The following is a 121,896-nucleotide window of genomic DNA, read 5'->3' on the forward strand; positions in this document are numbered from 1 at the left end:
TAGTAAAAGATGGCCCCGTGCGAGTTTCTTACACCGGTTCTTCTCGCACGGTTAGTTCCCGAACCGGTGGTAGGCACCGTAGCAACGACATTCGGAAATATTTTTGTAAAAAAATTACTCTGAATAAAAAATATTTTGATTTTGATTTTTGTCGGTCCTTAATATGCGTTTTTTTAAGTAGAATAAGCTGTAAATCAAGCACATGAAGCGTGGTTTCATAAAGTAATTTTCATAACACACTTGCAAGAATAACAAATCAAAGACAAACTTTTGAATCCATACAGTTGGAATTGAATCTACAAATATTTAACGGATTTCCTTCCGGCGCCAAAGTAAACGGAATTTGTCAAGAAATGGTCGGAATAAAATAATTCAAACTATCCCTTGTTTGCGCGGGATTTCTCAAAGTGAGGATTGAGCAAACCTGGAGATTTGAGGAGCAGTTGCAGCGGGAAGCTGACGCCCATTAGCGCTAATTACGGATCAACCGGTCGATCTGTTGTTTGACTTCACTAACAATACGTTAACTGAAACTATGTAACTGTAAAGATACCATGTAAGCAAAGTTTTAATGTTCTGTTTTTGTGTGTTTTTGCAGAGTATCGAGAATTGCATTTTTATTCAAATATATTTTTATTATAAGTATAATATTTATTTAGTTTTATTACAGCCTGTATAATATCCAAATTCGTATTATTTATTTGCATGTTTCTGCATGTTACATGTACATACATACATACATACATACATACATACACAAATGTACAAAAACAAGTGATAATACTTTAGGGTGTGTACGTGTTCCTTGTAGAGAGTTCACTGTGAAAGTAGCAGCGCTGAAAGACCAAATTTTTTTTTCACTTTTGTATGGGGAAACTCGTGACGCTCGGGCCCTTGCCCATACAAAAGTGAAATAAAATGTTCGTCTTTCAGAGCTGCTACTTTCACAGTAAACTCTCTACAAGGAACATGTACACACCCTAAAGTATTATCACTAGTTTTTCTTACACACTGTATACATACATACATACATACACTTTTGAAATTTGGCACATTTGTTAAGAAGATGCTATAGATTAACATAATTATACAAAAACAGTTCTGGAAATATTAGATACATACGCGTCGAATTGATAACCTCCTTTTTTTGAAGTCAGTTAATTATTATCAACACTTATAACTTATTAAAAGCACAAGCTCAATTATCTCAAAAATCAACATCTCTACTATTGATTAAATATCCGAATATTATTACTGAACAATAATAATTATATCTACAGATTTTCCCCAGACGAGGGAATTAAGCAAACTGTGACGTTGCGTCGCTAATGCCGCTTCGTCTTAATGTTTGCGGCGCTTATTACCCTGATATCTTGCAGTCGCATCGTTCATTACAACGTCGACAATTCATTATTACGTCGGAGTGAATTCCCTAATAAACGAGGAATTCTAAATTCACGCTCAAATGCTTTGTGTTTAGTCCAATATATATGTTTGGGGGAATCTACTTCTTTAACTCTTTTCACGACATTTTCTACAACTAACATAGACGTTTGTTGACAAAAAAAATATTTATTGTAGTTTAGGTTAGTTAAAGTAATGACTGTTTCACAATACGTAAGAGAAAATAAACAACTTTTCTTTATTTACTAGCAACGTTGTTAGTAGTGACAAAATAAACATATTTATTATTTCTAGCATCAATATAAAAAGTAGATAAAACCTACTCCGCTTTCCTAGAAATAATTTTCTCAGAAAACGGACAACTGTGTGTAGCATCACCCACTCCGCGTAAACTAAGTATTTAATAAAAAGTCTCTAATAAAATAATAATTGCTATCGAGGCTAAAAAAACCGTTGACCATATTTTGCTCCTAGATGCTAATAGTTGCTTTAAACCACATAATATACTTAGGTAAAAAACACCAGATATAAAATAAACATCAAATTGTTGGCAATTTATAATAATACAGAAGTCCTATTAGATATTGGCACTCATAGTATTTTCAAATAAAAATCTGAGGTACCATTAATAATAATTAATAGGATGACTACCAAGTGTGGGTACTTGGCTGTTTATGAATATTTCATATTTCACATTTTGTAAACTTTGGGTGACTCCAATAAATTATTTATTTATTCCTATTAAAGAGAAATAAAGAACTAGCAATATCTTACTATTTTGGGCTATTTATCAACGTTGGGAAAGTTGTGGAAAGAGTTTGTAAAGTGGGCCCGGTCCCTCTAGATTGATAGCTTCCGTGGCTTTGTTCGATTGTTCCTCGCCACCTATCTCACCCTCATCTTCACTCTCACAATTAACTTGTCCACAAATTCATAAGTCACCCTATTGTTTGGATTTTATAAGGCTCGTAATGTGACTTTTAAAGTTAAATATTTTTACAATGTTTTTCCTAACTTTTTCGTAAAATTTTTTGTTAGTCACCGCTATACATTTTAAAGCAATAGCAATTCAATAACAGCAGTATATTAGTTTGAAAAATCACTAACTTACAACATATTATTTACATTTACTATTCTAAGTCTTTAACCGAGACTCTAGATTTAAATGAAGCTTCTCCATATCCATCCCAATTATTGGGTATATAACTTAAGGACGCTATCATAAAAATTATTACAAAAATTAGCAGGTCAGTACGAATATCGACGCTAAGGACATTAAAATAACATTCAATATCAGCGCGCCTTGTACAGTGGCGGTTACGACGCTCGCCGCGTTCTTGATAGGGCGAAAATGTATGAAGAAATTTGAGAGCGTTTCTTATTTTTCTTATAAATGGAAATATTATTTATTTTTATATAAAATATTTAGCTATTCGTACAGGGGACTAAATAAGCAACAATTTTTTTGTATATTTATTCTCCTTAATTCAGTGTATTTAGCTATAATGGTACATAATCAAACCCCTTTTTTTTTCTTTTGCGATTATTGTGATGGTTAAAAGGTATTTATGTGAAAATTTTGTATGCGGCTATAATTTTTTTATGGTGTAGACGTAGAGATGAATATAATATCATCTTTCATTTGAAACCAAAATATCCTCGCAGTGTCACTCCTAATTCTTTAAAATGGTACCTGAAAATCGCTGATATTTGTGAAAAATGTGATAGCGTCCTTAAGTGTGAAAGGCAACAGACGCTCATATCCTCATGATATGTATGAGTTTAGATAGTATAATTTGTCTTACACTAAACGACGAAACAAAAATGACGACGAAATGCTACTATTTCAAATCATAGTAGAGTTCGTAGAGGGTCTACGAAAGTGCTACGCTTTATTTATTGCGTTTGTAAAGTTGCTTATCATATTTTCTAACATCGACAGTATTTATACATTTAAATGAGGTAATAAAAAATTTAGTTAGTAAAATATTCCAATTTCATTTAGTCGTGACGATATTGCTTCGTTTTAAATCGGTCTTCAGTTTAAACTTCGACATCTTGCCATCCATTTCAAAAGTTAAGTGCACCCGCCGTTCTCGATATATTTGATGATCATTTCTATCATTTTCCCGGTACTTGATTCCGCAGATACAGAGCGTATGAATAATTCAAACAAAGTGTAGTGTGAGCCTCAAAGGAGCGAGCACTATTTTCTGAGTTTAGACTTGGCACGGGGATGCTACGGCGAGTGTCGTGACGTGTACTCATTTTAAATTATATTTCTATGTTAACCGACTCAAAAAGGATGTAATTATATTAGTATGCTCATAATGATTGGACATTATATCTAAGAAGATTTAAGTACCTTAGAGAACGAGCCTTGCTTGGAGTTCAAGGGTAAAATAGGGTTGCTCACAATGTGGTTAACAAGGCAATAAGACCCAGCTAGATCCATTTGACCCGATACACACCAATTCATGGAAATTCTTACAACCGTTACCGAGAAAAAATCCATACTATTATATCTGAAAATTTAGTATATAGGGGGTTTCAGGGGCGATAAATCGATCTAGCTAGGAATCAATTTTAAAAAATGACATTTTATTCGTGTTTTATCGAATACCGAGCGAAGCTCGGTCAAATAGCTAGTATAATATATATATACATATAATATATTATATGAAATATCGGGGGCGATAAATCGTATTTATGTTTTATCGAATACCGAGCAAAGCTTGGTCAAATAGCTAGTATTAATAATTATGTAAGTATGTTCTGTTTAAAGTTTGAAACAAAATAAAGTTTACACGAATTTCATCTGTCACGCGAACATTGAACTATTTCGAAACACGCATGTTATACATATCCCTGTGCTTAGAATGATGTATTTGAGTCAGTTTTGTACGAGCCATGGCTTACATTTGTCACTCACAGCGATCCCGAACATATTCGCAACACGTACATTCAAATACCTCGTCGGAACAGATCCCGAATAAACATATTATGTTAATGATAACCTGCCATTGAACTGAACAATATCCGCCAATCACGGCCCACCTGAAATACAATATTTGTTACTTATAATTGAATTAAAGCGATGAAATTATAACTTTACCTACTTGTGTGCTTGGTGAATATGAATATCAAATTACTAAATTTCGTAGAGGGTCTACGAAAGTGCTACGGCCTACGCTTTTTAGTTATTTTCGGATATTTTATCTTAAGTGAATTTATTTACAGCTACATTTATGTATAGAAGGAATATATAACATTCAAATAACTGCTAAATAATTAAAAGAAAAAATAACGACATTTATTTATTATCGTGACATTTAATTATTAACGACATAACGTGAAAGGAAATGTTAAAGCGTTAAGTGTCTCACGCCAGTTTCGTATGAAATTTCAGTAGCTGGAATAACGATTACAAGAAAAATAAAAGCTATAAAGATATTTTATTTAACATTTGACGTGTAACACGGAGTATCCTTGACGCCGGAGTAACGATTTACGGTTCGCTAAGTGACGAATGCGAGGGGGTTGATAGATGTCACCCCAGTCTGGAACAGACGAACACTAAATTATTTGATATATATACACTCGTCGATATCCCGAAGAATTCGACGAAATATTTTTTTTCTATATCCATACTTCCATATCCATACAATCATTATGCCAAAACCGCTGAGCCGATTTTGCTAAATTTTGGTATGGAGATACTTTAAGTGCCGGGAAAGGACATAGGATACTTTTTATCCCGTAAAAATGTACGGTTCCCACGCGATAAACGATTTTTTTTTATAAATGTGTAACTTGCTCCTTTTTTCTGTAAATAAAATTTCAAACAGAATGCCGCGAGGATCAGAAAGCCAGGTTTAACTTACTTTCACAACTAGCATCAATGTTGCCATGATTCTCACAATAATGTCATGCTAATTATTATTTAGCACATACATTATGATTTTCATACACATAAATTTTAATTTTATAAAATTACCAAAAAAAACTCCCGTTCTCTGCTTGTCTTATGTAATTTCCAAAACTAAACTGTGTTCGTTATCCCTGAAATATCTATGAAAAAGTTTCGCTTAATCATGGAGTGGTATAATAGGGGATTTCTCCGAGAAACTTTTTCATAGAACTTTATTGCTGTCTCAGGGGGTCGCAACTATAGTTTTTGTTTTATACTAATAAAAAATTATTTGCCAAATAATATTAATCCATACTAATATTATAAATGCGAAAGTGTGTCTGTCTGTCTGTCCGTCTGTCTGTCTGTCTGTCTGTTACCTCTTCACGCCCAAACCGCTAAACCGATTTTGCTGAAATTTGTCGTGGAGATACTTTGAGTCCCGGGAAAGGACATAGGATACTTTTTGTCCCGAAAAAATGTACAGTTCCCGCGCGATAAACGAGTTTTGGCGCAACGGAGTTGCGGACGTCATCTAGTGTTATATAAATATATAAACAAAATTGGAAACCCCAAACAGTATGCGTAAACATGGCCTTTATTAGTATTTTTATGATACTTAGCAATTTCAGTATGAATGAAATAATTATTGCTCACTATATGTTATTCTAATTATAAATTTAATGAGGACCAGCGCGTTAGCCAGTAATAGGTTCCACATAATATCAGACATGCATACACAATAAACCCTTAAATTAGATTTCGGACGTTATGTGCCCGTCCAGTATTCGAGCTATTCTGCGAATCCCGCTCTAAATATAATATCTGGATTTTGAATATCGAATTAAAATATTGGTTCACTAAAATCACATGCACTAGAATACGGGTATGAAAGAATTTAATCATAGTGCAATATAATAGGGATGACGACAAGGTCAAAGATTAGCTGATTTTTAAATAAAATAAAAAAATAGAGATAAAATATACCTAAGTATTCCCAAAATTTCAGCTTCATAACTTATGTATTTTTTTTTTGTTATGAGCCTTCAAAGTTGGATAGTCAAGTCGATTTTTTTTTAAATGCCTTAATTTTTGTATACCATTCGATAAGTTATGCAATTTATAAAAAAAATTCTTATGAAACCGCTTTCATAAACGCAATATATTTTAACATAGCTATCGAACAAACTACCCAAGCGTGATGTCACAGGTAGGTAACATTTTTTATGGACATCTTGGAGAGTTTTTAAGCTATCAAAGTATTTTTTTCACCGATATTCCTATTTTTGAATAGTCCTTCATTTACCAACAAGAAAAAAAATTTTCGTCATGCCTATTGACAGTATTTATAACAATTCTCTGATTTTTTTTACATCACAATCTCTGTCGTCAAAAACCCATAATAACATTGTTTTACCTAATTACTTTAATATAATATCAAGTAAGTAGATGATAATAACATTATATAATTAAATATTGACGTCAGAGATCCGAGCTATTATAACACTTAATAGCTACAAACCAATCTACAGCTCACCGGATAATTTCCGACTTGTTGCACATAATCGGCGCGCCCATTATATACTCGTTATGTACTACCACATCATTAGAATTTCGATTAATTTGTTAATTAGATCACAATCGGCCAGGCCATTATGTAATGGTAACAGACGTTAGTTTATTTTTAAGTTGCTGTTTAAGTAATGTGATAAAAAAAGAGAATGTGAATAGCTTTGTCCACACTGTGCCTTTTTTTGTTCATCAAGGGCAAGCGTTATTAGCGCAGTCAACATCGCACGTGAGGCATGCCCGCGACGCTATGACACTTTTCTTTCCAACGCGGGTGGATTTTGACGCATACAATTATTGAATATGATGAATACAATTATTGAATGAATTATTGAATATAAAAAGATGATGACGAAAATTGAAGATGGAATTGCATAGTGTGGACATAGCTAAAGGGTGGCATTCAAACCCAGGATAGTAATGACAAAAAAAAAAACTAAAAGTTCGCCATAATACAGACTCGAAGTATTTTGTTCATTGTTTCGCGTCATGTTGCGGCAACAATGTTCCTCAATAATGTTGATGAATTTGTTTCCTGTATTGGTTGGTAAATTTAGGATCCTGAATTTAAGATCATCAATAATTAAAGACCTGAATTTAGAATAATATGTCTAAAAGAAGATAAAATTTATAATTGGTGATCTGCAGGACAGGCTCAAGTCTCAACCTAGTGCAGGCGCCAAAGATATACATTATACAGTATGTGTAAAGTCTGTTAAATATTATTTTCGTATACAACTGCATTGTACTTATATTATTACAACATAATGTAACAGATGCTAAAAACTTTTAAATAAAGATCATTATTATCTATATATATATAAAACTCAAAGGTGACTGACTGATTGACAGAGTGATCTATCAACGCACAGCCCATACCACTGGACGAATCGGGCTGAAATTTGGCATGCAGGTAGATGTTATAACGTAGGCACCCGCTAAGAAAGGATTTTGATAAATTCCAACCCCAAGGGGTTCAAATAGGGGATGAAAGTTTGTATATAATAATACTTCTTAACGCGAGCGAAGCCGCGGGCAAAGGCTCGTTATTAATATTATTAAAGAATCCTGAATTAAGGAATTTTAATGTTTAGGTTCCTGAATCCAGGATCTTGAATATAGGATCTAAATTCAGTAACCTCAATTTAGGACATTTGGTTGCTGATTATAGAATCTTGAACTTAGGATACACTTCCCACACATTTTTGCTCGTCCTCCTTTTGCATCCTGATTTTAGGATCCTGAATCGATGTTCCTGAAAATTCAGTAATTAAAGATCCTGAATTTGGAATCCTCAATTAAGGACTGAATTTATTATCCTGAATTTAAGTTCCCGAATTGAGGTTCCTAAATTTAGGTGGCTGAATTTAGGATCCTCCGAGGTAATGGTATAGCGACAATGTTACACGATAATGTTGCATGACAATGTTACGCGGCAATGTTGCGGCGACATTTTTGTACTTCAACTAGTTGCATTCCAGTAACCGTTTACATATTCTTCCACTAGCAATCCAGCGCTAGCGATCTAGATTGGATCGCTGGATTGGAATAATGTGAACCGACCATAACTTTCAAACTCTCCGACTAAAATGAAATTGACTTTGCTAAAGGTACTCTATCATAAAATATTTCAACTCTTTCTTACCGAGGAAGAATCCAATCTTCCATATTATAAAATCTTACATAAATCGACGAAATATTATCAAAATATTATCCCGGCGCAGGCAAATCGTATCCGTTTTAATATCGGAAATGTTTACGTCCGGGAAGTCTGGAATAAGCTTTGCACGACATCGGGGCCCCGATTCTGATATTTTAGTACAACATTATATAATGCCGATTTGATTCACTCCGGATCCTGCCAAATACAAAAATATTTATCTACGTCAAAATAATATCAAACCATTAATGGTATTTTAACCGACTAAAACGTGTTTAAAGTTGATAAAATAATATTGTATGAAAATACATACATTGACAATCATACTAAAACGAATGAGTTTTAGTGTGTGAAGATTGGTCGAAACTGCATTGTTGTTAGATTATTTAGCAGAATCCCTGTACAGTTCCGATAGGTCGATTTTATTTAATGTAGCGAACTGTTTGTGGACCGGAAAATATTTTATTTTGTACCGTGGTTCAACGTGCAATAAAAACAAATTAACCAAATTAAAGGGGAGCTCGGAATAACACCGAACATGTTGTTTAACTTTTGTTTGTGCAAACGAACACGTAAATAAACTATTGTGAATGTTTATATTATGTCAAAATATGCTACTCTTTTACTCGCTACGCTAGTCGCTATTTGTCTTAAATATCTCTTCCGGAAATATTTAGGGAAGGGAATTACATACGTGCGAAGACAGGGCGGGTTGCTAGGTATTGAAATCTTATATCTTTAAATGAGCAATTCTTGTATATAAATATATAATTGGAATCTCGGAATCGGCTCCAACGATTTTTATGAAATTTAGTATATAGGGAGTTTCGGGGGCGATAAATCGATCTAGCTAGGAATCATTTTTAGAAAATGTCATTTTATTCGTGTTTTATCGAACACCAAGCAAAGCTCGGTCAAATAGCTAGTTAATATAATGAAACTAATAAAATTAAATTGAATTAAGAAAATAAAATCTTAGATATAATAAAATATATAAAACTCAAAGGTGACTGACTGACATGGTGATCTATCAACGCACAGTCCAAACCACTGGACGGATCGGGCTGAAATTTTGCATGCAGGTAGATGTTATGACGTAGGCATCCGCTAAGAAAGGATTTTGTTAGTCTTATTGATTTAGACTGTGAGGTCGTGGATAGATTAAATAAAAGAAAATCACTTTTATATTGCGCTTTATTTAGGTTAAGCGCATTCGGTAAGGTACGTCTTTACTCCAAAGAGGAAAGGAGAGAAGTGTAAAATATTTAACAGTAAAATAAACTGTGCCCTGCAGGGTCAACAAAAAAAACGTTCCCATGCCAAATGTCAACCTGACCATTTAAACAAAAAGGCGTCCATAATAAATTATAGTTTTATGGCTTCGGTAACATTGAATACCCTTGTTTTAAGAATTATTAGTCGTTTATTATACTTCACTCAATTTTTTGACAGCAAGGTTAACATGTGGCCTGTGGGACTCAAATGGTACTTAACTTTCTCAGAACCTAAATCTTTCAATACGATATCAAAAGACAGGAATTTTTGTATTCGAATTTGATTCGACAAATTTTGATAAATTCCAACCCCAAAGGGTTAAAATAGGGGATGAAAGTTTGTATATAATAATACTTCTTAACGCGAGCGAAGCCGCGGGCAAAAACTCGTGAGCAATATTTCGAAGATGAGAAAAAACACAACTCACAAAGCGAGCTTTATTAAGCTTAACATTTTGAAGTTTTCTTACAAAGAATATTAAACGAAGTTGCCAAAAGTTTGAGTATTTATAATCTATACTAATATTATAAATGCGAAAGTATCTCTGTCTGTCTGTCTGTCTGTCTGTCTGTCTGTCTGTCTGTCTGTCTCGCTTTCACGCCAAAACTACTGAACCGATTGCAATGAAATTTTGTACACAGTTATTCTAAAGTCTGAGAAAGGACATAGGCTACATTTTGATGTGGGAAAATATCTTATTTCCATGAAAATATCGATGAAAATTAATTCGCATTGCGCGTGGCCAGCGCTCATCCCTGGGGTCCTGGGTTCGAGTCCCGCAGGCGGAACAAAAAGTTTTCAATGTTCATGGGTCTTGGATGTGTATTAAAATAATATTTAAAAAATCTTAAATATATTTTATGTATAATATTATAAAAAATCCAGAAATATATCGATGCACTGAACATTTTAGTTCTAATACGATTCAACAGATGGCGTTTTAATTTTTACTTCAATGTAACATAGAACTAATCATACTTATTAGTTATTATGTTTTTGTTTATAGTTTTTAATACGTTAGAATATTATGTTTAATAATATTATCACTTGGTATAATAATAATCAATCTATCTTATCTTATAGAACTCCTACTGCATTTCTAAGGAGTTCGAGTGTACCGTGTTGGCCTATATTCCATCCAGAAAATATACCAATGCAATTAACATTTTAATTCTAATATATGAAAACAGATGGCGTTTTATTTTTTACTTCATTATTGTAACAGAACTAATCATACCTACTTTATTATATATTATAAATTATCCATACTTCCATACTAATATTATAAATTCGAAAGTATCTCTGTCTGTCTGTCTGTCTGTCTGTCTCGCTTTCACGCCAAAACTACTGAACCGATAGTAATGAAATTTTGTACACAGATAGTCTAAAGCCTGAGAAAGGACATAGGCTACTTTTTAACTGGAAAAAGGGGTTGTAAGGGGGTGAAAATGCGTAAATTTGGTCATAATTAACTTAGTTCCAAAAACTTAAAACAGATGGCGCCAAGAGTCCCCTAGATCGCGCTATTGCTTGCTCATGCGTATTTCTATAAGAGGTGGTACCATATTGAGCTAGATTTTTTGATTCTTTCGATTGTTATACACGTTATTAACATAACTAATAACTCACCTACCAACTTAGACATCAAATTCAAAAACAACAGCGCCAAAACTACTGAACCGATTGTAATGAAATTTTGTACACAGATAGTCTAAAGCTTGAGAAAGGACATAGGCTACTTTTTAACTGGAAAAAGGGGTTGTAAGGGGGTGAAAATGCGTAAATTTGGTTAAATTAACTTAGTTCCAAAAAACTCAAAACAGATGGCGCCAAGAGTCCCCTAGATCGCGCTATTGCTTGCTCATGCGTATTTCTATAAGAGGTGGTACCATGTTGACGTAGGTTTTACGATTCTTTCGATTGTTATACACGTTAATATTAACTAATAACTCACCTACCAACTTAGATATCAAATTCAAAAACAACAGCGCCAAAACTACTGAACCGATTGTAATGAAATTTTGTACACAGATAGTCTAAAGCCTGAGAAAGGACATAGTCTACTGCTTACTGGAAAAAGGGGTTGTAAGGGGGTGTTTATGCGTAAATTTGTTCAAATTAAGTTAGTTCCAAAAACTGGAACAGATGGCGCCAAGAGTCGCCTAGATTGCGCTATCGCTTGCTCATATGTATTTCTATAAGAGGTGGTACCATGTTGAATTAATATTTCGATTGTTATACATGTTATTAATTAACTCACGTACCAACATAGATATGAGAAACAACAGTCTACTAATAATAAATACTAAATAGTTTATGGGTATTGACTATTGGGCAAAGCTAAAGTTGTGTAATGCATTATGCAGCTAAGTTGTGTAGCGTTAAATAAGCTTTAGGTATAAAAAAGTTTAATTAAAAAAAAAAACATTATGTGCACACTACACGGCTGTTTTGGGTATTTTGATTTAAGGGGTACCAGGGTTTTAAAAAGCTTTTGACACCAATTTTATTGACACCGCGCGCTATAAACTGTAGTCCACGCGGACGAAGTCGCGGGCAACAGCTAGTTTTAAATAATATCGGTGATATTGGAAAACTCGAGGGCAATATTCAAAGTTCATTTTGCGACGTCGGCGTTACGTGGAGACTCAAGAGTTATATTTGCCGTGTCTTAAGCTCTTCAGGGTTGTCACAACATACGACGTATTCAGCTATTTGTATTAATATTTTTAAAACTGTACCACTCTATATTGGGAAGTAAGAAAGCAATAATATATAATATTATAGTAACTAACACAATATAGAGCAAATACCCAATCGCTGCCAGTCGTAATATTATTAAAATAGTATAATAGAGGTTAATAGGAATGCCAATACTTTCTGTAGAATGAAATCTTAGAGTGCTATTAATAGGGTGCTTAACTTGGGAGTTAAAGCCTAAAATTAAGCTAATCTAGTTCTAGTAAGAAACAACCAATATTAATTCAGTTTCCGAAAATAACACTAAAGCTTCGGCCTCGAAATCAGCGGGCAGCGGCGCGGGAGCGGCGCATTCCAATGTATTTTATAATATGAAACTGGCCTCGATGGCAGCGGCGTGATGAGCGGCGCACAGCTTAATAGACGGTTTTCTGCGCCGCCGCACTATGGAAAATGGTAGAACTAGAGCATATCATAAATGGTTTTTAAAAATATAATTTGAATGAAATATTTATTGCATTCGATACTATAATAACCAAATAATCCTAATCAGGCATTTTTTTCTACCAAAACTGCATACGTTTTTTTTCATAGGTTGAAGTAAGTTGAAGTAGCGGATGGCTCATTCAAATTTTTGCATACACATAATTCAAATTAATATTGTGAAAAAAGTATTTAGCACATGCATGCGGTTTTATACATTTTTAAAAAGGATATTTTATGTTCTTAATAATGAGCTATTAACTTTTTTTAATATGCTTTTTATTTTTGAGTAAATACTTAAAACTTGACATACCCTATTTTTCACTTTTTTTTTCGTCGAAAGTTTTCACATTTACCCACGATTCCCCAAGCGCAACTTTATATGTTATTTGATAGCCTAACTATTCACAAATGAAAAATTAAAGAAATCAGTTGCGGAAGTTTGCGGTCCTTATTGTGGTATTATAAGTGATTATTTCCATTAAAATGTCAACTTTCAACTGTACTAAGGGCGATTTCATCATTCCCTATATCGAGCGTGGCAGAACCTTGGAATCGTTGTCCATAGTTCTATAACAGCAAACATTAAATGTCTCTGAAAACAACTTGTGTTTTGTAATTGGTGACATTCAGAGACATATTATGCCTTCTTTCAATAAGCGCTAGGCTCAAGCATCACGAAAAAAGGACAAATTTATTCAGAATAATACAAGCTGGCTGGAGTCAGGATATTTAGTACAGTTTCCGGAGTCTGAAGCACATTCACTTCTGCCATCAACTTCTGGTGAACGAAGAAGATAGTAAGTGGAAACTCAAGTGATGGAAATACAGCACGAAGGTTCTTTTATAATAACACTTGCTCGGCGAACATAACAGGTGTTGATGAAACATTGATTAAACGCTTGTATATTATTTTACAAGCTCTATCTTCTGGAATGATGATCGATCCCGAAAAATTTGGAGTTTATGCCTTAGATACTGCGCGAATTTATGTTAGTAACTATGATTGGTAGGTACTACATGCCATCCTCCGTGCACAAATTACCTATACACGGAGAAAACGTGATAAAACATTTTTCTGTTCTTCCTAATGGGCAACTGTCGGAAGATGCACAAGAGTCGCGCAATAAAGACTACAGAAATATGCGCCTGCACTATGCCAGAAAATGTTCCCGTATAGCTACAAATGAAGACGTATTTAAAACACTTCTATATACTTCAGATCTATACCTTTCAAGTTTAATAAACCTAATGTGAGAAATGTGAAGGATCTTGATGTAGAGGCACTAAGTCTTTTGAAGGTGATCCTACATTTACACCAGAAGTAATTTTAGTTAGGAATAGTGAGGATAACAACATCATAAGTAACTAAAACCTAGTTTTATAAAACCAATATTATTATAAGATTTGTCTAATCTGAGATCAATTAGTTTGGTGTGAGGTATAGATAGGTACTATACGATTTTATGATTCATTTTATGATTCGTATAGATTCGATACGGACCCAAATTTTCCACCTTGCGCCGCCACCGCTCTCGCCCCGCTGCCCGCAAAATTCGAGGCTGAGGCCTTATGGCATATCTAAAAGCGGCAAGACGCGACGCGGAAGACCTTTGATGTTCGAGAGCTAATATCGTCGTATAGGACTCGAACAAATATAAATACCTTGAAATACTTCATAAGACAGCGGGGGTTGTAAATTAATTAATTTATTCCGAATTCCTCGAACAAAGTTTGTTTTGTACTAAATAGGTGACTAACGTAGGTCCAAGTTGCTTCGTATCCAATTTATCAACAGCCAAAATACAACAGGCAAAATAGTTTTATTAAAAGAGCTAGTAAAATTTTGAATAAAATTGCATATGATGAGGACCTAAATCTATTCAATACCAGTGTTTCTAAAATGAAGAACTCTCATGTTATTTTTTTTTACATCTTAATTATAATTTGTACCCTACATCACTTGTATTGCAATGTACCGTTTTTACCACAGTCCACCAATATATTTATTGTGTTACCACTGACTCCAAATTTGTATCTAAGTTTTTTTTCTTCTGTTCATCTGTGAAAACTTATAATTGGCTTTCGCGTTTGTGTCATTTGTATTTGCTCTTGTGTTTAGCCGTAAAATCGAATTTCATAAAATAAAAAGCTACAGTAGGTACCTACTTATTTGTCTGGTACAAATTAAAGTATTTTAAGGAGTTGTTTGTTTAATTATTTTCTTATTTTAAATTAGGAGGAGCGCTCGAATTTAATAAAATGTCCCTTTTAATCTCGACACCTGTATTCAAGAATGCTTTGTCCCGAAATCCTGTGTAGTGTTGAATTCTGAGAATAAGGTGCGTCACGGGAAATGTTCATTGTTCAGCAGTGCCGGGCTTGAACAATGTGCAATTTGACCAGTTAAGACTGGCCAAGCTAGCTAACTCGACTATATCAGTCAATTTTGTCCTGGCATTCCTGCCATGGTCATGAGTACGTTCATACGTTACTAAATTGTTAGCCCCGCTTTGGTACAAATAGACATAAGTCTATGCCAGTTTTCTATAGGGCTATGGTGTTGATACTTGATAATAACACCCATAGAAACTGGCGAGAACTCTATGGGATGAGGTTGAGGATTTAAGGGCTTACCAACTCGTCTAGAGAAGTAACTCGTAAAACATCTCAAAACTTCAACTGACTGACTCTACTGCTGCGGCGGTTGTAGCATACCATCTGATGCATCATGAGATATGACTAACCTGTCTAGTGTCTGCTCGCTTCCTAATTATTAATTTCTTAAATCTTTATGTATAAAATTACTTTAGATGGAATCCTAAATTACTGAACCGATTTAAAATTTGATTTAAACACCATGTGCAAATTGAATCAAATTGATTCAACCTGAAAGATAAAATAGCTTACATCTCAATTTATAGTCACAATTTAATAGTATTTTATTGCTTATTATTTCTCTATCATTTGATAGTGACAATTATCTGTTCGCTCCTAACGATTCTAAGACAGCGAAATATTCTGTTGACTGGATTGAGCAAATATTCGATACAAGAACCTCAGCAAGAACCTTAGCAACGCATGGCTGGGTCTGCTAGTAGAAAAGGTATATCGCTATGGAAAAAACTTTGAAACTTACTTAAAGTGCTAGGGGTACCCAACCAAAATCATTTCGGTTTAGACAATGTCTAATTTGGCTATGAGTTCTAGGCGAGTTGCTTAACGAATCATCCTCTCATAATTGTCTAGAATTCAAATTAGTCCGAGCTCCCTTGTTCTATGAATAACATTAACTCAGATTGAAGTCTACATTATGGTGTAGTTTGTATTCATTGTTTTAATAGATATTCATAGTACTTAACAAGAATAATATAAGATTCATCTAAAAATATAAATAAATTTTATGTATAATACGTGGGAGACCCATGATTCGGCACGAATGGGCCGGCTCGACCGGATAAATACCACGTTCTCACAGAAAACCGGCGTGAAACGCTTGCGCTGTGTTTCGCCGAGTGAGTGAGTTTACCGGAGGCCCAATCCCCTAACCCCTACCCTATTCCCTTCCCTACCCTCCCCTATTACTCTATTCCCTCTTAAAAGGCCGGCAACGCACTTGCAGCTCTTATGATGCTGCGAGTGTCCACGGGCGACGGAAGTTGCTTTCCATCAGGTGACCCATTTGCTCGTTTGCCCCCTTATTTCATTAAAAAAATAAGTAAACACAGAACTACGAATAATAAAAACTAAGGAAGAGTAACTGTGTCAAAAATTTGGTCGGCGAGTCTACAAAATGAGACCCGAATACATACTTTCTGCATTTTTTTTTAAACGGGTTTTGGCCCACCACATATTACCACCACTGTATATGTGTCGCCAGGATCGACAGCGGTATTAATTTATGCTTGTATTCGGTACACATTTTTGTGTATATATTATAGAAGTGTCCATTTTTTATTATTCATCACAGAAAGAAGAATTACACAACAGCTTATGTTCTCTAAAGAAATTATCATATTTTTCTTGTCTGTAGCCTAAGGAGAAAAATATAATCAGTAACATCAGATAGTGCATGCAAAAGTAAAATATACAGAATGTAACAAAAATAAGTGATAATACTTTAGGGTGTGTACGTGTTCCTTGTAGAGAATTCACTGTGAAAGTAGCAGCACAGAAAGACCAAAATTTTTTTTCACTTTTGTAAGGGGAAACTCGTGACGCTCCGGCCCTTGCCCATACAAAAGTGATTTTTTTAGTCTTTCAGCGCTGCTACTTTCAAAGTGAACTCTCTACAAAGAACACGTACACACCCTAAAGTATTATCACTTATTTTAGTTACACACTGTATAGATTTGTACTACCTACAGCTCAACTTCTACTATCTCTAGGGCCTAGGGCAATTGAAATGTCGCAATAATAAACAAAGCCGCCAGAGGGGCATGAGTCACGACCTGGAAAATACTTGTCAGTCTCTTAAAATGTGATTTATTTTCATACTTACCGTTTTCCTCGTAATTTCTTCGCGAAGTATAAATTACAGTGAAGTATCTCGTAATGTAACCGAAGAGATTTTTCTTTTTTTGAATTAGGTGGTGAGATTACATATTGTCATTTTTCATATGAAGCTTTTTTTCGCAACCGTCCCACGGTATCATGGCATATTTACATAAAATATTGCAGCAAGGTGGAGAGAAAGAAATAAGGTAGATTTTTCTAATTTATAAAAAAATTAACACTTGCTTATTTTAGCACGTGTTTTAATAATTTTCAAAATGCGAAACAATGAAAGGGATTAAAAATCAAACAAGTGCGACTCGGACTCGCAAATGACTGGCCATTCCGTGCCATCATTGAAATTTTATGACTAGAATAATACAGTTACTATGGAGATCTTAAAAAAATTTGTAAAAGTGAAAACAAAATGTTGTAATCAAAAAATTTTATAGCTGATCTCTCCGGCGAGGAATCGAACCCCGGTCTCCCGCGTGACAGGCAGACAGGGGATACTGACCACTATACTACCGAAGAATTGCCGGCAATTTTGAAATTAAGAATCATAAAAAAATTAAATATCAATTCTAATGATGCATAATATTATGCATCATTAGAATTGATATTTCATTTTTTATGATTCTTAATTTCAAAACTGTATTGTTATTGTATGCGAACAAAAGTTGTGAAAATAATATTTAAGAGTAGATTATGTTCAATACTCATATCCAGCAAATCTGTCAAATATGTGTATCTTTTTGTGTATAAAATCAAGTTTAGTTTAAATGGCACACATTGCAATATGAACTGATCCTTACCCGTAACAATGCCCACCTACTTTACAATTTCACTTGGAAGTCCGAAGCTTATCTCAATAAAGACGAATTAATTAAAAATATGAAATATTCATGCTCATTATAACGAAAGAGAGTTCCTCGTACATTAATATATTATTCATACAATTATGTAGCGAGTGGGCTATTGATTGAAAATGTTTAGTTCACTGTATTAATTTCAGGTGAATGGTAAACGGGTGGCCCTGATACGAAATACTGAAATAACTTGTATAGCGGCCCCTGCGGCCCCCGCTGCCCCTCGCGGCCCCTCGCGGCCCCCGGTGCTCACGGACCAGTAAACGAGCATTAAACATAAAGGCACTCATTATGAAGATTTTCCGATTTTCGGTGAATGTTTACTACAAAAATATTTATGTGAATTAAAGGTTTTGTTTTTTTTTCAATTATAAAAATGTAGGTACCTATAATGATTGGTAAAAAGAGTGCTGACTAGCTACCTAGGTCTAGCAATAATTATTGTCTATGTCGGACGTATTGGAAATTCTCATAACAGACATAGACTCAAGCCAGCGGACTTTGAATAGTTCACCTTAATATTCGTAGACCGTAACTATTTAGTAATTTGCTGTAAAGTTGTAGAACATTCAACGAAATCGCTCACAAACCTACACAGTCACTCGGACACTAAGGAATATTTTACCTATGTATATAACAAATCGTCATTTCCGTCTGTACCATGACCATCAAGTAGTCGCAGGTGTACAACAGGTGCGTCATCGATACGGGGTCGTTACGGCGGATATTTCTCTGGAGGCTTCGCAGCTGATGGGAAACAATACCGTTGATAGCGATATCTTTATATGTGTGATAAAAATAAATGAACACCAGCAACTCGTATGTACGATAATATTATAAATGCGAAAGTTTGTGTACCTTTACTTTTTGACCTTTTTATTTGTATGATTTTGATGCAAGTTTGGATTTCATCACAAAATCTAAATGCAACATAATTGCAGTGCCATTGGAAGTTTACAGCCAGAACTTTTGTAATAAGCAAAATTTTGGTCTACATGATTTAAATATATTATGACAGTGCAGTATACTATGTATTACTGTAAACACCGTTATCATTGAAATCATCAAGTGAGCCCGTCAAAATGAACAACTTTTTCTATGAGAACAATGCTGCGAACTCAAAAAAAATGCCGTCTTCATACTCATACAGATGCCCGGATCGGCAATTTGTATGGGTATGAAGACAGATTTTTTTTTGAGTTTCAAGAATAACGGTGTTTACACTAACATCTTGTATAAAATATGTATATTTTACGTGGAATCATAATGCTCTACAACTAGTGACCCGCATATTAATAAGATTAGCGCAGCTCTATGTATCAAGATATACAGCACAAAAGTTTCCATGACAAAATATAATATGGACATGGACTTTGTTGGGAAAGTTACATACACTTCCAGAACATCTAAAAGTGGGTCAAACAAACCACTCACTAGATTTGGAAATTGAGCAGCCGTATTTCTATCAGTTTTAATTGCGCACTCGAAAAGAAGATCCACATGCTAGCGAACAGAAATATTGAGAGCAAAATGAATCAATTGTGAGACGAGCTTGTTACAGGTTAACTACCTAAGAATATTCTGCAACGTTTCTGCTTCTAAATATTTTACAATAGTCGTAACTCAAAACGTGGTATTGCCTTAATTATCCATAAATTTAGAAGTAAGTTATGAAGTGAATACTTGCATTTTATAATAAAAGGGCAATTACCCTTTTCCCTTATAATTTGAACAAACTTTGTATCTTGCCCATATTATGGCCTGACTAATATAGGCACTAATACAGGTACTAAGTGCCTGTCCAGATGAGGCTATAGGCTGGATGAGACTGGCTATAGATAGACGGACCGCAAGTTGCAGTCGGGACTAACTGCTCTAGAGCGATCACGTTGAGTACCGACCGCACAAGAACTGATCGAGCCGGCCGTGATTGCGGATATGAATTTAGTATGAAAACTATAGATCGCCGCGCCGTGTGGCGCATTTTGCAGTCGAAACCGACTGTAAAATGCGGTCCGTCTATGGCCGACCTTACGGTTCTCTCTTCAGTTTTTGTCAAGTGGTGATGGTTAGTAGGTACATATATTTTAGGTCCGACTAAGCGTGTTTATAACTAAAGATAAAAACAAGACACATATTATATCACAAATATATGACTTTTGTAATTATAGGTTCAATTGATAATCCGAAGGCGTTAGTTGCGTTTATTATAATTCTTCTATTTGCAGCTCATCTTTTGATAAATAAATTTCAAAATCGTTCAGATATTTAAATGAAAAACGATAAAAATAACCTTCATTACTTAAAGGAATACTTCTAAAGAAGTTTTAATGATGTATAAAGGTTTTGAAGGGACGAAAGTCGACTGCATGCAAATTATACCCGGCGAGACTAACTAAAAGTACTAACAGAAGATTATTTGTAATAAAGAAGTTTTTCAAATACGCTTCAAGAGAAAGCCTCAAATTTGTTCTAAGGGTAAATTAAAGTCGCCAACGTTCGCTTTAAGAATAAATTATGTTTATTGCCTTTTTCATGTGCTTAAAATTTTTATGGTATGAATGTAAAGGACTTTTTAAAAGGAAATAAATTTAACTTGGAGAATTAGCTTTAAAGAGTAAAGTTATGGAACCCTTTTTTGTTAATAAAAAGTTATTGTACCTATCCTATGTATAATAAAATGGATGGAAAAAATATATAATAAATAACATTATTATTATCCAATTAGGTTAGAACTTAGAGCCGTTAGAGACTAGAGTATTGAAAAATGTAAGGCTACTTTTGCATTACGATTTACGTACAAGCATTACTACGAGCTACAGAACAAGAAAAATAAAGGTCTGATGAAACTGATTCTGCGACCAATCCGAGAATCACACAAAATTTAATCAAAATCAGTCCAACCGTTTCGGAGAAGTTTGGAAACAAACACCGGGACACGAGAGCCTTCGAGAGCATCAATTTTCTACTGAATATAAGAAGCTAGTAAGTACTAGGCAACAAGAACTACAAATATACGTAGTTCACGAAGCCAAACGAAATCAAGTACGTGTTTCAGTGGCCGTAATACACACGTACGTTGTCGAAGGTTCAATTCCACGTCGAACGCAGACGTTGTAACTTGTATCAAACGGCGGCGGCGAAAACTAATATTTCCCCTCCAGCTTTGTTTGTAGTAAAACAAAACATAATATTAATATGATAAATGCGAAAGTGTGACTGTCTGTCTGTTGCTTCCCTTCACGCTTAAACCGCTGAACCGATTTTGATGAAATTTGGTATGAAGATATTTTAAGGCCCGGAAAAGGTCATAGGATAGTTTTTGTTGGAAAAAACGTACGGTTGCGTCACGATAAACAAATTTTAGCGCAACGGAGTTGCGGGCGTCATCTAGTAATATAAATAACACACTAAAAGTGCACGGCAATTTTAACATGATATCATCTGCCGTTTACACAGAAAAAAGTATAAGGGTGGAGCCAAACGAGCGTAATTTGTGAGTTGTGAGTCGCAGAATTTCGGCTGGCAGAAATTCTGCTGCATTCAGTTTCATACAAAAGTCCTGTTTGATTCACACGAGCGTCATTTTGTGAATCATGTTTTGTATGAAAAAATATTTACGCGATCGAAATTCTGCGACTCACGACTCACAAAATTACGCTCGTTTAGCCTCACCCTAAGTGTGTCTGTCCGACTTCACTACCGATTACTCGATAGAGACATACTTCTTTGGGAAATGAAATAATTTACCACGACAAAATTTACGGTTCCGGTTCTATTTACCAAGAGGCATGAGTAATATTGCATGTAAAGTTTAGCTATGGTTGAACGTTAAAATTTTGTAACAAAGCATTTATAAGAAGTACGAAACCAATCTCCGGCATAAGTTTGAGAAGCATCCGGCTTGCGTTATAAAATGTTACTATTTTCCGCTAAACTACATCACATACTCGCTGTACCAAATATAACATGCTATACCATTTATGTTTTTCTCCCTTGTCTGTCAAGTAATTATTTTCTTAAACAAGTATCATACAAGAACAAAACATTGCGTTGATCTTTTTTTGGTACAGGGATGACATAATCACTAGGTGCTGTCTGCCAAACAGAATCTAAATATTTTATAATGAAAACTTAGTTAGCGGTGTTATGCATTTTTGGGATGGATTAAAAATGTTAACTCGTGTCAGGACACGTAACATTACTGAATATTATTTAGACTTAGGGTGTAGAGTTCTCTATCTACTGCAAAATTTTATGCTTGCTGCCACTCTTTTATTTTCACTTCACAGTAGAATATTGTACCACAGTGGAATATTGTAATACTTTGCCAGAGTAATATAAACCGTGGTTTGTTTTAATTACTCAGTATTACCAATTACACAGTATAGCGGTGTGATAACCATTATCCAGTCCAAAAATCCATTCAAAAGGGCATTAATGCGATTAAAAGGACAAACTTGATCCGATCGTGAAGCATTGAATGAAGCGATCCGCGTCAGTTGATAGACCTTTGTTCTACAGCGGTGGGTTTTTAGAATTGTCATCAGGCCATTGTGTTGTAATGAACGGCATTTCAGGGGAAGTGCTGGGGACTGATAAATAGAGGGGTGAACCGTCACTCCTGGACGAGTGAATTCGTTAGCGGATTGTGGCTGAATTCGATCAAGTTTAATTATTATTGATAACTATTAGATGACATCGTAAACTTATCCCTTTCCTCCTGATATTCAGGGTGTAACAAAAATAAGTGATAATACTTTGGGATGTGTACGTGTTCCTTGTAGAGAGTTTACTGTGAAAGTAGCAGCGCTAAAAGACCAAAAAATGTTTTTACTTTTGTATGGGGAAACTCGTGACACTCGGGCCCTTGCCCATACAAAAGTGAAAAAAAATCGTCTTTCAGAGCTGCTACTTTCACAGTGAACTCTCTAAAGTATTATCACTTATTTTTGTTACACACTGTATACACTTTCCCTGGACTTCCACGAATATTTTAAGACTAGAACATACAAAAAAAAAAGAAATATCGGTTAAAAATCAACAAAATTGATTCAGCTGTTCTTTTTTTTATAAAATAAGGGGACAAACGAGCAAACGAGTCACCTGATGGAAAGAAACTGCCGTCGCCCATGGATACTCGCAACACCAAAAGATCTGCAGGAGCGTTGCCGGCCTTAAGTTTTTTTTTCGAGTTTTAGCAAAATAATTACAAATTCATACAGCATTCTCACAACATAGCCAGGTATTTAAGAGGAGTAAACTGGTCAATACATCTGAGATCAACCATGTGCTGAATGTGTTTGCTTTTACCGAACGAGCGTAAAAAACCATAACAGTATAGTTTACAGTACTTCAGAGAAATTAATTGATGTGCTAATGACCGATTTACTTTATTAGGTCGGGTTATTTCAAGTAAATAATAATCGTGATCTGTCGACTGAACTTGACCAAGTTATATTGGTCCGCCATTTGCCAATCTCTTTAATAATATTAATAAGTCATTAGGACACCTGAGAACGCTAGACCTTCTCAAGTGCGATACAGAGGTCTAACCACTAGGGCCTAGGCTACGGACCCTTTCAACTTGATAACTATTAACAACGTAAATAGCATGCATCATAAAGATTGTTAATTAAAACTTATAATATACAGATTTTAGTTTCAAGATGTTAGCTAAAGTTTACCGTGTTCTGTGTACGACATAACGAGCTGGAGTTTGTAAGTTTGGATGTGAGAGGTTACCTCTGGAACAAACATATTATATTTACATTATATGTGTGTGTGCTTGTGATCATTAGGTACACTAAGCAAGTTGTATGTAGTATGCTTTATCAATAGTATTTGATAAGTTTTGTATATTGATAGTTAACATAGCTCATAAATTGCATGGTCATCATTCCATATTAGACTAAACTAAATACCTATTCAATTAAATTTCATGAATAGGTATGAAGAACACAACCATACATAAAATTTTATTATTATATTTCTAACTAGTTAATTCCCGCAGAAACTCATTAATCGCGCGAGAATCATTCATATTTCCGGTATAAAGAGTGTCCTATGTCCTTTTCCCAGGTAACAGACAGATATACACACGTTCGCCTCATTAATATTAGTATGGATAATAATTATTATTATATTTGTTAATATTTTTAAAAGTATCTTATCAATAAAACACGTTCATATTCTGTTTGTACTGAGACCCGTCGAACTTTCCTCTTGGTTTTGCTCAATATGTAAATTGATATTTATTCTGAGAGATCAAATAAAAACTCTCTCGAAACGAATAAACATTTATTATTTACAGCTTCATTTCATTTACATTTCTCAATTAATATTTACGATCTCCTCTTCATAAAAAAACATACTTTATTTACCTGTGTACCTCGTTGCTACAAAATATCTTGACGTTCTTCTTATTTCTTACCGTAGTTTTACATTTTGTTTGTAGTCTTTTCAAACGTATAGAAGCTATAAGTAATTATAATATAACTGTCAAGCTCTTTTTTTATACACGTGTAAAATAAATAAATGATAATAAAATTAAGTACTTTGATATTCATCTGTGAACTGTTAATTTTTAATGACTTCTGTCGAATTCTTTAAAAATTAAAACCATAAGAGATGGTGACACGGACGATCACTTGAAATTCTTAAATGCCTTCTTAACTTTAATAATATGAGCCCATAAATAGAGTTGCTACAACTATATTGATGTTGGGAAAGCTCTATTTATGCAAAAAAAAACTTCAATTTTCAAATTGTTACTTCATCCACTTACGTCGTCATTAAATTAATAAGCAGAACACTTTCAATAAGTTAAAATCAAATTGGATACTAAACTAACCAGCTTGTAAAATGAGTTTCGTTAAATATTTTCCATAGATTTTCCTCCGATGGTGTTAGATTATCATAAGAAAAAGTCATTAAGGCGAGTTATTCATGATTTCAGTTCGTACCTCATAACGAAGCATTATGACTTATTCATAGTCTGGAAGTTACATAGGAACGATAAGAATGTTCCAGAGGTTCTTGTTATAATAAACGAGACAATAGCGATTCAATTGTACTTTTATTTTTATACCAAAGATTTATTAACACGGAAAATTAGTTCAAACATATTTGTTGTACTCAAGGCTTTTACTTATTTTATTCAGTGCCTATAAATAACACTGAAATAGAGCGTATCATGGACACATTTTATAGGTTTATTAAATAAAACAAAATCAAAACCGCTTTGTGCGTTTTTTTTATTTACCTCAAATACTAGTCAGTTATGACTTATAAGATAAAGTAGATACTTAATGGGTTTCAAGTAAGGTTTTATATAATATCTAGATTCACTTTCAACGTTTTCAAGATGAAGTCGATAATATTTCACTGAACCACTAGTGAAATTATATTCATAAGTTTTGTGAACGGGGTCGGGGCAGTCTGCCAAAAAGAGAAGCAGGTAACTGGAGCAGAGGGGGGTGGGGAGGGGTTGGCAAGAGAGTGAGTGCTTGAGCACGTTCCCTACTTAATGCCACCTAGTTGGCCATTATCTAGATTCTTGATTATCAATACAAGGTCAACACTCAATTTTTTATGAAGAGCCATCTCCTTTATAATATAAGTAAAGTATAATATAAGTAAAGTAAACTACAATTATTCTGATTTGTAAATTAAGCTTACACTATGGAATTCATGGCAGTCTATTAAGATGGCTCAAATCTTATTTATCTAATCGCAGTCAACTGGTTTCAATAAATGGTTTCTCATCCTCTCCAAAATGCATTACATCAGGGGTGCCACAGGGCTCCCACCTTGGGCCCCTTATTTTCATTGCATTCATTAATGACCTCATTGAAAAACTAAATAATCCATGCTTACTATATGCCGACGACCTTAAGATTTTTTAAATTATTCGAAACATCCTAGATTCTATATCATTACAATCTGATATTGAAATCCTTAAAAAAGTGGTCTCAAATCAACGGCATGATGTTAAATGTCGAGAAATGCTTTGTTATCACTTTCACCACAAACTTCGTCAATAAGATACAATTTGATTATAGGTTGGAAGGCCATTGTCTAATCAGGAAGACTACTATCAAAGATCTAGGAATCTTGTTCGACGAGTAAGCTCACTTTTAGAGACCACTACGACTATATTATCAACAAATGCAACAAAGTTCTTGGGTTTGCGCGCTTGGGCGCGAATAACTAAAGATTTTTAAAATCCATCCAGCTTTCTCCTTTTGTATTTCTCCATGATTAGTAGTATCCTTGAATACAATTCTATCATATGGTCACCTTTCTATGATATTCATATTAACCGCACTGAACGAGTACAAAACAATTGCTTGCGAATGCTTGCCTGTAGATTAGGATTAAAACGCTTTCTTCAATCTTACTCGGAACGATTATCTAAATTTAAAATACAAACTCTGCGATCTCGTCGGGTATACACGGGAATAATTACCCTTTTTAAAATTCTTCACTCCCATATTGATGCTCCTACGCTCCTGTCACAAATCAACTTTAACATTAGACCTAGAGCACGAAATATGCACGATAAAACCTTTTCAATAGAAGCAGTTAGGACAAATGTGTCCTTGAATAATTTGTTGTTGCCAGTATAACGAAATATGTAAGAATAATTACAAGGATATAGATATATTTAACAATAATATTAAAAAATTTCAAGCCGATTTAAAAAAGATTATTTTTAAGCCGGAAGTTACATAAACTTGTCACTACTTATACTTTATTGATGATTATGTTTTCTCATTGTGTGTGTTTTGTAAACTTAAAGGTACCTATTTTAAGTGTTAGTGCTGCTTAATATCATGTTGTGTGCACATATTTAGGAATATAGTCTAGTCGATAAGTTTTGAGTTTGTTAATGGCACTAATATTGGCTGTATTCTGTTTTGTGTACCTACCAAATCTATACATATAATAAAACTGTAGAAATGACAATTCTGTACATTAAAGATATTAAAAAAATAATAAGCGGGGGCTGTTACTACATCGCTATAGAAGCCAAAACTGTGGTTAGTTTTTTGTCTGTCTGTATGTCTGTCTGTCTGTCTGTCTGTCTGTCTGTCTGTCTGTCTGTATGTATGTTTGTTCCAGCATCACACGAAAACTACTGATCCGATTTGAATGCGGTTTTCGCAGATATATTTGTCTTCTTCCAACTTAGCATCTGCGCCGCCCCGATCCAATTTTGCTAATTGTTGCGTCGTTTGTGTCGAGTTTTAATTCTCTTTCTTTAGGATCTTCTAAGTTATTTATTAAAAGTGAAATTATTCTAACCTAACCTAAAGATACAGTTTTCAAGTGTAATTGGATTAATATGCGGAGGACTTTGCCCCGGACCCTTCTTGGGGTGGCTGCGCCCCCCCAAACCCCCCTCCCCCCTCCTGGTAATGTTGCTAAGTAAAATGGTGTTGCGTCGTTAGTGTTGAGTTTTACTTCTCCTTCTTTAGAATCAAAGTAAGTTATTTATTAAAAGTGAAATTAATCTAACCAAAACCAAACATGCAGATTTAGCGTGTCCTTTGATTAACTTGCGGGAGGCTTTGCTCCTGCCCTTACTTGGGGGGGCTGCGCCCCCCCAAACTCCCTCCCCTCCTGATGATGTTGCTAAGCAAAATTGTGTTGCGTCGTTAGTGTTGAGTTTTACTTCTTCTTCTTTACAATCAAAGTAAGTTATTTATTAAAAGTGAAATAAATCTAACCAAAACTAAACATGCAGATTTTGCGTGTCGTTTGATTAATATGTGGAAGGCTTTGCCCCTGCCCCTACTTGGGGGGCTGCGACCCCCCCCCCCTTCCTGGTAATGTTGCTAAGCAAAATGGCGTCGCGTCATTAGTACTGAGTTTTAATTCTCCTTTTTTAGCAACAAAGTAAGTTATTAATTAAAAGTTAATTTATTCTAACCCAAACTAAAGATACAGTTTTCGAGTGATTAATATGCGGCGATCTTTGCCCCAGGCATTACTTGGCTGCGCCCCCCCAAACTCCCACCAACCTGGTAATGTTCCCAAGCAAAAACGTGTTGCGTCATTAGTGTTGAGTTTTAATTCTCCTTTAGGATCAAACAAAGTTATTTATTAAAATTAATCGAACCAAAACTAAACATACAGATTTTGAGTGTAGTTTGATTAGGATGCGGGAGGCTTTGGAGGAAGTTAATAAATTCCTGTGTTTATAAATTCCTCTACTGTCTACCAAGTGTTAGTTAAGTAACTGTGATACATGACGAACTCTACTTGTGTGTGCTGAATATATTGAGTATTATCAACTTGCATGTTTTATTTGGGGCGACTTTGGTCGACCTACGCCATTCCTCGACCTGCACCAAAATTTAAAACATCTGCCCCCGTAGACAAGTGGCAAAACGCTAACGCTAACGCTAAAGCGCTACAAAATGTATGGATTTGACATTAGTATTCGCTAGCGAAGCGATGACTTATGTCAAATCGCATACATTTTGTAGCGCTAGCGTTAGCGTTAGCATTAGCGCTTTGCCACTTGTCTACAGGCCCTGAGCAGGCGGCCAAAGATCTTCAATTTTAAACGCGGTGGTGAAAAAAAAACACTGAACCATAATAAAAGCAGATAAAAGACATAACGAACTGTGTGACTATTAAAAATACGCTATAAAACTTTTACATTTTATGAATGAAACACGATTGCCGATTAGTTCACTTTATTTTTGGTGTGCGAGTAACAAATGTAAAACGTAAACAGTTTATAAAACATTTTTATTCTTTTTTCTCGCCGTCAGCTATTGGTGTATAAATTTGCCAGATATTGTGCGCCGTTTCCCTCCCGTAAACATCCAAACACGTTTTCATGACGGGACAACATACCTGAAATTTTAATTATATAAAGTAACTTTATATTTGGAATTGGAATTTTTAAATTATGTAGTATCAGAGAAGTTAATTTCCTAAGTAGTTTAGTCGCGTTACGTCAAACCCTATCTATTATTAAGAATCGTCTATCTAATAAGTATTTAGAAAAAGTAAAGTTATTTACATAATTTAAAATGCTCCAAAACAGCTGGATCGATTTTAATGAAAATTGGCACAGATTATAGGAAAGAACATAGGCTACTTTTTATTTCTAAAAAATTATATTATCCAAAGGATTTCATTTCGTGCACACAGACTCGAGGGCGTCTATGTCTAGTAAATAGGAACCCCACAAGGAAAGGATGAGTTTTATCTCTATAGATATTACATTCGAAATATTATGAAAATAAAATTAAATATATATTGTTCGTTCAAAGTTTTGCTTTAAAAGTTAAAAATAAATCTTATTGCAGACCACAATCTTTAGCTAAAGTATTAACATATTCGCTAAATCTTTCGCACAAATGCGCTTGGAGAACCAACTTATCACCTTTCGAATCTAGCCGTCAATGCCTGAATAATAGTGCCAACATCAGATACCGATGTGATCGATTGCGCGGTGACAAACCACTTATCTCTGTCCACTGCCACGTTTTATACTACCGCTTAAGGAGACTGGGAGTTTAAAAGTGTAATTTAACATTGAAATTGAATGGGAATTAAAGACTACTAGAGATCGCCCAATGGTCGAAATTCGACCTTAATTTCAACGACATTAGGACTACTACCTATATTTTGTAAAAAACATTGACTTTATAATATTTTTTTCGACTCTTGTCTCTGGGACTTTTCTGATCTCAGACTGGCCGTGTAAGCATTGTCTAATAGTATCTAAGATTCAATAAAAAAATTATAATCCATTTTCAATTTGTCAACTTGTTGTCAACAGACTTCAACCATAAATAAAAAGAGTATAATTCGTATGTATAGGTTTGTCACTCAAAAATCTGTCATTTCTCATGTGTGTGTGTTGTAGTGTGTGTAATGTTTTATTTGTTAAAAAAATCTATACTAATATTATAATTCTGCAGAGTTTGTTAGTTTGTTTGTTTGTTTGTTTGAACGCGCTAATCTCAGGAACTACTGGTCCGATTTGAAAATTTTTTTCAATGTTAGATAGCCCATTTATCGAGGAAGGCTATAAGCTATATTTTATCACGCTAAGACTAATAGAAGCGAAGAAATAGAGGAAAATGTGAAAAAAAACGGGAGGAAATTATTTGAAAGGGCTTATTTGAACGCGCTAATCTCAGGAACTACTGATCCGATTTGAAAAAATCTTTCAATGTTAGATAGCCCATTGATTGAGGAAGGCTATAGGCTATATTTTATCACGCTAAAACTAATAGGAGCGAAGAAATACAGGAAAATGTGGAAAAAACAGGGGAAAATGTATACTTACTAATATTTTAATAGTAAAATTAGTCATCTCTTCATAATAATATTATTTGTCACCTATTTTTTTTATCTCGCGGCACCCATATAGGTATTTTCAGTCGAAACTAAACTATTTTACGACCTTTTTCGGACTCGACAAAAATTGTATCAAGCGATCAAGTAGCCTTAGCCCGGGTGCGCACTTAACTAACGGGTCGCGACGACCATCGAGATAATCACCTTAGTATGAAACCGCCATAAACCACCATACTTTCGATGGCCGCCGCGGCCTGCCCGCTAGTGCGCGCCTGGCCTTAGCGTAAAGAGGGTACAAATAGATACTTTCTCATTTGTATTATTAGTGAAGATGTTATATTATCGAAACAAAACGTACCTTTCCGTAAAATCCCATCGTCCAGCAGCCAATATTAATTCCCAAATTCACATTTGTGGCGCAATGATTAATGATAACGTCCTTATTTACCTGAAAGATTTCAACACTCATTAAAATATACGAACCCATTGTACGCCATTGAAATACTATAATCTGCAAAATGAAAACCAATGGCTTAAAAGCTGAAAATAAGCCGCGCAAAGAAATTAAGTGGCTTGCATTTCCAGTATTAAATAATAACTATCAGTAAACTGTAAATATACACAAAAATCCCACAATAAAGATTACATTCGTTCTATTATTATGAGCACAAGATTTGTGTGTTTGTGTATAATAGTAGTCACTTTTCACGTAAACTAATAAACGGATTTTGAAAAAACATAATTAGTAGTAGTGAAGTGTTTCGATTAAAAAAGTCTTTTTTCGTCCAGAAAATCTGTTCCGTCACTAGACATCGTATTTACTAAACTACTGATAAATATTAAATGAGGGACCAATATACTCGTTTGTAATATAGTCCGCGTAATATTATAGGATTTTTTTATGTATTATCGAGGTATTATCCTTTAACTTTTATTCATCATTATTATTTCATCTCAGAATTCCTCCAACTTTATTGAGTAATGGGGCTTAGGGAGTGGGCTGGCGTCGGATAAAAGAAGTTAAGTGAGAAACCTCATTTATTTAGGTGTTGTAGGACGTGAATCCTAAATGATCTAGTACATTAGGATGCGGAGTACGAAGCGGTGAACTTCAAAGGGACTCGTTGAAATATGCATGTTTTGTTTTCATGTTGGCACATTGAGTTAGCCACACAATTATTACGTCGTTAATAATGACCACCACTTTTATTGTAATAATTACCTAATGGGCAGATGCAAATATTGTAGTATTATCAAATTGTTGCCACGAGTTTCGAAAATCTACGGTTTAGGTATAGGTATGGTATATGTATTTATACGTGGGAGAGCCATGCTTCGGCACGAATGGGCCGGCTCGACCGGAGAAATACCACGTTTTCACAGAAAACCGGCGTGAAACAGCGCTTGCGCTGTGTTTCGCCGAGTGAGTGAGTTTACCGGAGACCCTATTCCCTTCCCTACCCTCCGCTATTCCCTACCCTTCCCTTCCCATCCCTACCCTATTCTCTCTTAAAAGGCCGGCAACGCACCTGCAGCTCTTCTGATGCTGCGAGTGTCCATGGGCGACGGAAGTTACTTTCCATCAGGTGACCCTTTTGCTCGTTTGTCCCCTTATTTTATAAGAAAAAAAAAAGAATAGATGAAAACTACCTCTAGATACGTCAACACAAAAATAATTTAACTGAAGTAAATACAATATAATATTCTGTAAGTAGACTGTAGTTAATTTTGAATGACTTCTGTTCATACACACGTACTAAAAACTTATATAGTTTTGTACGTGTAGCGTTATTATGTAGGAATACGTTTTTACATCTGAATAAAATTTTATACACACCGAAGATAGTTAATACAATATGATAGGTTCTACCTCAGAACAGGAAAACTTCTACTGATAAATAATTTCGTAGTACGGTCACAATCATAGAAAGGGTTGACTTTCTATGATTGTGACCATACTGCGCTTGCCTAGTATGTGCCATAGTAACAGGTATTTAGGTCTCACGGGCACAGGCTGTCCTTCCATCTCGAATCTCGTGATCTCCGGCGTCTGTACTGGCAGCGCGCGCCATCTCGTGCTGGTCACAGGGTGCCGACTGATGTACAGCGGGTACTTGCCGCATAACCCGGGTATCGCGTTCGGGTCGTAACGGAGGTATAGGGGCTGGAAATATAATTTCATCATCGTCATCCCCATTTTCTTCGATTTCTGGAAACGAAAATCGGCTTCATATGACAATTATTAAATTCAATTAAACTAGAGATCGCCCAATGGTCAAAATTCGACCTTAGTTTCAACGACATTGGGACTACTCCCTATATTTTGTAAAAAATATTGACTTTATCCTTTTTTTTTTCAACTCTTGTCTCTGGGACTTAGCTGGTCTCAGACTGGCCGTGTAAGTATTGTCTAATAGTATCTTAGATTCAATAAAAAACTATAATCCGTTTTCAATTTGTCAACTTGTTGTCAACAGACTTCAACCATAAATAAAAGATAATTCGTATGTATAGGCTTGCCACTCAAAAATCTGTCATTTCTCATATGTGTGTGTTGTAAAAAAATGTATGATAAAAGCATAATTTCAAAATAATATTAGTTCGATGCACTCCTTCACCATATAAACTATAACTGTGCAAAATTTCATGCACCTACGTTTCCCCATTTTTCGTAAAAAGGGTTACAAAGTTTTTCGTTCGCGTATTAATATTATGATAATCTAAGGCTTTAGTAACAGGTTAATACACCTGTGAATACGACATATACGTGACGGTTACTATAATAAAATGCAACTGAATTTTCGTGAATTTCAATTCAATTTTCAGTAACACAAAATATTATAGTATATCTATTTCATAACTACTTTTCTCCTAAGGAAAGACAAAAAATAGTTCTTATGTATTTTATAAAAATACCACTTTCGCCACCTACATTCCATGTTCCTATATTTATTCTTGTTATCCTCACAACTTGGCGACATAAATTGCTCGATTCGAGCGAGCAATTCAGTTCGGCCAGTGATAATTAATTAACAAACATCAAAGTAAAATATGACCTTATTCCTCGCTATCGAAGAAGACAAAGCCATAAGAAACTCCTGATTATACTTCAGCGGGTCCCCGTCCCTTTTGCAGTAATCGGAGCTCGTTATAATGAAAGTGTTCATTTCGGTCGGCACCTCCTCCGCCGCGCAGACTACAGAGCAGCCGTCCTCCAAGTCTTGGATGTAATTAATTTCGTCCGAAGATATTCGTCCGCCCAGCAACAAGCCTTTGCTGTCTTCGATCGGGGAATCCGACGCTGTTGAATAAATAGGGGTTGGTTAACATAACCTTAAAAGACTTTGAATAAAGAAACAAATAGAGCGCATACACTGGCAATTTACCATTCGGCTAGAATGTATAGTAATTTAGTCAAAAATAATGGCTATGAACCATACAGAGAAAATTGACCCTCGTAAATCCGATGCGATGCGATCAAGTTGCTTGAATTTTTAAGCGTTTAAGTTTTATTAAAATGTAGAGTCTTTTAAAAGATTAAGGATAAGAGTGTTTATATTTGCAAAAATATGGTACTTAGTTACAAATAATTACAATAATATTATCTGATTCAATATCAAAGGGCAAGGCTGCAAGCTGACTATAATAACTCAGTATTAATAAATAAATAATTAATAGCATAAAGTAATAACGTATACACATGGAAAAAGAAACTGTTTCGTTTTTTGCTGCAAGAAATAAACAATTTGCGTTATAGCTACGTTAATTTAGTTTTTACTTGTCGAACAGAGGTCGGGAAGTCTGAGAAGTTTCGTCGGCAGTCGGCAGTGGGCCCCGAGCACGCCCCCGTCACGTGTGCAACTTTACCCACACCATCACAAATTGTATTTTAACATTTTTAAAATACTTACTTGAAACAATAACGACGTAGGATGTCGGTTGCGGCTTTTTTTGCAGCTCTATTTTTTGTGGTGAAAACTTTCTTTACAGTCTATGCGCTTAAATGGTAATCGGAATTTAAGCATTGAGGAAATGCTTTATGAAGGGTAGGATTAAGTTCGAACTAAGGCAATTTAGGTACTACCCAATCGACACACATTATATGACATCTCGACAGTGCTGCCGTGTTATCGATAATGAATTGAGTCTACAGGTATTGTAAGTATAAGTACCTAGTATTGTACGTGTATGTAGTGTATATTTCTGGTGCTATTACTAATGCAGATATTAATATACTGTAAACTTCGTAGCTAACTTTAAATTTTAAACATTATCGAAATATTCGATACGGGTCGCCCTTTACGTTGTAATAGGGCACCTTTTCAACTTTGAAGGTTGAATATTAAGCAGATTGTAGGAACATACTATTTGACCCTTGTAAAAGCTGACCTGGCACATGAGGCGCCAGAAGGGCTATCCTGGCCCCGAACCTTACTGAGTTTGATGATTGCGTCAATACTGTTGGCCGTCTCAAATTTTCTGTCATCTTCCTGTACTTTGCCAACATTATTTCACCCTTTTCCATTTGTTTGAGGAATTTCTTCAGTTTGTACTGAAAGGGATATGATTTTTTTTATAATAGTTATTGGGTAAAACAGTCTACATTCTAGAATAACATTTGGTTTAAACTAAATTCTTTATGATATACCTAGTACTTTTTACGCACAGTTAATACAGAAGATATCTGGATGCAATCTGGAGGCGTATGGTAGTGCCCCCGTAAAGACGATAGTTTATTCACCTGCATTTTTTAAATATCATATTTATTTTCATGTAATATGTGCAGAAAACATCGCGTCAGCAGGCCTACTACGAAACCGTTTTGAGATTGAGACTCAAACAATCGGCTGATAATGCCGCGTCCCGCTCTAACAACGTCATTTCTCGTTTGTTAGAGTAGAACTTTTTTTTTATGAAATAAGGGTGCAAACGAGCAAACGGGTCACCTGATGGAAAGCAACTTCCGTCGCCCATGGACACTCGCAGCATCAGAAGAGCTGCAAGTGCGTTGCCGGCCTTTTAAGAGTGAATAGGGTAATAGGGGAGGGTAGGGAAGGGAAGGGAATAGGGGAGGGTAGGGAAAGGAATAGGGTAGGGGATTGGGCCTCCGGTAAACTCACTCACTCGGCGAAACACAACGCAAGCGCTGTTTCACGCCGGCTTTCTGTGAGAACGTGGTATTTCTCCGGTCGAGCCGTCCCATTCGTGCCGAAGCATGGCTCTCCCACGTATCTAGGACGCGGCATTCTCGTACGATTGTTTGAGTTTCAAAACGATTTCGTGGTACGGCCCCTGCTTTTATATCGTTTGTTTGATACGATGACTAGTTAACTTCTGTGTGCTAACTATAATACAATGAGTATCATGTAAACTTGGTAAGACTATAATATGAATGAACTAAGTTATTTTCTTGTCTATTGTGTTTTTTTAAACTTACTTCTTCCAAAGTTGTCGCTTCATACCAGTTACCGAGAAGAACCCGGTTGTTGTAAAAAATACCCTTATCTTCAGCCATGCTAAATAACTTCAAAACTTCTAAAGTAACAATTATTTATTCAATAATAAAGATCGCCAAACACTCGAATTTAATTTCTTGTTTACAAAAGATACGATGGCATACAAAATTGATAGTTTGTGTAGAATTGTCATATTATTACCACAGGCTGAAGCAACAGTCTCACAAACTGCAAAGTCAGTACTGCGCAAACGAATTTCTGATGGGTGGAGACAAAGACTTCTATTAAAAGTGGACTTGGACCGCCAAATATTAATACGGTCTTACTACTATGTATACCTTTATGAATGAAAATAATAAATTATAATTAATTTGAATTCGCTAAATTTGTTACTTAAATTAAAATAAAGTAAAATACTGGAAATAGTGGAAATAATGGAAAAAGTGTGTTTTATTATTTAATGTTGAGCTCTTAGGATAATAATAATAATTAATAATAATAATAATATCTATGGACGCTTCACACCACGTCAGTCTGGCCCCGTGCTAAGTACCTAAAGGACTTGTGTTACAGGTACCAGACAACGGAAATATATTTAATACTTTTATACTATACATATATTTAAGATTTTTATTATATCATACACATATTTAATACACATCCAGACCCGGGAACTTTGAAAACTCTTTGTTCCGTCGGCGGGATTCGAACCCGCGACCTCCGGCTTGAGCTACCGACGCGCTCACCACTGAGCCACAGAGGTCGTCAATAATTATTATCATTTGTTTTTCTGTGGGCCTCGCTAAAATCCGGGCGCTACCTAGAATACGCCATTTTCTATATACTTTACAAGTTGGTACAAAGAGCTTAAGTTTGTGATTTATATTTCCGTATCTTACACAACATGAGAAAGAGTAGGTATATCTCTATTATTTTTGATGAAGCTTTTTACTTACGTTACACAAATTAACATAATTAATTATTTTTATTATATAGTATTTCTCACCTTCGATAAGACAAAGGCTTATGTGCATAACATTATGTTTAGCTCTTGTGCCTTTACCGAAGGTACGCTTTTAGCTTGGAACTTGGTATAAACAGATAATCCTGTTTCTAACAATACGTTATATAAATCAAACGGATGCCTTAATTGGACTCCCCAGACAAGAAAGCAAAGGCATTGTTGTCCATCGACAATCGGAGTTCGTAGCACTTAGTATAGGCATACTGTCTAGTGTCTGCGTCTCCCAGCACATACAAAAGCGACGGATAAAAGCATTATTGACGTCACTACTGTCTTGATTCGATAACGAACGTCAATGGTTCATTTTTATACTAATTAGTCCTAAACTACGAATAATAAAAACTAAGGAAAAGTAACTCCGTCAAAAAACATGCTCCACAATACTTGTCAAAAAAGTGTACCTTAGGTACACATTTCAATACATTTGCAATATTTAAGTGACCTTGAGCGGTACTAGGCTGACGTTACATGACAGATCAAAAGGAACCAAATTTAAAACGGTAATAGCATGGGAGTTACGATTCCTTAGTTTTTATTATTCGTAGGTCCTAAAGTAAGAATGATTTATTTGGTAAAAATAGTCAAACTAATAATAATAAATCCCACACCGATTTCAGTGACGGTGGCCTTTCATTGAAACCGGGCCAGTTACGCAGGAGTAATTTTATAGTGCCCAAGTGTGTGCACAGTACACAAGAGCACTCTCTATTCCTTTACTCTCATAACCCAGTGGGACGAAAGACCGACACGACTGGCGAGAGATCAGGCGCAGAACCGACTTTTAACATGCTCATCTGACGCATGGATCATCTTACTTGTCAGACAATCAGGTGATCAGCCTGCATTGTCCTAACCAAACTCGGAAATAACATGTTTCTAACGTAGGAATCGAACCCACGACCTCCGAGTCAAGAGCCACGCTCTAAGCCACTGGACCACGGAGGCGTTACCTAATTAATAGTAGGTAAATAAAAATTTGTTTATTCTTAACTACCAAGCAATAATTCGTTTATCAGACAAGAACAATATAAAAACACGATTAGCCTTGGATTACCCGGACTAATAATAATTGTTATCGTTAGTGTCTAAACACACTATGCCGAAGTTACGCGGCGTAAATTCCGCTTGATTCCGCCTGCAATGTATTTCAAATTACCGATGACAAACTATTCCGTCGCGTTCCGTCCGTATTTTATATGCGTTTCATGCTGAATTTACGCCGCGTTACTTCGGCCTAGTGTGTTTAGACACTTACCCCCTTACTAATAAACGTTGTATAAGCTTTGAATAGTTATACAGTGTTTTGTTCCCGTCACACAAGTGACATTTTTAATTGGATTGAAGAAGACAAAACACTGTGTAACTATTCAAAGCTTATACAGCGTTTATAAGTCCCTTACTTATTTTTTAGGCTTTCGGATATTAATATTTTATAGACCACGTCGCGCGTCGTCGGTCTGACTGACCTTAGGCCCGGTACACATTGGGCGTTTTGAAGCGCCCGTCTAACGCGCGCTTTCATATTATTGTGTACGCTTCAATAGAATCCGGGGTTAGCAAAGCGCGCCCCTAACGCGCGCTTCAAAACGCCCAATGTGTACCCGCCCTAATCGTTTTACGTCAAAAAAAGACACGCCGGTTTTAAAACGAATTAAAAAGAAATATCATTACCGGCGAATCTTCGTAATTATTTTGCGATGGCAAGAGCATTCTGACAAAAAGAAACTCATTTTCTCGTGAACACTCCATCACCGACACATAACAAATGTTGATTAGATTTTTAATTAAATAACTTCAATTAAAAATGTTTCAACCCAAAATATAATTTAATGCTGTCTAAATGTAGATATAATATATTAATATGGCAGCAGTTTTGTGTCCCACTGATTGTAGGTTACCACTTATCAGCTACCACAATGCAGTAGAGTCTACTGCATTGTGGTAGCTACTGCTATTTAGGTATAGTCTACTGAGTAGACTATACCTAAATAGCAGTAGCGGCGTTAGAGGGGGCGACGCTGGGTGACCGCTCAGGGCACCAGATAATAAAAATCGGTTAAGTGCGAGTCGGACTCGCGCACGAAGGGTTCCGTACCTACATAGAGCAAAAATAGACCAAAAATTGTGTTTTTTGCATTGGATCCCCCCTGAAATTTTTATTTTATTTTATTATTTTTTAAAGTAGACATATAATTAAGGCATTTGCTTTGTGAAAATATCAACTGCCTATAGGTCTACCAGGATCTGATGTCAAAAAATGAGAAAATAAATTGACTGTAGCAATACCGGGGTAATTGGATTAAAACATTTAATTATCTTTTTTTCCTTATAACGGCTGATTCTGTATGTGAAACATGCAAATATAAAAATTGATCCAATGATCAAGGACATTTTTTGAGAATCTGCCATCCAAATTTGCCATCAGATTCTGGTAGACATATATCTGTTGCCATTATTGATATCGAGAAAAAAGGCCAAAAAAATCGCGTTTTTTGTATGGGAGCCTGCCTGAAATATAAATTTTATCTCGTTTTTAGTATTTGTTGTTAGAGAGGCAAATGATATACACAATCTGTGAAAATTTCAGAAGTATCTATGGTACAAAATGTATACCTGCACCTGCTATTTCATTTTCACGTCTGCCGTTGTTGTTTAATTAATACGACTATATTGTCAATTGTCGGTTCTCAATTCATAAACCCACATTTTAAAAAGGAATTACTTAGAATGGTTTATGTGAATAATTTATATTATCGTGTATCAGGTACAAGTCAAGGAATATAAAGACATCTTAAAGTTTTGTTTTGGGTAGAAGTTACTCTCCAGTGAACCGGCAAAGTTAGGAGACACTATAAAGTTATTTTACAACCTGCTCGAGTGAAGAGAACAGCACTTCGGATTTCATTAACAATTCACAATTTAAACTACAGCCGACTTAATCTGCTAACTTAACACGATTTCAAGTTTTTACCGTCGCGTTGTTGAACTCAAAATACGACAGGGCAAATTAAATGAATCCTATTTAAGGCGCTACAGGGCGATTCCGCTAGAGACGACCCTCGACACGAATTTTTAAATTACAGCATTTGTTACATTTTTTTATTGAATTATAAATAAAAAGATGTATATTTACTAGCAAAAGAACTTTTATCAGCAAAAATTTAAATTTGAATAATTTATAACATTCTGAAGTGATATCATCTAACGGCGCGAGAAAAACTGCTTATGCCACACATGATTATTTTTGACTACAAATCACTAGCTCGAAGTTGAATTTCACTACATAATATTGACTATATAACATAAGTTTATATTTCTGCGCAAAAAAAACAACAATTTTGAATTAGTTTTCAAACATTATTAAACAAAAGTTGCAATTGTTGCACCCGCGATAAAAAAGGTACAAAAGTTTAGTTTTCTCGCTAAAATAAATTGTTAATAATTTGAAACTTTGTAAAAGTAAGGAGGTTTGAGAGGGAAATAGGAATTAATAGTTGGAATAAACTATTTTATGGTTTTTAATGAAAAAACAGTGCCTTAAAAGTGGTTGCACACGCGATCGAAGCAGTACAATTGCAAAAGCAACAATTAATTTTTTGACTATTATAGTAATTTTCGTCATATTTAATATTATTAAGGTAAACAATAACGTTAAATTATATTTGTTATCAATACTTTTCATGTAATTACAAGATTTATAAAAATTTCAATAGAGTCACATCGTGTTTTATATTTTTATATATATTTCATGTATTACTTAACAGATGTTTCAAATGATGATTAATCTTCTTTTATTTTTAAACATTTTAGAAGACATGCTACAAATGACATAAAAAATCATATATATTTAATATTTTTCTTTGAAAAAAATATTTTTACTTATAATTTTCCCATATTCTTTTAAAATATAGATATTAATTTTGAATTCAATATTTGCTGTAGTTCGGTTTTATAGCAATACATCGAAAAACGTTTGCCTAAGTTACATTATTAAATTGTTTTTAGTGATTTAGACGATTTATTTTCTCAGATCGATAAATGACTGATAATTAAAAAATAACAAAATTTCAAGTAGTATTATTACAACTTACTAATAATATTATGTATTGCATATCAAAAATGTAAAAATTAGTCGCAGACTTATGAGTAAATTCAATTTCTTTAGACTGGTTGCACCCGCGATAATCTGATGTTGCACCCGCGATCGTGGAAATTGTTAATAATTCCTAGTACTAATAAATTATATTAATTGTATCTAGTTAAATCATTTCTTTGTCTTATACACTTTTGAGATATGGGTTAATAAATTACTAAAAGTTTCACAATTAACAGTATTCTCAAATGAACTCGTCCGAGTTCTTAATGGAGGGCCGATTTGGTTGCACCCGCGATAGTACTTCAAACCTATTTTGTGGCTTTTCTTAGATTTAATTATAGTTTTCATTTACAAATCATTATTAAACTAGTTAAAATGTATCCCTTCAAAAGATAATTTATTAATAAATATGTTTTATTTTGTCAGTAGGACGCTTTAAGTGCGTCAAAATGTTGCACCCGCGATAATGGAATCGCCCTACACATTTCAGTGTATTTCATATAATACTAGCTGTCGCGGCAAACGTTTCTTTGCCATATAAAGTACTAGCTGTTGCCCGCGACTTCGTCCGCGTGGACTTCAGTATAAAGCGCGCGATGTCAACAAAATTGGTGTCAAATTAGTGTCAAAATCTTTTATAAAAAAAACCCTGGTACCCCTTAAATCAAAACAGCTGTGCAATGTGCACATAATATTAAAATTTTTAAAATTAAACTTTATATTTTATGCCAAATTTTTAAGCTTATTTAGCCCCCCAATTACACAACTTTACCCATAAACTATTTATCAATGATAGGTTTAAGGTTACGTCCATGCATAGATAAAGTACTGATTTATTAAATAACGTTATATAAGAATCGAAAAATAATGAAAATTGAATATAAGATAATACCACCTCTTATAGAAAGACTTTTGGGCAAGTGTTAGCGCGATGTAGAAGACGCACGGCGCCATCTATTATAGACTTTTGGAACTAACTTAATTTGAACAAATTTACGCATTTTCACAGACGGACAGACGGACAGACGGACAGACGGACAGACGGACAGACGGACAGACGGACAGACGGACAGACGGACAGACGGACAGACGGACAGACGGACAGACAGACAGCCAGACAAAATTCTGTGGTCAAAGTTAAGATTAAAGTTAAGTTAGATTTAACTATAACCATAACTTTGACCATAACTGTAACTATAACCAAGCCTCTGGTGCAACCAACCCTTAGAAAATAAAAGAATCTTCTTATAATTACTATAGCTACTAATAGCAAACTTTTTTATAGTACCTAAATCCTAATATTCAAATTTTAGTAACCCAACCATAATGTTAATAGGTATATAATATTAACTTTATGAACCCAACCTATATTTTAATATAATATAATAGGTTTATATTCGATTAAAGTGCATGAGCTGGTCAGGAATTTTTTACGATTTAAACATAGTAACTTGTGTTTATTTCTGGGTAGTATGTGGTTTGTTTGTAACAAATTGGTTTATTTGCTATGTTTGTGTATTTTTTAATCTTTTTTTGTACAAAGTCTTAAATTATTACCTTATTGAAATATTTCTTCGACCTTTTTTCAATTGTTCCTATTTATCAGATCAATAATGATTCTGTCACAGCGGTTAAATCAGTATGTAGATATACCTATGCGACGAAAAAATCTTGCGCGTGCGTCACCGCGCGCTTGTGAGTCTCTACTCTCTAGTGATATTATGCCCCCCTAGAGGGGTACTTATAGTTCGATACTTACACGCGCGAGTGGGACAAGCCCGGCCTCATATACAATATATAATATTATGTATCCCTATACATTTACTAACCAGTTTGATATGCCAGACTTTTTGGACCTTTGATCTTGAATAAAAAATTTAGCACACATGGGAACTATGGGGAACTTTCAAATTTTATTCGTAATCACTTTCTTAACAATATTACTGATTTTCAGCTTGGTGCGAATTTATGCAAAGTTGCAGCCCGGGTATTTTTATCTAAGGGTGTCAAATCTTTGGTTAAAGTCAAAAATGGACGCCATATTTAACCATAACCTTGAGCTCGACAAGGCTTTAAATGAACGTGGCGAAAAAAGGAACTAAGGCTGTTATCATACAAAAACGCCATTTTTGACAGTTCTCCTTTACCAGCAGCGCCCCCTCCCACCTTCATTTCAAGCCTTATCGGACCAGTAGTCATCTGTCTAATTCTGTGGTCAAAGTTAAGGTTAAAGTTAAAGATAGGCTTAACTATAAGTTACAACCATAACTTTGACCATAACTTTAACTTAACCACGCCTCTGGTGCAACCCACCCTTAGTGGTCTGGGCTACAATGGGCTGCAATTGAATTCCCGCACGAGGGGCAGTTGCAGGCAATATCTAGATAATTACACTGAAGAGTGAAGGTACATTACTACCCTGTTACGACAAAACGCTGTAACATGGTAACACCTGTGTCCTGTAAGTTGTAACACGTCAAGTTTCAAAAAATGAGTTTAAATTTCTCTAACTTAAATCCCGTTACCAAATTGTATCCAGTATCAATAGGTACATGGTTTCTTTATGAGCTGATTACTTGTAATATTTCCAAATTTTCATTAGAACATTATTTTATCGTATTTTTTTAATTACTTACTTATCTTAAGATACTATAAAAACATGTGCCAGTATAAAATATTAAGGGGCATACTCAGTTTGCAGCGTTTTGCAAAAATAACAATAAGCTCAAACTTGGGCGATTGTTATTCTACTACGGGTACAAAACGCTGCAATATTTAATATTTTTGCAAAACGTTGTAAGCCGGGTGGCATAAGCGTTTTGCAGAAATATTTCATCCATATTTTGGGTTAGAAAAAAATGATACATGGAATGTTTCGGTTAAAAACTTGTCCTCAATTTTTTGGGTTCAATCAATACAAAGCTTACATTACAACTATCAACTATGTAGAAAGTCGGCGTGGGTCGCTGAAGTCCGGATGAACGCAAGTCACCAAGTGGTCAACACAGTATGTCGCCCATAATATTATTATTTATTACAAAACGATGTAACCTGGGTTGCATCGTTTTGTCGTAACAGTGTAGATTAGTTTTTTATGGCAATCGTCGTAGGCGCAGCTATAAAAAATAGAGTATCTGTCAATCACTCAATAGTCAATAATATTGGCGTTTTGCCGGGAATGTGAAAGAGTGATGTTGTGTACTTGTATTATTTTCCTAAAATTGTGTTGAGTTTTTAATGTGTAACATTGGTAGGATATTAACTATTAGATAGGTATTCGATACGTAGTATCCCTAAGTAGTCTGTGGGTATTCATTTAGGAAAGTGATGCAATAATATCCAGAAACGTGCTATTTTGTCTTCCCTCCAAAACTCTATCGAAAGTTTTAGTAAAGCGTCTACCACTTTAATTTTATTGACTTTTATCTAGACTGTGACTAGACTTTAAGCTTGACAATATAGAAAAACGAAGCTGAAAATATTATTTTCCCGCCTTATTTATAGGTACTCAACACTGGCCATGGTTAAATAGCCGAAGTGCCATTAGCCATATTATGAAAAAAAACACTCAATTGTCAAATGTCAAGCGTCTCTTCTTAGTCTGTGCTTCTTAGTCTGTGGAAGATGACGAAGAAGTGAAGTCATTTTTTTCGGTATTCCCATTTCCCACTTACATGTTTTTAACTTTAAACAAATAACACTACTATTGATAAAGAAACTATATTTTGATAAACAGTTAAATTGGGTCGCAAGTTCAGCACAATCTGATTAAACAGTACGTGAGGTTATTAGTTGTCAACGCTGCTCAGTTTTAGTGTGTTTACAGAGGTTAACAATAGAAATAGAACGTTAAAAATCGTGAATCATTGTTGCACAATGTTACCGGTGTTTTATATTATACTTATTGTTTTTGTTAATACATTAGAATGTGCTAGATATTCCTCGCTAGATAATACATACTTGAAAGGTAAGGAGGCGTATGCAAAAGAACGTTGGTCAGAATGCATAGTGCAATTCGAGGAGGCCCTGCATTTACATAAATTATATCAATCAATAACAAACAATTGTCGCCTACAATGCAAACGAAAAAATCAGAAATCACTGCTTAAAGAAGACATCGAGGACCTAAAAGTATTGGAGTATATACTAAATGCAAAGGACTGCATATCAAAATGTCATAAAAACGAATTTTATAATGTAGGCTTGCTTAGTAATGCATCGGACTCAGTTCTTATATCTATGCAACAAATGAAGCCATATGAATTTTTACATATTTGCTATTTTCAAATGAATGCCCTGCCTAAAGCAGCATCTGCTGCATACACCTTCTGGGTTGCTAATCCAGATGATAATGCCATGAAAAACAATGTTGATTTTTACTTACAGCAACCAGAAGTCGACATAAAGAGTGTAAAGAATCTTCAAAGTCAGGACTATCATTATTACCACAAACTAGGTCTGACCACTTATTCCCAAAACAACTGGGATGATACAGTAATAAACATGGAGAATGCTTTGAGTCACTACCTCTCATGGGAAAATACTTGTCGAGCGGCATGTGAAAGTCAACCAGAACAAGAATGGTCTTCAGAATTTTATGTGTCTGTTTCCTACAATGTGGCATCCCTACTTATATGCAGACAAAGCTGTCAAACACAATTGAAACCTTTTTATGATTCCGGAATCGAGTTTTTGGCAGATACACTTAATTACTTGCAGATTTGCTATTACCATTCTCACAAACTCAGTGATGCCGCAAAAGCTGTTGCGAGCTATTTACTGCTTCTACCTGATGATGAAGATATGTTGGAAAACAAAAATATTTACAAACACCTCATTGATGAAAACAGGTTTGAGGAAAGGTCAGATATTGCATACTACTTGACACGAGACAAATATGAAAAAAGACTACTGGAGTTATTTCATGACGACAACTTTGTTAACCCTGAAGCCAATGGTTTTTAACTATAAATACATATAAGTTAATAATTGAATACAGTACAGAGTACTTATTGAAAAAAAATGTGCAACAATGTAGTCTAAAACCATAGCTGGGCATTAACTCGTTAATCCGTTAATCGTTAATTAACGAAGTTAACATTTTAGTTACCGGATTAACTTTTAAGTTAACTTAACAAAGTTAAAAATATTAATGGACTCGTTACTTCCGTTAATATGCAGAAGTCCGTTAATCGTTAAGCCAATGCCTACTATTTACCAAACGGCACCGCGGCGCGGCGCGAAAACAGGTTCAGCCAGTTAGTATGAAACGACAAGTGCCGGGCGATCACTCTCTCTATAAAGAGAGAGTGATTTGTTTATTGTTATTATAAATCATAATATTTGCATGTTGATAAAGAAGAGTGCAGTATAATTTAGTTAGGTAGAATACAATAATTATAGAAGTAATTTGTTTTGTCCCCAACATTTTAACTTCCAAAACCTTAAACCAACAGGTTTTGTATTTACACTAACGCAATGATATAAGTTACAACAAGGCCACATTACATATTAACGATTAACGTTAACTTGCGTTAATTTGGCCGAGATGTAACGCTTTAACGTTTAACGAAGCTAACATTTTTTTTAACGGATTAACGATTAACGAAGTTAACTATTTGATTAACGGTGCCCAGCTATGTCTAAAACTTAATATAATATAATTTTTGCCAAGAGACATAATATGAGTACATGTTCATAAGTAACCTTACAGTAATTTAAGAAGAGGTTTCTAATATCTTAGTTTATGTAACTTTTAAGAAAAGTCTGTTTTAGTGTGTCTATGCAAAGAGATGCTCCTATGTATACTTTTTAGAGTTTTTAGGATTAAGATGAAAAGTGCCTTATCTTATATATATTACTAGCTGTTGCCCGCGACTTCGTCCGCGTTAGCATAGTAGATCACATCCCAAGTATTATTTATTGTACAAAAATATTCAATACTTATACAGAATTGACTTTCCTACGATTTTATTATATTTAGATGCGCGGAACGCGCGGCTTCGCTTGCGTAATTTAGGAATTTCACGCAACCGTACATTTTACGGCAAAAAATAGCCTATGTCCCTTAACGTGGTCTATTCTTCGTGTTTGCAAATAACATAAAAATTGCTCCAGTAGTTCATAAGATAATAAGCAATTCCATATTATTTCCCCCGTTTTTTCCACATTTTCATCTATTCATTCGCTCTTATTAGCCTTAACGTGATAAAGTCTTAGCGTGATAAAATATAGCTTATAACCTTCCTCGATCAATGGGCTATCTAACACTGAAAGAATTTTTCAAATCGGACCAGTAGTTCCTGAGATAGCGCGTTCAAATAAGCCCTTTCAAATAATTTCCCCCGTTTTTTCCACATTTTCCTCTATTTCTTCGCTCCTATTATACTTACCGTAATAAAATATAGCCTTCCTCGATAAATGGGCTATCCAACAGTAAAATAATTTTTCAAATCGCATCAGTAGTTCCTGAGATTAGCGCGTTCAAACAAACAAACAAACAAACTCTTCCCAATTATAATATTAGTATAGATAGATGTTCTTCGCGGCTTCGTTTGCGTAATTTAGGAATTTCACGCAACCGTACATATTGCAGCAAAAAATAGCCTATGTCCCTTCACGTGGTCTATTCTTCATGTTTGCCAAATAACATAAAAATTGCTCCAGTAGTTTATAAGATAATAAGCAATTTCATATAATTTCCCCCGTTTCATCTATTTCTTCGCTCTTATTAGTCTTAGCGTGATAAAATATAGCCTATAGCCTTTCTCGACAAATGGACTATCTAACACTGAAAGAGTTTTTTAAATCAGACCAGTAGTTCCGGAGATTAGCGCGTTCAAATAAGCCCTTTCATATAATTTCCCACGTTTTTTCCATATTTTCCGCTATTTCTTAGTTCTTATTAGTCTTAGCGTGATAAAATATAGCCTATAGCCTACCTCGATAAATGGGTTATCTAACATTGAAAGAATTTTTCAAATCGGATAAGTAGTTCCTGAGATTAGCGCGTTCAAATAAGCCCTTTCATATAATTTCCCCCGTTTTTTCCACATTTTCCTCTATTTCTTCGCTCCTATTAGTCCTGGCGTGATAAAATATAGCCTATAGCCTACCTCGATGAATGGGCTATCTAATATTGACAGAATTTTTCAAATCGCATAAGTAGTTCCTGAAATTAGCGCGTTCAAATAAGCCCTTTTAAATAATTTCTCCCCCTTTTTTCCACATTTTCCTCTATTTCTTTGCTCCTATTATACTTGGCGTGATAAAATATAGCCTATAGCCTTCCTCGATAAATAGGCTATCCAACAGTAAAATAATTTTTCAAATCGGACCAGTAGTTCCTGAGATTAGCGCGTTCAAACAAACAAACAAACTCTTTCCAATTATAATATTAGTATAGATTACAAAAGAAAAATAATTATGAAAAGTGCCATATCTGATATCTTTATATATATATATATATATATATATATATATATATATAATAGATAGTTGTCTACCCATACGCCATCTAGTTACTAAAATGGAAACTGTTTGACAATTAAATTAAAAATATAGGAATATCCCTCATTAATATGCAATTTTTTTGATTGTATTCAAAGCGCCTTTCAATCTTATTGTACAATAAAATTAATTGTGTTGTTGTTGGTTTAGGGACCGCCTTTACCTAGACTTAAGAATAATAATGATTAAGTGTCAAATATTTTATAATTTTGTAATAAAATACCATAATCCCAGAAGATCTTTTATTTTGGATCCTAAGTTCAAATTATCATGCTTGTTAAAATATGTTAACTACATTTTGGCATTGGCAACATTAATAAAAAAAAAGTGAAAATGTTGGTAACTTTATATATATTGTTACGGTACATGGTATACGGACACGTGGTGCCATCTAGTGACAAACCAGCGAAACTTACCGAGGGAGCACAGGCAACATAAATCCCCTACTCAATACTTTATTTGAACGTGGGGAGAAAAGGAACAGAAACGCTTATCATAGAAAAACGTCGAACCTTGTCGTTGTCGAACTGTACAGTTCGACAAGGCTTTATTTGAACGTGGGTGACATTGACGGAACCGCTGCTGGTAAATGGGAACTGTCAAAATGACGTTTTTCTATGTGCGGCCGGGCTCAACGTTAAGCCCGGCCGCACATTGTCCGAAATTTCTGATCAGAAACAGTTGAACGTCCGCGCTGTCTCTTACATTTTGTACTGAGCCGAGTGAGCTCGAACTCGCCGGAAGGATATTTCGGATAGTGTGCGGGGTGGCGGTCCGGCAAAATTCAACTGTTTCTGCTGGCCGATTCTGTATCGTACATTTGTGAGTTAATCACTGAGTTAGTAACGAAACGGAGGAGTGAGTAACGGAAAGTGCCACTTTTTGTATTCACTTGCATACAAAAGTGAGACTTTCCGTTGCTCACTCCTCCGTTTCGTTACTAACTCAGTGATTAACTCACAAATGTACGATACAGAATCGGCCAGCCGATCAGAATTCGAACAATGTGCGGCCGGGCTAAAAACGATCAAAACGCTCAAAATGGCCAGGCATTTTGATCGTTTTTAACGCTAAATGGAACGCGGGGATGGCATTTGTGGCGTCACTGAACGCTGATTGGTGTTTTGAAGTCCGTTCCATTTCAAGTTACTTTTAATTCATAATTTTTGTAAAAAAAAAACAATATTTTATAAAATAATTAAAATATTAACCTTGTAGTGATTCTCTTTTATATTTTTTAACGTTTTAATAGCAAAATTTTCATAAATATTATATTGAATATTTATGAAAATTTTGCTATTACCATTTACTGTACTGCATTATAACAATGAAGTTCATGTTCTTCAAAGTTATCTAATTAATATAGGGGCAACCGGCAGTCATAATATTCATTTGGGTTGAGGAGTTGGCGATACCGTGCCGCGGTGCCGCTGCCGCTGCGACGCCGTGTGTAAACACCCTAACAGTATGTGGCGGTACCCACAATTCACCTAACATTCCTTCATCGCGCTATCGAAGTTTTTCAAGCGCGTCGGTTATATAGGAAAGCTGAAATGTATCACGTGGGCTTCGGTCTGACCCATAAAGTTAATATACCTAGCGGAATAGAGAAACAAAGGCCTAAGCAAGAGAGATGTCACTATCAGTAACACTGCATGGTAAAAAGAGACGTGTGATACGTGACAACAGCACTCTTTTTTTGACGTTAATTCGGCACGTGCCGCACGTTGACAATTTAATCTCATAGAATTCATGTTCAATCATGCTTGTGTAAGTGTATACGTAGACATATTTTTCACACAGATGAAAACCAATTTCGGTTTCGTTTGACAGCTCGAGATTGTTGCTCTATTCCGCTAGGTATATTAACTTTATGGTCTGACCGGTCTACAATTTATTATACTTACTATATAGTAATCTGTGCTGAGTGCTGACCGGTCACCGGGCATACCATCTCGCTCGGTTTTGCGGCCTCCACGCTTATTCTCACAAGTATAAAGGTCCACAGCACACATAATATCAACTCGAAAAGAGATCGGCACCGTATCGCCGTCGAGCCGTTCAATATTGTTTGTATGAAACTCCCTACTGCAACGCACACTAAAGCGGAACCGTAACTTAATCGCCTCGCTTTGGAAGGAGACAGCGGTCAGCGAGCCGTAAGCGAGGCGCCGCCTAGCCTTAGCCGAGTTGACGTACAGGCTAGGCGCTATAACTGATACGCTTTTAGGTTGACGCCTGGTTGACGGCGAGGTGAAAGGCGATACGGTAACGATGCCTTTCCCAGTCGATATGTGTGCTGTAGCCTGTGACCTTAAGTAAACTCCGAGGTAATAAAAGACCTATGATTTTTAAATAACTCTTTTACCGACAAACATAGTTGACGTCGAAGAGAAATTTTTATAATAATCTAAACGCGAAAAAAAAGCCAAAAATCAAGTCACAAGTTCACAACTAACAACTCCCGTCCTTGCTTTTTATAGTGTTGACAGCTGTCGCAGGCGGATTGTATAATCCACCGTTTTACATTAATTACGGCTACCTGTTTTAAAAAACAGGGCCGTATTGTAATGCAGTGGTTTAACGATTTGCCGGATTGTCATTGCGATACGTTCTTCAATAGGCCGGCCCACGTTTAGCCGCATCGTACATGCATTCTTCGTACCGGTACTTTCTTTTCTTGGGTTTTATATCGAGTATTAAATATATAAATTGTTCTGATATTGACTGTTTTCTTTGTTTAATTCACTCAAAACTTTGCAATTCGGCAACACACTTTCGTAATCCAACGCCATTGTTATTCTTATGTCACAGGCAGTGCCAAGAGTATTAAGATTCGGAACTAAAAACTGTCAAAGAGGTGACTTATCTTTCGCTTTATTACAATTATTTGTTATTTGGCTAGCCGTTTTGAATAACATAATTATGGCGCCGAATACATTCCGGCGATTTCTCATTCAACCGCATTTAATCCGGTTTAAACCGCATTTAATTTTTTTATACGTGGGAGAGCCATGCTTCGGCACGAATGGGCCGGCTCGACCGGATAAATACCACGTTCTCACAGAAAACCGGCGTGAAACAGCGCTTGCGCTGTGTTTCGCCGAATGAGTGAGTTTACCGGAGGCCCAATCCCCTAACCCCTACTCTATTCCCTTCCCTACCCTCAACTATTCCCTTCCCTTCCGAACCCTCTCCTATTACCCTATTCCCTCTTTAAAGGCCGGCAACGCACTTGCAGCTCTTCTGATGCTGCGAGTGTCCATGGGCGACGGAAGTTGCTTTCCATCAGGTGACCCGTTTGCTCGTTTGCCCCCTTATTTCATTAAAAAAAAAACGATAAATCGCCGCATTACAAAATGGCCCTGTTTTTTAAAACAGCTAGTCATAATGTAAAACGGCGGATTGTAGAATCCGCCCGCGACATTCTGCAATAAAAAGATAACGCGCGCCAATGCACACATTTTATTTTCTTAATTTGGCAGCACTCATTTAAATATTTTTAAATTTACACGCGTATATGTTTTAAATATTCCAAACTACAATAATTTAAATTGTTTTCAAAGAATTTCATGAAACTCACATGAAATTGGCAACATCATGATCTTTTTTTACTCTGGTGACACTTGAAAATGTCATCGGACATTTTAGAGCTTCGATTGTTCCGTGGAAGCAAAATCGTATAAATAGTGAACTAACTTAATTCTATCTAAACAGAAAACAGTTTTATAAAGTTAATATTATTCGGTATCGATTACAAATTATGAACAAAATATAAGTTATTGCGTGCCATAGCTGCTGCGACTATTAATTTCAAGCACTGTAAGGTAAGGATACACGAGTCACGACTCACGACTCACGAACGTAGTTAAAAGTATGATTTCTAACCTATTTTCTATTCTTCATTTTGTAACAATCTATTCAGAATATTATTATTATAAAATTAAAGTGATTTTCACAAACAAGACAATACAAAAAATATTGTATCGGGTTTGACTTAAGGTGTGTTCTCTTACTCCAACTTGTACTTATTTTGTGTATGTACTTATTTTATTTGTTTGTGCCCAGCACAAACAAATAAAATAAGTACATACGAAAATTAAATTATGTTGAGTCGCTGTTTAATAAACTATAGAATTTAAATTTAATACTTTTAAATGAGAAATTCTCGTATATTTATTTATATCAACAATCTCGGAATAAAATTTTCTCTTGTAAGTAATCCAAGAACTTTAATGAGTCATTATGTATAGTCTGTCAAAAAAGTGAAGAAATTAAAAAGTGGCAATATAGTAGTGTCATCCCTTTCAAAACAATCTAAGTAAAAAGGGTTACACTACAATGTTGCCACTTTTTAATTTCTTCACTTTTTTTGTCTTTATTTTATTTTTGTTACAAAATTATAATTTTAAGTAAATGTTTACGGTTAATAGTTTTTTTTTGTCTAAGATTTTATTTTAATTTTATTATGTTTAAATTTAAATGTTTCATATTTTCTTACTAATATGTGTCCCATAATAGGTAAGTACAAAAATGCTGTTTTACATCTGTTATTAGCAAATAGGATAGAATCAAATAGTTTTTGTTAATTATTTTTAAGAGTAAATGTAAATTCCTACAAGCTGTTGATGTGCCAAAATAAATAAATAAAATAATATTAAAAGATGTATAATATTATGTTATGCTACAAAAAAAAAACTAAAATCGCTCTTACATCTTTAGGATAAGTTGGGTTTTCCAATAACCACACTATGGCATGACAGCCATTGCTTACAATCAGCTGTAAAAGCTTCATTTTACTGACGGATAGGGTTAGTTATTGTATTTTTAGGTCAGCAATAAATTATTTTTTATATAAAAAATATTATGAGAGCTAGTGACTAGTGTACGCTCCGGCACAGTAACGACAAGTCGACATAAAATTGCGACGTGCACTATAGGAGTAAGAGAACACGCCCTTATTAAACAATGCATACGGTACTTTTTATTTAAGTGGAGAGATGGGGGAAAAATATAAGAATTTTATCTCATGTATGATGTACAGATCATGTAAGTACATAATGTAAATTGTAATCTCTATTATCTTGTCTGATGTTGATTACAAAATTAATGATGAATAATTATAAAAAATTAAAAAAGTTATTTAAGTGCATCTTTTTACCTACGCATAATATTATTATCGTCATAAAAATATATACTTAGGTATGTTTTATTTTCTTCATGTATTTTTTTTTGTATCAAAGTGTGAAATTATCTATGTAGGTATGGCTAATAATTATGTTTCCCTGGCTTCTTAATTCTTATGTTCTCATAGTCTAGTCAACCTGGGCCCCAGACAGCAGACTAGAACAAAGTTGTAAACCTCTTTCCATCCTCCTCTTTCCTAAGCATTGATGAATTGAAATGATTAAAAATTAAAATGAAAAATGGTACACTACTGTGCTACTATTGAAATGCATTTTATATTTCAGGTGCACCATAGTCGTCATGGCGAATGACAAGCTGAGCATAAAACACCTTCTATTTACTAAGGCTTTACCAAATTATATACCAAATGTTACTGGACATAAGACATATTTATGTACAGATTGTGGGGATAAGTAAGTTTTATTTTGCATAAGTCATTTAATTAAAATATTTTGTAAATTGTAATCATGCACAAAAATGTAGTAGAATTTATTTTTCTTATTTTCCAGATTTATATTCGAATCAAGCCTCAACACGCATGTTAATCGAAAGTCAATGAAAATAACATATATGTGCAGACATTGTAGCCAGTTAAAAATTTTTTTCAATAGATGCAAGCTACTATCTCACATAAGATCACATTCTTTTAAGACTGCAACTATCAATGTCAGTGATCTCAATGTGGAGCCTTTGCCGTTGGAGCATTACACTATACCCCCAGCAATCACTGGGCAAGAAAATGAAAAAAGTAAAGTTCCTGAGAATACGTCTACTACTTCAACAAATTTCTGCCCAGATTGTAAGAAACAAATAAACGTAACCGGTATATTTTATCAAGACAGAGCAAATCATTACATGAAACTATCAGATGATATGACATGTTACTCTTGTCCTGTGTGTCTTTATTCCCTACCGACTACATGTGCCCTTCAAGCTCATTTGCGTATTCATTTGGGCAAACCACCATATATTTGCCCAGAATGTGGGGTGACCTTACCACAAAAAGGTACTATATATCCATTCAATCATGACTGTGAGGGATTTAAGACAATGAGAGTAACTACTCGACTGAAATGTTTGAAAAAGAATTGTAAAATTTTTCACCCTAATGAATATAGAGATCATATGAAGAAACATATTAAAAAGATGTTTAGATGTAAATCATGTCCCAGCATCTGGTGCAATGAACAAGAAAAAGAAAAACATTTGAATTGCAAAGGCCAAGAATATATTGAATGTTACAAGTGTCCCATCTGCCCTAATAAATTTGTATCTGGAGCAAAATTAGACAGACATTTATCTGGTCATTTCAACAGTAATATGAATATTATACTAGAATCTCAAGTTTATCCCTGCAGGCTGTGCTCCAACGTCTTTGATCAAGTTAAAGGTTTGTTAACACATCATATAAACGAACATGGGGCATCAAAAACCTTAATTGGAAACTTGCTATTAACAAGCACAATACAAAACAAAGAAATGTGTGTTGTTGTTAAAAGATGCGAAAAATGTCATAGAAACTTTAAATATAGATGCCCATTTGACCAAATCAAAACACTTCCAAATGAATGCCCATTTAGATGTTCTTCGGTTAAAGTAAAATGCTTTGTATGTAAAATTGCCATCAATGAGCAGTGGGAAAATATAAAAAGACACGTCAAAGCTCTTCATAAAGAACACAAGTGTGTAGATGTTACAGTAAATTTAAAACGGCTAAAACCCGATACAATCAAGCGATACAGAAATCCAGCAAAGAAGTTTAAAAGTGCTTTTTTAAATAATTCAGCGCCGAAAGTAGTTGACAACCCTACTGAAGAGATTTTCAAATGTAACATGTGTGAACAGAATTTTGTAAGCAAAAATGAATTGGAATTGCATATAGTGAGTCACAGGGACCTTGGTATGGCTTACCAGTGCCTGGAATGTGGACAGAGCTTTGCAGTTAAGCCATCTTTTTCTACACATTTGAAGATGATACACAAAATTTCTGATGTCGATATTTATATTTCTAAAAAACAATGCTTTAATGAAATGGCTTTCAGCAAAAGTCAAAAGAATGATAACCCTGTAAACAATGAACCAGTACAAGAAAATCAATGTAAAATATGTCGGGAACAATTTGGTGATAATATTGCATTAGAAAAACATTTTAGAGTTCATGGGATGGCTTTCTTAAAAGAAAATATTAATAAAAGCCCAAATTAACTCACACTGGAACTGAACTGAAAGAATTTACTTAAAGGTTTTTTTGTAATAGTAATTTATAAGGAAGCCGGCTTGTACGCAGCAAGGCCTTGGGCCTTAAATGCACATGGTGACTTTTCGTAGCGATGCAGTAACGATACTATCGCGCGTTTGCATTGATATAATCGTGAAGCGGTATCAAGCTGTGTGCACTTGCAAACGGGGCGTTCATTCAGTTGTGATGCAAACGCGATTCAGTAACGGCTAACAGAGATGAAAACACATGAGAACCCCCCCTCCTACTATCGCTACTACATCTACAAAAATTCTGGGCTAGGTTCCTATTAGCTTACAATAATTAAGTAAGTACTCAATTTTATGTTATTAGTAGTATAGTCAAGAATAACAATATTATTGGAAGTTGAGTATACGGGAATCCTTTTTTTTCTTATCGCGACTGATTATGTGTGTGAAACATGCAAATATAAATGATCCAATGATCACAGTGGCGGATTTACCAATAGGCTAAGTAGGCTGGAGCCTAGGGCGGCAGATTTAGAGGGGCGGCGAATTTAGCCCCATTTTTTTATATCTTACAAAAATAAAAAAATCCCACCAAAAACATTTCTTGTAAAATATTGCCGAGACGACCACATAAGGTTTACCCTGTGAAAAAGATATGAGATTTCATGTAGAGCCAATTAGCTTCTGAATCTACACGGCCTAACTCTACTGACCCTAACTTAAATTCTATATACCAGTAAATATGTAAGGTTTTGCCGTTTCGCTACCGCACAGGGTGAAAGCTTGTGTGGTCGTATCAGCAAAAATTTTCAAAAAATGTTTTTGATGGGATATGATTGTGAACTAAACTAACGTATTGAATTTCAAAGGTCAGTTATAGGGGCGGCAAAAATTCAATAGCCTGCAGGCGGCAAATTTGTAAATCCGCCACTGAATGATCAACTATATTTTTTGAAAATCTGCCATCCGCCATCAGGTACTGGTTGACCATGGGTTGACCTATAGTTACATTTGATAAACAATTAAAAATTTGTTCAAGACCAACACTAGAAATCTCTATGAAAGAATTATGTTAGAAGCAACGGTGATCGCGACAACAATAGAATACAATAGCATTTCCAAGAATCCGTGATCGATGGATTAATATTACGTAACCTCAAAAATATTTACATAGCACTAGTAACTATTCAAGGTGTGTTGATTTTATATGTCATATAACATTTCTAATAATAGAAAATAATACCTTGTAAGTATATTAATTGTTCACTGTAAATATTTTACTAGCTCGGGTAAGTCTTGTAAAACTTATGCGCGAAATGTCTTCAAAAATGAATGTTTTCCATCAAAACCCATAATTATTACACATAGTAGCCAGAAGGTCTAGGCCAGGCCACAACACTGCGTTGCAGCGTCGCATCGCAAAAAACTACATTGCTTTTCGAAGGTTGTTTTTGCGATGCGACGCCGCAACGCAGTGTTGTGGCCTGGCCCTTAATTATGGAAATAAAATATCAAATTAGTATGTAGGTAAAATGTTTTACAGATACTAATAAAAAATGTTTAATATAAAACTTTTTTATTAAAAAACTAAACATCAAACATTAATATATTAAGACTGATGGTGCTCCCACTCCCACATGTTTACAAACATTTTCTAACAGCAGTCCGTTAGAAAATGTTTGTAAACATTTTGTAACATAAAAACATTTACTAACAAATTTTTAACATTTGTGATTAAATGAAAGTGAAAAAAAATATGTTTAAACATTTTCTAATAATTCTAAAGGCAGTGTGGGGAGCACCATGACGCATGGAACTACTAACATAATGATAGCAACCAATGTATACTATTTTGCAGTTATTCACATCAGAGGATCTATAAATAAGTTACTTACAAACACTTTTATCACAATTAATATATTGTCATAAAAACAAAATTATCAATATCATTTTTTTACAGAAGTTTATCGATTATAGAGTTGATTGTTTAGGACCCTTATCCTGTTACCTGCATGCAGACCAGATCTGTGTGCAGCCTGCGAGTGATCAATCCACATGACAAATATGATAAAAATAATGTAATGACTGGCCAAAAAAAAAATACTGGCAAATAGATAAACTCCTGTTAAACAAACTCATCCAATTTTCCATAGTAAGCCTCTTAAAATAAATAGCCTTCATGGCCTGTGACAAAAAGAGAAATTTGATAATTGCCTTCATTAAATAAATTTGTTTGTGTTGGCAAAATAAATGGTGCTAATATCCTACTTCAAATTAAAGCTAAGTTATCATAAAATTTCTCTCAGTGTCGCTGTTAGTGTCAACTATAATAAACTTCTTAATCTTTATGGTATAGCTTGTACAAGCTTAGTCAAAATATGGAGGTTTTCTTTACACCTTTTTACAATTGCAGACTATAATATGATTTTTATCACTAAAATAAATTATATTGTATATTATTTAAAGTAGTTGGTAATTTACGTCAAAATGTCTAATAAGTATGCTTCAATGCACTAAGTGTTTTTCACAATAGCTCTTAGTCTTGTAAGGTCAATGACCCGGCTTAGCACAACAACAGAAGCAACAGGAAAGTATGGACATACTGTGACAAAATAGAGCATTTCCTTTGTCTAGCTGTCACTTTGTCTATTCTTCCATAGAAAGAAACCGATTCTATGGTGACCATGCTAAGCCGGCTGCTGGTGCCAACTTAATCCATTTAGAATTCAGTTTATTGTAAATTGTTACATTATATTTTTAGGAAATTGAGTTGAGATTTGAGAGATCCTAATACTAGTATACAGTAACAATTTCTATTTTCCCAAATAAATAGGATGATATGCATATTTACCCTTTAAACCAGTTCTGCAAATTGGACACCTTTTTTCAATACTCAAAGAATTTTTTAGGCAGATAGTACAAAAAACGTGTCCACACATAGTAGAAGATAAAGGTTTTTTACCTAATTTATCCCAACAAATTGGGCACTCTCCTAAATAATTTTCTTTTTCATTTGACCCCTTGTCTACTGGTGACCCACAAGTTGCTTTCTGAAATAGGGAAAATAATTATTATAACACACTTACCACTTAAATGAATTTTAAGGAACATAAATCACAAGAAATATATTCAGGTAAGTAGGTAAGTACAGTATTTAATAATTATTTTTTAAGTGTTATTGACTTACCATTCAGGCTCGTTTCTCAAACTAGCATGTGTTTGAAATATTTTGACTCCATAAGGCTAAACACTAAATAAATAAGTAGGTAGGTGAGTAATTATAAGTATTACAAACCTGTATATTGTGATGAGATGAAACAAGTGAAACAACTCTCTGACATGGTGGTGGTGAGAAACAAAAGGAATCGTCGGAATCTATACAAATAATAGAGTTTGATAGCAGACTAGTTCTTGAGTAACTTGTTACGCCAGTTAAATCGATAACATCCTCAGATTGCAAATGTTGGGAGCTCATAGCGATTGTTTTTTATACTTCCTCTTAATCGTTAATTTTTTGTAAGATGAGGATCGTGTGCCAGTGCAAAGTGCCAGAACAAGTGTAAAGTGCAAACTAATTTCTTGAAAACAATTTACGAGTTAATATCATAAAATATCGCACTTTATTTTTTAAAACACATTTCAAATTTGACAACAGTTCGTCGTCCGTTAATTTTTTTTTTCTTATGACACTTCGGCTATTACATGGCCATTTGTCAGTGTCAAGTATAAAGCGCCTGATACACGGTTTAATACTACGATTTCAAAGTTCAAACTTCAGTTTTAAACAGTGTATCAGACGCTTTTAAATATGGCGGGAAAATCGTTTTTCTATATATATATAGTCCGTCAAGAAAGAGAAGAAATTAAAAAGTAGCAACATCGTAGTGTCATCCCCTTTTTCTTAGATTGATTTGAAAGGGATGACACTACGATGCTGCCACTTTTTAATTTGTTCACTTTCTTGACGGACTATTATCATTTGTCAGATCTAAACTCTATACCTACAGTTCGACAAGGCTTTATTTGAACGTGGGTGACGTTGATGGAAGCGCTGCTGGTAAAGGAGAACTGTCAAACACATGTCAAAAACGAGGTTTTTCTTAATGATAGAAGCGTTTAGACCTTTTCTCGTCACGTTCAAATAAAGCCTTGTCGAAAGTTGTATTATACAACTTTCGACAAGGCTTTATTTTCCATGGCCAGTATCCATGGCCAGTGTCGAATATACAACTTGTATATATTCGACACTGGCCATGGATAATAGCCGAAGTGCCATAATAAGAAAAAAAAATCATAACCCTACTTACGTCAATGTCATGCACCTGTGATCAACTCTGACATTGGCAACTCACTGAGGCCGCCATAAATAAAGAAGAAGAAGATGCTTTGACAAACTTGACAAATGACCTGTGAAGTCATTTGTCAAGTTTGTCAAATATACACTGCAAATTGCAATTTAATTATTTATTTTTTAATGTTCTGTGTTTTGCTAATTTTTGCGCGCGATTGCTCATGATTAGGAAATAAAAGAATAAATCTAAATCAGTAGAACAAAATTTACCTTACATTATTTTTTAAGAAAAACTTTATAATAGCCTAGCTGTTGTAGGAAGGTTTTTGTCCAAAATGCATTTAGGTGTAAACGTATCTAATGCATTACAACAACTTGAAAGTGTAAAAGCTGCTGTAGACCAAAGTGATGATCCAAAATTGAAGGTGAATAATTTGATCAAACAAATAGTCATAATAAAAGTATAAGTAGTTATTAACCTTATTATTAATTTTCAGGCAGCTACAAACGATGATCTAAATCTTCTTATAAATCTTCTAGAAAGCCCAATACTCAAGAGTATTGTTACATTACATGATTCAGTTGGCATGTTGGCTACACAAGTTGCTCACCATCCCTCAATCTTACCTGGAGACTTTGATATCACTCCAGCTGGTAACTATTTAGTATATTTTATAAAAAACCTCTGGGATCCAGTTTAATGATTCTTAGGGCCTATTTCACTACTTTCTAATAAAGTGCCGAATAGGCTATTCACAGCTTTTTTGACAGATTCTCCATACTTCATCTGTCAAGTTAAGTGGTGGATAGCCTATTAGGCACTTATCAGGAAGTGGTGAAACACGCCCTATATTCTTGATTTGTTGTGTGTCGAATATATGCATCAGACAGATATTGTTTCCAAGTTTATTTAGGAGTAGTCAGATCACCAGATTATCTAATAATAATGATCATCCATCTATCAGATTAATGTCTAAAAATTGGCCCTGTGATTGACTGGTTTACGAAAGTAGAGAAAAAAACTCCAGTGAATAATGTTTGGGTCATATAAATTTACTGTAGCTGGTTTGGTTTCAACAAAGCCTTCTATGGTTACTGAAACAAAAGTGGGATGCATTATTATAATAATATGTATAATGTCTTTACTATCAGTGATAGTCCATCACATTATATTATATTGTATGATTAAATTGACCCAATTTACCCAATATGACATACTTTTAGTTTGTTAGAATGTTAAAAACAATTGATGTATTTTTAAAGGTGATTTGGCTCTCCAAGCCCGGAACTTGTATGGAGGTCAAGAGGGAGAAGAGGAACAGAGAGTCCCACAAGTGTCACCACCACACAGCTTGGAGTTTGGCTCCGGATCTGAAACTGAAAGAATTTTGGGCTTGGATAATGGATCAGTAGACTCCAGTATGTCTCCTAAACAGGTAAATGATATTATGTTATTGACAAACGAAACAGACAAATATAGTAGTAAGGGAGGGGAAGGTGCTAATTGTGTAGTCACTTGAGTGTCATAGAGACCTAATAGGTTATTAGGTAAAACTGATAAAAAAATAATAAGAGTGTTTTCTGTTTTAGCTGTGGGTTCAGGAACTGCAGCCATTTTAAAGTTTTGAAAAAGAAAATATATTCAGAAAATTGTTTATTTAGGTAAATTATAAATATGTATTTTCGACAACAAGGACAGAATCATTTAGTTTAGTGCAAAATAAAATATCTGCGAAGCTTAGTTAGGAAAATATGAAGCTTTATTTTTTTATATTTTAAAATGTCCCTACAGGCTTACCTAACCTTTGAATCGTCAGTGCTTTAAATGGAAGCTTCTTTGGGGAGAAGTAAACATCCCCTATCTTAATCTGACAGATTCGATGATATTTCAATATTTAAAAAAAAAAAAAATTAACCCACCAGTGAGAAATCTGATTTCTATATCATGATAACTAGGCACATGTCGGAAGCCTATACAAGCTTAATCTGACACGCTCGAGCTTGTCCTGAAAACCCCTCTTCCCCTCCCCAACTACAGCAATAACAACAATAATAATATATATTTTTTTAAGTAAAAAAAATGTGGGCAAGATTAAACTTAAATTGTTTCATAATAGAAAAATAATACAACTGTGTTTCAATAGTTTTTTTTGTTGACTAAAGGTAACTTATGATGTGAATGTGTTACTTAAACTGAACAAGTTTTATTTGCAACATTCCAGAATAGGGGTTTAGTTGATATGGCAAGAAACGACGACTCAATAGCCTCAGCATCTACTAACATAGTTGCCGGAGATTGGGCTCAGGTTGAAATTATTAATTTAGTTAATGACGGCACAGGACTAGGATTTGGTAAGCACTTGATAAATATTTTTCTTATGATTCAGTTATTCTAGATACTTTATACTAACCCCATAACTAGTTAAAAGATGTTGTAGGGGTTGTCCCCTACAGATGATAAATTTTGGATGCTGGATGATAGTGTTGATGTTGATGATAGGTGTCAAATAATACGCTCTTGATGCTTAATTCATGAAGCCCTAAGCGGCCGCATCCGGCCGCGATAGCAATAGATAAGCTATTGTGTCTCGTTATTCCACAATCGATGGGTTCATAATGCTCTGCTTTATTTAGATACAATGGGCATTGTCCAAAAAAAATCACATGTACTTTTTATATTTTTTTTTCGTTAAAATAGGGTATTTTAAGAATATAAATTAAATAATTTTGAAATTCATTGGCTAATTTTTTCTCAATAAACTTTTAAAGTTTCGCTCTGACGTCATCATCGGCGGCCAATTGACCTCTGCAGTATGTTTTAAATTTCCTTTCAATCGTATTTATAATGGCTGGTTCGTCAAATGCAAGTTCTCATTATGTGAAAGCTGATACGAGAAGCTTACCAAAAGTTCGAAACGTAATGTTGGCCGAATTTATTGCTAATTTAACGCCATTGAAGGTCAAACAAAGGTTAAACATATTTGTTCAAAAATATAAGTAACTTATGGGTATTTTTTTCGTTTATATACAGAAAAACGATCACTGACCTTATTCCTCGAAATGTTTATGTAGGTAATGAGCAAAATTAAAAAAAAATGGACAATCCGTACCGTACATCTTGCCACTCTAAAAGAAACAAGAAAAAGAATTCTTTCTTTTCTAAAATCTTAAAAATGATATAAAATTATAATAAAGTGTAAAAATTGTAAACAATTAAAAATAGAATGGGTTAGCTAATTCGCGGGAATCTATTGACTAGTTAACTCTCGACGTTGATAACTGGTATTGGACTTTCAGGCATTATTGGTGCAAGAACAAGTGGAGTTATAGTGAAAACTATATTAGCTGGGGGCGTAGCCGACAGGGATGGAAGGTTGAAATCTGGTGACCATATCCTACAGATTGGCGATGTAAGTATAATGTAATGCTGCAAATTGTTTAAAAGCAATTTGTAAACGTAAACTTTAAATATAAATGACAAATAACTTTAATCTAAAGCCCACTGTACACATTTGACCAACATTGGGCCAATGCATTGAGCCCTGCTGCCTGTGATGTTGGACTGCCTATTCCAATCACAAAATGCAACACATTACCTGGTCATGTTTCAATGTGAACTGACTCTAGGCTGAGATTAAATGATTATTTAATTTTAATTTCTATTTATATAGACTAGAGATCGCCCAATGTTCGAAATTCGACCTTAGTTTCAACGAAATTAGGACTATTACCTACCTATATTTTGTAAAAAATATTGACTTTATCATATTTTTTTTTAACTCTTGTCTCTGGGACTCAGCTGATCTCAGACTGGCCATGTAACCATTGTCTAATAGTTTCTCAGATTCAATAAAAAAACTTTAATCCATTTTCAATTTGTCACCTTGTTGCTGACAGACTTCAACCATAAACGAAAGAGTATAATTCGTATGTATAGGCTTGTCACTCAAAAATCTGCCATTCTGCAATCTGTAATGTTTTATTTGTTAAAAATATGTATGATAAAAGCATAATTTCAAAATAATATTAGCTCTCGGAAATCTCGGAATCGGCTCCAACGATTTTCATGAAATTTAGTATAAAGGGGGTTTCGGGGGCGATAAATCGATCAAGCTAGGAATCATTTTTAGAAAATGTCATTTTCATCGAATACCGAGCAAAGCTCGGTCAAATAGCTAGTAAACTAGATTGTGACGTAAACTGCATACATTTTCTTCGTAATAGTTCTAATGTATGTTGGTACTGTTTAGGTGAGCCTGATGGAGATGGGTTCGGAGCAAGTGGCGGGCGTGCTGCGCGCGTCGGGCTCGCGCGTGCGTCTGGTGGTCGCTCGGGCCGTCGACCCCGCCGCGCTGCACGCGTCCAACGCACCTGTTATACCTGCTAGGTATGTATGACGTGTTCATGTATGTATGAATGATGTATCAGAGAAATTGATTCTTAAGCAGATGGCGGATCTACGTCATTTGGTCAGGTTATGTCAATTTAATGTTGGATGTGATCTTTCCGCTGGGCTTAGCATAACGTGACCGAATCACATAGGTCCGCAATCTGCCTACAAATCAACTTCTCTGATAGTACCTACTATCAGAGAAGTTGATTCAGTTCATAGGCTGTTGGCGAACATAGGTAATTTTGTCGCGTTATGCCAAACCCGGCTGACAGATTACAACAAACTTTGAATTGACATAACCGGAATAAATGAGATAAGTCTGCCAGCTGCCCATGAATCTGCACCAATTTCCCATGAAACAATTTATTTTAGAGTACTTACATGCAGTCTATGCACGTGTAACGAGTTAGCAATCATATAAAGTAAATCATTATGCGACGCGTAGATGTGAAGAAGAGCAGACCATGTTGGAACGAAGTTACTTTTCGCGCGTTGCGAAAGGGGGCTAGACGGAAAAAGTTGTAACGACACTTTTTAGTACATGCGAAGTAGAAGCAGAGGGCGTTGATGTGGCGATGACGTCAACTGGCGGGAAATTTAAAATTTGAAACAAAGTTCCTTATTTTTTAGCTGGGTGGGGTAGTGATACTCTTATTTTTTTATAACTTCGTTCCATCTGGGTGTCCCTTGACACCTCTCAAGTTTTTTTTCACACTCAGTGTGTTACAAAGCTACAAAGTGTTTTTTTTTCAAGTGTTGTGTAATGTTCTGAGTCTTATATAATATGTGTAACAAATGAATACAAAGTTAACTGTACGTACACCTTGTGAGAGTTCGAGGTTTTATAATGGATGTTGAGGGGTGTTGCATTTCGAAATAGTCGCCAGTTCCTCAACCTGGGTAGTTAAAGCATATTTTGATATTCAAACGTTTGTAAAGTCATTCGAGCATTGACATGTCTCCAGTATCTGTAATGATAGTAATTTTATTGCATTACAGGCTTCTATCTAGTCCCGAAGCGTTGGACCGTTATCTGATGGAGGCGGGCTTTGAACAGGTGTTCCACACTCAGCCAACACTCCCACCCAACAACGCGCCCTCGAGATTCGTGTTCGACAGCACTATAACTCCGCCACCGGAGACCGGTAAGTTTTACATGACAGTATATAGGGTGTAATCAGGGCCCCATCTAGATATTTAACCGCTCTGGGCAAATTCCCGGCACGCCCAGATCGGGCCCACTAATAAAAAAAAAAAAATATAAATAATATACATTTTTCAGTTCATATTTTAAAATTATCTTGTTTGTTTTTATTTTTATTTACAGATCCAGAATCACCAGAGGTCGATAGATTCACTGTACAATTGAAGAAAGATGAAAATGGTTTAGGCATCACCATCGCAGGTAATTATTGCATTAATATATAATTTCGCCTAACATCTAAAAATATTATGATTTAATAATGTTGCATTTATATTAAATTTGGGTCCTTAAATTTTATGAGTATGTCTTTAATGTCTACTCTATCGAATTGAGTCCTTTAAAAACAAAAATGCAGTAACATTAGAAATGTGTAAATACACACTTCAAAGTCTTTAACCTAGCCTAATGTAACAAAAAAATATGAAATTAAATCTTTTGCCAACATTAATAAAGGCCATCAAACACATTACGCCATAATATGTCTTATATACGATAGTAATATGTATGTATAAAATATGTCAAATCTTAACAGAGCATCGTACTATGCCATATTCCAGGTTACGTGTGCGAGAAGGAGGAGTTATCGGGCATCTTCGTGAAGTCCGTGACGCCGGGCAGCGCGGCGGCCGCGAGCGGCGCGGTGCGGGTCAACGACCGCATCGTCGCCGTCGACGGCGTCTCGCTGGCGGGCAAGTCCAACCAGCGAGCGGTTGACGCGCTCAAACAGAGCGGCGCTGTTGTGACGCTGCAACTTGAGAGGTGAATAAGTCCTTTTTACCAGACTTCCAAAAAAGGAGGAGATTATATTATTATTATATTTGGCTGTAGATATTCTTAAACGCCTTCCCATCCATTGAGCAATGCTAATAAGGCCGCCATTGTGTGTTACCTGTGTTTTAAAAATGTCTTTTATTTTAAATTGTTATATTAATATGTATGCACAATAAAGAATATTTATCTTATCTTATCTTATGCTAAAAATGTATGGGACTTCAAATAATTCATTGCTAAGCGTCGGGGTGTTATGACGATTCATATAAATTTTTAATATCTAACTTCGGTATCGAATTTATTATAAATACCCACCATTATATACGGGTAGGCCGATCGATTCCGGTCGGACTGTCGCACACCTGACTATAGTTGTAAACCAGCGGCTTGTAAGCGGGTAGTAACCGATAGCAGCCGCTAGAAACGAATAAACAGCAGCTTGTTACCGGGTAAACAGCCGCTTGTTACCTGACTTGAGCATCGAAGAATAAAACTATTTTCAATGCTTTTTATTGTTAAATTATTATTTAAAATACACTATTTATTTAAATATATTATTTAATTAATATTGATAATAATTAAAATACTTTTTATGTAAAATTAATTAAAATAATTAAAAAATTAAAAATAAAAATTAATAAAAATAATTAAAATTTAAAAAATTAAAAATAAAAAAGTAATAAAAATTTTAAAATAATTAAATACTTCATTAAAAAATAATTTAAAAATTAAAATAATTAAAATATTAATAATAATAAAAATAAATATACTTACTTACTATTTATTTAAATATATATTATTTTAAATAGTACTATTAACACTTTAACACAGATTCAGAATGTAATCTATATCAATGAAATGTAACAAGCCGTTACCAGCCGCTATTTATCGCTAGTAATGATAATAAGCCAAAAAAGTCGTTATTCGCCGCTTGGCTAGTAATGTTAGCAACCGGCTTCACATCTATACACCTGACCGAACGACTACACACGATTATATAAAATAAGTCGCTTGCGACAACCCTGCACTGGTACTTGTGCCTTCCAGATACCTCCGCGGGCCGAAGTACGAGCAGCTGCAGCAGGCGATCGCGGCGGGCGAGGGGGCGGTAGCGGGGGTGGCGGGGGCGGCGCCGCACAACCCCTTCCTGCACATGCACCGCCCTGACGTCACAGACGACGGCATACAGATGACGCCGATTAATACCAAGTTTGTTGACTCGATACTTTTATAGACAAATACAAGCCAGGATAGTTTAGTTTAGTTAAGTTATGACATTTAGACATAATATTATAATGATACGGTACAAAATAAAAAAATTATAAAAAATTTCGTAGACGTGAATTTAAATGTAATAACAAAAGCTTAAAACGTATGTGAGCTGATTTTCTATTATAAAATAGGGTATATGTAATTAAATAATAATCAGTTCACACAAGTTTTAAGCTATATGCTCTACCAGAACTTACCTATGGCAAATGGTTAAAATCAGAACTTATAGTGCTTAATGTTGCTTGTGAGCTTAATTTCAGCAGTCATAATTTTTAACAAACTTAATGTAACGTTATTCAAGTTCTAATGGAAAATACATAATATTAAAATTATCCCATTTATTATTCCCAGTATTGAAAACAACACTGAAGAGGTAGAGGAGTCGCCCCCGCGGACGCCGGCGCCGCCGCCATTCGAGATGCCGCGCACGCAGGAACAAAAAGATGCCATCAAGAGAAAGTGGCAATCCATTTTAGGTATGTTAAATGATCAACGATACTTGACTAAACTAGTAGTAAAACTTAAGAGTTCGTAAACTTAGCACTTAACACTTGAGAGGTGTCATTCGATTTGTGATTATATGAGTATATTGTGTAGTAGAGATGGGGTGTGTCAAAATAATTAAAAAAAAAACGAAATGGTGGATATTTGGCGCCAAATTAAAATATTTGCACGGAGAATGAAGTCTGAACCACTTGATGGATTTTAGGTCCAAACTCTTAAAGGATAGAATCTATTTATTTATTTTTAATTTATTGTGCACAGGAAAATAAAGGATCTGCTTATTTCTAAAAAGAAATCTCTACCAGCAGCCCTACGGAGAGAGATAGGATGAAAAAAAAAAACAGCAGATAGGACGTGCACGAAAACATACAATAATAATATATTATTATGCTCGTTAAAAGTAAAATTAATACTATACTAAAGCGACAAAAGATAATAGTATATACAAAAATAAAAAAAAAAACAAATAAATAATTCAAAATGCTATATTTATAAAATATAATAATGTACTTAACTATAATAAATAAATACTATATGTATATATAATAACGGTACTTAAATGGATAGAAATTCAAGGTAGTGCTCTTTCAATCGACGTTTAAAAACAGCAATGGTAGGACTGTCACGGATGGTGTGAGGGAGCGAGTTCCACAATCTAACAGCATGAACAGTGAAGGAATAGGAGTAGAAATTGGGACGATGGGAGGGGAGGGAGAGGTTTGACCGGACCTGCATAGGAGATCGGGAGGGCGAGAGAAGTTGAAGCGATCAAGGAGGTATGCAGGAGAGAGAGGATTATACAGGATGTTGTAAAGCATGGTTCTAATTAGTGTTTTCTTAATTTGATATATACCAAGTGTCACTCTCACAGTGAAACTTTAGGGTTACTTGGGAGAGCCATGCTTCGGCACGAATGGGCCGGCTCGACCGGAGAAATACCACGTTCTCACAGAAAACCGGCGTGAAACAGTTTCGCCGAGTGAGTGAGTTTACCGGAGGCCCAATCCCCTACCCTATTCCCTTCCCTACCCTCCCCTATTCCCTTTCCTTCCCTTCCCATTCCTACCCTCCCCTATTACCCTATTCCCTCTTAAAAGGCTGGCAACGCACCTGCAGCTCTTCTGATGCTGCGAGTGTCCATGGGCGACGGAAGTTGCTTTCCATCAGGTGACCCGTTTGCTCGTTTGCCCCCCTTATTTCATTAATAAAAACGTACCCAAAGGGTAAAAACGGGACCCTATTACTAAGACTTCATTGTCTGTCTGTCCGTCTGTGTGTCTCCAGGCTGTATCTCAAAATATGTATATCCGATTTTTATCATTTGGGTACAGAACCCTAAAAACACGGTCGTGTTTTTAGTTTTTTATCATTTTCATGTTTTAAACCGTTTATCCCACCAGGTGAGGATGTGGAGATCGTGGTGGGCGTGGTCGTACGTGGCGGAGGCGGGCTCGGCATCTCCCTGGAGGGTACTGTCGATGTGGAGGGCGGGCGGGAGGTGCGCCCCCACCACTACGTGCGCTCCGTCCTGCCCGAAGGACCGGTGGGCAGGGCGGGCGTCCACCGCCCTGGAGATGAGCTGCTAGGTACGTGATAATGATTTTTTTTAATTTATACAATTTGGGGCCCTCTGTGGGCTGACGTGATAATGGTTTAGATCTTATCTACTAAGCGTAAAGGTGGATCTAAAAAAAATATTTTGAATATGGCTGTAAATGGCTTAAAATATGTCTCTACCTGTCTGTCAAAAAGTGAAGAAATTAAAAAGTGGCAACATCGTAGTGTCATCCCTTTTTTTTAGATTGATTTGAAAGGGATGACACTACGATGTTGCCACTTTTTAATTTCTTCACTTTTTTGACAGACTATATCTATTGATAAAAAAAAACTAAACTTGTTAGCAGTGTCTTATTTAAAAAGAAATATGAAAAATATGTTTTTAAACACTATCCCAGTTTTGAAATCAATCATCCCCTGTTAAAAGATTTTTTAAATTTTGTTTGTCTATACAAATCATAAAAGATAACATCACAAGATATCCATATTATTATTTTTGGTAACAGATTTATTCTTTTTTTCAATTAAAATTAATTTCCTGCAATAATACCCTCTTACTAATAACATCTATATGTTGTCAGAGGTGAACGGTCACCGACTGCTGGGCATGAACCACCTGGAGGTGGTGTCTATCCTCAAGGAGTTGTCGAGCGAGGTGTGCATGGTGTGCGCTCGCCCGCGCCCCGCCCCTCCCGCGCCGCTGGCCCCGCCCACACTCGATCTCGCCCCGCCCGCGCCTACACTCGTCAAGGTATGTCACACTTAGGGCCTGTTTCACCACTTCCTAATAAGTGCTGGATAGGCTATCCACTACTTAACTTGACAGATAGACTATGGAGTATCTGTCAGATAAGTTGTGGATAACCTATGCGACACTTATCAGGAAGTGGTGAAACAGGCCCTAATTATCATTAAATGTCTCTGATTGCCATTCGACCCCTATTAACACATCAAGCCCCATAAGCTCACCGGTGAGCGAGACACAATAGAATAACAATAGATTTCCAAGAGTCCACGATCGAAGGATTAATAAAACATGGAGATTTGATATAAACATAATATAATAATAATATGTACAAATTAGTGGTCTCTGCTAAAGGTAGTATCTTCTACTTTGCTTTTAATATGTAATTATTTTGTTTATTTCTTAATAAGATTAATTTTACTACATATAATATAGTGATCATTCATCAGTCACATCACATAACACTCAATCATTAGGTTCTAATGTATTTGCGATGTTTCAGGCGAAGTCGGACGGCAGCCTGGCGGGCGCGGGCGCGGAGGAGGGCGGGGCGCTGGGCGCGGGCGGCAAGGTGCGCTCGCGCAGCCTCGAGCCCCTCACCGGCCTTGCCATGTGGTCCTCCGAGCCGCAGATCATTGGTTAGTGTTGCATTTTTATATTATACTAGACGTTTCGCGTAGCTCTGAGCGCGTAAATAAGTTATTCCGCTGGAAGCGTACATTTTCCTTCAAAAATGCCCTGTTCCAGTACTTCGGTTTCATTAGTGGTAACAAACTAACAAACAAACTCTTCAGATTTATAAAAATAATCGACATGAGCCTTAATTTCGCTTAATTAAAACAAAAAAGTATTTTATGGTCAAATGTAGATATTTTAATAAAAGGCCGCATGAAATAGTTTCCTTGCCAGAAAAAAACTGGTAAAAAGAGTACTAATCTAATCTTAATTGTTTTGGTGTGATTTTTTTAAATTAGATATTGTTATAATATAAGCTTCAGGTCATGCTCCTCACAAAGGCTATCTTGTATTGTTATATTGTCCTTATTTGTAATCTGGTAATAATTTGAAATCTCAATAATAATTTACTTAAAATATATTGACGTGAAAAATTGTTTTTGTAAACTTATAATGAAGTTGGAAGTATATAGTGTTGGGTTTCGCATTACAGAACTGGTGAAGGGCGAGCGCGGTCTGGGCTTCTCGATCCTGGACTACCAGGACCCGTTGCGGCCGGCGCACACGCTCGTCGTCATCCGCTCGCTCGTGCCGGGGGGCGTGGCGCAGCAAGATGGCCGCCTCATACCCGGCGACCGCCTGCTGTTCGTCAACGATCAGGTGAGACGGCGACATGTTGTTAGTTTAATGTGGACTATGTGCTCATGAGGTTACGTGTAACTGTAGAATCTTTTGTGTCAATTGTCGTGTCAAATAGCTGTCATATGTCTGTTTGACAGAAGTTTAGTTTTTCTGTTTTTTAGTGGCGAATAAAATTTAGAAAACTAATATTGTTGTGAAAGAATGTTGTGTTGATGGTCACCTTTGACTTTTGAGATAACGAGTGTTACAGTATAATATATTTTAAAGAGTATAATTCATTTTTATTTCAATATTATAATTATAATTTAATATGCCATAATATAATTTGCTAAAAATTAATTAGCAACTTGCCTTTAGCCCTACTGTCCTGAGCTCAATATTTAACATATTAATAGACAGAGAGGCCCCGATAGTATATTAATTAAACTCGGGACAAGGACATACAACTTGCTCTACGGCGAATGCGTTTTTTACGTGCAACAGAACTACGAAAAGGAATGAATAAATTTTTTTGTGACATGTTGATAAATATGAGGATATTTATGGGAATTCGTTATTTTACAAGTAAAATATCAGATGGCCATTCGATAACAGATTTATTGTCAAGGCAACCGTTGACACGAACCAGATAGACATACATACTACATGTCAAATTATGTTTGTTTGTATTCAGCAACGTGGCAATTCTTTAATTATGTTCAGGCTTTAAAAATATCTCTCTTTTACAGAATCTGGAGAACGCGAGCCTGGAGCAGGCGGTGGGCGCGCTGAAAGGTGCGCCGCGGGGCGTGGTGCGGATAGGCGTGGCCAAGCCGCTGCCGCTCGCGGACGCGCCGCCCCCGCTGCCCGCTACCGCCCCGCCCACTAACGACCATTAGGTACACACTTTTCCCTTCCAGCGGCCCGATTCCGAAGCCTCGAATGTCATTTCGAGTGCAGAAATAGCTAGGCTGAGTAAGATAGCCTGCGATCGAAACGATCTCGACTCTTGAGCGTCGGGTCTCAGACGATTTCTTTCTTTTATTACGTAATGCAATCATTTATTTCTGGACAAATTGGATATAATATTACTATACTGTTAAAATATACAAACAGCATTGTAGATAGATAATTTAAATTTATAACCGATGCTGAAATTACCATGAGTCTTTTGACGAACCGTGTGGTATAATATTGACTCTGTGAGTATTTTAGAAACCTTTCTGTTAATGTTTTTTCAATTAGAAATCTTAACAAATCACAATTATACTCTACATGTTTGTTGTCAGTTTTTAATTTACTACTAGCTATTTGACTGAGCTTTGAAATTCCTAGCTAGATCGATTTATCGCCCCGAAACCCCCTATATACTAAATTTCATGAAAATCGTTGGAGCAGATTCCGAGATTCCTATATATATATATATATATATACAACAAGAATTGCTCGTTTAAAGATATAAGATAATAACTTTATATAATAGCAGACATTCGTTTGAGTGATTTTAAGTACTTAATAAAATAAATATTTTAGATTTTATTTTATACTTATTATTATAGTCAAGTCTTGTGCGAAAAAATATTATGTTATTAGACAGTTTGATGTAGGTAATGTTTTATTATTACAGATTTTATGAAGTAATTTTAAATTGTGTTAAAATTATTATATTGTACCTTATCTTTTAGTATTATTATTGTAGGTAGCAATTTATTATTAAGATTAAGAATTTACTTAAAAGGGTAATTGATTGTTTAGTAAGATATCAGTTTACTTCATATTGAATATTATGAATGTATTTTTATTGTTTATATTGCCAAATAAACGTTTTAAAAGTTCATATATATTTTATTAAGTTAATTTAATTAACATTACCCTGACATAATAATGTCGCAGTAGCTTTTCTAATTCATAATATTTACGTCATGGATTTTCTAAAGATCAATGATTAAATTTCATCTTTTTATAGACTTTTTTCCATAATCTCGTGGTCTCTAAAACAATGAAACAAATTTTAAAATAATAAGTACATAATATATTAACCGTAACAAAATATTTTATTTACATAATATCAACCAATTCACAATGTACATATAACTATATTTGAGCAATATAAAACCGATATTCACAACAGCCCCATACTACACGTAAGCACAACAACCAGTGGAATTCAGTAAAACTATTAAGGTAGTATTTTGCCCTTTATGTGAATAAATTAAGTAAATAACAGTTGAGCCTCTTGCTAACACTTTTTCTGTATCGCTTCTTTAAGTAATCGCACCCAGCAAGCACGCGCCGAGCCCATTTTAGAATTCGTGAAAAATGATGTGAAACCTCGTACATTCGTCCGCGCCGTACGCGCCGCATTTCGTGTACTTTGCGGTGCATTCGACGCGTACGGTCCGGACAAATGTGCGATTGCAGCTTTATTAAATTGACATAAGCGTTCGATAACTTATCTTTGGTTCGATAATATGAAGTTGACGTTCGACTCATGTCATGTCAATTGCATACAATGGCCGTGTTCGTCGGCGTATTTTTAGACAAACCTTTTATTGCGCATGTCCAAAAGATGTCATGGCAACGCCATAACAAGTTGCTGGTCAAGTCGTAAACAACGTCTTAATTGTTTATACATGATTAAAATAATAAAAGCTAAACATAAATATAATAAGTCTAAATTGTCTAACAGCCGCACAAATAATTTATTTAACACTATGATAGTGTTTGATTATTTTATTTTGGAAAATATGGATATGGATCACTTGGAAAAATTTAAAAATTTAATTGTTTTTTTATGAAATAAGAGGGCAAACGAGCAAACGGGTCACCTGATGGAAAGCAACTTCTGTCACCCATGGACACTCGTAGCATCAGAAGAGATGCAGGTGCGTTGCCGGCCTTTTAAGAGGGAATAGGGTAACAGGGGAGGGTAGGGATGGGAAGGGAAGGGAATAGGGGAAGGTAGGGAAGGGAATAGGGTAGTGGATTGGGCCTCCGGTAAACTCACTCACTCGGTGAAACACAGCGCAAGCGCTGTTTCACGCCGGTTTTCTGTGAGAGCGTGGCATTTCTCCGGTCGAGCCGGCCCATTCGTGCCGAAGCATGGCTCTCCCACTGGTTTGTTCATTGCAACGCCACCAACAAATTGCAATTGGGTTAAATGTCAAGTCGTAAACAGTTGTCGTTGCCATGGCATGACATGATTTGGACATGCGCAATAACTAGGTTTTGCAGCGAATGCGCTAAAAATTACGCCGACGAACACGGCTAATATCACCCTGATTTTTTTTTCGCTTTTAAACAACACTGCGCTTATTAAGATGATGATAGGCCAAATTTTGCCACACACGATTCGGTAGTTTCCACTGGTTATCGTGCTCTGACTATACTCGTAAATTACTCTTAAACTATTCCTTGTAGAACCCTTCAATGATATCCTTATATTTTTCATAAACGACGTTTCTCTTGATCTTCAACGTTGGACCTGTAATTGAAAAGTATTTAATTTAATGAACATTGAATTGCTAACGTGATACATCTCAATAAATTCAACAGCTAGTACCCATTATTTGCTTTAACTTTCATAATAAAATAACTATTTAAACTTATAGCAAGTATAAAAACTAGTTCAATCGTCTACCACCCTAAAACATTTGATACTCTATTCAATCTTGCGTTGTCAGGAAAATTATTACTAATTACGATAATATACAAAATTGTGTCTTTTAAATATAACAATCATTAAAGAATACAAATATACGAGACAAACTTATATAAACGAAACCATCTTTTCTTTATAGTAGCCGATTCGATTATTCAGCTCGTTTGCCATAACGTACCTAGTTCACCGGTGTTCATGGAGAAGTCAGCTGGCAGGATCTCGAACTTCTGTATCTTCTGCGCGTTCGATATCGCGTGCTTGTTCGCGCGCATTATGCCCGCCTCTATCGCCTTGTATACCTGTTACAGAATATTGTGGCGTCATTAGTGTTGGGTATTATGATTACAGATTTACAAGGATGATTTGACGTGTGGAGTAGTTTAGAATCAACGCCGCTATGTTATAAAATATGAATTTAAATTAAGTATAACTTTTCGCGTTAACGCCACCATGATTATGAGGTTTGAATTGAGCAGCGTAAGAGCGTTCTAAGACTTTGCACTAAAAAAGGTACACCTCTTAAACCGTACGATGTACACGTAGCTTTATTCCTAATTTCGAATGACTTAAACGAGGGTATAGTGTGCGTGAGAACTTAGTCAGGGTGTCCCTAATAAAATATGCTAAAAGTCCTGATGTCTAGGAGGTGAGCCGGAAGGAGGGAAGAGCGACAAAGGTATCAATTTTTGGTTTTTCGCTAATAAATATGTGTTGTAGCAAAAAAAATTTTATGATGAAGTTAAAGCTTATTAAATTCTCTATAATTTATATTCTATACAGTTTTTCTAAATTCTAATCCGTTTTCGAATTACACGCTCAGGAAAAGTGAGAATTAAACAGACATGACGAATCTATAAGGGTTCCGTTTTTTGCCATTTGGCTACGGAACCCTAAAAAGCGGTTCCCGCTCACGCATTCTACAACTACTTTGTTGGCTGAGCTAAAGTAGCAAAATGGTATTCTTATATTACTCATACAAAATAAATGTTATTGAAAGAAAACTATATTGTATTTTGATCAGATCCCGTCTGGTTAAAGCGGATTCATAAACACATAAGAGCGGTCGTACAGGTAAACCGTAACTAAAATACTTACTAGAGGATCTTTTGTTCTGACGATTTCGCTGATCGTAGTGGCCTTGCTGCCGAGACTGGCGACCCACTTCTTCGTCTCGTTGTCCAGTTCGTCTAAAGGGTCGCCAGTGTTTAGATTCACTTTGGCCTGGAAATTAAACATCAATTTAGAATACCATATTATGTAGAATTGAGGTCAATGTCAATAAAAAGGCAACAATAATAAGAACAGAAATTTTCGTGTGTATGTTACGTTTAATAGGAAAGTAAGGAAACAAACAAATTGGTAATTACTTATTAGTAATTACATAAGAGAGGGTTTTTTCAAGCATTTTTATTTGTGCACGTTCTTGTTGTAGTATAATATTTTTAATAATAATATATTATGATAAATAGTTTACCTTAAGCGTGAGCAGTATGGCGAGGAACTTGCGTCGGTCGCCGATGAGCACGGCGTAGCCCACGTGCAGCAGCTCCGCCTGCACCTGCTGCTCTATCAGCACCGGCGCCACGTTCTCACCGCCAGCTGTGATCAGCAATTCCTGGAATATGAGACAGTCATGAGATGATGTTTGGCAACAAAAAAGGGCTTTTTCATAATGCTAAGTACTCACATTCGGTTTTACTCGATAGTTTTACTCCAAATCGAGCAAAAACCACCGTGTGGACCGCAAAACTCACAGCTCGAAGGCTCGCATCGAATGAAATATATTAATATCTAATTTCCTTAAAAGTATCGTCCAATACTGAATGTGTGGACGAAAGCCCGAACCGTTGTTTCTACTGTACGTGATTGCTTGATCGAGCAAAACCGTATGTGAGTACTTAGTATAAGACAACAGGCAAGTTGCGATATGTAATTCTCAATATCTAATCAGTACGCGGACAATAAGTGTGGTCATAACACTAACACTTTTTAACTTTTAATTTTAATTTTTAATTTTATTTTTTATTTCTTCACTTTCTTGACTTTAGTTCCATGTCAATTTCTGTACGTTTTACTGTTTAGTTTATTAGTATTGTGAAGCCACTCATTGGCCCCCGCAGAATATCAGTGCAGCGGGCTCGCTTGCTGCGTTTGCTGAGCTGGGGCCAATTTTTGGCATCACACAGCATTGTAATAATATTTATAGATCTTATATATACTATTTGTGACTAGATCATAATAACTGTACCACTGAATACTGTTTAATTATTATGATGTTTCGTGTGATGCTGGAAATAAAAGTATTCTTATTCTTATTCTTAACACTACGCCAACTGTAACGTTGCTTTGGAACGGTTCGAATCCGTTATGTCTGCTTATAGGATCTCCTTTCACGCACGATAGCGCTTGCGCTTATGCCTATAAAGAGATATTTACGTTAAGTTATAAGTTAATTGCTTTTTCATAGATGGGCCCTGACTTCAAACCACCACGGTTAGGCTGCCTTCCAACAAAGCTGAATGTGTTTTTGAAAGCTAATAGAATCGCTTCATTGACATGACTTTGCCATGACATCGCTCAGCACGGCGATGCTATTGGTTCTCAAAAACACATTCCTTGCAACACAGCTCCGCTCAGCTCTGGTGGAAACGCAGCCTTATTCTCGTTGCGAAGGCACTAATGTAAGCATTTTCGTGTAAGCATTTTTACTCGTGTAAGCATTTTCAGCAGCGTAGGACTACTCACCTTTATTCTTCCAGTGATATAAAGTAGGTTCAGGCTGTCCAATCTGCCAACATCCCCAGAGTGTAGCCAGCCCTCGTCATCCAAGGCGGCTCTGGTCTTCTCCTCGTCGTTCAAGTAGCCCATGAACACGTGGCGGCCTCTCATCAGGATCTCGCCAGGACCATTGACGCTGACGGCACCCTCGAATTTCGTCTCCGTACCATCTAGGATCTCTCCCGACGAGTCGAATGAGAATCTGAAAAAGACATTTGTCACTAATCATTCTCCAATCTTGTTTTAGGTCTCATTAGTCTGACAATTAAAGAGCTTTAATGGTATTATCTATGAGGGATCAACGAGCAAAGGCTTCTAACATCGCTCATAGACATTCGCAACCTCAGAGAAGTTGCAAATTGCGGTTTAAAAACATAAGGTCTAAGGGTGAGTTGCACCAGAGGCGTAGTTATAGCTCTTAAGGTTAAGGTTATCGTCAAATATTGCGTCCATTATGGACTTTTACTAATTACTAGGGATTTGACAGTTCATTTGACATTTTTTTAAGGTTAAAGTTATAGTTAAAGTAAGTTGGTGCTACCCAGCCTAAGTAGTTATTATAAGACATTGAATTTTTTCAAGGTTCGCCGATGGTAATCGAAAATATCGCTGGCAATCAACAATCTAAAAAAAACTTACTTGGGATATATGCTAAGTGTATGAGCGCCGGCAGCCTCGCTCATGCCGAAAGCATCTACTATCGGTATATCAAGCGACAGGAAGAACTTCTTGATCTCGGGCGACAGCGGCGCGGCCGCCGTCACGAACGTGGAACACTGGTCCAACCCGAGTTGGTCCTTCACCTTATTGAAGATCATGGAACGCGCCATCTTATACCCGCACGTCGTGCCGGTTTGCCTGGAAAATAGGTTAACATCTGAAATTTGCGTAACAAATATGAGTGCTTAGTCATTTTGCATTCGCTAATCTCGATGGCGAAGTTATGTACTATCAGAGAAGTTGATTCCTATGCAAATCTGCCATCGGGGACCTAAGTAGTTTGGTTGCGTTACGTCAAACCCAACTGACAGATCACAATTAACATTGAATTGACATATTCGACCAAATAACGTTGGTCTGTCAATTGCATAGGAATCAACTTCCTCGATGGAACTATCAGAGAAGTTGAGTCCTAAGCAGATGGGAGACCTACGTAGTTTGGTCGCGTTACATCAAACCTATCCGACCGATCACAGCTAACATTGAATTGCCATAAGCCGACCAAATGACGTTGGTCCGTTAACTGCCTAGGAATCAATTTTCTCGATGGTACATCAAATCTGTGTAATATTTGTCATCTAATTTCGCTATCGGAACTGGCGTATGCAATTTCACCCTCAGCACTTTATTTCAATCTTCGCTTTATCTTACCTACCTGCTTAAAAACCTACTAACGGCCGTTCCCAATATTTGATCTATCTCTGGTTTTGCCTTACTAGAGATAGGAATAGCTCACATTAGACATTAGAGTCATATATTTTATGTCAATTGTGAGCTATTCCTATCTCTAGTAGGGCAAAACCAGAGATAGATCAAATATTGGGAACGGCCGTTAGTATATTGGTTTCATGCTGGATCATCAATATAACAGAAAGGATACTTAGGATTTGAAATATAATAGAATGATACTCTTTTGAATCTTAGGATAAGAATTGATAATAATTTGAACATATTAAAATAACAAAATATAGGTGAATACTGGATGAAACAAGATGCATACTAAACATTCGGTTTGGTGCACTATATTGACATAAAATATGTTCGGATTTGGGATAAATAACTAAAACAGTGAGGGAATATGCGTTATGGCCACGAAGGAAGATCTTCCGACCGAGCGAGGTGGTATGCTCGGTTAGGCCGAAGCCCACGTGTTACATTTCAGATGTCGTACAATATATACCGACGTGCTCAGGAATGTGGCGCTAATTGTGGGTACCGCCATAACAGAAAAGTATGAGGCGAATGAAATATTTTTGTAGAGCAAACAATGAACAATAGTCCAGTCAAAATTTGCATGCATGGTGAAACGTATACATGCATCAAACGGGGCTGGACATACCAGAAATTTAACCATTCGAGGACACTGTAGTCTATTGGTAGACCCGTCATCTTAGCTGACATCGCGCTAGTTAACAATGTAGAGACATTAATTTAGGCACATCATTTTCTTGTTATATTAAGATATCTTGTGGATTAAATTTATTCTAGCTCCTATGACCATGCTAACCAGCCAGATTAGTAGTAAAGGCTCTAGATAATTTCTTAAATATATTTTTTTCTGTAAAGGTATGTCCCACATAATTAAGATTTTCTCCGAATATATACTCATAATAAGTTTTAAACAAAGTGGATTGATTATTTATAGACCTCTATAATAGGTTAATTATTAGTGAATCGGGGTAAGTAAATTCTTAAAATAGATATAGAAAACGTGACCATTCTCTAATAATTTGACCCTGCATAGATCTGTCTTACTCTATTAATAATGATCTTTTGGTGTCACATGATCTAAGCATATTTCGGTATCTTACCCGTTTATCCTAGCTAAATGGTGTTTGCTGCCCTTATCTTTGGCCCACTGAGCGATGCAGCGTTTGATGGATCCGTTTGAAGCGCCAACCGCCATTATTCTTTCGTACATTTTCTCCCATACTCTTGGCACTCCGAGGAATCTGAAAAGTGATTCATCATCATTGCCAATATAAACCGGTCTTTATAGCAAGAATAGACGTTGAACGTGATACAAGATGCCACTGGCACGGTACATCTTGTCGAGATAAAAAGTAGCCATCCCACTATAGACCTCGAAGGGGGTGCAATTGGAAGGCTCTATATTTGCGTCAAAAAGGTCTGTGCCTACATATTGTATATTTTATATTAAGTTATGTTCCCAATTTGTATAGAAATGACTAAACATCCACTTAATATAAAGTCTTAAGTCTTATAAAGTATAAGTTAAATGTTTTGTAATTACTAACACACTTCGCTTTAAAGCTCACAATATTGTAACTCATCAACAATAAACGGTCACGGACCACGGTAAATCAATCTTTAAATAATTCCTATTACCTCCACACTGGTAGTTGAAGGTCCCTATATGTAGTTGTTTCCTATAAATAGGAAATTAATTCTTCCCTATTTATGATAACGTGATTGAATACAATCGAGAGATGAGGTGGATGACGTAAATACTTAATGCTATTATTGTGTTATCAAAATGCGCTTAAAGTTACGACACGATTTTGGTTTACGTCAGCGTCTGTTTCATTGTTATTGCTGAGTTTAATTGTAGCCTATCTCGGGTTCATTGTGGCTTTAATGAGTTTTGTGCTAAATAATCAATTTCAAGTTGTAAATTGTACTACCTATTATGTAAATTTATCTTTGTGTAATAAAGCAACTTCCGCTGTTTGCTTAGATATTCTTAATCACTGATAAGATCCAATAGCACACACACATACACACGGCATCACTATAGTATGTATCAAACTAGATGACGCCCGCAACTCCGTTGCGCCAAAATAGTTTATCACGCGGGAACCGTACATTTTTACAAAAAGTATCCTATGTCCTTTCCCGGGTCTCAAAGTATCTCCATGCCAAATTTCAGCAAAATCCGTTCAGCGGTTTGGGCGTGAAGAGGTAACAGACAGACACACTTTCGCATTTATAATATTAGTATGGATTTTCACCCGATATAGTGATGCTGTAGGATTCGACAAGAATTCTTTTAAAATATGTGATGTATAATGTATATTGCATATTTCTCGCCAGTAAAAGTTAAATTCATAGTAAGTATGGTTTTAATATAGATTCTTGCAATATTTTTCTTAACATTATAATGAATCTAAACATTCGTTTAGGTATATATAAGTACAAAATACTAGTATAGTTGTAATTATATGAGTACCTTGTGGGTCTAACTTCTTTCAGGGTCTCCACCAGACTGCCCTTTAATGCGTCAGGCTGCGCGAAGTACACCGCCACAGCGAACGACAGGGTTGTGTAAATGTCCACCACCTGAAAATATATTTTGTAAAGTAAATAAGGGTTTCACAATCGCCTAATACAAAGTGACGTTAGTAGCTTAGGGAACTTACCCATACTACGTAATATCATTTAGGCGGGAGGGAGGTCTTATAAATACTAAGATTAGTCACAAGAGTGAGGGGGGCTTAGATGTTTGTCACAATAAAGATGTTATAAAAACAATAACGATAAATGATTTTTATTTGCTACTCTCTCTACTTACAAAATGATATAAAATTATTCTTGTCAATACTACAAAAAAACTTAAATGGGGGAAGGGGTCTTGGCATATACACTACGCGTGGTTACCGAGGGGAGGGAGGGGTCAAAAATATAAAAAATAGGTTACGTAGTCTGGGTACGTACCCTTATTCTAAAGTAAAATAAAGCATACTGTAATTAGGGAATAAGTTAAGTTTTGGGTTTTTTTAATTATCGTGGCATGATAAAAGGAAGGAGCCCTACTAACTTATTCATTCAGTAATACGGGCTTTAGCCGCGATTAAATTTCTGGATAAGCTATTCGCCACTTTCTAGGTGGTTATTAAAATACTATATTCGTAGAGGGCTACTAATATTAACCGACAGTTTTTGTAAAGTGAAATTTTTTTACATAAATTTATAAACTCTACCATAGAGTCATATTGATGGTAAAGTAAATAGTATTGAACTTAATAAAACTAACTGGAAAACAACAGTAAAATCTTATATCTTGAAATGAGCAATTCTTGTATATCTTATATCTTTAAACGAGCAATTCTTGTTTATAAATATATAATTGGAATCTCGGAATCGGCTCCAACGATTTTCATGAAATTTAGTATATCGGGGGTTTTGGGGGCGATAAATCGATCTAGCTAGGAATCATTTTTAGAAAATGTCATTTTATTCGTGTTTTATCGAATACTGAGCAAAGCTCGGTCAAATAGCTAGTATATATTATATATACTTATATACTTAATTGGAATCTCAGAATCGGCTCCAACGATTTTCATGAAATTTAGTATATAGGGGGTTTCGGGGGCGATAAATCGATCTAGCTAGGAATCATTTTTAGAAAATGTCATTTTATTCGTGTTTTATCGAATACCGAGCAAAGCGCGGTAAAATAGCTAGTGTTTTTAAAACGAAAACATAATAAAAAAGGTATCATAGGAATTTTTCCTGTATTCATTGTCAGATAACCGCCTAATATTATAATATTATCTAACAAGATAATTAAATTTATTGCTATGGATTATAGCGTCGGTCTCTTTACCTTGTAATGGTTATATTATTCGTAATCTACATAAATATGTTTATATATTATATGTGCTAATTATCTACAGATACAACTAAATATATTATGTTTGTATTATGGAGATCAGAAAACTATAATTATAATATTATCTAAATCACTAATCGTTGCGTAAACATTAGACAAAATATAAGATTGACAAAAAATCGGGCAAGTGCGAATCGGACTCGCGCACGAAAAAAAAAATTTGTATGGGAGCTGCGGGCCCTCCCTTAAATATTTATTATTAATTATTGAAGTACAAATATTATTAAGGATGCTGTGTGAATTCCATGTGCCTAACAGTTGCCATTATTGATTACGAGCAAGAAAGGCCAAAAAAATACGTTTGTTCATTGTTGTATGGGAGCCTTCCTTAAATACTTGATTTATTTTTAGTATTTGTTATTATAGTGGCAATAGAAATACACAATGTGTGAAAATTTCAGAAGTCTAGCTATAGCGATTCTTGACGTACAGCCTGGAAATAGGCAGACAGACAGACGAACTGCAGACAGACGGACAGACAGCGAAGTCTTAGTAATAGGGTCCCGTTTTTGCCCTTTGGGTAAGGAACCCTAAAAATGAGTGATTGCTCTTATGTAAAATGTTAGAACTACCTATTTGATTCATCTCCGTCCCATCCAGTCTTAATTTCTGACCGAGTAATAGGTAGATACGTACTACAATTTAGTATGTAAGATACTTGCAAGCTAATAATGTAAGTACTTAGTATTAATATTAATTAATACGTACTTTTTTATAATAAAATATATTATAATGTCTAAAATATTATCTGACTTATCTATCTGGGTCAATCCTTATGTATTTCGTTTTATCGCAAAATACAGCCGGGAATTCCTATGAGTACCGAAATATCGTAATTCTTAGAATTTATCGACCAAGATAAAGTCGGCAAAGTCCGTTTTCTTTAACTCGCATTGAAAACAGTGCATATACCTATTTAATTTTTTTTCCTACACTAGTCTATCAAAACTCGGTTCTCTCTAGTTTTGATTATACTCTTGCTTCACGGCTCATGCTGTACGCAGACATGTATGTAAAAGTAATGTCAACATAATATTATTAATGTTGCCGAGACCCGGGTCCCGGGAAGTTGAATAGGTTTTAGGGAGCGACATGGAACAGAAAATAGAGCATAAGCAAGCGCACAACGCACATACAATGTTAAAAACGAACACACGAAGGGTTCCGTAGCGGTATAGAGTGAAAGTAGACAAAAAATTGTTTTTTGTATGGTTGCCCCCTTCGATCACTAATATGGAGCCCTCTTAAATATTAACTTTATTTAAATTTTATTATTAATTATTAAAGTGCAAATATAATTAAGGATTTTGTAAAAATTTTAAGTAACTGTTACCATTATAGATTACGAGCAAAAACGGCCAAAAAGGCCCTTAAATATTAACTTTATTTTATTTTTAGTATATTTTGTTGTTATAGCGGCAACAGCTGAAAGCACAAAGCACGATCTGTGAAAATTTCGGTTCTTAAAATACAGCCTGATGACATACAGACGAACAGACGGACAGACATCGAAGTCTTAGTAATAGGGTCCCGTTTTGACCCTTTGGGTACGGGACCCTAATAAGAAATTTAAATTCAATGGTCTTCAAGAACTATTTCCTAACATTTACCAAAAGCATCCCTAAAAGCGACCGCAGACTTACAATTTTTATACGTGGGAGAGCCATGCTTCGGCACGAATGGGCCGGCTCGACCGGAGAAATACCACGTTCTCACAGAAAACCGGCGTGAAACAGCGCTTACACTGTTTCGCCGAGTGAGTGAGTTTACCGGAGGCCCACCGCCCAATCCCCTACCCTATTCCCTTCCCTACCCTCCCCTATTCCCTTCCCTTCCCTTCCCATCTCTACCCTCCCCTATTACCCTATTCCCTCTTAAAATGCCGGCAACGCACCTGCAGCTCTTCTGATGCTGCGAGTGTCCATGGGCGACGGAAGTTGCTTTCCATCGGGTGACCCGTTTGCTCGCTTGCCCCCTTATTTCATAAAAAAAAAAACATGTTGGCCAACTGAATCGCATAACTAATATAGCGACTTATAAGAGCTCGCACATTGTATCTAACTATAAATTGTACAACTAAATAATTGGACACCGATCGTATAAGAACCGCGATTTCTTTCCTATTACCTACAAATTAAAAAGTTGTCCAAATAAATTGTGAAACTACGCAATAGTTGTACGATAGTCGGCCAACTTGAAATTGTACATTTGCGGTGACCCTAAATCTCTCATCTACCATCTTTATACCTAATCTGTAATCCAGTGTCCGTTTTGACTTTTAGTACTACCAGCGCCCTGGGCGAGATTTCTTCAGCGCCCAGGGTGCTGATAAAAAAGGGTACTGATAAAAAAATTGTATGCCGGCGCACCTTTTTATCCGGCGCCCTAGGCCCCCGCCCACCCTAATGGCGGTGCTGCTGTAATCGTTACCTGTGCAGCGACGTGGCTGAGCGGCAGGAAGGAGACCAGCTTGTCCATGGTGGGCCGGATGTCTCCCACGCGCTCGCCGATGGTGAACGCGTCCCACGTCAGGTTGTCGTGGGACAGCATCACGGCTTTCGGTGGTCCCACTGTGCCGGACTGCAATAAAACTTATAACTTATATAATATGTCGAATTTCGACATAGAATGTATTCTACGTGCTAATTTTCGCACTTAGAGACGAATTGTAATTAATTGAAGGTTTTGTCTTATGCGGTATGCGGCGTATGCCCCATTGCCCCATGTGCTATCTGTGAAACTGTTCAATTAAAGTTTAATCATCATTTAAATTTGAGTGCGGTAGTTAGTCAAATAATCATTTTCGATAGTGAATTGGCGAGATGTCGAAATATCGAATTTGACAAAACGCTTCGCTAGCGCCAATGACATTTAGCGATACGTTATGTCAAATCCATAAAGTTATTATACCTAGCCAGAGTAGACAGAATGATAGCTATGCCTATTGTGACTTAGCTGAGCAAGAGAGTATGTCACTATCAGTAACACTGCGTGGTAAAAAGAGACGTGTGATACATGACAGCAGCACTCTTTTTTTGACGTCCAGTCGTGCCGACTGGACGTCAAAAAAAGAGTGCCGCACGTTTACAATTTAATCTCATAGAAATCATGTTCAATCATGCTTGTGTAAGTGTATACGTACACATATTTTTACACACAGATGAAACCAATTTCGGTTTCGTTTGACAGCTCGAGATTGTTGCTCTATTCCGCTAAGTATATTAACTTTATGGTCAAATCACATACATCGTCGACATTTTCCTTCGCTATCGAATCTAGTGAATGCAATTATTTGAATAAGCACTCAAAATATGGAATTTGTTGCAGGGGTTTAATCTGACATTTGCCTATAACATTTGTAGGGTTTCAACCCTCTGTGATTTTTTTTTGGCTTTAATCAGAATTATCTCAAGGTCCTGACCATCTTTATATTTTTTTCTCAACTGAAAATGTATAGTTCAATTTTGCACTCCATTATTGGGTAGGCTGGTGTAGAACGGTCACTGTTATATTATGCACCGTTCATATCGTAGTGAAGGCAAAGTAAAAAGGAGGTGCTCATAAAACTTACTTTCTTTTTATGTTAAACATCAATTATTTCGTTTTACCTCACGCGTTTTATAACGTTAATTGCGGTATTATATAGAGATAAGAAATATAATTACCGTATATACGAGGGTACAGCATTCGTTGACTGCTATGGATTTTAAGATCTGGTTCAGCTGTGTGTCTGGCTCTTTGAGACCCATTTCCATGACCTGTGTCCACTGTAATAGAATTTTATATTTTTAATTTTTTTTTTCAACCAAAATATTATGTAATATTATGTTACCTTATTGAATATTCAAATTCCCAGACATAGAAATGTAACTTAACATTTAATTAACTAATTTGTAAGATATGCATAATAGCAAAATTGTAATTAATTGTTCTTAGGTTCTTTTATTGTGGTTTCTATTTTTAGGATATATTTTGTCTTTTATATTTATACTAATACAAAACTGCAACTTTGTCTTCAGCAACGCTGTCTTTTGCCTTCATCAATATGGCATTCATATGAAAAAAAACTTACACTGTACACCCCTGGTACCGAGGTGTCCACCGGTTCCTCCCATTGTACGATGGCCTTGAGATGTTTGAGTCGGCTTCGTATCGACAGGATCTTTTCTAGCTGTTTCTTGTCTTGTACCGCACAAATGTTCGCTCGTGACGTTTCTAAACAATGGAAACAGGCTTCCGCAGAGTTGGTTGTGTAGATGCCTGCTGCGTAACCTCTGCAAAGAAGGTAGGTAAAACTTGTGTTAAGGTAAGTAGATGGTATGTTTGCATAGTGTGAAATGAGGTCTCTTAGACTACAGACTTTAGACTCTAGAGCTCACTACTAAACTAGCTACAACTTTCATTAAGGCCGCTCCCAAAGCATCTTTAATTAATCTGTGATCTTTAACATAGGTATAGCTGTTGTCTCTTTACGAGAAAGAGATTTTAAAAATTCATTTCGCGAGAACGAGATAGCAATATGAGTGAAAGAGACGCACTAACCCTGCGTGTATCGCCGCCAAGTCCGCGATGTACCACTGCTCGGAGTTAAAGCCGAGGATGCACACGGAGTGGTGTCGCTCCAGCCCCAGCTTGAGGAAACCCTTCGCGATCGTCCGGACCTTCTCCTGGTATTGTCTGAAATTGTAAAGTACCATGTTTAATATCCGATAGAAGCAGACCCTTCTAGTAAAGAGTAGAAGAAGAAAGAAATATTACAGATATGAATATCTCTACCAATTTTCACAATGGAGGCAAAAGGAAGAGTAATGGTCAGAATTCTAAAAGTTATTTCGATGTTTGCAATATAACATGTAGGCACCAATTTGTTTAGGTTTTTAAATTGTGCTAGTTGTATGTTTTACCAAACCTTTTTTTTTTAAGTAGAGACGAAACATTTCTTTCTTTTATAGAACATCGAAATAAATGAAATGGATTTTGAATACTCTAATCGCTTCTATGAAGAATTTTTAACTAAAATAGTAAAGGTGTGTTGGTAAAGAACGCTTGGCCTTGGTTTACTGTTTGGTGTTTACTCTGCTATTTAAGAGGATACCACAGCAGCTAGAGAAATGAAAAAAAAGTACGTGTAATATCTATAGCTGTCTCCCTTACCTCAAGCCTATACCGCAGAACGCGATAGAGACAACTGCAGAAAATCCAGAAAATCAACGATTCGTTGTCCCCTGATTCCTTCTCCAAAACTTAACCGATTTAAGTACTTTTTTCATTAAAGATTAAAAAAAGGCTTGAGCTGTGTTCCTATGTTTTGCTTTTTTTGTATAATCTATCCAAATCTGTTTTCTGGACGTTTGAACACAGTGGAAAATCTGGCCATTTTTTTGGGTTTTTGAACGTTCATATCTTATTTAATAATTAAATTATGAAAAAAAGGAAAACATAGGGACATTGTATTAGTGGCCGTAGATATTCAGGAAAAAAATTATAACTCTACTAGCATTATCCAGGGAGGAAACAGGGGACAGCGTTTGTATGGGAAAAATGGCGGTGTGGAATCCTCTTAAAGTCTCCGAGTATACTTTATGGAGTTACTAATCGACAGATTATTTAGTTGGTGTGTACTTTTCTATGACTATCATTTTGTAGTTGTAGCTGTTGTAGAAGTTGATTTCTAGGCAGATGGGGGACCTAAGTAGTTTGGTCGCGTTAAGTAAAACCCAGCCGACAGATCACAATTAACATTAAATTCCATAATCCGACCAAATGACGTTGGTCTGTCAACTGACTAGGAATCAATTTCCTCGATGGTACTATCAGGGAAGATGATTCCTAGACAGATGGCGGATCTAAGTAATTTGGTCGCGTTATGTCAAACCCACAGCTATAATTTACAACTCACAGCTAAAGCTAACTACTCACACACAGTTTTGCTCGATCGAGCCATAACGTCGAGCAAAACCCGCGGCTCGGGCTTTCGTCCACACATTCAGCATTGCTCGATAGTTTTATTCTAAATCGATATATTTCATTCCATCAAACCGGCTCGATGCGAGCCTTCGAGCTGTGAGTTTTGCGGTCCACACAGTAATTATTACTCGATTTGGAGTAAAACTATCAAGCAAAACCGCATGTGATTACTTAGCATAACATTGAATTGACATAAGCCAATTAAATGACGTAGGTCCGTCAACTGCCTAGGAATCAATTTCTTCGATGGTACATGGGCCATCTTCACCTTTTTCAAAATTTTAAACATTAACTTACTTGTATGTGAGTTTATGCCATTTCCCATCTTCTTTTTTTGTCGCCAACGCAATATCATCTGGGTACCTAGCTGCGGTCCTGCTTAGCAGACCTGGCACGGATATAGGTGGTTCCGAGGCGGGGCCCCGCGTACCTATCCGTAGCTTTACTCTGCCACCGGGTATACAGCAGTAATACTCTTTTGCCGGAGCAACTTGATCCGGACCTGCAAAATAGGTTGAATACACCTCAAACTTTAATCTAGTTAAGATGCCCGTTTTCACCAACCCTCCCCTAACGCTTAGAGTTAACAGATAGACACACTTTTTATTATAATATTATAGTTATTATCCATTTACAATTTCTCTCGTGCAATTCTTTCTTTAAATGTAATCGCTGTTTTGGCCCGGAAATACCGAAATTCACTTGACATGGTTTTGTAAGGAAATAATCGCTTAGTTCAAGACGGCTATCTTAGAAAGTAAAAAGAATTATATAAGAAATATCTTAAAATTTTTATTATGTGTATTATAAAATCCAATTTTACACTAGTAGAAACCAGAAAGCATCATATTTTGACTTCCCTTTGAAAATTAAAAATATTCCGAACTCCGATGATAATTACTTATAATACGCAATATAATATCATATTGTAGTCTCTCTTCTCTAAGAGAAATTTTCTCTTTATTTTTAACCTTTAGGCATATAAAGAAAGTCGCAACATTTCGTGGCTAAAACAAAAATGTAAGAGTTACATACCATTTAAATGAGATTTGTCGATTCCATTTGGAGTTTGATTATTGTTGTCATTGATGACCTCCACACCGTTTTCCATTATCACAACCGATGTGTCCTGATAAAAAAATACAGTGATGAGTGATCTGTAAAAAGTTAAAACCCACGACTAGCTTTGCAGCGCTAAGCCCAGGAAGTGTAATAAGCTGTTTTGGCTACAAAGGCTTAAGGTATAACCCTTATCGGTCTGATATTCTAATTATCGTATTTTATGATCCCATTGGCAGATTAACGTGACCTAATCTTATGATTAGTAAATCATAAATGAATGAACCTGCTAATACTAATTACTGCCCATGGTTACGCCCGAACAAAAATTTGAAGTGTATAAAAATAGCTAAAAAAAGAATACTACCAAAAACTTTTGAAACACACTATGTGATAAAAAAAGAGATCAAATTTTCACAATATTCTTAATTTTATCTGTAGTCTAATCTAATAATTACTTAATAATAAAATTAAAATATAATAAATATTTTAGGGGGGCTATTTTTCAGAGGACAAAGGGGCGAACGAAGGGTTCCTACGGTTAGAGAGATAACCGTAGGAATCCTTAGTGCGCGAGTCCGACTCGCACTAGGCCGATTATTTTTAAATTTCACTCTCTCAAGTGGGCTACCAAACAATAATAAAAATCATGATGTCTACAGGTACAAATTACAATTTGGCATAGCCAGCTAATATATATTCTGTGGCATAGCATTGTATCGCATACAATAAGCACAAATTAAATATTACTACGTAATCAGAGCTTCCAAGTTGCAACTATATATTTACTTTGTCATGTCAATAGTTGATCTTGCGTTGTGGAAACATCCAGGCAACAATTACTCGAGTCTTTAGCGTGCTGCTAATAGGTGCAGCTAATGACAACGGCATTGTAGGTTCTGAACGAGGAGTCACTGTGTATTATGCAATTTGCAAATCTAATTATGTAATTACAGTCATTATTGTGTTAGACACATCACACAACGACCAAAACCGCACCAGCGAAAGATTTGGGTGTCCCTAGGGCAGTGGTTCTTAACCAGTGGTCCGCGGACCACTGGTGGTCCCTAAAAGCATTGTAAGTGGTCCGCAAAGCCATCCTAATAATATGTGAGAATTCAGAAGTTAGTAAACAGTATGTAGTCACGAAAATCTCAAAAAATTAGATTTTAGCCAAATGAAAAAATGAGTGGTAATTATAAAGTTGTGCTTGTTTTCTTTATCAAATAACCGTTAATTTAGGTAAACCAACTTGGTGGTCCCTGGCAAGACAAAAATTTGGTAAGATGGTGCCTCATGACTAAAAGGTTAAGAACCACTGCCCTAGGGGTACAAACTAAACTGGACTAGTTTAGTTTGTAACCCAGCAGCCCTTTTTTGAATAATGGGGAAATGCTTTACGCAATGCAAATGAATTGGGAACATCGGACGGGGTATGTGGGGGACTCCCTTGGCGTACGGTCTAGTCTACTACTAATTAAGCTCCATGGTGCTCCCAAGAGCTACCGCAGATGCACTAGCATAACCGAAATAAGAAAGAATAGAGACACTGACACATTTTTGGGACAAACTGACACATTTGTTAACGTGTCACTTTGTCTATTTAACTATAGAAATAAACCTTTCTAAGTTTTCCATGCTAAGCGTGCGAAGATCACATGAAAATTCTTAAAAAATGTAAAAAGGGAGCCTCCACCTATTAATTTTCGCTACACCCTGCTGCTATGCGGCACACCTAGGAAATACATGTAATTTTCCTATTCAAAATTGTAATGCGACACTTTTAAATAAAATGTTTTTATGTAAATACTTCCATATTCCCTTAATAGTCCTTTCATGGGCGTACCGAGGGGGGGGGGGGCATGCCCCCCCCTGGATCATGTTGACGTTCCTACTAAGTATATTATCTAGTACTTTTATCTATAAAAATTAAAAATTAAGAACGAATTTTTGCCATTTGTTTGCAATACAATATTTTTACAACTAAAAATTATTAATTTTTATAAACACCTAGCTTATGAAAAATCTGATTTCCCCCCCCCCCCCCCCCCTGGCCCAGAACCTGGGTGATTTGCCCCCCCCTGGCACCAGAACCTGGGTAATTTGCCTCCCCCCTGGCCCAGAACCTGGGTACGCCCATGAGTCCTTTATTCACCTTTGGTATAATTGTTATTACCGTCATAAAGTTAAGAATTGACTACCAAAAAGTATAAATTCACTATAATATAGCTATATAATATGAGTAATTGAGTATGCTTTGTTGCCTTTTAGACACAGAATTATTATTTTTAACAAAAAATTAAAACCGAATTCCAAGGTAAAAACAATAATAATATGAACTAAAAAGTATTAAATAACTCTTACTCTATAATAGTGCCTTTTTCAGAATTCATCTAAATCTCAACTATTAATTCGGTACCAGCTAATTTTATCGTGAGTTCAGTCAATGTCAGAATATCTGAAGCTTTTGGGACTGGTACCGACTTCAAAGTAATGAAGACTGTAGTATGTACAGAAATAGTTGAGATTTAGATGAATTCTGAAAAAGGCACTATTATAGAGTAAGAGTTATTTAATACTTTTTAGTTCATATTATTATTGTTTTTACCTTGGAAGTCGGTTTAAATTTTTTGTTACAAATAATAATTTCACTCTTTTTAGTTATCTACAAGCTAAGGCTTTATGCGTAAATAACCACTACGAATGTTAACTATTCACATTATGTTACTGTAAGCGAAATTGTGGTAAATGCTTGCAGTTATCTAAACGATGCTGCAATTTAAAAACTTTTATCTTTAAAGGTTCAGGAGTTCTGTTCAGTGCTTTTGGACCAAGAGACACCTTCGTATGAACTTTCTCTTATTAGTAACATATGTTTAAGTTACTAGAAACAACATTTTAACCACTATGAGTCTTTTGATAAATTTCAAGGATTTCCTTCGATTGCTCATAGATCCCATCATCAGCTCACCACTTTCGTAATTATTATACAAGATTATACCCTATACAACAACACAAGAATTTTGAAAATCGGTCCACAAACAGCGAAATAATCATCAAAAACATTTGCTTCGATGCAAAATATCATGAAAAACATCAATAATTGGGTCATAATGTGATGACCCATGGCATAATTATGATTTTGATGATGATGATCAAATAAATTGATGTGTTGGCATATGCTTTCAGTTGTTTAAACAACGCCGAAATCCCCGAACCTATATCTATAAGGATTCAAAAGTTCTGTTGGGTACCTTCGGATCCAGGGTATAATCTGGTGCGAAATCTTACTTTTTGGTAGCATTTACCTCGAACGCTTCAGAAAAAATTAAAATCACTATTTGTTTCCATACAAATTTCAAGGAGTCCCCTCAATTCCTCCAAGATCCCATCATCAGATCACCACTTTTGTGAACATGGTACCAAATTTGAGTCAAACCCTTTATAACACAAAAAAAATTTTAAAATCGGATCACAAACTACTGAGTTATCGTTGAACATACATAAAAAAAAAGATACATACAGCCGAACGTATAACCTCCTCCTTTTTGGAAGTCGGTAAAAAGTGGCTGTGACATACATGACGTGGTGACGCACTGACTGACAGAATAACAGACACTACGAATCTAGTTATACCATTTTTTGCCATTTGGCTACAGAACCCCTAAAACTTATGTAGATACTAGATACTAATTGTACTTAAAATTTTATCAACTTTGACTACACTTCGGGAGAGCCGTTTGTAGTACTTAACATCGTAAGAGTAAAATATGGCTCACAAGTAACAATATTATACTTATTTTAATTTTAATAAGTATAATATTTTTACTTGTTAGCCATATTTTTCTCTTACGATGTTAAGTACTACAAACGGCTCTCCCGAAGTGTAGTCAAAGTTGATAAAATATACTTATTAAAATAAGTATAATATTGTTACTTGTTAGCCATATTTTTCTCTTACGATGTTAAGTATTATTTATTAAAATTTATTAAAATAAACGATAATCTACTTGTGTCCTTGCCCCTTGTCCAAATTAGAAGAGTAATGTTTGTTTCAAGGACGTTTAAATAATAGCTAAACGTCCTTGGTTTGTTTTTTATCTATTTTATAATACTTACTCATAATGATAATATTTAAAACTTTTACTGCACACTGATATCAAGTAATAATCACATGGATTACGTAAATAAAAGTTTTATATGAGATTAGCTCTATCTCATGATAAGTAATGTCCCCCACAAGGTGCATGAAATATGATAAATACTAAATGTGCAAAATTAGAAGTCGGACGACGTCAGCAAAAAATTAAAAGTCGAAAGTACGGCAAAGTTATTGACCCAGTGTCTTTTTGCTAACCTACACAGATCTTGTGGCACTTAGGTATGGTAACGATAGTCTTATGGCCTCTATTCACTTTGATTAGTGATAAGGGCTGGTGATGATTGCAGGTGATAATAATCAAGAGAAAGTAAGTGTGGAGAGCGACTGATTAATGCAAATCCTTTAGAATTGTCTCCTAATCACTTATCACCTGCAGTATTCACCTGCACCTGCACTAATCAATGAACAACTTGCTTCTAAACGACTGAAGTTTTTAATGTTTATGTCAAAATTAAAGGAAAATTAAAAAGGAATCATTTTTCTCTAAGCGCGGCTGTTATGCGGCAGTTACTGTTTAGGCAGATAATCTAAAGACTAATGGGATATGCGAAAAAGATAAAGACAGATATTGGAACGAAACGTGATAAAATACTGCAGGTTTGATATAAAATCGTATGATTTAAATATTGTTGCTAGCACGATTTATGTCATTTCTCTGTAGTGTGCGTTAATTGACGTCATACCAACATGAAAATAATTACAACAAAAGACATTCACAATGACAACAATGTAGTCGCATAATCTTCACATGATAACTGTGTAGAAAAGTCCGTCTTCGTGACGAACATAAAATTTTTCTACGCAGCTTAAAAAATCGGCCAAGTTCGAGACGGACTCGCGCACGAAGGGTTCCGTACCGTCATAGATACAGCAAAAATAGGCCAAAAATTGTGTTATTTGTAAGAGAGCCCCCCTTAAATTATTCTTTTATTTTATTATTATTAATAATTAATAAAGTAGACATATATTTAAGACCTTTGTGAAAATATCAAGTGCCTACCTGCTGCCATTATTGATATAGAGCAAAAAATGACAAATAAATCAAGATTGTTGTATGAGAGCCCCATTAAATATTTGATTTATTTTGTTTTTTAGTATTTGTTGATAAAGCGGTAAGTAACAGAAATACGTAATCTGTGAAATTTTCAACTCTCTAGCTATCAGTTATCACCGTTCTTGAGATACAGCCTGGAGACAGACAGAAGGAGAGACAGACGGACAGACAGACATCGAAGTCTTAGTAATAGGGTCCCGTTTTTACCCTTTGGGTACGGAACCCTAAAAATCTGTGCCTTTATCAAAATTACCTATAATCCAAACTTCTTAGACAAGTTTAAAAAAAAACGAAAAGTTATTTCAAGCTGTTATATTGTTACCTATAGAGAAATAAATTCTAATTACTGTATTCGATTTAGTCCTTTAATTATATCTACCTACTTATTTTGTTTATAATTATGTAAGTATATCGTAAAGTTTCCGTATGGAACATAATATTAAAGGTCTGGGCTCTCTGGAGGCTCCTAGTTTGAGGGACATAATATTGGGACAGACGACTTGCAACTGCAAGAACTAAGAAGAGTTCTGAAAAACTATCAATAGCCCTAGCCACAATCCTCACTGGATAGATCTGCACTGGAGTCTGGAAGGCTGGATAAAAAAGATTTGTCGCTGAAACAGTATTAATATACTCTACCTGGTACGGTAGAGTGTATTAATAAGTACGGTTTCAGTGACTCAAACACTCAGTCGTCAGTGTACTGACTACTGAATCGTCAAGCGTCATTCATTGTTGAATTCTTATCAGTTATCACAAATAAAACCGGCCAAGTGCGTGTCGTGCCACGCGCAATATAGGGTTCAGTCGGAGTACCATTATATATTCTGTGGTTCCGTCGCGTAGTACCGCTAGTTTCTTTTATAATTTTTGTATGGTCACTGAACGCACATTTACAACGTGTTTTACACTACTAACAATATCATCTCAGTTACGTTCAAATGATTTTAAACGAAAAGTCCCTTTGTACGAATACATTTTTTTAGTTGATCGACTATTACTCAATAACTTATATGAAGTCCTCTAAGCCGTTATAGTTTTCCATTTAAATTCAGCATATTTATTATTTCCTACTCCCGTGAGTTTTTTCCAGAAGCAACCGTTTAACTGGTAGAAGGGGGACACTGGACTAACGATTTTTTCCACTTTAATACTTCATATTATTTCACAATGGATCCCTAAATCGGAAAATGATCCATGAATACTCGTAATATTTTTAAAAACCTATCCAATGACACTCCACATGGTCGAACGGACGCGAAAAAAAAACATCCCCGCTGGATGTGTAGGAGATACCATAAAAATGTTTTGTATAGAATTTATAATACCATTTTATCGATTACAGCTTTGTAGTTTGTAGGTCCTATAGTCTCTGAGCAAAACCGCGGACAGACAGACGGACAGACAGACCGAAACTATAAGGGTTCCTTGTTGACTACGGAACCCTAAAAACTGAAGTAATTCATGATAAAAAATATGTGTGCATTTTGGTGATAAATAATATTATATTCGCACTAAGGATACATTATGTTTTAAAACTCTAAATTTGTTCGTTTAAGGTCTTTAGGAGATATAAGAATTGAGCCTGATCCTCAACTCTTTATTAAGCGTTAGTTCTTTATTAAGCATTTCGTCATTCTTCGAGATTTTCCCGTTTACATTGCAATTTTCGTTTTACATATTCCATATTTCGTGCAGTTACATTCTGGAAGCCGGGCATAAGTAACGTGTGGGAAGTCAGTAGTCAGTGTAACAAATTAATTTTAATTTTTGGGTAGGTAATAAATTAATTTGGGGGTGAACTTTTGTTTTTTTTTAAATTGACACAGAGGGTGCTTCAAAACAGTTCGATTACAACCATCGATGCGAGACGAATCTCACAGAGATGTAAGAATCGGGTATTACACGAGTATGCCACATCTTTAGATCGATACATCGGAATAAATCTAATTTTCTACTTATAGTCAAGTACAGCGGTAATGCATTTAGCTGTGACCTCCGGCGCGGGGGGTTCAAGGACGTCGGAAATAGCAGCTGACTCGCTAACGTGGCATTTAAAATTCATCGCGAATCGAAACATCTTTCAAAAATTGCAACGTCTTAAGAGGATACCACAGCAGCTAGAGAAATGAAAAAAAAGTACGTGTAATATCTATAGTTGTCTCCCTTACCTCAAGCCTATACCGCAGAACGCGATAGAGACAACTGCAGAAAATCCAGAAAATCAACGATTCGTTGTCCCCTGATTCCTTCTCCAAAACTTAACCGATTTATGTACTTTTTTCATTAAAGATTAAAAAAAGGCTTGAGCTGTGTTCCTATGTTTTGCTTTTTTTGTATAATCTATCCAAATCTGTTTTCTGGACGTTTGAACACAGTGGAAAATCTGGCCATTTTTTTGGGTTTTTGAACGTTCATATCTTATTTAATAATTAAATTATGAAAAAAAAGAAAACATAGGGACATTGTATTAGTGGCCGTAGATATTCAGGAAAAAAATTATAACTCTACTAGCATTATCCAGGGAGGAAACAGGGGACAGCATTTGTATGGAAAAAATGGCGGTGTGGAATCCTCTTAAAGAGTTGTAAGCAAACTGCCTGCGGTTGCCCTTGCTTCGAATAGATATACAGGGTGTAATAAAAATAAGTTATAATACTTTAGGATGTGTACGTGTTCCTTGTAGAGAGTTCACTGTGAAAGTAGCAGCACACGTCCGTGCACAGAAAGACCAAAATTTTTTTTCACTTTTGTATGGGGAAACTCGTGACAGCGCTGTACGCTGCTACTTTCACAGTGAACTCTCTACAAGGAACACGTACACACCCTAAAGTATTATGACTTATTTTTGTTACACACTGTGCACATAATACAGGGTTTAACAAAACTAAGTGATAATACTTTAGGGTGTGTATAACTCTATATATAGAGTTCGCTGTGAAAGTAGCAGTGCTGAAAGTAACTTTTTTTCATCTTTGTATTGAAAAATTCTTGGGTGCTTGCCCATATAAATCACAAAAAATGTTTGCTCCTTTCACAATTAATTCTATATTTAAAGGTGCGCACTGCGCATGGTGGATATTATCACTTAGTTTTGTTACACCTTGTATATTCGGCAGACGGTGTCTGTCTGTGTAAAGTTGTTGAAGATTATTAATTAATTGAAATATAATTGTGAATTTATGGTTATATTCAATGATATTCTACTAATACAGATCTGTTACGTTCATACTATTTTCCGGCATAAATCTCTTCCGAACAATAATTTACAAATTCAAAATTGCACGCATTGACAAATTTGACAGATAAGTGAAACAAAAGATACGAATGCCATTTACATAAAAGAGACTAGCTCTATTTTTAAACGTCGAACTGCAAAGTTTCTTGTGCGTGGAGAGTAACCTAAATAGCCGTAAAGTGGACACTTGATACAAAAGTATTAGTAGGTAAGAAATGAAATAACTCAGGTAAGAGTTAATTTTACTTATTGAAAATTTTTACTTGAAATAATTAATAATGAAATATACTACATAAAATACATATGGGTGATTCTACAAAAAATTGGGTAACTCGCTGTCACCAGTTGATATATAAAATTAAATCATTATATTTTAAAGATTTTATACTTAATTTCAAAAGTATGTAATCTCCTTTAATTGGTCACTCAATTTCAGATACGTAATTTAATTAGAAATTGTATAAAATTAAAAGAGTATGCTCAAAACGTCAGTTCTTTGGCCTGTCACAAACCCAAAAACGTCCAATCAAGAGACTGTACATCAGATTCTACGATTAATTTCAGAAAACTAGATATATAATTACAATCTTTAATGTACGTAATAATGTATGTCAGGACTTTCATAACGTAAAAATATTTACAATGTATTGAAAAAACAGAGGAAACTTTGTCATAGGTTTCATTCGTCAGTCCTTTGTGTAACTTTCAAGTGCGAAAATGTTCACCAAAAAACACGTTTACATGGTCAAATACCTATCAATTATGTTTAGTTGGTAATATTGTCAGCTAAGAACTGCAGCATTTCTTTGCCACTATTACAGTATGAGTACTAGCTCGTCGGATATGACATAATCTTGCGCAGGGCCAGTCAAAAACTCAGTACTGTGAGTAAGTCGTTAATTCCTTATAAATCTTAATTTTATTTTGATTTCTATACTGTTTACTATAATTAGTAAAAATTTAATATATTGATATTAGAAAACACGAAAAGAAACATTAACTTTAATTATAACCTTAAATTTATGTCGAAATCATCAGTCCTTTGGCGTCAGTCCTTTGCCTGAAATCGTGCCAACGGACTGACATGTTGCCAGAGTACTGATGTTTTTTTCTTTAAGATCACTTTTATCACAACAATTAAGGTGTGTTAACCATTTGTTTATTTATTTTAGTGTAAAACATAATGTCACCTACCACAAAAGACAAATTTGACCGAAGGATAATATATTAAATAAGAAAAGAGAAGACTTTCTTGCCGAGAATCAAAGTACCTCTTCAAATTAGCTGAATTAGCAAAGAAAAACATTTATTACAAAATGTACTTAAGAAAAGGAGGAATGGTAAAGAAAAAAATGTTAAAGAATCCTCGAAAACAAACGGTTAACTTGAAAAAATTGGTCAAGTGCGAGTCAGTCTCCAGCACGAAGCCCTCGTGCCATAAAATTGCTATTTTCGTATGAGAGCTCATTTTAAGTGTCTATTTTATTTTAATTTTATTATCTACTATTAAAGAAGAAAAAAATTGTATTTTGTGAACATTTCAATTGCCCACCTGGTGCCATTATGGACATTGAGTTAAAAGGACAAAAAAGTATATTCTTTGTATAGGAGACCCCTTAAATATTAATTTTGTTATAATTTTATTGTTTATTATTAAAGTAAGAACAAAATTGAGTATTTCTAGAGTATTTAAAATTACCTGGTTGCATTATTGACATTGAGCAAAAAAGGGCACAAAAATTACGTTTCTTCTATGGGAGCCCTCTTAAATATTTATTTTGTTTTTATTTTTGTATTTTCGTTATAGCTGCAACACAATTATGCGTCATTTGTGAAAATAAAAACTATCTAGCCATCGTTGTTCTTGAGATACAGCCTGATGACAGACAAATAGATAGACAGATGGACGTACTGACGGACAGATGGACAAAAAATGAAAACTTTAATTCTGTTGTTTGTTGATATTAATTATTAATGTATCCTGTTAAGTAAAAGTACTTAAAAGTAAAAAAAAAAGTTTGTTATTGTCAAAATTCTTATAAAGGTGTGATAGTATTTTCCCCGCATTATAACAAAATATTTTTCGATATTTAACTTACTAAGAACTTGATACATTCAAATAATTAAAGTGATATAATTATAGTTTAAAAGCGTTTAATAAATGCCACAAATGTCATATATTTCTTATATGTTTGCATTATATATCAGTACTGTGTCACCCTCGTCAGTCCTCTGGCAGTCAAATTCAGAAAAATCGTAATATTTTAAAAACTACTTTAATAAATGACTGTCCCGATTTGCAACAATATATTCATTATACTACCCATCTTTCAAACCCAAAGATGTCTTAATTTGCCATAAAAAGTACAGTAAACAAAATATCCCTAAAAGTTACCCAATTTTTGTAGAACCCATGGCTATACTCCGACAGACTCCGGAGTATAACCGCATGCAGGCTTCGCTGGGCCCTCCTATATTAGGCAGGAGCCGGCCAAGCGCTGACGCCGCCCTCACGACCTTCGGTCCCAGCTGTTGACCGAAGGGCCAGTGTGGGCCGAAGGTCCACCTCCCGTCCAGGATGAGCCCAAGACATTTAAGCGTTGGACTCATCCTGACCTCCGTCTCTCCGATAACCTAACCTGAACCTTACCTAACCTAACCGAGATACCAGACTACAGCAGCTACCACGAGCTAATACTGAGCTCCGTGGCAGCTACAGACTACATAACGTGTGTGCGCAGCAGCACTAACTGGTTAAGGCCCGGCCGCACATTGTCCGAAATTTCTGATCAGAAACAGTTGAACGTCCGCGCTGTCTCATTTTGTACTGAGCCGAGTGAGCTCGAACTCGCCGGAAGGATATTTCGGATAGTGTGCGGGGTGGCGGTCCGGCGAAATTCAACTGTTTCTAAACAGAATTCGGACAATGTGCGGCCGGGCTTAATGTATTGATTGATTTGGAACTTGGAAGTTTAGAATGATGCATTAGTATTTAGGTAAGGGAGAGCCTCCGCTGCCGGCGCCGGCTCCCAAAAATATCAGTATAATGGGAACCGGTGAAAATGCGTAAAACGCTAGGTTCCAGTGCCGGTAAACAAATAAAAAAAAAAGAAATAGAACCTCAAATATTCGACTTTTTCACCGAGTTCCAAAGGTGGAGGTTATATTATGTTCGGCTGTGGATATTTTAGATTTTGTGATGCATTTTGATCAAATGCTACCAAAAAGTAAGATTTTGCAACACAGTTTACCACGGTTCCGAAGGTGCTGAACAGAATTTCGGATTTCTCATAATGTTTGAGAGTTTCAGCGTTGTTTAAAGAAACAAATTATGCTACTATGCAGATCACATTAATCATCATCATCATCACTGCCATTAAAATATGCATTCTCAAATTATGACCTTATTATTGGTACTTTTAATAGTCCTTTAGCTCAAGAGTCAAGGCTGGCGTTTTTGATCACTGATCTGTCATTTGAGAAGCGATGTTTGTTGAATAGGCTCCAGCAGCCGATTCGGCATACATCGCGTGAGTTCATGTTGATGTTTCTGTTTATTTTGTCTTTAAATGGAAAATCCATATTTTGACAGACACTGACAGACAGCCACACGGATGACTTGGTCCTATCGTAGGTCCTATCTAATTCTTTATAAATAATAATTAGGCGATTATAATCTTATCAGTTTTCACTGTAATTTAAACTTAAAGAGATAATAACAAGTAACAACAAAGTGACTATTAGTCAAAATTAATAATAACTTATGCAATCGATTACTCATTATTAGCTATCGGAAGTTTGATTAGAAGTATTCTAAAAATATAGATAGAAATCTTAACAGACGAATGATGACTAATAAAAAAATAATTATTAATTACATACTCGTTTCATAGAGTCATCATTGAGATTTGTATGGGCATTGGGCAAGTGCCCGAGCGTAAAATTTAGTATTTACTCTTTCAGCGCTGCTACTTTCACAGTGAACTCTATAGGGACCCATACACATCTTGTGTATCATTATAGTAGAATGTAGAGTAAGATTACTAAATAACCTAAATTCTAGATAGAAACTTCTTCTATTAGTCTAACTTGTATCTTCTCGCGTTAATCTAGCATTTATATTATTATATAGACCGTATTATAAAAATTACACGTCACGTTGTTTAATTACATTCCTAAATTATTGAACCGATTTAAAATTTGATTTGTTCACCGTGTGCAGTTTGATTCAACCTGAAAGATACTTACATTTCAATTGAATTATGATTTGGCTAATTTTAGTCTTGAAATGTTCGTGGAATGTTTGTCTTTTGTCCACGAAAGGTGAATATAAAGAGAAAAGTGATACCTACGAAGTTCACCGGGTCATCTAAATAGTAAATTAAGTACTTAATTATATAATACTCTTCTCTGTTTGTAGACTTTTAGTTAATATTATATGCGCTTATGTATATAACTGAACTTGCTAAACTTCTATAAATAAGCGCATATTATAATAGCAAGAGAGGAGTCATGTCGGACAGCGGTCATTACGGAAAAAGTGATAACACATTTTCCGCAATGACCGCCTTTAGGATACAATTTGTTAGTATTCCGATAAGGAAAGGTTGAGCGAGATCAATCATCATTATTTCGATTTTTTTTCGAAATTTATTTTTTATGTAATTTAATAAGTCAGTACTTTATATTATATACAGTGACGTAACCTTAAACCTATCAATGATAAATAGTTTATAGGTAAAGTTGTGTAATTGGGGGGCTAAATAAGCTTTAAAATTTGGCATAAAATATAAAGTTTAATTTAAAAAAATGAAATATTATGTGCACACTGCACAGCTGTTTTGATTGAAGGGGTACCAGGGTTTTTTTTATAAAAGCTTTTGACACCAAAACTGAAGTCCACGCGGACAAAGTCGCGGGCAACAGCTAGTATATTATTATCTAGGTACCTACGTAATACGTATCCATATTCCATAGTAAATATTTCTGAACTTCGTTAATAAAGTAGGTATAGCAACTCTTATGCTCGTTTTGCTCTATTCACAAAAATTTACTACAGTACCTAATAGCTAATAGTTACTTGCAACTTGCAAGCCTTGCCCTTGATGTTACTATGTGTCTCTGATGTTACGTAAGTCATGTACGGCGTTTCTTCATAATATAAGTATTTACTTAAATATGCACATATTTTTAGGGTTACGTACCCAAAGGGTAAAAACGAGACCCTATTACTAAGATTTCGATGTCTGTCTGTCCATCTGTCTGTCTCCATGCTGTATCTCAAGAACCGCCTGAAATTTTAGAAATCTAACTAAATCTAGATTTCTAAAATTTCCACAGATTGTGTTACATATCTGTTGCCACTTGCCGCTATAGATAACAACAAATACTAAAAACAAAATAAATTAAATATATAAGGGTCCCATACAACAAACATATTTTTTTTGCTAATATTTTTTGCTCGATATCAATAATGGCAATAGGAAGACTTGAAATGTTCACAAAATACTCAATTGTATTTATACTATAATAATAAATAATAAAAATAATAAGAACCTAAGAAAAAAATCAAGACCGGTCATTGCATAGGAAATTACATTCTTGAGTGCAACGCACATTTTAGAAATTTGATTTCAAATGGAAAAACACTTCGATTTTACACCCTCGAGCTATCGCGCGTTAAAAATATAATATAGGTAGAAAAGATAAAAAGCAATAAAAGTTAAAAATACATTTCGTCGAGCAAGTTACATCCCTTGAACATTGATATATATAAGTACAGCACTTATATCTCAATTCTCAATTCCCTTGAATGAATTTTTGCTTGTCGACCCTCAATGTTAAGCGTTAGAACTTATAGTAAGGTTAAACGGGCAATCGTAATATTATTATAATTAACTTGTAGAGGCTTATCGAGTAAATTGTAAGTATGGCTCTACAATATTCTACAACACTTACTCTAAACATCACTAAATCGTAATTCGTAGAACGGTGATCCAATTGGATAAGAGAGAAAACCTAGCCAGCTAGCCCTAGAGATATGGATTATGATCTTCAAAAGTAAGAGGCATGTAGAGCCGATGGGAATGGAATTAATGTTTATTGATATAATAATAAATAGGTAGGTATCTCCCCCCTGTAGTATGTCTAATTTGTATAGTTAGATTACAAATCCCTAATTGGTTAATAAATAAATTTTAAGACGTTTCTTTTTGGAATGGTTAAAAAATCGTCTTACACCTTGGACTTTGCACATTTTTATTATGCAAAATAACATCAAGTACAAAAATAATACTGTCTTTTATCAAGCAAATTAAGCACATAAATTTTAATAAAATTAATTCGCTATGTATTACCTCTGTAGGTATTTTTGTATTAAACCTACATAATATCTATTATCTATGGCCAACATATTCCTCCATCCATGCCTACGCTAAACTAAACCCTCGACTCCTAAATTAGACAGTCCGGTACACCCATTATCCTTGTATGGACACATGAATTTTAATTTTGATCAAACTATTTTATAATACGTATAAGTATAACAAATCATGAGAACTACTTAATTTAAAAACTTTTTGAAACTTAACTTTAAAAGTGTGTATTTATTTATTAATGTTTTTCCTCAAACTTAATGCTGATGAGGTTTACCTCAAATCAGAATCGAGATGTAACACCTAATATGAGTCTAAAGCCTTAACTCTAATTAAAACTGAATGTAAAAACCGGCCAAGTGCGAGTTGGACTCGCCCATGAAGGGTTCCGCAGCAGCAATAAGGTTTATTTTTATGAAATTAAGAGGTTTTTAATTTATTTTCATATTTCAGTTGATTTAATGAAAGTTAAATTAAGGTTTACCATATAAGACGTATAAAAAAACTACTAGCTAGATCTCGTTCGAACCAATTTTCGTTGGTAGTTTTTATAGTAATGTAAATCATATTTTTTTTAGACTGATCATGCCTCTACTTTAGAAGTTAGAGGAGGGGGGGGGGGGGGGGGGGGCACATTTTTCCATTTTGGAAGAGTCTCTCTCGCAAACTATTCAGGTTATAAAAAAATAATATTAGAAACTTTAATATTATTTTTGAAGACCTATCCATAGATACCCCACACGCATAGGTTAGATGAAAAAAAAATTTTTTTGTTTCAGTGGTATCTATGGGGACCCTTAAAATCTTTAATAATTTTTCCAATTTTGTATCAAAATCTTAAAGCGGTTCACAGACTACATCTACTTACCAAGTTTCAATAGTATAGCTCTTATAGTTTCGGAGAAAAGTGGCTGTGTCATACGGACGGACAGAGACAGACAGACAGACATGACTAATCTATAAGGGTTCCGTTTTTTGCCATTTGGCTAGGGAACCCTAAAAAGGGGAATCATAATATTTTCAGGCGTCGCGCGGAGTTTTATTTTGTCACTTTGTTTATTTACTCCGCCAATGTATGCCAACAGAAAGAACGGCTCTATAATATCTGGCAAAGTGAAAAAAATTGATCGTCTTTTACACTGTAGTGGGTAAAACAAAGTCTATTGCAATTGTTTTGATTTATTTCAAATTGTAACTATCGATACGCATTAGACATTAGTCATACTACTATGTACTTGGTACACATATTCCTCATCATTATAAATCTGCTGCCTTTCAAAATAACTATATTAACGGAGCGAAATAAAAAAAGTAACAAAATAATGATGTAGGTATGTTTGTTTACGCTCGAATACCGTCTTATCTGTTCTCTACACGGGCTTGTTATGTGATAAAGTAAAAGTTTATCAAATTCGTCAAAATTCGGTCAGGTAACGGTAGTAACGGCTCCACCTCGTGCATTGTGGAACCACGTCTCTGAGTCATGACGCAAGACGGTCTGCGGCTCCTAGCCTCGAATAGACGTGAAAATAGAATGAAAACACGAGGAAAACTGCACCTATTAATTATAATGCATCCTTATTACGCGTCTTACGCTAAACACTATAGCCAATCAAGATAAAATGTAACAAACATCTAGATGGGATACCAAAATACCGTAAAATAAAAAATAAAAACTTATATGTTCTAAAGTAAATATTATTCTAACGTAGCGGTAGGTACTTATCTAAATATTAAACTGAAATCATCTTTTGAGATTACTCACTTTTGTTTCTTTTAATCCTTCCTCGTATTTCACTATCTAATCATCGATGCACTTAACGTCATACGAGGTAAAAACATGGATATCACAGTAAAATGTTTACGCTATCACAGGAGAACCAAGATCATAGCGACCGCGGCGACACGAGTTCGCTAGCCAACTGGCGTTTTGCCCTGCACTATCACACCACACGGTGTAAAGTTCAATATCAGGAAAACTTTGTCTCTACATTTAGTTTCCTCGTGCGAATTTTCATAGAGCATCGATATTCCTAGCAAATAAATGCGTGTAATATGAATGAGGACACTTCGTGGACTTTATCGCTATATACTATATAGCTACAAATAGTTTCGGCGTTAGTTTTCCTTGCAGTGGTGTAATTAACCTTGCTCACAGAACTCAACTTGGTGCATTACGGGATAAAATAGTTACTGTGCCATATACAGTGACCAATATAATTAAAAAATATAACGACAATACTTCGGATAATTATACAAAAATAAAATAGACATACTTACCATATTTTGAGATATTTTGCTTCTCTACATTCATAGAGTACACCGCGCCACTTTACGTCCGGCTCAATATTTATCACTACAAAATGTGATTGGCACTGAGTTAGTACTAAATGATAATGGACGTTAAACTTTACTGTTAATAAATTATATTATATCCACTATCTTATCATTTTACCTCTGCATTATAAATACTAGATAATACGGACGCCTAAATTATATTCGGTTTATTGATGATTTAGGTTTTAGTACAAGAGCCCTAGAACATTTTTTTTTATTACTATCAAGCTAATTTTTTGTGAGTACCTTTATTTTGATAACACGAACAATATTTTTATTTGCGAAAAATCTAGAAAATGGTATATCCCACTAGAGTTAGTTTTTTTTTAAATTAATTATAGTCAGAAATATTTTTTGCACCAGTGTTTAGAGGAGGTCACAAATAGCTTAAATCCAAAAACTCGACCAAATCCGACATGTGCATATAAAGCTATTCATGACCATAAACGAAATAAAGATAGGTGCAAAAAAAAATCTGACTATAAGTAATTAATTTCAGATTCCCATGTACAAGTCTGAACTAACTCTACTGGGCTAGTAGCTACTAACCCAGTAAAGTTAGTTCAGCCTTGTACTATAAGCCATATGCTATAAGTGCGGTGAGAGGGGCCATCTTCAGCTCAACTGCCCGCAGAAGAAGATCCAGATGGCAAGGATGAAAAGGATCGAGGAACAAATGGAGGAGCTAAAGAAGCAAGCGGTTTCGTCCCTTACCCGGGATCAGGACAAACGAATAGAATCCAGGACTAAAGATCGAGTAGGTACTGGATACTGGTAAAGCCCCGGTAACTGTTACCTCCCAGGCACGGAGCGGAAAAACAAAGACATTTACTTTGGGTCTCTTGGAGAATGATGCTATGAGGAAGGCTCGAGAAAGGGACGTAGACCTTCGGCACATCATCACATGGAAGAAACGCGGTGGCGTTAAACAAATCTGGAGTGAAGTTGCAGTTTGCACCCACTGGCGCTGTCACTAAGGCGTCCTGAGAGCAATGGGACAGTCTGATTCTTCAAAACGGAATACTTTACCCGCTACCGAAAATGGAAGAAGGCTAACGGCAGAGAGTTCTATTTTCAGATAATTGTACCAAGGACGAGAGTACCAGATGTTCTCCGTGAAATATCCTCATGGGATTGAGAGCGTATCAGGGGGTCATCTAGGTGTCAAAAGGACGTTAAGAAAAGTGCGAGAACGATTCTTCTGGTTGCATTGGCGAGATGATGTGCAGGATTGGTGCTGCAAATGTACTACTTGCGCTGATGTAAAGGGATCGGTACCACGGCAATAACAACGATTCTCGGGACGAGCATCTCTAAGGGTCCCGTTTTTACCCAGCCTGGAGACAGACAGACAGACGGATAGACAGATGGACAGACAGACAGACAGATAGACGGACAGACATCGAAGTCACAGTTATAGGGTCCCGTTTTTACCCTTTGGGTACGGAGCCCTAAATAAAAATATATAGGTAAGTACTTACTCATAAACTTACAATTTATAGATGTCGTAGGATGATTTGATAAATCCGTGTTTTCGCGAAATCCCTAGAATTTTCGCGAAAATTCTAGGGATTTCGCGAAAACACGGATTTATCAAATCATCCTACGACATAGACATGGGACAGCCCTAGGAAATTTCTCTATTGACCTTTAACGCATCACCAATGACCCCTGTGGGTGAATAGGGATTGCACATATTTTAATATTTTGTGAATAATTCCTAATGTTTATTCCATTATTTCATATTTAATAATAAAGATATTCATGGGCGTACCCAGGTAGGGGCAGGGGGGCAGTTGCCCCCCCCCCCCCCCCCCCCTTCCCCCTGGTCCCTGGAAGACAAAATAAACGTCAATTTTCATCTGGCAAGTGGGAATTAAAAACGTGTTACCTACTCTGCGCAAAATGAAGTGTTGGAAACAAAACATATAATATATTTTCAGTCAGATTAATAAAAGTCAATTTTCATGATTTTTTGTGTCAATATTAAATATAGGTACCAGACCGACCATCTTCTAGAAACAGGTATGTTGCTTTCCCCCTAGCTAAAATCCTAGGTACGCCCATGAAGATAAGACAAGACAAGACTCAAACTTAGGTACCACGTACTTTCTTTCAAAATTATTCACAAACTCGTTGGGTATAAAGTTGAGTTTTATCCCAATATAATAATAATGATAATATCTATGAACGCTTCACACCACGTCAGTCTGGCCCCGTGCTAAGTACCTGAAGGACTTGTGTTACGGGCACCAGACATGAGACAACGGAAATATATTTAATACTTTTATACTATACATATATTTAAGATTTTTATTATTTAATACACATATTTAATACACATCCATGACCCAGGAACTATGAAAACTTTTTGTTCCGTCGGCGGGATTCAAACCCGCGACCCCCGGCTTGAGCTGCCAACAGCCCACCAACTGAGCCACAGAGGTCGTCTAATATACATAGATATACATATAATTTACAAGATGTTAGTGTAAATGTCGCAGCCGACTGGTTTAAATAGCCGTTCAATCAAACAGGTAGCCCTTTGACTGAACAACGCCATTCAATCACACGGCTATACGTCGTTTAGCTGACTTGTTGACTACAACGTTCAACACTACAGCTAGACGACGCTTAGCCTACTGGTTTAATGGCAAATTAACTAGGGCGACCATTAGCTTAATATGTAATTTGGGAGAATAGGAAAACTTTTTGTATTTTATTGAAAGATTATTCTAGGATTAAGTTTAAAGCTCGTCACAGACTTAGCTATAATATATATTAATATATTTATAGCTAGACATATTACTATATATTTTCTATAATATTTTCGCGTGACTGCACACTCAGCTATAATATATATTTCTGTGACGTCACCAAGCGATACCGTAGTATATATTATTGCATATTACTATATATTATGGTATAGCAAGACATATTCCGGCATATATGTACAGCGTGTTCCGATACCCGGACACCTTTCCGCTTTGCCTTTTCGTCTCATTTTTTAGGGTAGGGTACTGGCAACACTGGCCCCTCCTCCGCCTGTTGTCACATCTACCAACTTTATGGTAGATCTACCTATTTCACCTTCCTTCTACCTATCTACCAACTTCGGTATTAAATCTACCTATTTTTCAACTTATCATTGTTCACGTACAAATAATAAACTGTAATAAACGTTATATTATGCTAATCGGATTGCATTTTGGTACATTGAGTTGTCTTAGTACAACACTTCCTTCAGCAATTAATTATCTTTTAAAAAAAACGGACCGCTACTACACGAGCTGCAGCTGTTCTGAGCCGTTCACTCACTTTCGAAAAGTAGTATTTTTCTTTTTATATCATTTTTTATCAATTCATGTAGCTCTAGAAATGACGATCTTGAACTTCTAAAATATTGGGCAAATTTTTTTGAGGATAACTCGCGATACAAATCAAATTCGCCACGAGTTTGTTTATTTCTTATATGTGATTCGATCCATTTGGATCTAGTTTTTGTGCCTGACCTGGCAACTAACATGTCGAAAGCAACTGCGGAATCGTCTTCTAAAGAACTGTCTAATAAGTCCAATAACAATGTAGGTACTTGTTGAATTTATAATTACTGTTAGTATTTTGAAATAAGAACACCCTTTATTACAAAATACGTGCGAACAATAGGACGACCATCAATAAAATGAAGGCAAAATATATATTTCTCAGTGTGTGTTAGCTAAGCTATAATATCAATGATATTCTATGTTACTAACGTAACAAACTCATTGTATGATATATTATATTATAGTACGGCACTGACCTCTCTAATACACTGGACAGGCGATCGCTATCAATAAAATATGCCTATTTGAAAGTCGCCATATTGGCGCTGATTCCTATGTGAAAGCAGTAGTGAGTGTACTTGGAACTACTATTTTGCAAATGGCGGTTGTCATTTTCTATATAAATTAGTTCACAGTACGTTCACCGCGGCGCTTCAAATCGGCATAAGAAATAGCTGTCATTTTGTATGGCATAGCCTGTCCAGTGTATTATAGAGGTCAGTGTACTACTATCGTACTACACTGACCTCTATATATATATATATATATATATATATATATATATATATATATATATATATATATATATATATATATATTATTTATTTATTATAGCTATTAATAATATATATTATATAATATATAAGTAAAAAATAAAAATAAATCGCTGCGCTCGCTCGGCTCCCTCTGTGTTGTTCTTACCTAACCTAACCAACTTTTGGACTTTCTGCATTGTGTTTTTGTTTTGACGGGGGGCTGTGCCCCCGAACCCCCCTTTCAAGGGGGATGCGTCCATCAATTTCATAATCCACTTTTTGATTCACTCGTATGTGCCTCCACAATTTTTGTCTCTTTAATAACACTTGTATATTTTATTAACTACTTTCTTTCCGGAAAACAACCACAAACACCAACAAACACCTGCTAGTTGACGCCATATTGTAAATAAATCGCACCTAGCGCATTAACTATTCACCTAGCGCCGCAGCGGTGCGCGCTGTACTACTTCAATTAGACGGCGGCTTTTGAATTAGCTGTAGTGTTGAAAGTTCTGAGCGACTAAAATATTCAATATAAAAGCTATACGTGTGATTGAATGGCGTTGTTCAGTCAAAGGGCTAGCTGTTTGATTGAACGGCTATTTAAACCAGTTGGCTGCGACATAAACTAATAATGGTTTCAAGGATTACGGTGTTTACACTAACACACTGACCGCCGTACTCAGAGACATTATGTTATGATTACAGGTTAACCTTCAATTAAATGAAGAGTTTGACATGTAATGTATGGAGCTTATGTCAAAATTTTGAATTAATTACATTTAAGTAATTAATGTTCCACTCTGAGTGCGGCAGTGAGTGAGTATTATAATAATAATAGATATAATGGTATTGTTTTATTCCTACTAAAAATAGCCAAAGAAAAAAGGACAGCCGCTCAAAACGCTTCTTGAGCAAGCTCATATGATAAGAGCGAACTATCTAAACGGGCCTACCGCCTATGATCTATATTATGTAGTATGTACTTATAATATTATCTGAAACGAAGCTGAAACGCCAAAAAAAGATATCCCCCACATAAACAATATTATTATTATTAGTGAGACGTTTACGAAATAAGTAATTAATATTTTAGACTTGTTAATTTTTTAAATAAAAATTATAGTCTGTCCAATGATATTCTACAACAGATCTGTTATATCCATACTATGTTCCGGCTTAAATCTCTTCCGAACAATTATTTTCAAATTCAAAATTGCAAACATTGACAAATTTGACAGATAAGTGAAACAAAAGATACGAAAAACCATTTACATAAAAGAGACAGTTCTATTTTTAAACGTCGAATCGTATCGCTGTCTCTTTCTTCGCCTAAGCTATGACGAAAATTCGATTTTTTCCAGATTGTTTGAAAAAATTATTGAAAATGTAAATAATTGAGGTATTTATTGCAATCAAGACATGTGGTAAGAGATTCCATGTGTTTTGTTTTTTTTTTGAGTCATAATTGGTACATTTTGGAAACACGCACGACGTCATTTTCAATTTCTTTAGGTAATACAAGACGCGGCATGTTCGTGACTGCGCTCGATGCAGACTAAACCAGGTGGGTGAAACTTTCGAACAAAAAAAATTGGGTTCCAAATTTAAACGTAGCAACTAAATTAAGTTGGATAATCTGTGCAATTTTTAAGCAAGATCGACTGTGATTGGTTGATAAATCAGACGAAGAAGAAGTTTAAAACTCAAAGTTCGATTTTCATTTAGTGAAAATTATTTTGTAGCAACTCTTTCAAAAATTGTAAATTAGTGGATTAATTATTAAAAAACAAAAGGTAAGCCATTGTAAAATGTAAATATAACCGTAAATTGATAAATTGAAGCAAAACATAACTATATCATACCGTGTTCTAATACAAAGTATGTCATAGTGATTATTTGCATATTTGTTTATTAATTGAAATAAAACATTTATATTTTGAGCTCATTTCTTTTTTTTTAATTTTTGGTATGTTTAGAGTTTTTAGAAGGTTTTGCACTTAAAAATTTTAACTTTAGTTTCAAATTAAAAAAATAATAAATCTTAATTTTTTTTCTTCTAAGTACGACCTCTTGTTACGTAGTATATGACATTCTCTTTGGACTAAACAACAGACGGCCCAATTGGGCCGTATTTGAATCTTCACAACGCGCGCGGTAGTAACCATAGACATAATATTACGACAGTATATATTATGTCTATGGTAGTAACATATCTGCTTTGAATATTTCATCATTGAGTCTGTCAAAAAAGTGAAGAAATTAAAAAGTGGCAACATCGTAGTGTCATCCCTTTTTTCTTAGATTGATTTGAAAGAGATGACCAATGAGGTAAGATACTTTGACACTATGATGTTGCCACTTTTTAATTTCTTCACTTTTTTGACAGACTATGAAATGTTTTCCATTTTTTTTACATTTTTTTTAAAGTAGTAACACTGTGACACGGCCATGTTTTTCTCCCAACATACGTCGTGTGCAAACGTCAACAAATACCTAGGTTTACATTTACCAAAAATTAATTTCGTCACGGTAATTCCAACAGTTTTGTGATAAAAATCTTATTAAATGTTAAAATGATTCGCACTGAAGGCTTAGTACAACGAAGGAACGTAATCAAAGAGAGTAATTCTGATGGTTCAGTCAAAGAGAACCATGATGTGGATGATAAGAATGATAAAAATTATGATGACGGTGATTCTAAGGAAACCCGTCTGACTCTGATGGAGGAGGTTCTTCTATTAGGGCTCAAGGACAAAGAAGTAAGTGGACTCCTTTATTGCAACAGATAGTTGTAAAATGGTCGCACACATAAAACAACCAAGTTCGACATGACATTGTACAAAAAGTGTACTTCCCATAATATCTATTATTATTCTACATAGGTAAATATTATTACTACAAATACCTAATATTAAAAAATTACGCCTTCAGCTATATTACAAGATATCAGTATATCAGTTTCATCTAAAATTACTATGACATATTCAATTATTTACTTAGATACCATTAGCTTTTGGTCCGTAAATTTGGGATATTAAAATCATGTGAAAATTCATAATAACGTGCAGCCATCTATTCAAAATGGCCTTAGAATGTCTCTATGAAATGGTTTCAGCGGTTCTTGTTATCTTCTAACTTTGTGGTTTTATCTAATTCACAAATGGCCTTAACTTTACCAAAGAACTTAGGCAATTCATCAGTTCATAAAAAGCCCTTGCATGTAACAAGATGTCTGCAGCACATATAACATAGTCAATACCCAATATTTAAATTAAATAGTATTTAAATAAAATGTATCATTCAGGGTTATACATCATTTTGGAATGACTGCATATCTAGTGGCTTGAGAGGCTGCATTTTAATCGAATTGGGCTTGAGAGGTCGCGTGGAACTAGAGAGAGCTGGTATGAGGAGAAAAGGCTTACTGTCAAGAAAGGTTATTGTAAAATCAGGTGAGTAACTTAGTCTCAACAATGACTTTATTTGATTATTCCTGAATATTCAGCAGAAACTAAAATTTTTCTGATCAAATTCCTAAAATTCCTAAAAATACATTTCTTTCAAAACTGTATTTTTTAAAGTTTATGATAGAAAAAAATATTTACACTTTCATTTAGCTTTAATTTAAGAGGGCGACTAACCCAAAAAAATCAAACATCGTCTTTCTCTCTTCACACTCACTCATGTCTTTCATATGCCAGGTGAAAAAGGATGACACGGATTCATCCCCAAATAATATACAACATTTTAAAAATCCGCTAGGTCGATCTCTTAATGATAGAATTTTATACAATGTGTTAATATATTAACATAGTTCAATGCACGGAAATGGCAATAAATGAAAAATTTGTGAAAATTAGATGCATCTTTGTGATTTTTTTCTATCGAAAATTTTTTAAAATATCGTGTTTTTGCTCAGATCAAATTCTCGAAAATATAATGTATTAATAATAGATACTTACTGTATCTTATTTTAGAAAATAAAACAAATGGGGGCTTATTTTCAAGTATAAAAATGAATTATAAAATCGACACTTTAGGGTTAATCGCCCCCTTAATTTAAAATGTATGCCACCTTTATAGATACACCAACTGGCGATGTCTTGCTGGATGAAGCTTTAAAACACATGAAAGATACCGACCCTCCAGAATCAGTGCAGAGTTGGATAGAATATCTCAGTGGTATGTTTTAGTTAACTCGACTTAAATATTTGACGACAACCTCTGTGGTTCAGTTGGTGGGCAAGTTGGTAGCTCAAGCTAGGGGGTCGCAGGTTCGAATCCCGCCAACAGATCAAAAAGTTTTCAATGTTCTTGGGTCTTGGATGTGTATTAAATATATGTATATTATATTAAAAATCTTAAATATATGTAAAGTATAAAATTATTAAATATATTTCCGTTGTCTGGTACCCGTAACACAAGTCCTTCAGGTACTTACAACAGGGCCGGACAGACGTGATGTGAAGTGTCCATAGATATTATTATTATTATTATTCACTTTTCATGCTTGTGTTAAAAGTATATATTATGTTGATGTGATCAACAGTTGCTTGACAGACAAAATAACATCATTATTTTTATGTCATAATTTTAATACACCCAAGTAGTAAAGGCATAAAATAAGCCTGTTCTTTTTCAGGTGAAACATGGAATCCTATGAAGTTAAAATATCAGTTAAAAAATGTACGAGAAAGGCTTGCCAAGAATCTTGTTGAGAAAGGTGTACTCACAACAGAAAAACAAAACTTCTTGTTGTTTGATATGACGACTCACCCACTCACCGATAATGTTGTTAAATGCCGCTTAGTAAAAAAGGTACGTACAAAAATATATGTATAATGTAATGACAGATTTAAACCTGTATTGGGTAAAGCTGCATTTTGCATTTATACAAAAAGCTACGTAGGCACTTCCTAAGTTTTCTCTATCCCATGGCTAAAAAGATACACAACTTGCAAGAAATCTATTACTTGATCCAGTGTTGTTGAAAAAAATATTTTTTTCATACTAGGGGAGTTGCATCATAAAAATGGTTGAAAAACTCTGACTAGAACAATCTAAAACAATTGTTACTTTTCTCTAAAAGTCTGCACTTAAAAAAGTTGAGGTTATTTTTAAATCATACTATTTGAACTAGATCTTTAACATGACTCAGTAATAAGCTGAACTAAAGAACAATTTACTACACTTTATTTGCCATATAATATTATTGAAATGCATGGAATATTTTACTATTAGTTTATTTGCTACCTCATGTTACACACTTCTGCTTACACAGCTTAATATTATGTTGGAACATATTAGGCTTAGGCTTATTAATACCAGTTCTACTTTGGTTAATAATATATAACAAAAATGAAATTCTATCTATAGCGACCTCTGTGGCTCAGTTGGTAGCTCAAGCCGGGGGTTGCGGGTTCGAATCAATGTTCCTGGGTCTTGGATGTGTATTAAATATTTTACACACTTTTAAATAATAATTAATAATATATATAAAAATAATATAATAAAAATCTTAAATATATTATGTAAGTATACTTATATTAGTATAAAAGTATTAATTAAGTATAAATTTCCGTTGTCTGGTACCCGTAACACAAGTCCTTCAGGTACTTACCACTGGGCCAGACTGACGTGGTGTGAAGCGTCCATAGATATTATTATTATATTAAGTATTATTTAAAATGGGATGAACAATTTTTATAAAATATTTTAAAATATTTTTTTGATACCATACTAGATTTGTCTATAAACAAACATAATATTGAAATTCTATTTAATGACATAAAAGCTACACGCCAAAATAATATGTTCTATAATATATATGATAAGTGATAACTGAATACTGATAAACTTCCCCCGATGTGTAAACAAAACAAGAATAATATGCTGCTGTCAGATAAACAAAGTGCAATATGACAATGTTTTCATATTTTATTTCAATCATTGTCGAGTGAACATTCCAACTTCCGCAATGTTCTTCAGATTGCATTGTAATGAACTTACACTTTACAACAATAATTGAAAAACACAGAATTATAGTATTTTTGTACTTGTAATAGTTGATAAAATACAATGTCTCTAAGGGTAAACGCTGATTAAGACGCACGCGCCACAGTCCGAAGTTTCTCTTTGACATATATTGTCGCTTACACTGTCTATAAAGAAGATTTGTAAATCAGTGGAGGCAAGTTAATGGTTTTTTAAATTATCTTTATAGTATATTTTATTATTGCCAGCTGTAAGAAGAAGGCCTATATGATGTCGCGGGCCGCAACCAAAATTTTTTAGGGTAAAAAGATAACATTCTTAAAAATTAGCGATTTAAAAGTGAATTTTTTTTCATGATTTTCTCGACAACTTGGCTCTGTTTTGCCGGTGGTCGTAAATTTCAAAATGGTTCAACTTCACGCGGGCCACATAGAATTAGAACGTATCGAATTAGTATTTTGATATCGTTGGCGGGCCACTCGTAAAGTCCCGGCAGGCCGCGGCCCGGGTTGAGTACAGTTCTATTCACTACTGTATACTTTTCTATTGTGACTGCGGCGCATGCGGTGCGATTTACGTGCGAAATACTCTGCGTTCTCCTTAATACAACTTTACTGTTTACGCGAGTGCGTTATCATGTACGTTATTTTTATCCAAAGCTCGACAAATAATACGCTTTTTATTTAAAATGTTCAAATAGCTACTAAGGCCGGCAACGCACCAGCAACTCTTCTAGTGTTGCGAGTGTCCATGGGCGACGTTAGTTGATATCCATCAGGTGACCCGTTTGCCCGCTAATTTTATAGAAAAAAACTAATTTAATAATATTATCTATATAACAATGTCTCTAAAGCTTGTGACTTTGTAATAAAATTAAATCTATTAATGTAATATTAAAAAGGTAACTGAGTTTGGCCTTGGGCTACATTTGGAAAAGGTTACGCTCCTCACGATTCATCAGACACGGAATACATTTTTCCATTAGCATATGCACAAATTAACATACCTACATTTTTCTTGAATAATATTCGCCTAGTCGTTTACATTTTTTTGTTGTAATAGCTCCTATTCCGATATCCATGTCGGTTTCCTTGAAAAAATATACTGATTTAAATGTTATTTATAGTATCAAAGCGTATGCTGATAATTGATACACAGCCTCTAATTTACTCTCCATAAGTTCATAACCCAGGGATGGATGACCGACGCGACTCGCGAAAGGTCAGACCCAAGACCGACTTTCTAAATGCCTATTCGATACATGGATTTGACAGCCTGCATTGCTGCATTAAATATGAAGGCAACGTTTTTAACCGACTTCCAAAAAGAAGGAGGTTCTATGTTCGGCTGTGGATATTTTTATTCTATAAATACGGGAATCGAACCCTTAATTGTCAAACTGATTATAGATCCTAGCTCTACTAGTCGTTATCATGCGATGTATGCATGTTTATGTAAATTTAGTTTATGATTAAATGTCAATTAGTACATTTAAATTAATATGTTCGTTTAACTTAATGTAACAATATATAATATGTAGTCTCATGAAAACACGTGGTTCAATTATTATAGTCTACTTCACACAATCAATATCCGTGTTCTACTCCTGACGGTTTAATTTTGAAACCATACAGGGATTTTATTAGAAGCGAAAACTGGGGGTTAAACGAAGTGTAGCTACTAGTGATGCTTAAATTTAGACCAGCCTTTCCCAAAGTGGGCGATAGCGCCCCCTTGTGGACGCTGAAGGTCTGAAGGCGGTGTGGGACCCAGAAAAAAATGGGGGCGTTGTGTAGAGGCTTGGGGGGTGATTTATTACATCAGGATGCATTTTAAATTGGAACAATGGGGGCGCTAAAATACATTTTTTCTTAAAGTGGGCGGTAGACAAAATAAGTTTGGGAACCTCTGATCTAGACCTTGAGTAACACAAACTCCTGCAGGTACAAGCCTTTGCATCGATATACTCTTTCTGATTTTTTTTTAAATTAAAAACTAGATGTTGTTGTTATTGTTGTTGTGAATTATGAATTTCATGGAAACCGTACTTTTTTCCGCAAAAAATAAGCCTATGTCCCTTCACGTGGTCTATTCTTCATGTGTGCCAAAAACATAAAAGTTTCTCCAGTAGCTCTTAAGATAATATGCAATTTCATATAATTTTCCCCGTTTTTTTTCCACATTTTCCTCTGTTTCTTCGCTCCGATTGATCTTAGCTTAAAAATAGCACTGAAAGAATTTTTCAAATTGGACCAGTAGTTCCTGAGATTAGCGCGTTGAAACAAACAAACAACTCTTCCGCTTTATAATATTAGTATAGATGATTCCGCTACATTTCAGGTGCAAGAGGCAGCTCTCCGCCGCTCCATAACGGACGTGGCTCACGCCGACAAGCGGTCCCTGGCCCTACTCATGCTGGCACATTCCGCCGACGTCCTCGAGAACGCTTTCGCGCCGCTCTCGGACGAGGACTACGAGCTGGCCACCAGGCGCGTCCGGTCGCTCCTAGATCTGGACTTCGAGGCCGAGGCCATGAGACCGGACGCCTGCGAGATCATGTGGGCGGTGTTCGCGGCGTTCACCAAATAGCGGTACCCCGGCATTTAGTGTAAGCCAGGATAATTGCAATACCTTCGAGCTTTGATTGAATCAAAATAGCCAGAGTGGCTGGAATCGAGATTGTCTTGATTTCAGTCGGTCGTTACTGTGTGATGAGAGTGGACGTGTTGATGCATCGGCTATTTTGGTTTCATCGAAGCTGAGTGACAAAAAATTCCTATAGTGTAAATTGTGCGAAACGGAAAGATTCAAAGTTTATGTTAAATAGAGAAATTGTACAGACCGCGTTTATATAAAGTTTTTGGTTTATCAAGTCCTATCTGTTTTGCGATCAGTATTATGTACACTGTGACAATCTGAGTTTTTTCTCTAGCAACGTGTTTTCATATTTATTAAAATATGTTTTGATGCATCTGAGAGTGTATAAAGATCTGTCGCTCGGTGGTCAAAAGTGGAACTAAAATTGACATAAGAAGATGTCTGACACTTTCATATTATTTGGTTTATTTTCACTGTGTTTATAAGTAAATAGGTGTATTTGTATAGAATGTGCCAGTTAAGTTTATCACCATAAAGAATTTATTAACAAGCTCCACCTAGTAAAATTTTTATTTCGGCATTTTTTATCTTTTGCTGCCATTAAGCTGTCTATAAAATGCCATTTAGGTATTTAACAGACAGTTTGGTTCGGTAAGAATGTTGTAATAATTTAGTTTTTTAATGCTCTAATCGACTGGCGCATTTTTTAAATTTTATACTTGCTGCTGAAAATTGCCAACATAAAAAATTTGAACATTCTATATAAAATAAACGATAGATTGTATTATTTTATTTGTATGCTGCTTTTTATTGATTATTACAAATTAAATAGCATTAAAATAGCGTAGGTTAGAAAATAAATGTATATAGTCATTAACTCATTACAAACAATCTTTGGCACCATTAAAGAAAAAAAATTTAGTGAATCCGACCGCGAATAATATCGAAATACAATGAAAAATAGAGTTCAGGAAACCTGGATATGGATAGCCTAATATAAATATTTATTTTTTTAATAACAAAAGTG

General features: G+C 35.3%; 6 protein-coding genes across 14 annotated transcripts; 4 read left to right on the forward strand and 2 right to left on the reverse strand.

The window, feature by feature from the left end:
- Positions 1–29,056: 29,056 nt before the first annotated feature.
- LOC121730446 (cilia- and flagella-associated protein 161-like) lies at positions 29,057–36,290 on the reverse strand. Of its 2 annotated transcripts, none has more exons than XM_042119479.1 (6): positions 36,132–36,290; positions 35,084–35,246; positions 33,751–33,995; positions 32,700–32,858; positions 31,053–31,142; positions 29,057–29,236 (listed from the first exon to the last, which is right to left on the reverse strand). In XM_042119479.1, the coding sequence occupies exons 1-6, from the start codon at positions 36,207–36,209 to the stop codon at positions 29,129–29,131; spliced, it is 843 nt and encodes a 280-aa protein (XP_041975413.1). In that variant the 5' UTR covers positions 36,210–36,290; the 3' UTR covers positions 29,057–29,128. The 2 variants fall into 2 exon arrangements, with proteins under 2 accessions (XP_041975413.1, XP_041975412.1); XM_042119478.1 differs by having other exon boundaries at positions 32,700–32,903.
- An 8,645-nt stretch (positions 36,291–44,935) lies between these two features.
- LOC121730264 (cartilage-associated protein-like) lies at positions 44,936–46,278 on the forward strand. Its single transcript, XM_042119241.1, has one exon. It carries the CDS (start codon positions 45,147–45,149, stop codon positions 46,233–46,235), a length of 1,089 nt encoding a protein of 362 aa, XP_041975175.1. The 5' UTR covers positions 44,936–45,146; the 3' UTR covers positions 46,236–46,278.
- Positions 46,279–52,434: 6,156 nt separating this feature from the next.
- LOC121730644 (zinc finger protein 687a-like) lies at positions 52,435–56,188 on the forward strand. Of its 4 annotated transcripts, XM_042119784.1 has the most exons (4): positions 53,786–53,828; positions 54,251–54,379; positions 54,476–55,753; positions 55,784–56,188. In XM_042119784.1, the coding sequence occupies exons 1-4, from the start codon at positions 53,809–53,811 to the stop codon at positions 56,169–56,171; spliced, it is 1,815 nt and encodes a 604-aa protein (XP_041975718.1). In that variant the 5' UTR covers positions 53,786–53,808; the 3' UTR covers positions 56,172–56,188. The 4 variants fall into 4 exon arrangements, with proteins under 4 accessions (XP_041975719.1, XP_041975718.1, XP_041975717.1 ...); XM_042119785.1 differs by lacking the exon at positions 53,786–53,828 and adding an exon at positions 52,435–52,606 and having other exon boundaries at positions 54,476–56,188; XM_042119783.1 differs by having other exon boundaries at positions 54,476–56,188.
- Positions 56,189–60,619: 4,431 nt separating this feature from the next.
- Positions 60,620–73,526, forward strand: LOC121730737 (patj homolog). Its single transcript, XM_042119878.1, has 16 exons — positions 60,620–60,890; positions 60,963–61,119; positions 61,729–61,901; positions 62,688–62,817; positions 63,763–63,875; positions 64,716–64,852; positions 65,858–66,003; positions 66,186–66,263; positions 66,620–66,821; positions 67,881–68,042; positions 68,457–68,581; positions 70,010–70,195; positions 70,748–70,917; positions 71,414–71,549; positions 72,080–72,246; positions 72,957–73,526. The coding sequence occupies exons 1-16, from the start codon at positions 60,801–60,803 to the stop codon at positions 73,104–73,106; spliced, it is 2,322 nt and encodes a 773-aa protein (XP_041975812.1). The 5' UTR covers positions 60,620–60,800; the 3' UTR covers positions 73,107–73,526.
- Positions 73,527–75,478: 1,952 nt separating this feature from the next.
- Positions 75,479–108,233, reverse strand: LOC121730738 (long-chain-fatty-acid--CoA ligase ACSBG2-like). 5 transcript variants are annotated; one of them, XM_042119882.1, is made up of 17 exons: positions 107,624–107,638; positions 104,472–104,477; positions 91,002–91,095; positions 90,264–90,468; positions 88,542–88,676; positions 88,072–88,273; positions 87,665–87,766; positions 86,430–86,579; positions 82,557–82,666; positions 81,178–81,318; positions 80,706–80,771; positions 79,286–79,504; positions 78,614–78,848; positions 77,343–77,483; positions 76,964–77,089; positions 76,047–76,167; positions 75,479–75,691 (listed from the first exon to the last, which is right to left on the reverse strand). In XM_042119882.1, exons 3-17 carry the CDS (start codon positions 91,075–91,077, stop codon positions 75,615–75,617), a joined length of 2,106 nt encoding a protein of 701 aa, XP_041975816.1. In that variant the 5' UTR covers positions 91,078–91,095; positions 104,472–104,477; positions 107,624–107,638; the 3' UTR covers positions 75,479–75,614. The 5 variants fall into 5 exon arrangements, with proteins under 5 accessions (XP_041975816.1, XP_041975813.1, XP_041975814.1 ...); XM_042119879.1 differs by lacking the exons at positions 104,472–104,477; positions 107,624–107,638 and adding an exon at positions 108,134–108,233; XM_042119880.1 differs by lacking the exon at positions 104,472–104,477 and having other exon boundaries at positions 107,619–107,786.
- Positions 108,234–114,726: 6,493 nt separating this feature from the next.
- On the forward strand, positions 114,727–121,443 carry LOC121730739 (Golgi phosphoprotein 3 homolog sauron). The gene is made up of 5 exons (XM_042119885.1): positions 114,727–115,036; positions 115,582–115,729; positions 116,361–116,459; positions 116,920–117,095; positions 120,612–121,443. The coding sequence occupies exons 1-5, from the start codon at positions 114,851–114,853 to the stop codon at positions 120,858–120,860; spliced, it is 858 nt and encodes a 285-aa protein (XP_041975819.1). The 5' UTR covers positions 114,727–114,850; the 3' UTR covers positions 120,861–121,443.
- Positions 121,444–121,896: the final 453 nt, after the last annotated feature.

This window comes from Aricia agestis, chromosome 9 (assembly GCF_905147365.1).
Source record: "Aricia agestis chromosome 9, ilAriAges1.1, whole genome shotgun sequence".
NCBI classification, from domain to species: Eukaryota; Metazoa; Arthropoda; class Insecta; order Lepidoptera; family Lycaenidae; genus Aricia; species Aricia agestis.

Excerpts from the sequence above, each read along its gene's own strand:
- LOC121730739 (XM_042119885.1), top strand. The coding sequence starts at position 114,851 with ATGATTCGCACTGAAGGCTTAGTACAACGAAGGAACGTAATCAAAGAG. Across the intron at positions 116,460-116,919 it reads TTGGATAGAATATCTCAGTG|GTGAAACATGGAATCCTATG; the intron begins GTATGTTTTAGT and ends GTTCTTTTTCAG. Across the intron at positions 117,096-120,611 it reads AATGCCGCTTAGTAAAAAAG|GTGCAAGAGGCAGCTCTCCG; the intron begins GTACGTACAAAA and ends GCTACATTTCAG.
- LOC121730738 (XM_042119879.1), bottom strand. Across the intron at positions 82,667-86,429 it reads TCAGCCACGTCGCTGCACAG|GTGGTGGACATTTACACAAC; the intron begins GTAACGATTACA and ends ATATATTTTCAG. Across the intron at positions 76,168-76,963 it reads TCAGAACAAAAGATCCTCTA|GTATACAAGGCGATAGAGGC; the intron begins GTAAGTATTTTA and ends ATTCTGTAACAG.
- LOC121730737 (XM_042119878.1), top strand. The coding sequence starts at position 60,801 with ATGCATTTAGGTGTAAACGTATCTAATGCATTACAACAACTTGAAAGT. Across the intron at positions 63,876-64,715 it reads ATATCCTACAGATTGGCGAT|GTGAGCCTGATGGAGATGGG; the intron begins GTAAGTATAATG and ends GGTACTGTTTAG. Across the intron at positions 71,550-72,079 it reads CTCCGAGCCGCAGATCATTG|AACTGGTGAAGGGCGAGCGC; the intron begins GTTAGTGTTGCA and ends TTCGCATTACAG.
- LOC121730264 (XM_042119241.1), top strand. The coding sequence starts at position 45,147 with ATGTTACCGGTGTTTTATATTATACTTATTGTTTTTGTTAATACATTA.
- LOC121730644 (XM_042119783.1), top strand. The coding sequence starts at position 53,809 with ATGTATGATGTACAGATCAT. Across the intron at positions 53,829-54,250 it reads ATGTATGATGTACAGATCAT|GTGCACCATAGTCGTCATGG; the intron begins GTAAGTACATAA and ends TTTATATTTCAG. Across the intron at positions 54,380-54,475 it reads TGTACAGATTGTGGGGATAA|ATTTATATTCGAATCAAGCC; the intron begins GTAAGTTTTATT and ends CTTATTTTCCAG.
- LOC121730446 (XM_042119478.1), bottom strand. The coding sequence starts at position 36,209 with ATGGCTGAAGATAAGGGTATTTTTTACAACAACCGGGTTCTTCTCGGT. Across the intron at positions 35,247-36,131 it reads AAGCGACAACTTTGGAAGAA|TACAAACTGAAGAAATTCCT; the intron begins GTAAGTTTAAAA and ends TATCCCTTTCAG. Across the intron at positions 32,904-33,750 it reads CTTCGATAGCGAGGAATAAG|AAATCGAAGAAAATGGGGAT; the intron begins GTCATATTTTAC and ends TTTCGTTTCCAG.